The following is a 144,179-nucleotide window of genomic DNA, read 5'->3' on the forward strand; positions in this document are numbered from 1 at the left end:
GCACAGGCAGACAGAATTTAACCAACTGAGCCACCCAGGCGTCCCCTGTTAACTCTGTTTTTACATTGATCTTTGTCCATCAAAGGCCAGAATCTTTTTGTGTTGACATACTTATTCTTAAAGGTAAAGGTTGAATTGCCATAATCTATGGTTAGTGGTCATAATATGCCTGGGGATAGGCTTTCAGGGGGGATACCTCCATGGGGTGCCTCAATGCTGTCATGATGTATTCTCTAGAAATAGTGCATATGTCACCTATCAGGGACATGTAGGACAGATGCATTTGTTAGGCAAATTAATGAATTTAGTTCTGGGGTTGAAGGAAGAGGGTATGACTTTTTGATTGGAGAAAAAAAGGTCAGACGTATGTTCGCATGATTTTATTAGTAGAGGGCAAGAAAGAATGACCAGGGGAGATGAACTGAGGGAGGCCAGGTGATGTGAAGTGTTGCATCAGGAAGGCCAGACCAGGGAGGTCCAGGGCTCAGCACCAAGAAGAGGGCTTGGGGCACCTGCTAAATTGTTGAAGGACAAGTCAAGGGAGAGCAGAACATCACGATGGCAGTGAAAGAGCACCTGATTAGGAGACTAGTGTTCTAAGTCTGGATCTACCTTGAACTCCTTTGTTCCTTTGTTCCTTTGACTCCTTTGAACTCCTTTGTTCCTTTGGCTAGGTCACAAGTTTCTCTAAATTCATTCTCATGGGACTTTGTCTTACACTGTTGCTATTAGGAAACACAAATGTATTAAGCTCTGAGATAAATATATTTTGTCATTAAAAAGTTGATCGTGAAGAAATTTGATCATTTGATCATTTGTCATGTCTAATTTCCAGTCTTTGTAAAAAATGTGCAGTGAGCTTTACATTTTTATTATCTTGTAAAAGACTTTCTGAAATAATTTTGTACATTAGAAATTTTATTTTTATGATCCAACTGTAGGTTTTTTGGGATCAAGCCTAAACTACTTTTAAAAGGCAATTTTTAGAAGTCTTTTGAAAAGATAATACCAAAAATTAGGACTCATTGCTTATTATTTTCAACATGATCATGTTTTCTAATCAAGAAAGTAAGGTGAGTGTGATGAATTGAACAACTTTTTTATTTTTCTTAAAATGAAAAAGTTACAGGAACCTATTTCTGTAAGATAGACTTCATTTTCCACATTTAAATCTATTTTGTATTTCTGATTGGCAAAGTACTGAGTTAAATTCCCCACAAGATGTGATGACAGCAAGTTCTTGGACAAATGCTTATCTCTAATTAATAGTATTTTCATCCACACTAACTATGTGGTTGTATGACATAGCTTTGCAAATTGTATCATACCCTGGTAAAACTGAACTGATTTAACACAGTGATTTCCCCAAAGAATTTGGGGATAGTCCCAAAGATAGAATCCAGAAAGTTAGCTGATGTTATTTGGGAAAATGGTTTTTACGGTCAATCCAGGAACATGTCATCAGATTTCTTACACAGATTTGTTCCTGGGAGCTGGAAACTGATCCCTTTCTGTGATTAACCTTTGGCTCTAAAAGTTCTTGCAATTCCGTGTCTGTTCATGAACCAAAGGAAGGGGTGAGGTGTCGGGAGTCTCTGCAGTCATTCCGATCACCTCTGCTCCGCTAGGACCAAAACAGACATAACTAAGTTTACATTTTATGCTGGTTTGTTTTCCCTTCTTAAGTTTCTGTTTCCCTGAAACAGGTCATTTTATGTCCTCTGGAACCAAAGATGAATTCCCACTCACTTGCACGACTGCTGGCAGACATCAGGGGACCCCATCCAGGGAGCTCTGTAGCTGGCTACCCAGTGCGGAGGCCCATGGCCATCCCCTGGCCGTCCCAGCTTTGCAGCTGCAGCCACACCTGCGCTCCTGCGACCCAGGGAGAGCAGTTCTGCATCAGAACCCATGTCTGGGGAGGATCTCAGTAAAAAACTCCCATCTTGTACGTCATCGTTCACTGGTTCCCTCAGCTGATTAGAGCCCAAGGAAAAGCATACTAAGACTCTGGGGTTCTTCCCCACCACAGACCTGTGGGCTTGTACTCTCAGCCCAAGTCACTGCTTTCTCATAACAATCTGCTCAACCAGCAATAAGGGAAAAAACACTCCCCTGTTATGACCCCACTTTTACTCCATCCTCCAGACCCCAAAGTCCTAGACATTAAAATAAAGTGGGATTTAAATTATATAAAATTATATTAAAAAAACTGGTCAGAAAAGGAAACACTCTTTAATGTTAGGCAACAATTTAAAATTATTTCACTAAATTAAAGTAATTAAAAAAAAAAAAGCCAAGGCATGCAGAGGTGTTTGTTACCTAGTGGGTGGTAAGCTGAGCCCTAATTTTATTTTCATTTTCGAGTTCTGTTTGAGAGGCTTAATGTGGGAAATTAGGTGATTATGAATGGAAAGTAGTTGTGCAACCACATATGTCTGATTTATTTTAAAAGAATGATGAAGAGGAAACTCTCAGTACCTTCCAGTTGTACTGCACATTTCTTAGTATCTGTTTGTCAAGAAGTCTTTTCTACTTTTGAATCTTTCTTTGCACATAATAGGTTATATGTGGGTGTCCTCTAGAACCTCAAATATGAACTACACTAACAGTACATTCTGTTCAGAAATACTAGTTTTAGAGAAACATTCGTTATGCTTCTGATCATGGGCTTATTTCATTGTTAGATCTTTCTTATTACTAGACACCCCTTTTAAAACTCGAAACAATGCCTGTCGCCCGATAAAGTCTTCCTCTTTTATGAGTGAATTAACAAATTAACAAAGGAAGGCTTCCCAAGAAGACTAAAACCATCCTCCACCAAATTCTATGGTATGGCTAAGGACTGGATTGCCTTTGGCTCTGTCAGGGCACTTACGCTCCCCTGGAGGGATCTCTGAAATTTAGTAAATGCCTCTTTGAGCTGAACGACACATTCCTCCGGCAGCCAGTGGGTGGGGTGGCAGTACTCCTATTCGGTTCGCTCAGCTTGGACAGTGCCAGGAATCCTAAGAGCTCTGCTTTCCAAGGCAGACAAATAGCTCGGCTTTGCAGACCCCAGAGGATCAGGAGAAAGTCCCCCCAAACCCAGAGGAAAAACAGGACATTTAAGGAGGCCAGAACTCCTTCTCTCCTCTTTATCTTTTTATCTCATCCCCGAATCATAAATCTTTTCTCTATCTTGGATTATCTCAATACCAACACGTGGTAAAAAATTTTGGCCAAAGCGCCCATTAAACAAGTGTCCCAGGGGGAAAACACAGTCTCACATCTCCCTCTGGTGGACAATTATAGTAATCCACATCCAGCTCTTATAAATTAAGGCACAGATTTCAGAAACAAATGTACAAAGGATCTATGGTATGTATAGTAAAACTATTTTAAGATAACACCACCATGGCTAGTATCCAAAATCTATAAAGAGCTTAGCAAACTCAACACCCAAAGAACAAATAATCCAATCAAGAAATGGGCAGAGGGCATGAACAGATATTTCTGCAAAGTGGACATCCAGATGGCCAACAGACACATGAAAAAATGCTCCACATCTCTTGGCATCAGGGAAATACAAATCAAAACCACAATGAGATATCACCTCACACCAGTCAGAATGGCTAAAATTAGCAAGTCAGGAAATGACAGATGCTGGCGAGGATGCGGAGAAAGGGGAACCCTCCTACACTGTTGGTGGGAATGTAAGCTGGTGCAACCACTCTGGAAAACAGTGTGGAGGTTCCTCAAAAAACTGAAAATAGAGCTACCCTATGACCCAGCGATTGCACTACTGGGTATATATCCTAATGATATAAACGTGGTGCTCCAAAGGGGCACATGCACCCGAATGTTTATGGCAGCAATGTCCACAATAGCCAAACTATGGAAAGAACCTAGATGTCCATCAACAGATGAATGGATAAAGAAGATGTGGTATATATATACAATGGAATACTATGCAGCCATCAAAAGAAATGAAATCTTGCCATTTGTGATGACATGGATGAAACTAGAGGGTATTATGCTTAGCGAAGTGAGTCAGTCAGAGAAAGACAACTATCATATGATCTCCCTGATATGAGGAACTGGAGATGCAACATGGGGAGTTTGGGTGGTAGGAAAAGAAAAAATGAAAGAAGATGGGATCGGGAGGGAGACAAACCATAAAACACTCAATCTCAAAAACAGACTGAGGGTTGCTGGGGGGAGTGGGGACGGGAGAGGGTGGTGGAGATATGGACATCGGGGAGGGTGTGTGCTATGATGAGTGCTGTGAAATGTGTAAACCTGGTGACTCACAGACCTGTACCCCTGGGGATAAAAATACATTATTTGTTTATTTAAAAATTTAAAAATTAAATAAAAAAATAAGATAACACCACCATGCATCACTATTTTCTATACAATAATTAAAATTCTTAAATTACATGCTCACCTCTATAAATTTTTTTATTTATGACTTTATTTATTTATTTTTTATAAAACTCTGTTTTATTTCAAAGAATTTACCCTCACTTTGAAAGTTAATAGCTCCTTGTCACTAAAAACCTAGTCTTCCACCACCCGCCCCCCAACAGTAGATGAAAGAAGAAAACAGTTTGTCCATCTCTATTTCTGTTTGAACAGAGATGACCCAAGCATGGAAGATTTAAATTTTGTCATTTGTAATAAAGTGCTGGGACTTGACCACCCCCTAACCCTTAGCCTTAATGCAGATGATCCTTGACTTGGGCTTTAGGGTGAATCCCGGTAGCTCTCCTCAGGGCAACGCCCAGGGAATGCAGACTCCTGTGGCTTCCTCTGGGGCCCTATTCCCTGGGCAGCTCCAAGCCCTTTGGAGACTTTTCCTGGGTTCAGACACCCAGTCAGTGGTCCTCTTTATCGCATCTTTCAAAAGTGGACCCTGAAGAACTGTCTTTGCCTTCTTCAGATCTGACTGCTCCTCACCTTCTTCTCTCATCAGTTTGTTCTGGACAGTGATGTTTGAGCAGCACCCCTTACTTCTCTCCCAGTGCGACTTCTTTCCACTATTGGATTCACAGGTCGATGTCAATTTGCCTCTACATATTTTGCTCTTTTGACATTTGTAAGGTTAACTGTAGTTCCATTACTTTTCTTGTTGATGTTCTAATGTTCTTTCTCTTAAACAGACTGTCTCTATGATCTACTTATAACTAGTAATGATCCCACCTGTAGTATACTTAGGTGGGAAAATGTCCTGTCTGATACTTTTCTCATACCGATAGCTCTCCAACTGGAATCTGATGCCATTTTCTCATTTAATTTTTAATTTTCATTTCATTTAATTTTTAAATGAACATACGGCCAAATTGACTTTTCTGGGAGGAGCGTATAGCTCCAGGAGTTTCAACACTTATAAATTCATGCAACAACCATCAAAATCAAGATACGGAACAGTTCTATCACCCAAAATACTCCTTTACGCTACCCCTTTATTGTCATATCTTTCCCCACCCCTCACCCCCCGGTAACCCCTGATATGTTCTCAGTGCCTACAGTTCTGCCTTTTCATGACATCATATACGTGGAAGCATACAGTATATAAATTTTTGAGACTGGCTTCTTTCCTTGAGCATAATGTCTTTGATAGTCATTCATGTCGTTGTATGTTTGGAAAGTAATTAGGTTTAAATGAGGTCAAGAGGGTGGAGTCCCCATGACGGGATTAGAGCCCCTATAAGAGGATAAAGAGATACTAGAACTCTCTCTGTCTTTCAGTCCTTCACCAAGAACTGAATCTGCTAGCGCCTTGAACTTGGGACTTCCAGCCTCCAGAACTGTAAGAAATAAATGTCTGCTGCTTAAACCACCCAGTTTATGGTATTTTGTTGTAGTGGCCTAAACTAAAACAGTATCTGTAGTTAGTTCCTTCTTGATGGAGTCGTGTTTTAATGGATGGATGTACCACATTATAAAAAATTCATAGTACATTTGAGTCATTTCGAGATTTGGAGATTATAAATAGAGCTGCTGTTAAAAAAATTGTGTACAGGTTTTGGGGTGAACATTATTTTTATTTCTCTAGGATGAGTAAGTATGAGTGTCATGGATGGGTCATATAATGAGTGTATGTTTAACTTGATAACATGAAAATGAAAACTGTCTGCTTTCCAGAGTGGCTGGTACTATTTTGAATTCCCACCAGTAACATATGCCAGTTCTAGTTGTTCGGTCTGTACTTGGTATTGTCATGATTTTTCATTTTAGTGATCCTCATGTGTGTGTAGTGATACCTTATTATGGTTTTAATTTGCATTTTCCTAATGGCTAATGATGTTGAGCATCTTTTTGAGTTTATTTGCCATTGCATATTCTCGGGTGAAGTATCATTTGCCCATTTTTTATTTTTATTTTTTAAAGATTTTATTTATTTATTTGAGAGAGAGAGATACAGATAGTGGGAGAGAGCAGGAGCTGGGAGGAGAGGGAGAAGCAGGCTCCTTGCTGAGCAGGGAGCCAGACGTGGGGCTCGATCCCAGGACTCTGGGATCATGACCTGAGCCAAAGGCAGATGCTCAACCAACTGAGCCACCCAGGCGCCCCTTGCCCATTAAAAAAAAAATTGTTTCTTTTTTACTGTTCAACTTTTAAACTTATTATTTCAAATTTTAATTGTTTCTATTTAAGTTCCATGCTCATTTATAATCTTGTTGTTATTGTTAAATTTTGAGAATTCTTTATATATTCTGGATACAAGTCTTTTTTTTTTTTTTTTAAGATTTTTTTTTTTTTTTAATTTATTTATTTGACAGAGAGAGATCACAAGCAGGCAGAGAGGCAGGCAGAGAGAGAGGAGGAAGCAGGCTCACCGCTGAGCAGAGAGCCCGATGCGGGGCTCGATCCCAGGACTCTGAGATCATGACCCGAGCCGAAGGCAGCGGCTTAACCCACTGAGCCACCCAGGCGCCCCTGGATACAAGTCTTTTAATGGACATGTGATTTGCAAATATTTTCTCTTGGTCTAAAGCCTGTCCTTTCATTCTTTTCACAGAGTGTTTCACAGAGGAAAGTTTTCCCCCCTATTCTTTTCTTGTTTAAATTGTGTATACATAGGAGCACCTCGGTGGTGCACCTGGTTGAGAGTCAGACTCTTGGTTTTGGCTCAGTCATGATCTCAGGGTCTTGGGATCCTGCCCCGCATGGGGCTCCATGCTCAGTATGGAGTCTGCTTGGGACTCTCTCTCCCTCTCCCTCTGCACCCGCTTAAATAAATAAATAAATAAATATATATAAATAAGTCTTATAAAGTCTTATCGTGTACATATAAATGCACACACAATTTAAACCATTTTAAAATGCACAATTTATTCCATTCCAGTATTGTGGAAACATCACCACATTATCTACCACTCATTTGCAAAACTTTTTCTTCACCCCAAACTGAAACTCTCTACCCATTAAACTATTCCCCATTCCCTCCTGCTCCGGACTCCTGGTAACTTTTATTCTACTCCCATCTCTCTGATTTTGCCTATTCTGGGTACCTCAGATAAGGGGAGCCCTACAGTGTTTGTGACTGGCTTACTTCACAAAGTATAAGGTTTTCGAGGTTTACTCATGTTATGGCACATATCAGAAATTCATTTTTCTTTGAGGTTGAATAATATTCCACTGCTTGTATATAGAATATGTTGTTTATCCATTCATTTGATCATGACTTGGGCTGTTTTCACCTTTTGGCAATTGTGAAAAATGCTGCAGTGTTTGCGATGACATTGGTATATAAGTATTCGTTGGAGTTCCTGCTTTTAGTTCTTTTGGCATACTTAGAAGTGGGATTGCTGAGTCATAGGGTAAGTCTATGTTTAGCTTTTTGTGGGACCTCAAAGGAAAGGTTTTTCATTCTGATGAAATTCAATTTCTTAATTTTTAAAGTGAGTTGTGTGTTCAGTGTCATTTTTAAGAGCTTTTTGCCTAACCTGAGGTCTTGAAGGTATTTTCCTATGTCTTATTATAAATGTTTTATAAAATTTTCTGTTTTACATTTACATCTATGATCCATTTTTAAAAAAATTTTATGAACATATAATGTATTATTTGCTTCAGGGGTACAGGTCTGTGATTCATCAGGCTTACACAATTCACAGCACTCACCACAGCACATACCCTCCCCCATGTCCATCCCCCAGCCACCCCATCCCTCCCACCTATGATCCATTTTGATTTAGTTTTTGTATAAAGTGTACGATTTAGGCTGAAGTTCATTTTTTTGAATAATGGATGTCCAAGTGTTCCTCCACCATTTGTTGAAAAGAGTATTCTTTCTCCTTTGAATTCCCATATCTTATTTCAAAAATCAATTGACATTATTTGTGTGAATCTTAATTCTGTTCCATTCACTGATGGCTGTATTCCTTCTTTGATAACACACTGTCTTGATGACCATGTTTATTAGTAATTTTAATATCAGGAGTGTGAATTTTGGCTATTGTGGTTCCATTGCCCTTCTCTATAAATTATGTAACTAATTTGTATATACCAACAAAATGTTCTGCTGGGATTTTGGTTGGAATTGTGTTAAACCATACATCAAATTGGGAAGAACTGACACTTTAAGTATATTGAGTTTTCCAATTTGCAAACGTGCTATGTGTCTTAATTTATTTAGGTCTTATTTCATTAGCCTTTTATAGTTTTTAGCCAGAGTCTGCACATTCTTGTTAGATTTATACCTGAGTATTTAATTTGTGGGGAGGTATTCTAAATGAAATTGTTTTAAAAATTTTGGTCTTTAATTATTTGTTCCTAGGATTTAGAAATATGATTTTGTTCCTGTGTGTGTTTATCTTGTATTTTGCAAACTGGATAATGGACACCATGAGAAGCAGCTAAATTAAGACCTCTTGCTAATACGCTAGTCAGAAAGACCAGTAAGTAAGGCGCACTGGTTCCTGGAGACTGTGGGATGGACCAATGGGTGAGGGAAGAAGAGAAGTGTCTGGGAACTGTGTAGTGGGAAGAACTTGCAGGACCTCACACATGTGCCCATAAGAGAGCCTGCACCAAGAGAAATCCATGGTAACCAGAGGTGCATTGAGAAAACCTTTACTGTGTCCATTTAAATAAAGGGATGCTTGTCTCTTTCCTTTGTCCTCCTCCCAGTCCTCACACATTAAAGGAGCTAGACCCTTTAAATCAGGTTTGCATGATAGCAAATCATGCATGCAACATGAGGTTGCATGTTTGCATGGGCTTGTTCTAAGGTTTGAAAGCCAAAAATAGAAAGTTATCATCGCTTAAAAGAGACTCAATATAACATTGAGGTAAACGTTTCATACTATGCAAAAACTGGCAACACTGACATAGATCCATCCACTCATGCTTCAGCTTCGATGTGGCTTCTCAGGAACGGTCACCCTCTAGACTGGATTAGGTGTCACTCTGATAAGCTTCTGTAGTCCTGCATTGACCCCTACGCTATCAAATATCACAAAGGACTTAACTCCTGATTTGTTTTTATTTATTTATTTTTTAAACTGAAGCGGAGTTGACACACAATGTTACATTAGTTTCAAGTGTACGGCATCGCGATGGGACAACTGTATACATTATTCTGTGCTCACAAGTGTGGCTGCCATCTGTTCCCTACAACACTAGTACAATGCCGTGAAGGTGAACTACACCCTCTCTGCTGTCCTTTTGTCTGTAACTGGAACCCTGTACCCTCCACTTGCCTTCACCCATTTTGCCCAACTCCCAAACCCCCTGCCCTCTGGCAACTGCCAGCTTGTTCTCTGTATTTATGAGTCTGTTTCTGCTTTTTTCATTTATTTGTTCTGTTTTTTTTTTAGATTCCATATATAAGTGAAATCACATATATAAGTGAAATACATATATAAGTGAAATCACATGATATTTGTCTTTCTTTGTCTGACGTATTTCACTTGGCATAATGCCCTTCAGGTCTATTCATGTTGGAGATGGCAAGATCTCCTTCGTTTTTATGGCTGAATAATATTAACTCCTGTTTACTCTGTATTTCATGAGGCTGCAAGTATGTTGAGAGCAGGGAATGTGTTTTGTTTGCCAGCGTGTACACAGTGTCAGCATGCTGGCTGTCACCTACTAGACATTTTTAATATTTGTGTTAATCATACAGAGAAACTTCGTCAATGCTATAAACTGTTTTACATTCTCTAAAATTCTACAATTTTTTTCCAAAGGAAAAAAGTTTCTAATTAAAAGAAGTATAGAGAGATAGTTTTTTTCTTTTTTAAAGTAGTCTCCATGCCCGGTGTGGAGCCCAGCGCAGGGCTCATGCCCAGTGTGGAGCTCAGCGCAGATCAAGACCTGAGCTGAGGTCAAGAGTCAGATGCTCAGCCAGCTGAGCCACCCAGGTACCCCAGAAATAGTTTTTTCAATGTATGAAAATCTTTTTGTCAGGACTGACCAAAGATGAAATGGACTGCCTGGAGAGGTAATGAGTTCCCTGTCACTTGAGGATGTTCATGTCTAAACTGAATGGCTGCTTGATTTGGGAATTTGTAGGGATTCATATTAACTGTAGGACTAGGTTACTTTTTTTTTTTTAAGATTTTATTTATTTATTTGACAGACAGAGAGCACAAGTAGGCAGAGAGGCAGGCAGAGAGTGAGAGGGAAGCAGGCTCCCCGCTGATCAGAGAGCCCGATGCAAGGCTCGATGTGGGGCTGGATCCCAGGACCTTGAGATCATAACCTGAGCCGAAAGCAGAGGCTTTAACCCACTGAACCACCCAGGTGCCCCAGGACTAGGCTACTTTTAAAATCCTTTTCTATCTTGAGCTTCTACTTGGTGTTTGTTGTGCTTTGAAATGGATTGTTATCTATTATTTATTGAACCAAGTGCAACATTCCATTCTTGAATTGTCTGAGGCTCTCCAACGCTCTGTAAGGCTCATCGTACATATTACCAAAAAACAGAGGATAAGAAGCCAGAAACACCCAATCAAATAAATGTTTTAAAGTAACTGGTCCATTTGTGATAAATCAGATAATGTATTTTATCAGTTTCAGTATAATTATTTCTCATGAGTAATTATTGCCACGGAGAGGTGAGACTGAACTCATCTGACAGGGAAAATGAAGAATCAAAGCTTTAGAAATTAAAGGTAGGGACACTAGCTAGGGAAATGGTAATGTGATATGAGTCACCTGAGATCTTGTTAAAATGCAGAATCTGTTTCAGTGGGTTTGACCTGGGGCCCAAGATTTTCATTTCTAATAAGCTCTAACATGGTGTCAATGCTGCTAGTTTACTGACCTCACGTTGAGTAGAAAAGTCATAAAATAGTCTTTCCCCACCTTTGCTATTCACATGAATTCATGGGGAGCACAGGTGGATTCTAGGTTCTTGTCTCAGAACTACTAAGTCAAAATCTCCAGGGGAGGGGCCTAGGAATGTGCATTTTTCATGAGTGCACATTCATACTTACATTAGACAATTTGAGAATCTGTGTCCTAAGACCAGTCCGGTCCACCTTTAGTACCTCTGCCTCTGCTGGGGAGGAGGGAATTAGAAGTGCTGGTCTTGAAGGGCAGATGGGAGCTGAAGGGATAGGAGAGGGAAGCAGCACAACTATCTCCACTATGGCTGCATTTTATTTTATTTTTTTTATTTTTTAAGATTTTATTTATTTATTTGACAGAGAGATACAGCGAGAGAGGGAACACAAACAGGGGAAGTGGGAGATGGCGAAGCAGGCTCCCCACTGAGCAGGGAGCCCGATGTGGGGCTCAAACCCAGGACCCTGGGATCATGACCTGAGCTGAAGGCAGAGAGGCTCAATGACTGAGCCACAGAGGCACTGCCCCCCCCCCCTTTTTTTTTTTTTTTCTTAAGATTTTATTTATCTAAAGCTGCACTTTGAAACTGTCTTAGGAGAGGTTTTGCAAATGCTCAGAATCTTGGGGTTGGGACTCAGGTCTGAAGCTCACTAGGTGACCGCTGTGTACAGCCAGGGTTGAGATCATGGCTGTAAGAGGGAGGTGGCTGAGCCCAGGCAGGAACTGAGTGTTCAGGAAGGGTTTGTTGAATAGAATGGGGAAGTAGATTATTTATTTAGATTATAGGTAAATTTCTTGCTACATCTGCTTTCTTTAATAGTGGCTTTCTATAGATGTGGTTTGAAAGTAATTTATATTATTAAAAAGTAATTTCAGGTAAATTTTCCTTTCTTTTCTTTTTCTTTTTCTCTTGTGATTGAGGAAACAGTTACCCCGCCCATCCCATCATACACCCCAGCGTATCATTATGAACAGACACTGCTAGGACAAGCATGAAATAAAGAAAACACTTCAGGAAACCACAGAGAGGTCTGGCTGGCAGGGAGCATCCTTGGCCTGCTGAGTCCTCACAGCTTGCTAACTAGTTGGCTTGATGGAGCCATCAAACTAAGGCAGTGCCTGGAGCTTCTAGTAAGGTGCAGATAGGGACAGAGGCAAGTGTCTAATGACTTTTAATTCACTTCCCTACACCAACTTTCCACAAAACAGAGGACCTGTTTTCCGTAACATCACATCTTTTTGGTATGCTAAACTTCATCCAAATTCAAGGAACACACCCTGGTGAGATTTACCCTTTTTTTTTTTTTTTTTTTTTTAGTAATTTACTGCTTCCTTCTCCTGCAAGTCTAGTAAACCAAACAACAATGGACTGGGGGGAGAGAAGCGATTGTTCCCATCTTTAAAATAAGAAACAACATGCTTTGGCATAAAGCAGTGCTAACTCGGTTCTGTAAACATCAGCAGTCCCGCACAGACAGCTGCTGATGGCGCCCCCCACCCGGGGAAATGTGCACACAGTGCAGACATACACACTGGGCCCAGGCAGCAACAATGGAGAATAGGACTTGAGGTCTTTTCCCAGGTTTTATCTTTGGCAGGCATCAATGTCGAATGTAGTAAGTCAGCTACTAACTTCTCCCAGAAAGAGTCTGGCTTCCTCTGTTTGTATGGAATTTCCTCCAAGTGTGTGGCTGGAGAGACCCAAGTTCCCAAAGAACAAGAGTGTGGGACGGCATTAATGTCACCTGTCTTTTCTTGTCTGCTCTGTTCTTGGGGAATAACCCACTTCACGCAATACAAAACAATGCTAAACAACTTGAGAGCAATGGCTTTTGATTCTCAAAGACTTTTTCACGTAAATGTATACTTATATATTATTTTAAAAGGACAGGAAAAAGTACAAGCCTTACCGATTCCCTCCAAGCCAAGTTGAATACTCCACCATGAGTAAGTTGTATTGGAAATGGTCATGAAAGATTTTAAGATGCATAAGTGTCACTATTGTTTGTGGAGGCTTGAACATAGGCTTTTGGCTTTTGCGGGCCAGCAAAAACTAGAAAGGAGCTTTCGTTTCACAAACTTTTACTTGAAAATAGTACTTCAGTCTTATGAAAACCATGAATAGCTATTGGAAGGAATAGATTATCGAAGCACAGCTTCACAGATCTTCCAGCCAGGAGATACTTGAAAGATCATCTAGTCCAGTGATCTGAGCCCTAGAGTGCATCAGATTACGTGGGACGGCTTGTTAAAGCACAGACTGCAGGACCCACTTCAGAGTTTCTGATACGGTAGGTCCTTTGTTGGGGCCCAAGAACCTACATTTTTAACAAATTCTCAGATGATGTTGATGCTCTTGGTCTGGGGATCACACTTGGATCACTTCTGATCCAGTCCAGTGTCCAGGGTCATTTTCTAGTTGAGCCAAATGAGTCTTGAAGAAGTCAAGTAAGTGTTTGGCTCTCTTGTTAGGCCCTATCCCTGTCCAGGATAAACTCTTCCACTTGAGCACACACTCTTACCTTCTCTCAAAGACATTTTAATGATTGTCCCTTCTCTTAGCATCAACATCTCCTGCATTAACTCTTTAGTTAGTTATGTTAGTCAGCATAGAAACATTCTGTAATAGTGTCCATCTTAAAAACACCACTCCCAGGGCTCACATCCTGGTCCAGCTAGGCTCTATAGAAAATCTCCTCAGAGGGGCTGTCTATGGTCATTGTCCATTTTCTCTTTTCCCATTCTCTCTCGAACTCACTCAAAGCTGGCTCTCATCAGATCACCTTACTGAAACAGTTCTTCTCAAGACATCAGCAACCTTCATATTGCCAAATATAATGGTTAGTTCTCGGGTCTTGGTTTGCTGGTCTCATTATCGGCCGTGATCACTCTGACCTTGAAACTTCCTTTTTGGTTTTGGAACACTCTCCCTGGTCTCCTTTTAGCTCACTAGCCACTCCCTCTCAAGCTTCTTTATCAATGCTTACTCCTTTCTCTTCCTCCTAATCACTGGAGTTCCCCAGGGCTCACTCTGTCTTTAGAACTTTTCTTTATCTACACTCACTCCTGAGGTGATCTCGTCCGAGAATATAGTTTATTCAGTCATAATTCACAAATTTATGTCTGCAGCCCAGACCTCTCTCCTAAATTTTAGGCAGTCTTCACTTTGTGTAGTATGGGACCATAACAGTGACCATCCAAGCCGAAACTGTGCAATGTGTTCTTAATAATGAGTGGTAAAAATTATAACTTTGGGGGGAAACTTCAAAATTTTATAAAAAATTAAAAGCTCTTAATATTGGTTATAAATGTATAGGGAAGTGAAAAAATAAGGATTTATATTTAGAAACTAATATTTAATACATTAATTTAAAGCATTAGAAATATGAGAAATCATGTTTTAATGCTTTCTAAGATACTTATCAAGAGTAACTGAACCATGCTTGCCTTCTTATTGTGTAACATAATATGGAGCAAGCATCTTTTCTGTGCCTTGGTGAATTATCACAGTACTTTCCAAGTTTGGATTATCTTCTAATATTTTGGTCCTTGTGCTTTCCAAGCATGGCATATATCCAAGAGATTCTCTAATGTGAATTGTTTTACTAGGATCACCCCCTCTGGGACATGTTCATCTTTTTTGTTACAGCCACCTTCTTCCTTTGTGTTGGTCAGCTTGCCTTTGCCAGGCACGCTAGGCCATAGGTGTAGAGTCTGGAATGGAGGCCGGGTCAACATTCCCTGGCCAGCGATTGCTTCCATAGCTCCACTTATGTTTGATTCCTATTTCACTTTCAGTATTACCACTTTTTTCTTTGCCACACTTTCATCTTTGTTGGCCAATTTCCTCTTTCGAGTGCTCGTTTTGGTGGGATGTCATGTGGATTTATCACTGGGAGACAAAGAGGCAATACAAGGACACATTTTGCTGTCTGTGTGGGAACTGAATAAGAGATGCACGGTGACTAGTCACAGACAGACTCTGGAAGAAGTGACATGACTGGTCACTGATCATGATGTACATTTGTTACACACCCGGTGATTTGTAGGCGGAGGAGGCAGAAGCATTGTCCATTCCGCAGTTACTCACAGTTAATATACTGAGGTCAGTAGAATTTGGACCACACTGTCAGAGGACTGGTATTATTTAATGGAATCATGGTAACTGAAATGTGAGTGTAACTTTAGAATGGTGCAGAGACAGGACTGCCTGCCTTCAACTGCCTACTTGGACATACCCTCTTGTTTAATAAATATCTTATACTTAACATGCCATAAATGGAACTTTTAATTTTCTCCAACCATAAGCTTGCAATCCTCCTTTCTTGTTAAATGACAGACTCCATTCTTCTAGTTGTTTAGGTCAAAAAAACTTGGTGCCATTGCTGATTCTTCACTTTCTCTTCTACTGCACATCCAACCCAGCATCTGATTTTGTCCACTCTAAGTTCACAGTTTATTAGGATGCTACTGTTTCTCCGGAGCCCCACTGCTATCACCCTCATACGGCCAGCATCACCTAACTGGCCTCCTCATTTTACCCCAGGGCCATTGCATTCATTCTCCCCCTGCAATCAGAGTGAGCCTTTATCATGTGACTCCTCCGCTCAAAATCCTTCAGTGTGTTTCAGTCAGAGTTAAAGCTGAAGTTCTGTGAAGACGTTCAAAGACCTATGTTACCCCCCCACTAAGGCTGCCTCTCTGACCGCTCTCCTTTCACATTCCCCCACTCACTCTGCTCTAGCTGCACTGGCCTCCTTGCCCTTCCTTGGGCAGGCCAAGCATCTTTGCCTCAAGGTTTTGGTACGCGTTTCACTTCCATCTGGTATATTTCTTCCACGTGTTTCTGTGCAAATATCACATTTTATAACATGCTATAGAAAATAGTAATACCTATTCTTCCACTCCTTATTTGACAATCCATTATTCTCTTATATTGTCTTGGATTTTCTTCCCCATAGCTTCTGTCACTATCCAACATTATGTATTTATTTGTACATTTCCCCTGCAACTAAATTCTGTTTCACAAGGGCAGAGATTTGGTCAGTTTGTTTAGAATTTTAAGCCCAGAGCTTAGAACAGTGCCTGGATCATAGTAAGTCCTTAACAGTATTTATTGAATGAATGGATGATGAACATTGCTGGTTTGAGGCAATTCTGAAGATCCATTATCTCCAAGTATGGCTTCTGCTAAAGCAGACCTGGTCTAGGGTGCTGAGCAAGGCAGTGACTTGACTTTATTCTGAATGCAGATGCAGAATTGTTCTAGAAGTGTAAAATTTTATTGACAACATTTTTATGGAAGATAGATTTTGTCTGCAGAACAAGCACATCTTTTCTGGGAACCTTTAGTGGTCTTTTTGCCAACAAACACACTGCATTAAATCTGAAAAGTGATTTTTGTGTGTGTGTAAATAAGGTAACATAATTCCTTATAATTTGACTATTTAAAAAAAATTTATTTATTTATTTGAGATAGAGCAAGATCAACCGAGAGAGAGAACACAAGGGGTGGGGAGGGACAGTGGGAGAGGGAGAAACAGGCTCCCCACTGAACAAGGAGCTTGATCCCTGGACGTGGGGCTTAACCATAGGACCCTGAGATCATCACCTGAGCCAAAGGCAGATGCTTAACAGCTGAGCCACCCAGATGTCCCAAATTTGGCTACTTTTGTTTTCATTTTTTTTTAGTGATAGGGAAAATGGAAGGAGATAAAAAGAATAATGCTAAAAACCCTGGAGTTGGTGTAAGGATCATGGTGCAGAGGACCAAAGAGAAAGGAACCAGGTAGGAACCTGGAAATATGGTGTTGGATTAGGCTGATCTTCCTTTGGAGGTTATATCAGATGCCTCTCATGTAGACATCCTCTCTGACCCCTCTTTTTATTCCAGCCACTGCAGGGGTCACAAGATGCATACAGGTGTAACTTGACATCATCATACCTTAGCCTCACATTTATTTCTTACTCTCAGACATGGGGTTTCTCAGCCTACATTAAGTGGGTTGCCTGCAGAAACATGCTGGAGCATTCTGGAGCATATATGCAGATGTGAGGACAACCTTGATTTGTGGGGGATGGAAACTGGTAGATAACTATTCCTGTCTTTCATTTCTTAGGTGAACAATTCTGAGGTGCATTCTTCATAGTTTTCTTAGAGGGTTTCAGGGGGATCAAGCCTCAGTTATCCACAGTGGTGAGGAACTTGATTGATTGGCTTCCCCTCTTCCCTCTTGAACTCTTCCCAGTCTCCCTCTCTGGTTCCTTGGGATCACAGCTCAAAAATAAAACACCTGTACAAAGACTTTGTCCTAGATTCTGGTTTTGCGGGGAGCCTAGACTAAGCCAGACATCAACCAAAAAGCCTTTTTTGAACACTTTTGTTCTAGTTGCTGAGGGGAACCACACTTTATATAAACACATTTATTTATCTGAGATGCTCCTTCTCTCGAGGACCTTCAGTAGTTCTCTTGGCCTGTATAATAAAGATCCAGATCCTTATTATAGCAATTGAAGCAAGGTATGTTACACTTTGACCCTATCTACTTGAACAAGTCTAAACCGGTCTTCTTGTTTTCCCCAAATATGCCATCCGTATTTTTGCCCCTGTGTATGTGAATGTGTGTGTGTTTTCTCCCAAGGATGAACTCAAGTCTCAGATTCTTCTAGAACCTTCCCCAGCCACTTAGATTACAACAATCCTGCCTCCTGTTCATGCTTGCCGCTGTCTTGGTTTGGACCACCCATTTGATACTTATGCCATGCTGCCTTAAATTATTATTTATCTCTTTATTTATATGTTCAGGCTCTACTTTATTATAATCATCTGTGGGAATAGATTGTATCTTACAACCCAGTATCTCCAGCGGTACCTCACACAATGCCTTGAACAATAAATGTTACTGATGCTAAGACTGACATTGTGGTGACATGATCTGAATCAGTGTTTATCACAGTGTATTCATGGGGTATTAATAGGTATTATAAGAACGAAAGTTTTCCGTGTTCAATTAATTTGGGAAAACTTGGAGGACTTCTCTGAATCTCTAAATTAATCAACTTTCATTGCAATTCTCTAAGAAGAAAACAATATATGATTTTCACTAACTTACTTGGCCACGGAAGTTTTTTTCATGAATCATTACCTTAGTCTAATCTCTTGAAATGCATACTTAAACTATTTCTAAATACATAGTTGTCTACACTACTTAGAAGTCTAGGCAGAGTAGGGGTGGAGGGGATGGATGCAGGTTGCAGAAGGAAACACTATACGGTATGAGAGAAGTTTGCAATATATATGAGAGAAAAAATATTTGCATCACAAAAGTCACTGTGAACATGTGTCAGGATTTGTCAACGGGGCAAATTGAGTATGTAAGCTGATGGGATATATAGAAGAGACATAATAAAATTTGGATGGGGGCAATCTGGTCTTTGTTTGCACATGTGGCTATGGAGTTCTCTTGCAAATATAAGTTCTCCTGGAAGCTTGCTTTGGTATGCCGAAGTGAGAATAGAATAGAATAGAATAGAATAGAATAGAACAGAATAGAATAGAATAGAATAGACTCACCTAAAGGACCATTGCTTCATATATCAATCATTTCCTATTTCTAAGGTCCATTCCTCACCCTTCTTTTGCAAACTCCATTTCTCTGACTCCCTTACTAACACTTTAAATGAGTTTGTATTATGAGAGAGTCTGGAAGGAGAATAGAGGGCAAAGGAAGGGAGAATTGAGTCTCTCCCTCTCTGTTTCTCCCTTTCTCCATTTCTAAGAGTATTTTTGCAGTTTTCAGCAGGGGCTACATCTTTTCTGAGGCTTAAGGTTTCTGTTAACACCTCCTCCAGCCCCACCTTTTTTTAAGAGAGAGAGAGAGAGAGTTGGGAGAGGGAGAGAGAGGGAGAGAATGTTAAGCAGGCTCCATGCCTAGTGTGGAGCCCTGTACGGGGCTTGACATGGGACTTGATCTCACAACCCTGAGATCATGACCCTGAGATCAGGGCCTGAGATAAAATAAAGAGTTGGCTGCTTAACTGACTGAGCCATCCAGGCACCCTACCAGCTTTCTACCTCTAGATCTGGGAGCAGTTTCCTGTTTTGGTTAATCTCTGGGTTGCTTCACCACGGCTCTTTGCTTTATCAATGCTTCCATCACTTGTGTAACCAATTCCCCATTTTAAATTTTCTTTGCTGAAATACCTGAATGTTTCTATTTTCTTCATTAGCCTTTGAGGGAAATGCCACATATTTACATGTTGCATCTCTCCCTGACTCTGCAACATTCAAGGAAATGCTGCATGTTTCTTTTTATCTCTTAGTTGTGTCAGACACATAGGAGGTACTCAATATATATGTTTACTGGAAAAAAAAATGCATGACCATTTATTTTTACTTTAGATTTCCTTATATTTCTACAAAATTTTAGAATATCTATGTGTTATATTTGAATGGCCAGAAAGGAAATTCTATGAATAAATTGAGCATGAGGGAGAGCCGGTTAAGTAAAGTCAGAACTTTTTTTTCTCCCAAGGCATTAGAAAGAATAATTTAATTAAGTCAACTCTCCCTAGGGGGAGAAGACTTTACTTTGGTGCTTCTCTTTGTTTCATCTCCCTAAGCCTTAGCCTTTGGAGGTCATTACCTCTAAATAGGTTAGAAGGAGGAGACACCTCAAGAAAGCAGAGGTTATCCCTATCTTTAAATTTCCAAAAATATGGCAGAGCTTCGTCTTAGGCAGCTGGGCTCACTTCTTTAGTTGTAATTCCTTAGAATGGTATAATTTCAATTTATGCTTAGCAAGTTGATATCTAATCACCTTTTGTTTAACAATCATGGATATTTAGACATATCAAGAGGTAGAGAAATCAAAAAATAAACTGGAAGAACTTTCAAGGGCCCTTGAAATTCATTTGGACTAAGAATAAATTTCAATTTCTTCCTAGTAATTTAGAGAATCTATGGTATATCCTGGCCTACACTGGACTACAGACTGTCCTTAATATGATTATCACTCAAAAGTATGAGAGACTCTGCATTAGTCAGGATTCTCCAGAAAAATAGAACAAATAAGATTATATCTATATCTATATCTGTATTATCTATATCTATCTATCTGGATATGTAGAAGGAGATTTATTATTAGGGATTAGCTCATATTATTATGGAGGACAAGAGGTCAATGATCTGCCATCTGCAATCTGGAGGTCCTAGAAAGCTGATGGTATAGTCTAGTCCAAACCCAAAGGTCTGAGAACCAGGGAAGCAAATGGTGTAGGTTGGATTGTATTTAATGTTTGCTATAGCTCTAGGTGCCAGAGGTGCTTTTGTCTCTGCTATTAACTTCAGGCTTCCCTAAGTATTCTTTCTTAGAAAGATTCTCTGTCTTGTGGTTCTTTAGCTATAGGTCACTGTTATACTGAGTCCTTTGGGTGGCAGTAGTGGGAGTAAAATGTCTATATTTAAATTAAATTAAATCTAAATTCTATCATCTTACTACTAAACCCCAGTCTTTTCTTGGGCTTGTGTATATGGGCTTTGCAGGTCTGTCTTAACTATTCCCTTTCTCCCTTAGGTGAGACAGGAAGGCCAGAGGAAGTGTTTATGAAAATCAAGGTTTTTTTTTTTTTAAGATTTTATTTATTTATTTGACAGACAGAGATTACAAGTAGGCAGAGAGACAGGCAGAGAGAGAGGAGGAAGCAGGCTCCCTGCTGAGCAGAGACCCCGATGTGGGGCTCGATCCCAGGACTCTGAGATCATGACCTGAGCCGAAGGCAGAGGCTTTAACCCACTGAGCCACCCAGGCGCCCCTTATGAAAATCAAGTTTAAGGAAAAACTGTTTGAACCCCATTTTTATATTGTCTGCTCTTATAAGCAGTGATGGAACCACAGGTGTTGAAAAGAGTGAGAAGAACAAGACTTTCAGGAGATTTTATTCTGAAGAAAGGCTGGAGATGCTGGGATTGCCCCAAACAGAATTTTGGAGCAAGAGTGTGGTGGTTGGCGTGATATGTGGGGATGTTAACTGGCTCATGTTTCCTCACTGGGTTAAAGGAATGAACAGGAAAGTCTTGGATTGGGAGATGAAATGCAGATGACACTAGGGGAAGGCTCAGATGATTCAAGGACTGGGACAGAATGGATGAATCAACTAGATAGAAACTGTAAGTCGGGGGCGCCTGGGTGGCTCAGTGGGTTATGACTCTCTGCCTGCTTGTGATCTCTCTCTGTCAAATAAATAAATAAAATCTTAAAAAAAAAAAGAAAGAAACTGTAAGTCGTATAAATCATGGTCCATGAACTAAGCTACATCAAGGTCCTGTGAGGGATCATGTGCATCAACTGTAAGAGTAATTGGTGTGTGTGTGACCAGTGGGAACCAGCCCAATAGAGTGTATCAAGCTTAGACATTACAGATCCACCCTGCTACTTTGGTAGTTTTGCCATCTGACATGCAGCATGACCAGGATGTAACTGAGAACTTTTCCCAAGAACAGAGCATATCAGATATTTAATGTTATCTGAAGCATTTCATGATCCCAGATTAGCAACTAAAAGGCCCAATTGGCACCTTCAGTTTAGCTATGAGCCTTATTCTGTTCTACTCTAACTCAGTATACCTCTTTCTTCCCTTTTGAATGACCCAAATGTAATATTATTTTTATTAATAACCAGCCCAGTTTGGTCAAGGTCAAGAGCAGGAAAAATATGGCTCCATGGCTTTTCAAGTAGTTTGTTTTTTTATAATGGAAAAATTCTGCTTCACTCCATTGTTTTAGAGTTATCTTGGATGTGCAGGACAATCCTAAGATGTATTTACATTTTAGTAAGGTAGTTTTTCTCTTTAGAAAGGAACAGATTATACTGTGGTGAAGAAACCACATGACGATGGGAGAACAGAGTAAAGTATATGGGAAAGGCCAGCTATCCTGGGATAAAAGGACATGATATATAAGGGAACTGAAACAAAATAAAGCAAAACAATACACTTTCTTGTTCTTGGGGTCATGGACACAACTTCTTCAGAGTCTTGTGTTTGAGCTTTACTTGAGATTTGTTTTATCACATGGCTTTGGAGTAAGATACGACCATTCATTCAAAACATTAAGTACCTACTATGTGTCAGACACTGTTCTAGGCACTAAGCATATAGCAATGAATAAAACACTCAACAAAAAGACCCTTATGAGGAGTCTACATCTTGTAGATGGGAGGAAAAGCAACAGTAAATAAGTAAAATAAATAGCATATTGAATGATGGTATGTGCTATGGGAAAAATTAAATAAGAAAAGAGAAGAGCGTTCTGGGATGGGGTTCTTTTGTTGTTGTTATTTGCAATTGTAGGTTGGTTAGGGAAGCTTTCTGTGATTAGGTGATGTTTGAGCAAAGACCTGAGGGCCGTGTGGGAGTAAGCCATGTAGCTCCACGAGGGAGAGCATTGCAAACAGAGGGTATAGTTGGTATAAAATTCCCAAGTCAGGAGCATTCCTTGAATGTCAGGGAAACAGAAAGCAGATCTGTGACTGGAGAGACATTAGAGAAAGAGTAGAAGGACATGAAATCAGAAAAGCTTTAGGTGTCAGGTCATGGAAGAACTTGTAAGTCATTATACGGACTGTCTTTTACTTTAAGTGAGTTGGGAGCTATTAGAGAATTTTGAGCAAAGAGGTGACATGAGATGACATATTTTAAAGACTCACTCTGCAGGGTTATGGGTGCACTTTAGAGGTACACTTTAGAGGTACACTGGCTTCCAGGAAGGAATCATGCCTGTGGCGGGGGGGAGAATGGAGGTGGTGAAGGATTCACATTCAGATATACTTCAGAGAGAGACCCTACAGAATTTCCTGACTAACAGGATGTGGAATGTGAGAGGAAAGAGGAGTCAATGGTGACTCCCAAGTTTTTAGTGGGAGCAACTGGAAGGAAAAAGTTGCATTTCTTGAGGTGGGGAAATGAGATCACAACAGGTGTGGAGGACTGATCATGAGCTTGATTTAAACTCCAAATGTTAGGGTGTTGGGATGTTGAAGAAGAACCGGCAGAAGACAATGGAAAGGAGCAGCCAGGAGGGTAGCAGAAAAATGGAGAGAACGTGGTGCCCCAAAAAGATCAAGTAAAGAAGGTGTTTCAAGGAGGAGGGATTGATCAACTGTGTCACCTGTTCAGATAATTCAAGTAAAATGAAGACAGAGAAAAGACCTGTGGATTTAGCCATGGAGAATATGTGCAACTCTGGCAATCCCAGTGCCCATGATCACATAAGCTAATTCTTTAAGCAAGAAAAGAAAAAATAAGCTGCATATAATTCCAGATTAAGAAAGGAGGAAAGGGGTTCATTGTCCAAAATTGAAGTCTATTTGGTAAGTTATCTGTACAGTATAGGTGTGACTTTAGCCCTATCTTATCTCCATGCTTAACCACAGCTCATTATTTACGGTTCAAGTTTGCTAGTGCATTCAGGGATGGGGTCCATGCCTTCAGCATGTGACCTTGTACCTGTGTCCAAAATGACTCAAATTTTCTCATGATGAAAACAAACATAATGGTCACCATTAAACTAAAATTTCAAAGCCTGGGAATTACTGGCCTGAGGGAACAGTGTTGGTACTGGATTTTTTTTTTTTTTTTTTTTTTTTTTTTTTCAAAGGAAAGCCACATTTCACAACTATCTTTACATCTGTGGAAGTGAAAATTCTTAAAAATAGAGAAAAAGAAAAACTGCCAATCCAAATGCAAAGGATAGATCAGGTGGCTTTTGCATAATTATAAAGCTCTGTTAAAGTTGGTGAGGTTCTGATAAGAATGGACATTCCTTACTTGCAGAATCATCAGCTGCCATTTGAAATTCAGGAAACCTTGTGCAGTAAGTGAATAAATGAAATGAATCAAGGAATAAGATTCCTTAGTTGCCTTTCAGGAGCTTTCTCTGACTAATCTAACCACTTACTAATCATTATTTCTTGTTCCTTTGGCCCTACCAACTCAACTCTAAATTACTTGAGGATGATATTACAACATTTATTTCTCTATATTTCTTATCACATTTAGTTCAGTATTAGAGCTATTACTTAATATATTAGTCAGGGTTCTCCAGAGAAACAAAACCAATAGGATACATGTATATTTAAAAGGAGACTTATTTTAGGAAATGGTTCACACAATTATGAATGTTGAGAAGCTATTTTAAGCCTGGAGAACAGGAAATTTGGAGGTATGATTTAGTCTGAGTCCAAAGACCCAAGAACCAGGAGAACCAATGTCTGAGGGCAGGAAAAGATGGCGGTCTGAGCTCATGCAGAGAACAAATTCATCCTTGCTCTACCTTTTGTTCTGTTTAGGCTCTCAGGGGGTTGGGAGATGCCAGCTCAGATTGGTAAGGGCATCTTCTTTACTCAGTCTACCCATTCAAATGCTAACCTTTTCTGGAAATACCCTCAGACACTTCCAGAAATAATTGATTATGAGCTATATGGGCATCCTTTAGCCAAGTGAAGTGACACATAAAATACAGGCCTCACTTAGGTAACCATATTTCAAAAAAGCAAAACCACAAAAAATAAACAAAGTCCTATTACTTCCCTAATAATGAAAACTAATAGGTTGGAAAGCCTTCTGGGTAAATTATTTCACCACATCTCAAGCTTAAGTGGCTTAAATTTTTTATTTTAAACAGGTTAAAAAAAAATCTCAAACTTCTCATTAGTGACACTTACCCTTAATTAAAAAAATACAAGGAGAGAAAATAGCATCTTAATATCTTTAGTGGAGAAATTAAGGCAAAGAAGGATATCTAGTGTGTGGTAGTAGCATTAAGAAACCCTCAAACTCTTAACTCCCTTCCTTTGCTGACAATGTACCAGTCTAAACCACAGCTATTCCCACTTCCCTTCAGAACTTTCTTACTCTTTCTGTCATGTTTTTGACTTTTTGAAAACTCATCTCTTCTACGTGTCTCATTCTTCTAGACTATCATTTTTCAGAGTATGCCCCTTGGATTCCTCTGAAGATGCTCTCTATTTATAATAAAGTTTGGGAAACACTTTTGGTTTATCTGGGGCTCTATCTTTATTTCCTTTCCCACCAAGCCTGGATTTCACTGATAATCATAATAATGTCCTCAATTCCTTTTATTCCCTGCATATTCCATCCCATCAATCTCTCACTCTGTGTGAATCCTTCTTCCAGCGTCTATGTTCTGCTCTCTGTCTTAGGAATCAGCTGGAGAAAACTGTATGGCCAATCAGATGGGCATTAATACAAACTCCAGCAAGGCATTCCATAATGTTCAGAAACCTGACTCATCGTTGGTCAGCTTGTTTTCTTTTTCCCCACAGCAGCTATTTTAAAATGTACTACTTTCTTTAGGAATTCTATCCCCTTTCGTTCTTTTCATTCTTAGCCAGTAATGTGTTCATAGTCTTTTCCTCTTCCAAGAGAAAATAGAGACCATCATCAGAAAGGCATTCTCTCTGGTCTCTTCCTGTCTCCCTTAAAAGTTGCCTGGGGCAGATCTTATCCTGTTATAGGAAGAGGTATCTCCCTTATTTTAAGGTAATTCTTTGCTTCTCTCCCAAGTCTCATTCCTTCCCCCTTTTGTATCTGTCTTTTCTCTCTTCTACTAGCTCTTTCTCCCCAAATGTAAAAATGTCCACAACTTAAGAAAAAAATTCCCTCACTTTCACTATCTCATTCTTTCCTGTCACCACTTTGTTTTCTCAATTCCCTTTGATTTCTTAGTCAGAAATAATATGGCTTCTACCTCCAGTGAAATTCTTCTTTTTTTTCTGAAAACTACCAAATAACCTCAAAAATCAAAGTCATGTAATTTAAACACTTAAAAAACATAAAATAGGAAATGATTGTTTCTCTTTCTATCCATCTAATACCTCAGAAATGGACTGACTATATTAGAATACTGACCCTTTGTCTCTTTCTTTTACTCTGTTTTTACATTGTTTATGGCCTAATTTTCTGTAGAGAAACTTCTGATTTTCCTGTGGTCAGTAATATGTTTTTCCCCTAATGGCTTCTGAGGTATTTTTTCTTGTTTATCTGAAGGTTATAAAAATGCTTTACTATTTAAAATATGTTTACATACTTTTTTCTTGTTTACTTTCTTATGTCTGAAATTTATTTTAGTATTTAACATTGTTTCCTTTCCTTGGATAACCACTTGTCCCAACTTTAATTTTTATTAAAGAATACATCTTTTCCCACTGCATTGAAGTGCTATTTTTATTAAATGTTAAATTTCTGAATATACTTTAATTTGTTCTGTAGTTTGTTTTACTGACCTACTTTTCTGTGCTGTTCCATACTATAATTATTTGTTTATATAAGCTGTATCATAGATTTTAATATCTAAGAAGTGAGCCCCTTTATTGTTATTTTTTTCATAATTTTCTCTTACACATTTATTCTTCTGGGTGATTTTGAGAATTATTTTATCTAGTCCCAACTTCTACCCAAATCATCACGCCAAAAACAAAATAATGCTTTGGGATTCTAATTGATATTACATTAAATTTATACAATGGCTTGAGAATGATAGACTTTTAATTTTCAGTATGAGAATTATAGGGGCACCTGGGTGTCTCAGTCAGTTAAACAGCTTCCTTTGGCTCAGGTCATGACCCCAGGATCCTGGGATTGAGCCTGATGCTCCTTGTTCTATGGAGAGCCTGCTTCTCCTTCTCCCTCTGCCTGCTGCTTCCCCTGCTTGTATTCTCTCCCTCTTTGTCAAATAAGTAAATAAAATCTTAAAAAAATATGAGAGTTATAATGTGTTTCTTCATTATTCCATATTTTCAACAAGTTTTTAAAAAAATGTATTATGAATGAAAGATTCTTTTTATTTTTTAATTTTTTTTTAATTTTTAAATTTTTTAATAAACATATAATGTGTTTTTATCCCCAGGGGTACAGGTCTGTGACTCCCCAGGTTTACACATTTCACAGCACTCATCATAGCACATACCCTCCCCAATGTCCATATCCCCACCACCCTCTCCCGTCCCCACTCCCCCCAGCAACCCTCAGTCTGTTTTTGAGATTGAGTCTTTTATGGTTTGTCTCCCTCCCGATCCCATCTTCTTTCATTTTTTCTTTTCCTACCACCCAAACTCCCCATGTTGCATCTCCAGTTCCTCATATGAGGGAGATCATATGATAGTTGTCTTTCTCTGACTGACTCACTTCGCTAAGCATAATACCCTCTAGTTTCATCCATGTCATCACAAATGGCAAGATTTCATTTCTTTTGATGGCTGCATAGAATTCCATTGTATATATATATACCACATCTTCCATTCATCTGTTGATGGACATCTAGGTTCTTTCCATAGTTTGGCTATTGTGGACATTGCTGCCATAAACATTCAGGTGTACGTGCCCCTTCGGAGCACCATGTTTGTATCTTTAGGATATATACCCAGTAGTGCAATCGCTGGGTCATAGGGTAGCTCTATTTTCAGTTTTTTGAGGAACCTCCACACTGTTTTCCAGAGTGGTTGCACCAGCTTGCATTCCCACCAGCAGTGTAGGAGGGTTCCCCTTTCTCCGCATCCTCGCCAGCATCTGTCATTTCCTGACTTGTTAATTTTAGCCATTCTGACTGGTGTGAGGTGGTATCTCATTGTGGTTTTGATTTGTACTTCCCTGGTGCCGAGTGATGTGGAGCATTTTTTCATGTGTCTGTTGGCCATCTGGATGTCCACTTTGCAGAAATATCTGTTCATGTCCTCTGCCCATTTCTTGATTGGATTATTTGTTCTTTGGGTGTTGAGTTTGCTAAGCTCTTTATAGATTTTGGATACTAGCCCTTTATCTGATATGTCGTTTGCAAATATCTCCTCCCATTCTGTCAGTTGTCTTTTGGTTTTGTTAACTGTTTCCTTTGCTGTGCAAAAGCTTTTGATCTTGATGAAATCCCAATAGTTCATTTTTGCCCTTGCTTCCCTTGCCTTGGGCGATGTTCCTAGGAAGAAGTTGCTGCAGCTGAGGTCAAAGAGGTTGCTGCCTGTGTTCTCCTCAAGGATTTTGATGGATTCCTTTCTCACATTGAGGTCCTTCATCCATTTTGAGTCTATTTTCGTGTGTGGTGTAAGGAAGTGGTCTAATTTCATTTTTCTGCATGTGGCTGTCCAATTTTCCCAGCACCATTTGTTGAAGAGGCTGTCTTTTTTCCATTGGACATTCTTTCCTGCTTTGTCAAAGATTAGTTGACCATAGAGTTGAGGGTCTGTTTCTGGGCTCTCTATTCTGTTCCATTGATCTATGTGTCTGTTTTTGTGCCAGTACCATCCTGTCTTGGTGATAACAGCTTTGTAATAGAGCTTTAGGTCTGGAATTGTTATGCCACCAACTTTGGCTTTCTTTTTCAATATTCCTTTGGCTATTTGAGGTCTTTTCTGGTTCCATATAAATATTAAGATTATTTGTTCTATTTCTTTGAAAAAATGGATGGGATTTTGGTAGGGATTGCACTAAATGTGTAGATTGGCTTTAGGTAGAATCGACATTTTCACAATATTTGTTCTTCCAATCCAGGAGCATGGAACATTTTTCCATTTCTTTGTGTCTTCCTCAATTTATTTCATGAGTACTTTATAGTTTTCTGAGTATAGATTCTTTGCCTCTTTGGTTAGGTTTATTCCTAGGTATCTTATGGTTTTTCAGTGCAATTGTAAATGGAATTAACTCCTTAATTTCTCTTTCTTCTGTCTTGTTGGTGTAAAGAACTGATTTCTGCAACTGATTTCTGTGCATTGACTTTATATCCTGACACTTTCCTGCATTCCTGTACAAGTTCTAGCAGTTTTGGAGTGGAGGCTTTTGGGTTTTCCACATATAGTATCATATCATCTGCAAAGAGTTATAGTTTGACTTCTTCTTTGCCGATTTGGATGCATTTAATTTCTTTTTGTTGTCTGATTGCCAAGGCTAGGACTTCTAGTACTATATTGAATAGCAGTGGTGATAATGGACATCCCTGCTGTGTTCCTGACCTTAGCAGAAAAACTTTCAGTTTTTCTCCATTGAGAATGATATTTGCAGTGGGTTTTTCATAGATGGCTTTGATAATATTGAGGTATGTGCCCTCTATCCCTACACTTTGAAGAGTTTTAATCAGGAAGGGATGCTGCACTTTGTCAAATGCTTTTTCAGCATCTATTGAGAGTATCATATGGTTCTTGTTCTTTCTTTTATTAATGTATTGTATCACATTGATTGATTTGCGGATGTTGAACCAACCTAGCAGCCCTGGAATAAATCCACTTGGTCGTGGTGAATAATCCTTTTAATGTACTGTTGGATCCTATTGGCTAGTATTTTGGTGAGAATTTTCGCATCTGTGTTCATCAAGGATATTGGTCTGTAATTCTCTTTTTTGGTGGGATCCTTGTCTGGTTTTGGGGTCAAGGTGATGCTGGCCTCATAAAATGAGTTTGGAAGTTTTCCTTCCATTTCTATTTTTTGAAACAGTTTCAGGAGAATAGGAATTAATTCTTCTTTAAATGTTTGGTAGAATTCCCCTGGGAAGCTGTCTGGCCCTGGGCTTTTGTTTGTTTGGAGATTTTTGGTGACTGTTTCAATCTTCTTACTGGTTATGGGGCTGTTCAGGTTTTCTATTTCTTCTTGGTTCAGTTGTGGTAGTTTATATGTTTCTAGAAATGTATCCGTTTCTTCCAGATTGTCAAATTTGTTGGCGTAGAGTTGCTCATAATATGTTCTTATAATTGTTTGTATTTCTTTGGTGTTGGTTGTGATCTCTCCTCTTTCATTCATGATTTTATTTATTTGGGTCCTTTCTCTTTTCTTTTTGATAAGTCTGGCCAGGGGTTTATCAATCTTATTAATTCTTTTTTTTTTTTTTTTTTTTTTTTTTTTTTTTAATTTATTTGACAGACAGATCACAAGTAGGCAGAGAGGCAGGTAGAGAGAGACAGGAGGAGGAGGCAGGCTCCCTGCTGAGCAGAGAGCCCGATGCGGGACTCGATCCCAGGACCTGAGATCATGACCTGAGCCGAAGGCAGAGGCTTTCACCACTGAGCCACCCAGGCGCCCCAATCTTATTAATTCTTTTGAAGAACCAGCTCCTAGTTTCATTGATTTGTTCTATTGTTTTTTTTAGTTTCTATTTCATTGATTTCTGCTCTGATCCTTATGATTTCTCTTCTCTTGCTGGGTTTAGGCTTTCTTTGTTATTCTTTCTCCAGCCCCTTTAGGTGTAGGGTTAGGTTGTGTACCTGAGACCTTTCTTGTTTCTTGAGAAAGGCTTGTACCGCTATATATTTTCCTCTCAGGACTGCCTTTGTTGTGTCCCACAGATTTTGAACCGTTGTGTTTTCATTATCATTTGTTTCCATGAATTTTTTCAATTCTTCTTTAATTTCCTGGTTGACCCATTCATTCTTTAGAAGGATGCTGTTTAGTCTCCATGTATTTGGGTTCTTTCCAAATTTCCTCTTGTGATTGAGTTCTAGCTTCAGAGCATTGTGGTCTGAAAATATGCAGGGAATGATCCCAATCTTTTGGTACCAGTTGAGACCCGATTTAGGACCCAGGATGTGGTCTGTTCTGCAGAATGTTCCATGTGCACTAGAGAAGAATATGTATTCTGTTGCCTTGGGATGGAATGCTCTGAATATATCTGCAATGTCCATCTGGTCTAGTGTGTCATTCAAGGCCTTCATTTCCTTGTTGATCTTTTGCTTGGATGATCTGTCCATTTCAGTGAGGGGAGTGTTAAAGTCCCCTACTATTACTGTATTATTGTCAATGTGTTTCTTTGGTTTTGTTATTAACTGGTTTATATAGTTGGCTGCTCCCATGTTAGGGGCATAGATATTTAAAATTGTTAGGTCTTCTTGTTGGACAGACCCTTTGAGTATGATATAGAGTCCTTCCTCAGCTCTTATTATAGTCTTTGGCTTAAAATCTAATTGATCTGATATAAGGATTGCCACCCCAGCTTTCTTCCGATGTCCATTAGCATGGTACATTGTTTTTCACCCTCTCACTTTAAATCTGGGGGTGCCTTCGGGTCTAAAATGAGTTTCTTGTAGGCAGCATATTGATGGGTTTTGTTTTTTTATCCATTCTGATACCCTGTGTCTTTTGATTGGGGCATTTATCCCATTAACATTCAGGGTAACTATTGAGAGACATGAATTTAGTGCCATTGTATTGCCTGTAAGGTGACTCTTACTGTATATTGTCTCTGTTCCTTTCTGATCTACTACTTTTAGAGTCTTTGCTTAGAGGACCCCTTTCAATATTTCCTGTAGAGCTGGTTTGGTGTTTGCAAATTCTTTCAATTTTTATTTGTTCTGGAAACTTTTTATCTCTCCTTCTATTTTCAATGATAGCCTAGCTGGATATAGTATTCTTGGCTGCATGTTTTTCTCGTTTAGTGCTCTGAATATATCATGCCAGTTCTTCCTGGCCTGCCAGGTCTCTGTGGATAAGTCTGCTGCCAATCTAATGTTTTTACCCTTGTATGTTACAGACTTCTTTTCCCGGGCTGCTTTCAGGATTTTCTCTTTGTCGCTAAGACTTGTAAATTTTACTATCAGGTGATGGGGTGTGGACCTATTTTTATTGATTTTGAGGGGCATTCTTTGCATCTCTTGGATTTTGATGTTTGTTCCCTTTGCCATATTAGGGAAATTCTCTACAATAATTCTCTCCAATATACCTTCTGCTCCCCTCTCTTCTTCTTCTTCTTCTGGAATCCCAATTATTCTAATGTTGTGTCGTCTTATGGTGTCACTTATCTCTTGAATTCTCTCCTCGTGGTCCAGTATTTGTTTGTCTCTCTTTTGCTCACCTTCTTTATTCTCTGTCATTTGGTCTTCTATGTCACTAATTCTTTCTTCTGCCTCATTTATCTGAGCAGTAAGAGCTTCCATTTTTGATTGCACCTCATTAATAGCTTTTTTTATTTCAATTTGGTTAGATTTTAGTTCCTTTATTTCTCCAGAAAGGGTTTTTATCTCTCCAGAGAGGGTTTCTCTAATATCTTCCATGCCTTTTTTGAGCCTGGCTAGAACCTTGAGAATCGTCATTCTGAACTCTAGATCTATCATATTACCAATGCCCGTATTGATTAGGTCCCTAGCCTTAGGTACTGCTTCTTGTTCTTCTTTTTGTGGTGAATTTTTCTGCCTTGTCATTTTGTCCGGATAAGAATATATAAAGGAGCAAATAAAATGTTTAAAGGGTGGCAAGACCCCAGGGAAATGTGCTTTAACCAAATCAGAAGAGACCCCAAATCGTGGGAAGGAGAAAGGGGATAAACAAGAAAAAAAAAAAAGAAAAAGAAAAAAAGAAAACAAATAAGGATAAAATATTAAAAAAAGAAAATATATGTATATACAAAAAATATAGTTAGATACAATGGAGGATAAAATATGACTATAATAATGAAGGTTCCAAAAAGATTACTATTATTATTATTATTTTTGGTAAGATATTGTTAAGATAAACTAATTAAAAGAAAGTTAAAAGAGGAAAGGGTAAAAGTTAAAAAAAAATTAGCAGAAGAGAAAAGAAAAAGAAAAAAATTAACAGCAAGACTAAAGAATCATGGGGAGAAAGCCATGAATTCCTTGCTTAGCTTTCTCCTCCTCTGGAATTCCACTGTTCTCCTTGGTAAGTGAAGTTGGTCTTGCTGGGTTTCTTGTTGATCTTCTGGGGGAGGGGCCTGTTGTAGTGATTCTCAAGTGTCTTTGCCCAAGGCAGAATTGCCCTGCCCTTATCAGGAGTCAGGCTAAGTAATCTGCTTGGGTTTGCTTTTGGGAGATTTTGTTCCCTGAGCGATTTCCGTACAGTTCCGGAGGACAGGGATGATAATGGCGGCCTCCCAGTCTTCGGCCTGGAGGAGCCGAGAGCTCGGGGCCACACTCCTCAGTGCGCCCTCAGAGAAAAGCACCCAATTGCTCCCGTCTCCCTGGTCTCTGGTCGCGTTTGGAGAAAAGCGCTTGGTCACTCACGCTTGGAGAAAAGCGCCCGGTCACTTCTGCCTCCGTGGCCTCCAGCCGTGCTCTGAGCTCACCCAGCCTGTGACCGGTTCAAGGTAAGCCCGAGTTGAGAGCTCACTCCTTGGCTTTGTCGCTGTAGCCAGCTTCCCCGCTCTAATACCTGCGAGCTCTGTGACACTCAGATACCCCAGGTCCTTCTGTGATCCCGCGGGACCTGGGGTTACTCGGACCCTGTGGGCTTCACCCCGGTTTAGCCTCTGGAGCGATGTCCCTCAGCAGAACAGACTTTTAAGTCTTGATTTTGTGCTCTGTTGCTCCGCCGCTTGCCAGGAGCTGGTCCCCCCCCCCCCCGGCCCTCCCCCGCCGCAGTCTATCTTCCCATCGCTTCAGACTCTCTTCTCCACAGGTCCTACCTTTCAGAAAGTGGTCAATTTTCTGTTTCTAGAATTGTTGCTCTTTTCTTCGATTTCCCATTGGATATGTAGGTGTTCGCAATGTTTAGATAAGCTATCTAGCTGATCTTCAGCTACCTGATGTCATCTTAGCCTGCTTCTTCTCTGCCTTCTTGACTCCTCCCTGAATCTATTTTCAACAAGTTTTATGACTTTCTTCTTGAATATATTTTTAGGTTTTGTCACTATTTTGAATAGGCTGTAAACTCCCTCCCTGCCAATGTCTTCACTTTTTGAACTGGTCAGTGCTAACATGAAATAAGTTATAATTTTTATATACTTATCTTACTTCTAACCACATTACCAAATTCTCTAATTAGGACAAACAACTTTTTAGTTGAGTCTTTAGTTGAATCTTTTGTATTTTCCAGGCATGTGCCAAGTTCTCTGTAAGTAATTATTTTTGTCCTTTCTCCATATATATATATATATATATATATATATATATATATATGTGTGTGTGTGTATTAAGATTTTATTTCTTTATTTGACATAGAGAGACACAGTGAGAGATGAAACACAAGCAGGAGGAGTAGGAGGGGTCTTGATCCCAGGACCCTGGGGTCATGACCTGAGCTGAACTGAGCCACCTAGGTGCCCCTTTATTGATTTATTTAATATTTTTGTCATGTTTGGAACCATTCTCATTTTTTTTAGTTGTTTTGTTAGCTCAGGAATATCCAATTTAATATCTCAGTTTGGGGGAGTGTGTATATTTATGTAATCACTTATTTTTCTCTTTTAATTTTGAATGTAATTAATAATACTAATACATTTCTTAAAATTGGGAAATTTTGCTTTTCTGGAATAAACTTTACTTAGTTACAGAATAACTATTTCCATGCATTGTCAGATTTGATTTGTTAATATCTAATCTCAGATTTTAATTTTTATTATAATTGTTCTAGTTTTCTTTACTGGAATACCTTTATTTGTTTTTGGCATTAGTATTATGATAGAATGGATAGGGAAACTTATGTTCTCCTACCTCCATACACCCTGAAGTAGGATACATGGGAATGATTTTTCAATGAATTTAGAGACAAGTTACCTGCAAATCTTCTGAATCTGGTGCCACTTAAAATGATAACACTTTAGTATGTATTTTAAAAAATTCTATACATGTTTAGGTGTTCTACATTTCACTGAATCAATTTTGGAAACATATTTTGATGGAAAATCACTTGTTTCCTTTAGATTTTAAAATTTGGCAGAAGAAAAGTGGTAGATATTGCTTGTCAATGATTTGAGATCATAGAAGACTTTTATGAGTAGAAAATCTTTTTATATAGAAACAGAAAATTTTTAAAAATGTAAATAACATCATTTTGCTTGCCTGAGAACTCTTCATTAACTTTTTGCTACATATAAAGCAAAATCCAAACTCCTGACCCTGGTTCACAAAGACTTTATGAAGAGCTGGCCTCTGCTTACCTTTCCAAACTCATCTTATGTTACTCTTCCCCATGCTTTGGTCACAGGGGCCTTCTTTCTGTTCCACCAGCAAAAGCTTTGATGTTTATTTGTTTGTACATATAATGTATTATTTGCCCCAGGGGTGTAGGTCTGTGAATCATCAGGCTTACATATTTCGTAGCACTCATCATAGCACATACCCTCCCCAATGTCCATAACCCAGCCACCCTAACCCTACCCCTCCACCCTCCAGCATCCCTCAGTTTGTTTTGTGAGATTAAGAGTCTCTTATGGTTTGTCTCCCTCCTGATCCCATCTTGTTTCATTTTTTCCTTCCCTACCCACCCCCACGACCTCCTGCCCGCCTCTCAAATTCCTCACATCAGAGAGATCATATGATAATTGTCTTTCTCTGATTGACTTATTTAGTTCAGCATAATACCCTCTAGTTCCATCCACGTCATCGCAAATGGCAAGATTTCATTTCTTTTGATGGCTGCATAGTATTCCATTGTATATATATACCACATCTTCTTTATCCATTCATCTGTTGATGGACATCTAGGTTCTTTCCATAGTTTGCCTATTGTGGACATTGCTGCCATAAACATTCGGGTGTACGTGCCCCTTCGGAGCACCATGTTTGTATCTTTAGGGTAAATACCCAGTATTGTGATTGCTGGGTCATAGGGTAGTTCTATTTTCAACATTTTGAGGAACCCCCATGCTGTTTTCCAGAGTGGTTGCACCAGCTTGCATTCCCACCAACAGTGTAGGAGGGTTCCCCTTTCTCTGCATCATCACCAACATCTGTCATTTCCTGGCTTGTTAATTTTAGTCATTCTGACTGGTGTGAGGTGGTATCTCGTTATGGTTTTGACCAGCAAGAGCTTTTACTCTTCTAATGACATTTATACCCACTGTTTCTCTTTCCTCTGATTGTCAGGAATAAATAGAATGCTTTATTGGAGATATAGAACAGTGGGGATCATAATTTTTAAAAAAAATTTTAATTTTATTAAAAATTTTTAAAATTTATTTTTAAAATTTTTAAGGATCATTTTGGTAGCCCTTTTTAAGGAAGTAACATTTAAATTGCCCAGATAAGATGAGTAGAAGCCAAACATGTAATGGTCAGAGGAAAAAGGAATGCTTTCTAAATTAAGATTCTTCATTGTTATTCTCTAGGAAAGCATGCGTGCTATTAAATTTCTTTTAGACCACTTATTGTAGTATGTAATATTTATTCAAAATATTTAGTAAGCTGTGTTTATGCTTACTAATATATTTAGTATCCTCGTATATTTATTAAAATATTTAGTAAACTATACAAATGCCTCCTAATCTCTTTTCTGGGTATGTATAAGGTGCTATCTTACGGATGACAGGTTAGGTTTCCTTGGTTTTCCCAGGTTTTCTTGTAGTAAGCAGAAATGGGTCATAGGGCCCTTTCAGGAAACTGAAGAGAAGGTATAAGCAACAGTGCCATTCTCCACTAGTGGTGGTTCTCTCCAGAAATCCACTAGGAGTTTAATATCCCCACCTCAAATACATTTATAAAATCATACATCATAAAAGTCTGCATTGTTTTATTAATAATCTTGTTATCTAACATATCATTTTGTTTCCCATTTAGGCTATGGGTTTCTCAAATGTAGAGATTCTCATTTTCTCTTCTGGCTTACTTCACAGTGCTCAGCACTCAGCACCACGTCAGAGAATAAAATGCACTGTACTTGAAGCCAGAGGGCCCGTGTGGAAAGGCCACTTCACTATTAGCCATGTTATTTTAGGTGAGTTGGACTCTTTAAGTCTCAACTTCTTATTTATAAATGAGGATAATACATATTTTATTAGGTTTTCATGAAGAACATACAAGATAATATTCCTGAAATATTTTTGCAAAAAATAATATCTGTGAATGTGAGTTGTCCCTGTTATGTCCTTCATGAATAATCATTAAATTTTTTATTCTTAATTGAAGTATAGCTGACATGTAACTAGTGAATAATTATTGATTTTTATTGGTTTAATTTAAACATTACCTGTGTAATGAGAGCATGTTTTAGACTGTAATACAAATTACATTTTTTAGCCATAGGGTTAAAATGTTAATTTCAGTTGTAACACTTTTGGAGCCAGGTACAAAATATCATTTTTCTGCAGCTTTTTAGTGAAAGAAATGCCTGGGTTCCTCCTGGGGGTAGTAAGGAAAAAATTTCTTCAGCACTTGGACATGGCTATGGTCTGGATTTCATAGCTCTTGTGAGCTCTCCAGCAGATGGGTTGGGTTCAAATCCTGGCACTGTTTAGCTCCGTGCTATTTCTGAATACAGTCATCACAACAGCCAACTCAGCATTTCAGAAAGTTGCAAAAGTAAAAGGTTTAATGTGGTTAAGAGGCCTCTACCTAAAGAGGGATCCAACAATAACATTTTGTCTTGATGTAATAAAGAAAAACTTTATCATTTCCAAGTTAAGCCTGAGGGTGGGGATGAAGTGCCCATAAAAAAATAAGGAGAAATACAAAGAGAAAACCAATTGGGACAAAATGGGTAGAAACTAACAATTTGGGACACCTGGGTGGCTCAGTTGGCTAAGCCATCTGCCTTGGGCTCAGGTCATGATCTCGGGGTCCTGGGATAGAGCCCCGTGTAGGTTCTTGGCTTAGTGGGGAATCTGCCTTTCTCTCTCCCTTTGCCCCTCCCCCTTTCCTGCTCTCTAAAATAAATAAATAAACTCTTTAAAAAAAAGAAACTAATAATTGTATAGTACTTATTTTGTGTCAGGCACTATTCTATGTGCTTTGAAAATATTAATCTATTTAATCTTCAGAAAAACCCTATGAAATTATTTTTATTTTCATTTCATAGATGAGGAGACTGAGGTACAGACAGTTAAGTAATATAGTCAGTGGGATGATGAATATTCATACCCAGACAGTGTGTGTTAAGATTCCATGGTTTTAGTGAAAAACATCTGAAATCAAGACTTTTTGCAGATGGGAAAGCAGATAGATACTGGCTCTCACAAATCTCTTAGCTACAGATTGATTTTTATGTACTCATAATCCTTTTATTTCAAGTCAATACAAAAAACTGAAATTAGTTGACTGGATTGGATAACTGTCTGGAAAATATTTTTCTCAAGGAGTTCGAGGGAGCTAGGAACTGCTTACTCTATATTTGATTCCCAGGAGAGTCAGAGGGACATAAGGGCCTCTGAAATACGGGTATAATTATTTGTGAAGTTTTCATAAATAGGCACGAATTTCTTATTCTGGAACTTAAAAGGAACTCCAAGGAAACTTAAGAGAGTGAAAAAAGAAAACATGATACTCGCTCGAGCCCTGCGTCGGGCTCCCTGCTTAGTGGAGAGCCTGCTTCTCCCTCTCCCTCTGTCTGCCGCTCTGCCTACTTGTGCTCTATCTCTCTGTCAAATAAGTAAATAAAATCTTAAAAAAAATCTATCTTAAGGCTGATTATGAATTAGTGACAGTCATGAATGGGGACACAGGTTGAACTCTTTGATCCATCTTGACTTAAATTTTGTATTTTTGAGGTTAAGTTTCTATTTCCTTCCTTCTTTCCTTCCTCCCTCCCTTCTTTCCTTTCTTCCTCTCTCTCTTCCTTCCTCCCTCCCTCCCTCCGTTCCTTCCTTCCTTCCTTCCTTTGCCTATGGATGTTCCATTGCTCCAGTACTATTTGTTGAAATAACTATCCTTTCTCCACTGAATTGTTTTTGCACCTTTGTCAAAAATTAGTTAAGCAATAGGTGTAAGTCTATTTCTGGACTCTCAATTCTATTCCATTGATCTATATATATGTTTATTCCTCTGCTGGTATCATACTGTCTTGATTACTATAGCTACATAATAAATCTTAACATCAGAAACAATAATTCTTCCCACTTTATTCTTTTTGGAAATTGTTTTGGCTAATATAGATCCTTTGTCTTTTCACATAAATTTTGGTATTAACTTTCCCATATCTAAAAAACATCTCGCTGGGGTTTTTGATAGGAATTATGTTAAACCTATCTATCAATCTGGGGAGAATCAATATCTGAATTATGTCAAATCTTCCAATGTATAAACAAAATCTTTCCATCTATGAACTCTCCAATTATCCTGGTCTTCTTTGATTTCTTTCATTACATTTTTTAAAAAGATTTTTAAAATTTATTTATTTGACAGAGATCACAAGTAGGCAGAGAGGCAGGCAGAGAGAGAGGAAGGGAAGCAGGCTCCCTGCTGAGCAGAGAGCCTGACACGGGGCTCGATCCCAGGACCCTGGGATCATGACCTGAGCCAAAGGCAGAGGCTTTAACCCACTGAGCCACCCAGGCGCCCCTTTCATTACATTTTGTAATGAAAAAGGTACAGATCTTGTACCTGTTTTGTTACATTTATACTTAAGTATTTCATTTTCTTTGAAGCAATTTTAAATGGCATCATGTTTTAAATTTTGGTTTCTATATTATTATTGTATAAAGAAATGCAGTTGATATTAGGCATTGATCTTGTAGCTTGGCTGAACTAATTAGTTTCACAAAGTTTTTTTAAAAACATCCTAATTGTAAAAATCCTATAACATGAGATCTGTCCTCTTAGCAAGTTTTTAAGTGTGTAGTGCAGTATTGTTTACTATAAGCATCATGTTGTACAACAGATCTCTAGAACTTTTACATCTCGCATGAATGGAATTTATAACCATTAAATAACAAATCCCAATTTCCCTTTCCCACAGCCTCTGGCAACCATAATTCTACATTATGCTTTGATGAGTTTGACTACTTTAGAAACTTTATAGAAATGGAATCATGCAGCATTTGTCTTTCTGTGACTGTCTTATTTCTCTTAGCATAATGTCCTCACAGTTCATCTATGGTGTAGTACATGACAGAATTTTCTTCCTTTTTAATGGCTGACTAATATTCCATTGTATACATACACTCCATTTCTTTATCTAGTTTCTGTTAATGGACGTTTAGGCTGTTTCCATCTCTTGTCTATTGTGAATAATATGGCAACAAACATGGGAGGTCTGATATATATTTAGTTCATTATAAGACATTCCACATTCTGGATTTGCCTTACTGTTTACTGTTTTCTTATGTTTATTTTTAACCTTGTTCTTTTAGATTCTTTACTTCCTGTAGACTGGAAATGATGTCTAAGCCCTCAATCAGATTCAGTTTGAACATGTGTAGCAAGTGTACATCATAAGTGGTGGTTTGTGCATCACCTCAAGAGAATATAACAATCAGGTTGTCCCACTATTAGTGAGGCTTCGTGTCATTACTTGATTCAGGTGCTAGATCTTGCCATTGTAAAGGTGCATCGTCTTGGCATTAGCAAGTAGTCTATAAGAATAAATATTTCAAAATGCTTTGGTGGAAGCCAATTGGTTCTTTCCAGAGAAAGATGATCATCTCTGGTAGGATCATGTCCCTTTCAGAAATATATGAGGGTGAATATCCAAATTGGGGAGAAATAATGAGACTTGCAAAAAGATTACTTACCTTTACAGAATAGAAAATGTGTCTCTGGTCTATAATTTAATTCAAGCTGGATCTTTAATTTAATTCAAATGTATTAGTTAAGAGGTAAGAGAGTGGGAAAGTCTGAACTCTAAGATGTGATCCTTAAAGTAGAAATCTCCCTTCATTTTGTTCTGCAGTGACAGCAGATAGTCACTTACCTACACAGTAGCAAAGAGCTAGTGAGGAGAGCTTCCATCAGAAGCCTGCTTATCGGGGCGCCTGGGCGGCTCAGTGGGTTAAAGCCTCTGCCTTCAGCTCAGGTCATGATCCTAGAGTCCTGGGATCGAGCCCCGCATCGGGCTCTCTGCTCAGCAGGGAGCCTGCTTCCCCCCTTCTCTCTCTGCCTGCTCTCTGCCTACTTGTGATCTCTGTCTGTCAAATAAATAAATAAAATCTTAAAAAAAAAGCCTGCTTATCAAGGGAGAATTTTATATAAGGTTTTCTAGAAGAGGGCTCAAGAAGTGTAATGTTGGTTTGAAAGTGAAGAAAACAGCCCTTTCGTTCATTTTAAGTGTCAGGATGATTTGTCTCTCTGCTCGCATGCTCTCTCTCTCTCTCTCAAATAAGTAAATAAAACCTTAAAAAAATAGCCCCAGAACTTAAAAAAAAAAATAGCTCTATTCTCTAAGCAGCTTTCAAATACACATTAAAAGGAGCAAAATTATTGAGGACAACAGCGATGCCATTGGAAATGGACACAAACCTCTTGCTTCCTTTGCAAACCTATTTGGCTGGGATGTTATAACGTCCACTGGGACTTCTTAAACATGTCTTTAGGGAACCTGGGACCAAGGTATTCACTAAGTTTCTTTGGTCTTGACTTCAGTCCCTTCCTTTTAGTGCTGGATAGATTAACACATGGTCGAGGATTCTGGGCCCTTGCATTTCATCCTTAGATTTAGCTGACTAAGAAAGTTTTTGCTTAATTATGGTAAAGAATACCCCTCCATTCCCTCACCTTCAGGTAGAAGAGACGATGGGTTTTTAAAGTACAGTGGCTTTTTGCTTTTCTTGTAATTGTTCCTTTATGGTTTGAGGGAGATAATCTTTTTGTACTTCTATTAGTTCTGCAGTTCTGAGTGTGATCATAGTGTCAAGTATCAGCAATTTTCTCAGGGAGAGAGAAAAAAGTATTTTCACAGAATTACAAAAATATCCTCAAACAAAATCTGAGAAAATGAGGACACTAGGTTTTACCGCACTCTCCCCATCCGACTTCGTATCAGATGATATTATATAAGGTAAAGCAGAACATCACGTGGATTTCCTTCGTTTATTGAATGCATCAGGGTGGAAATCCGAGCATTGAAGATACATGGTCTGAAAATCTTTTAGGTAAGTAAATGACCTATTTAGTTTCATCTGTAAAGCTCCCGTCTTTATATTCTCTGCATTGGCTAAAGCTCCCTAGGATTTGTGTTTAGGGGTTCTGAGCTGGGTTTCTTCTCAGCACATTATTTTTCTGAAAGGCCCAAGTATGGCATTACTTCACCCTGAGGTCCCCACAGGGTCTGGGCAATGTTTTTGGAAAGACAGGGATGATCTCACCCAGTTGGAAGAAGGGTCACATCATAAAATAATGGTCCTTCTCTCAGACCACTGCACATTGCTAAAATATATTGCCTCTTGACCTTTTGGCTAAGATTCCATGTAGAACAACTAAAATATTAGCTTCCTGTCAGCTTTGCCATACTCGAGGTTATAATTTCTGACAGCTGTAAGAGATCTTGTGCTTTGTGCGGGCCCAAATGAGCCCCTTTGTGATAGCTGAGTTTGTCCAAAAAGACTGGATCATAGATTACCCAGTCCAATAAGCCACGTAATGCTCGAGTCCTCAGTGTGATGTTTGCTGCTTTTCTGCTGGCTGGGATTGTCCAGCTTGGACTTGAATACCACCAGTGAAGGGCAGGGGACTTAGAGCCAGCCCATTCCATCTTTGACTTACTATTTGGCAGACTACAGAAAGTTCTTTCTTCTGTTCAACTGATGTCTTTTCCCTTAAATCTCAGGGTAATTAATCCCAGTTCTTCCTCTGTGGGTCAATGCACATTAAGTCAAATCCCTTCTCAAATATTTGAAGATAGCTACTGTCTGTTCCCCAAGTTTTGTCTTTAGGTTAAATAACCTAGTTTCTTGAACACATTGTCTTGGAACTTGGATTCAAGCTCTTTTACCAAGCATATCCCATTCACACTTTAAAATGTGTACCCAGAGTTGAACTTCGCACTGAGTTATCCACTTTTTCTCATTCTTAATATTATATATTTATGAGAGCACCATAAAGAACCATTAGATTTCTTTTGCAATCATATCACACTATTGACACATATTTAGTTTATTATTAATTAAAATTCTGAAGTCTCTTACATACTTACCGACTCTAAACTTTGCACAGCTAATTTTTGAAACTATGTATAGGATTTTGTGTTTATTCATTCTAAATTTTGCTTGTTAGATTTGCCCCATTGTTCTAGCCTTTCCTGCTCTTTCTGAATCCTGATTCTTTTTTCAACAATATTTGTTGTCCTTCTTGCAGATAATCTGCAAATTTGCTAAGCATACCTTCTGTATTTGCATCTTGTTACTCATGAATGTTAGAAGGGCAGAATCAAGGACAGAGGGCAAGTGAAAATGGAAATTACAGTCCAATAATGAAGTAACCTTACTATTGATTCCAATACTAATGAATTCTAAGTCTAACGAGTAGAACAAGTCCTTGTGTAGTGAATCTGGTGTGGTGGGAGAGATTGATAATGTCTCAGTAACTTATACTCCTGATACGGCTTCTCAATTAAAAAAGAAGCAAGAAATTAAAGACAACCTTTAAAGCAAAAGTGAAAAAAAAACACAAAAACATCTGCTGGTATATGAAGTTTTAAAAAGGATAGCCTAAGATTTCATTTCAGGCTTTGGTCATGTCCCAAAACCTCAATAATCATTTTATTTAAAAAAACCCAAACAAACCCAAACATACAGAATAAGCTTTTCTCAAATTTGAGTTTCTGAATCATCAAGTTTAGTTAATTGGTGGTTTAAAATGTGGTTTTGTTTAAACAACCCCCTATGTAGGCTTTCAACTGCTCCCCTTAAAATTAATTTCCGTAATTCTGAACAGTGACAGAAACATACATGTGAGAGATGGAAAGGAACTACATTTCAGTTGGTCCTTTCTGACTAAATAAAAGGGAGGAGCAGGCTTCAGGAGATACGCTGAAGGATGAATTGAGTTTTCCAGTTGGGAATGGGTGTAGCATGACTCCACATTCAAAATTTCCAGGTAAGTTCAAGAGGGAAATTACTGAAGCTGAATTCTATAAGGAAATAATAATTCCCTTTCTGGCTATTGACTATTTGTAGGCAACACTGCGAGGATGGGCAGATTGTGGCCCTACATTCCAACTTTTAAAAAACTCCTTTCATTAGCAGGATACTTCAACCTCTTTAACTTCATTTAATTAGCAAGATGTATGCCAGTATGCATGATCAGTAATGGAATCATTATACTTTATTTTCCATATGCAGTGTCATAGCTACATTTCTGGCTATGTTTTATGATGTTATGGCCTGGACTGCAAACAAATTCCTACTCAAACTGTTGCAGGTTGTTTAAAAATAATTTCAGAGTCTAGTTTGCTTTAATTTCCAATCTTCCTTTGCTGCATGCACGTGCACATGTACATCCACACACATACACATCCACACACAACCACCTTCCAGCTCTCTTAAATATCCACAAATAGCTTTTTTCTAGCGAAATATTATAATTATAATTTATGTGTAGTTGTCATTGTATTGGTGAATCAATATCTATCCTTGAAGATTTTTATTTTTATTTTTAAAAATATTTTTAAAAATTTTATTTATTTGTTTGACAGACAGACAGATCACAAGTAGGCAGAGAGGCAGGCAGAGAGAGAGAGAGAGGAGGAAGCAGGCTCCCTGCTGAGCAAGGAGCCTGATGCGGGACTTGATCCCAGGACCCTGGGTAGAGGCTTTAACCCACTGAGCCACCCAGGTGCCCCAAAGATTTTTATTTTTAAGGTTTGGATTGTCAGTGTGACCTATAGATGGGTCAAAATCATCCCTACCTCTAAACATATGCTCTGCTTTAATCACAGTGAACTCCTTGCAGATTTCCAAATGAGTTTTGATACAACCACCTCCAAAGCTTTGCATATGTTCTCCCCTTTGACTGGAATGTCCCCTTTCTGTGGCTCAATAATTCTTACCTACCAAAATGAGGCTGAATGTTTTCCAGAAAGTGTTCCCTGATTCCTAGCACTTTGTCAAATGCCTTTGTGCTTATCTTTTGCATATCAGATATTGCACTGCTCTATAAATGTTGATTTCTTTCTGTCTTTTACTAACATTGTATATCTAGCGATTATGTCATATATAATAGGTCCTACTACTATCTGAGACAGAGTAGATGCTCAACAAGTATGATAAAGATTCTTTTTAAAGTAGGAGACCTTTCAGGGCACCTGTGTGGCTCAGTCAGTTAAGTGGCTGCCTTTGGCTTGGGTCATGATCCCAGAACCCTGGGATTGAGCCCAGCATCCAGCTCCCTTCTCAGCTGGGAGCCTGGTTCTCCCTCTCCCTCTACCTACCATTCCCCCCTGCTTGTTCTCTCTCTCTTTCTTTCTGTCAAATAAAGAAATAAAATCTTAAAAAGGTAGGAGACCTTTCTTATTATTTTTTTATTTGAATATAGTTGACACACAGTGTTATATTACTTTCAGGTACACAGCTTACTGATTTGATAAATTTATACCTTATGTTCACCACAATGTATCTACCATCTGTCCCATTTCATCACTATTACAATATCATTATTGTATTCCTTAAGTTCTATGATGTACTCATTTCATAACTGGAGGCCTGTATTTCCTTCTCCCCTTCACCCGTTTTGCCCACCCCACCACTCTCTGGCAACCATTAGTTTGTTCTCCCTATTTACAGTTCTGATTCTACTTTTTTGTTTATTAATTTTTTAGATTCCATTTATGAGTGGAATCATATGGTATTTGTCTTTCTTGTCTGACTTATTTCACTTAGCATAATGCCCTGTAGGCTCATCCATGTCTCAGATGGCATGATCCCATCCTTTTTTATGGCTGTATAATATTACACACACATATATATACACACACACACACACACCATATTTCCCTTATCAATATGTCTATTGATGGACATTTAGGTTGCTTCTATGTCTTTGCTATTGTAAATAATGCTGTAATAAACATAGATGTGCACATCTTTTCAAGTTAGTGTTTTCCTTGGGTAAATACCCAATAGTGAAATTATTGGCTCATGTGGTAATTTTATTTTTAATTTTTTGAGGAAACTCCATACTGTTTTCCACAGTGTTTGTGCCAATTTATAATCTCACCAGTAGTGCATGAGGGTTTCTTTTCCACCACATCCTTGCCAAAACTTGTTGTTTAGGAAAGCTTTCTTCCTGTCCAGACCAGTGCTTATACTGTATATTCTTGTAGAGCACTGAACTTCTCCTTTGCAGAACTTATCATATTTGTGGCTCTGTACTTACTTGTGTAATTGTTTGATGTGTGCTCCTTTCCTAGATTATAAACTATGTGAGGACAGGGACTACATCTCTTTTCTGCTGTCCTACTCTTGTTCCTGGCACAGGGCCCAGAACAGGGAATTTGCTCAGTAAGTACTTGTTAAGTGAACGACTAATTGAATGAATGATCTCTGTGAGAGAAATGTATTAGGAAAACAGTGCCCTTAGTTTTAATGTCAGGGATTGCAAAGGGGGGGTGTTCTAGGAAGAGTAGAATGTAAGAGGGTTTCTTGACAACTAATTGGAATGCTAAAGGATAGTGTGGGAAGAAGGTAGCAGGGGTGAGGATGAAGCAAGGAAGGACAATGCCCTGAAAAAGGGATAGTAGTACGAGGTAAAGAGTTTATATCCTGAGTTGTGACTGGATCACTATAGTGAAGGCTACAGGTAAGAGGAGGCAGGAAGGATGGAGGTGGCTGGGGCTTACCCAACCTTGGGGTTACAAACAGAACATTGGCTTAAAGATTTTTTTTCCTATGACCTCAACAACATCCTTTCCAAAGGTAGCATGGCACTGTAGAAACAGTTTTGACTTTGCTATCTGAGAAACCTGGTTGCAAAATGTGGCTACAACAGTTACTGGCTGTCTGACTTTGAACAAGACATTTGACATTTTCAAGCCTCTGTTTTCTCCGTTGTAAGAAGAGGACAATCATATTCACTTTGAAGAGATGTGTGCAGTGAAATGAGATAATATTCATAATGTATCTAACTCAGTGCCTGGCTCCAAGGCATTACTGAACAAATGGTAGAAGTTGTTAATATTAACCAGACTTAACCTTTACAGAACTTTTGAATGGTTTTATTCTTGGCCCCAAATTATTCAGTATTTTTAATCAATGGCTTGAAGCATTCTTATCAAATTTAAAGATGACACAAAACTGAGAAAAACAGCTAATATTTTGGCTGAAAGGCGAAGGAGCCATAAACATCTCAACAACCAAGAAGGATAGGCTGAAACTAACATGATACAATTAACAGGGACAAATTTAGACTCTTGCTTTTGTGTTTAAAGAATCATCTGAAACCAGAACAAGGGAGACCTCACTTAATCGTTTGTAAGAGAGAGGCCCATGGGTGTTAGCTTGTCTGTCAGCTTAACATAAGCCAACTGGGTGAAGACTGCCAAAAAGCTAATGTGATCTGAGGCCATGTGATGGAAATAGAGCATCCAGAAGAAACGAGGTTATCGTCCAAGTGTCATTGCACTGGGTGGACAACATCAAGGGATTGTGCACAGTTCTTGGCCGTGCTTTAAAAGAGATAGATCTAGAAGAAGGTTAACAAGCAGGTCAAGAGTTCTGGAAACCATGTCATATGATCAGTGGTCAAAGGAGCCCGGGATGTTTAGTCTGGAAAAGAGGAGACTGGAGTGGTGCAGGGATGGTGGGTGGACAGAGAGTGGCATGGAGCATACTGCAGCCTTTAATGTTGGAAGAGTTCTCATTTGGACAAGGAACAGACTTGCTCTGCGATGTTTCAAAGGAGGGACCAAAGACTAAGATTGGAAATTGAAAAGAAGGAAATTTTTTGTCAGTACGTGTCCAAGTATACTTAGAGTATTTGTACGTACTGGCATTTATAGACTCTCATTATATGCAAGGCACTCTGCTAAGCTCTCTTATATATTACTCCTTTTACATACCACTTATTTTATCCTTCCATCAACTCCGTAAGGTGGGTATTATTACCCCCATTGTATAGATGAGGAAACTGAGGCTTAGAATGGAGAATTGATTTGCTTAAAGTTATACAACAGGTTAAATGGTGAAACTGGGGCTCTAACACAGGTCCCTTATGACTAGACAGCCTGTAGTTTTTAGCCGTGGGGCATATTTCACCAGAGCTTCCTGGAAAACAGGACTTTTAGTGCTAAAACCAGGACAGTGCCAGGCAAATCAGACCAGTTGGTCACTCTAGTGTCATAGTGTGTTTCCCTGCAACCCTGAGATGGAAGAGAGAGCTTTGTTTCCTAGAAGGCTAGAATTATAGCACAGTGTCTGAGTTTGGCTCAAGTTTCAAAAGTGCCTCCAGAAAATTGTCACTGTTCGAGTATGGAAATGGTCCATCCTGGGTGGTAATGAGCATGCAATGCCTGGATGTAATCAGAGGCCGGATGTCACCTTTCAGAGTTGCTGAGCATGAGAAATTCTCTATTGGGCTTGTCGGTAAAGATCATTTCTACAATTCCACCTCTGTCATTCTGTTTTTCAGAGAGAGCTCCTTTCTTGGACCCTGAAGTAATCTCCCAGGCTCTTTATTCAGAATTGAGAGCACACTTGTGGGGCTGGTTTGAGGCGGTGTATCAGCAAGCCTGGAACAGGAAACCTTGTTTCCCTTCCTGTGGTCATTGCCCCTGGCTAAATGTAGCCAAGAGCATGCGTACAAATGTTCTGAGATCTTTGCCCTCAGAACACACATGCTTCGGATCTTCAACCCAAAGTTCATCCAAGAAAGAGCCAGACACCAATTCATTATGTATAGGTCATTGATATGTTTATTCATTAAAAAATCTTGTTTCAAAAAGGAAAAATGAGACGGGTCTCAGTTCACCCTGTGGAATGCACCCGTAAGTGAAATATCATTTCATCGGTAGTCTTTAAAGGCCTCATGACTGAGTGTCTGGGAGCTCTTTAGTATTCTGAGTGAGATTTTTAAAAGTTTCCTAGATACTTGAAATTAGTTCCATGAGTATCTGTGTGGTCCTGCCTTGGACAAGTCTTCTTTTTTCTTATAGCCTGCACTGGAATAAAACAGACGTAGAATAAACACAGTGGCATCATAACACATGTACCCCACCTATGACAGGACATCATTGGTGATTTCTTGCTACCTTTCTTGGACAAACCATGACACAGTGAGGTGATATCTTCCGCAGGGAGGACTTTATCACTTGGTGAGTCTCTCTTGTCAGCTGAAGAGATTCCCTCTTGTCCCTGATGATTGTGTGGGGGAGGCAGGCAAACATAGGTGGTCAACACAGTGGATTCTCAAACGGAAAGCCGAACACAGAGCTAAAATTTCCAAAGGAAACATGGCAACTTATGAAAGTCCATGTTTCATACCTTCTATGTTCTTACTCAATGTGTGTCTTCTCCACAAAATTCCAAGCAACAAACACCAGAGTAATTTTCATTTGCATCTAATACTGTTCATGTTCTAATACAGGTCTGCTGTTTCTCTTCTCTATACCCACAGCCATCATTACTGCAGACCCATGTGGATGGAGTCAGCCTCTGTACTAAGTGTTCCACATTATTATGTTATTTACCCCTCAAAATAACTGTCTGAGGTAGGCAATATTATCCCCTCCCCACTTTTAGGGAGGAAAGTGAGCCTCAGAAAAGTTAGACATCTTGTCCAAAGTCACACAGCTAGTAAGTGGGAGAGCTGGAATTTGAACATAGTTCAATCAAAAGCCCGTTTTCTTTTCACTGTGCTATTCTGCTTCCATCTGAATTGAATTCAACTCCTGCCAAAAGCCTACTGAAATATGGAGTATTTTTTCAAGACTTCCATACACTAATACTTGTGGACCACTATCATCTTTTTCATGACTTGCTTTCACTGGGGTACACTAATCCTGAAGCCTAGAGAAGCTTTCCATAACATCAGAGCCTGGATCCTTAGTATGTAAAGGCCTTCACTGGCCATTTTGAACTGCTCATCAACTATGGCCTCCCAACCAAAATCATGGCACTGTTTCTCCTGAGGACATATCTTCATTGTCTTTAATCCAGCCCTCGTGTTCTTCTCACTAAACATTCTTACCCCATTGACTTGAATATATTACTTAATATAAGGAATATGTTTTAACATCTCAGAACTCTGTTCTTTACATTTTTTTCAGTCTTTATTTCAAAACCCCCTCAAAACATAACCTCTCTAACTGGAACTATGCTTTGTGGGGCAGTGGGAGGAGGGCAGATGATGATTACTATCTTCTCTTCTCATGTTTTATATAAGGGGATCTTTCGCTAAGATTTTGTCCTCTCAGCAGTTATGGGGAGGAAGAGTCCATACTCTCCCTAAACTTCTTCCCTCCTTCCTTTGGCAGGAGAGTGCCATCTGATTGGCCTTTCCTCATGTATAAACCAATGGGGTCACTAATAGAACATGTTCTGGTTTTCCCTATCTTTTCCTCAGATTGACTAGTGGTAGTGCTGGACTTCTGTTGAGCTGGGGTTGCATATAGCTTACTCCACTAATTATTTTGTGGCTTGGGAGGAGACCATCATCCAGGAGTTGGCTTCCTGCCACATCTGGTTGGATTGACTCTGTAATGAAGTAGACAAGGAGTATATACCACAAGTAAGAGAAGTATCTACTCCACTGTGCTCTTGTTTGTAGTTGTTATTAATTTTATGTTCAATTTCTAATCTTGTTTTGTTGTACTTACTAATATTATCCCCAATTTATTGTGTCTTTGTGGACGTCTTTTGAAAGCATTTGTTCATTTTTTGAGGACTAGCTTAGTTAACACTAGATGATATAATTCATAAGTTTACTTCTTCAGGCTTATATAAACTGACATATATGGCCCTATAGAGTAAGTAAACAAACAAGTGAGAGGTTCCTGAAAGTTTCTTTCCTTCATGGAGTTCCTATTCTTTCCTTGGGATATTTCCTGTAGTATATGTAACACATGACCAGTCAGACCATGTGTGGGGGTCTGTGCTATTATGGACTAGGCACCTGTGGCATTAACCCCTCAGTGCAACAGAAAAACCACAGGGTAGGACGCAACAGGCAGTTGTCAGGCCTGAGATTTGGTTACTATGACCAGTGGAAGCTGAGACCAAATTCATTTAATTAGTCTCATTCAGCATTTACTGAGACTACTAACGATCAACACCAGAAGGGCCAAACTTCAAGCAGTAGGATGGGGCCAATCTTCAGTGTAGATTCTAACCATGCTCCCTAGGGTCTGGGACTTGGTCTACTAGCAAGTTCTACAAACCACCAGGGTTTACTTCAGAAAGCCAGAACCTGAACCTGCTATGTTGACTTCTCCACTTGGTCCAAGGCGTTAATCTAGGTGCAACAGGATGCGTTTGCGGTTTCACAGGCTCTGCCTTAGCCTGTAAGGAGGTCTAGAGCAATTCTTTCATCAATAACAATTCTGGTCAGTAAATTGAAGTGCTGACTTGAATGCCTTCAAGACTCAAAGTGGTGTCACTCATTTCCTCCGCTAAAGTCGAGAACGGATTTCTTAATCATCTTTTCTAATTGGAGGTATAAGCACCTATAGTATGTGGATAAATGAGTCCATTATCTCTCTGGAGACCTTCCCCAAATGATTAAAAGTAGTTTTTCAGAACAGTCTCACAGATGTCTAAAGACTGTATGATCTGCTGCTGGTGTTTCCTCAAATTCTTGAGGGTGTTTATGACCAACCCTAGGGTGTATGTTGCTATGGTTTTGAAGATCAGACAGATTAATGTCTAGAGTACACATAGGTACAATTCTGGGGATACACCTAGTACCTCTAGAAAACAGGTGTTGTTATAAATTGTGGTTTCTCCCAAGAGGGACCTACATCAGTTGGGGACACAGATTGATAGTGCCATCAATCTGTCCTCCCAGCAAGCTTGTAAGTATTAGAATATTCATCACAGTTTGGATAATTGAATCTAATCCTCATCTTTGGAGGGATTGCCCATGGGCGGTCCATTTGACCTGTTTGTCCATGCCACCAATAGAGTGGTATTTATCTGTCCCATAGAATGATTGAGTGATGGTCTGTATATGGGTCTGAGGAGAAATAGCCAGAAATATTGATAGGTGTTTTGTGTTGGAGGTGCAGGAGCTGGAGCTACCTCCTAGTGTTTCTGATTGACTTCTTAGCAAGGTGAAGGACAATGGCAATTATATCATGCTTAGATCTGTCTGGCAGAAGATACCAGATCCAGCTTAACTTTAAGTGAAGTTTAAATATAAAGCTCTTGTAATGGTTTGAATTTAATTTAAATTTAAAGCTCTTACTGTGGTTTGAGAGAGCAGCACCACAGAGTTTTCCTTTGTATGGAAGACCCCAGGTATGGCTCTGAAGGACAAAGAAATCATTAATGAGCCTCCCTCCCCCATACCTCCTGGGATTTAAATTGTTCCCTCTAGGGTTGTTACTTTTCCTCCATCCCACAAAATCTGTGTACCCCATTCCAGTAGCAATAACTCCACCTTTCCCCTAAATATCTCCTACTTATAACCAAACCTTTTATTTAGAGTGGTCAGTTACAAGAGGGATAAAGCACTTTTATAAAATTTACAAAGACCCATTTTATCCCCATCTTGTACACATGGGCCACCATAGGGAGACTTGGTCAATAGGGTACTAAACTAAGAGGTCATTCTATATCCGGTATATATCTTTTTGATTGAGAACTATGTCAGTCCAACAAGAAAATCCAGGAGGCTGAACCAGAATTAAATTTGAATCCTCTAGGGCCCCTTTTAGCCAGGCTGCCACCCAGACAGCGAATCAAACAGAATTGCCTGGGGTTGCTGTTAGGTGAAAGAAAGAATATTATGCTCCAAAATGGTCAGGAAAGAATTCCAAGTTTTCAAAATATATATAACACAACCATTTTTTTCCTTCATGATAATTAACCAGGAGGCAGGTAAAAGGAGCTGAGCTGAGCCATTTTGAGGGATGGTCATTTGCAGTGACCAAAGGAGGAGGTATGGGAGGCAGAATCAGAAATCATTTTGAGTTGAGTTTTTAGAAGTCTATTCCACCTCTTTATGATGGAAAGTAGTGTAAAATGTCCATAAAATAGCTTGATTATTGTCCCATTGTTTGTGGGCTTTGTAACTAAACAGCACACTATTGTTAGACTACAAATGGTCTGGAAAGCCAAAAACGTGACACAGTTTAGTTACAAGGGTGTAGCTGGGTTTTTCTGGTTGAAGTGAAACAGTAATACTATACTCTGAATAAGTGTCAACAACCACTGGTAGTCCAAGAGGGGTTGGGCTTCTTCACCACAAGACAAATGGGCCAGATTTTGGCATGAGTTGCGAGCCTGATGTACAATGGTAGCTTTTGTATCTGAAGCTTTACTTTGTACCCTTCTAATCATGGTGGAGGGAATGCCATGTCCCATGCAGCCGTAGATCAAAGTGGTAATGGTGTTCACCTGGGTGGTGCAGGTTTGATTCTAGTCAGTCATACCAGAGAATGGACCCTTATCATAGGGGTCTACATGAATGACCCAGACTTCCAAATTGGCAGTCACAATTTATTTTCATGGTATATCTTCTGAAAGAATAAAATCTTTAATCTCCAGTCTATGGTCTTCCTTCCAAGTGACAAATCAAGTGCTAGACCACTGACAACAATCTAAGTCAGTAAAAACATGATGTGATTGGTCCTTAGGAATATCGTTTAAGGCAAGGATTATGATTTTTGATTCAGCATATTGTACTGATAGGTTCTTGACACAGTCCTTTTTCTAGAATTTCACTGGGACTGGAAAGCTGCTGCTGTCCAGTGAATACATCAGCTTTCAACTTAGCTGAATCATTAGTGAATTAGTCCCAGGCATTTAGAGGAAACTCTGTGAACCAGCAACTTTGTTTTAGGTGGCAGAGTAGGGAATAAAGTTTCCCCAAAGAGGTAACAGTGACTTATTTGCATGAAACTGAAATACTGCTGGGGGTCAGGCTGGCTGCAGTGTCGAATATACCATTTTTACTTGGTTGGTGAGGGCCTTATGTCCTAATTTACCCATCCTAAAATGTGGATGTCAGGCTGGGGTGTCACAGGGCTCCATTGCTTAGGTGTTCATTTTGATAAAAGTCAGTAGCAGGCTAAAAGCTGCTTTTCTTTCTTTCTTTTTTTTTTTTTTTTAAAGATTTTTATTTATTTATTTATTTGACAGAGAGATCACAAGTAGGCAGAGGCAGGCAGAGAAAGAGAGGAGGAAGCAGGCTCCCCGCTGAGCAGAGAGCCCGATGCGGGACTCGATCCCAGGACCCTGAGATCATGACCTGAGCCGAAGGCAGAAGCTTTAACCCACTGAGCCACCCAGGAGCCTTAAAAGCTGCTTTTCTAAAGGAGATCATATTGGAGAAATGATGAATCCAAAATCCCAAGGAGTGACTTTGGGTAGATTCTGCCTCATTCCCTGAAAGCCTTTCTTTGGTAAGAACTTAGGCTCAGAGGGGCACCTGGGTGGCTCAGTGGGTTAAAGCCTCTGCCTTTGGCTCAGGTCATGATCTCAGGGTCCTGGGATAGAGCCCCACATCGGGCTCTCTGCTCAGCAGGGAGCCTGCCTCCCCCTCTCTCTCTGCCTGCCTCTCTGCCTACTTGTGATCTCTGTCTGTCCAATAAATAAAATCTTAAAAACAACAACAACAACAACAACAAACTTAGGCTCAGAGACTGGTAGTTTCAGGAGATCATTAGGGTTGTGGAGTCCCAAATGTGTGCCACAACCTTCTGGACAGCTTCCAATGCAATGGGATTTGAGGCCCATTCAAAGCCCCATGTAGATTTGCAGGTTCATAGATGCACAGTAAGACACGCGCTGTCTCCAATAGCCAAATAAGGTTCAGGGCTTTGTTTTTTGTTTTTTTTGTTGTTGTTGTTGCGAGGACCAACAGGCAGTGGACTGTCTTTTGGAGGGATTAAAGTTTGTGAGTCCGTACATCTAGTCCCAAGAAACGACTTGGTGAGCAGTTCCTTGAATTTTATTAGGGTTTATCAGCCACCCATGCTGCTGTGATAACACCACAGTCAAGGCTTTGACAACAAGGCTTCTGATTCGTTGCTCAATAGAACCTCCTCTATACAGTGAAAGCTTTGGACATCAGAAGGCTGGGACATCTGTGTCAAGTCCTGATCCAGATATTAAGGGCAAATTGCAGAGGATTTAGGTACTCCTGGCAGAAGACTTGCTACTTGAATGTAAATTTATCTTGGTACTCAGATGCTTGTGGTATAGAAAAGAAGGCATTGGCACTATTCAGGACAGGAGACTGAATGCTATCAGTCTACACAATGGATTAAATTAGAGTCACAATGTCTGGAACTACCACTACAACTTTAGAAGCAACAAATGAATTCAGTTGTGATATTCCACTATAAACCTTTGGTTCCTGTTAACCTTTCTCAAAGATCATGCAGGAGTGTTATGTTGAGATAGTCCATCTCTTACTACCACCACTGCCTTCAAGTCTTTAATCAAGTCGTGATTTTCCTATCCCCCCTGGGATTCTGTATTATTTCTGTTGGATCACTTCTGGAGGGATAGGTATGTGAGCTGGGGATTGATTTGCATAGCTCACTAGCACTTCTACATATGCTGCTCTTTCTATCAGGAAAATCCTCTATGGACTTTATAAGCTTTCATAGTACAAGCATGTAACATATCAGCAACACTTACATAGTCAGCAGCAAAGCCACAAAAACAGTACGCTGAACCCACTTAAATGTGCCACCCATAAGGTCACTTGAACTTTCCCTCACCCCTGCGAATCTTGCCCAAACCCCAACAGTTGAATTCAGGTGCCCTCTCCTGCACTGGACCAGGTAGAATTGTGACTTAGAGCCTGTCTTCAACATAGTCATAAAAGGTTGAATCCTTTCCTCCCCAAAGTCCCCCAGCATACTCAGATGAATGTGTATGGCTTCGGGATTAGAGAGAATTCAGTCTCAATCTTAATCATCTTTTACCTTTAAGCAACTAAGTTCAAGGAAAGTGGGGAAGGGATCAACATATGTGTAGCAAGAGAGCAGTTCTCCAACCAGGAAGCAAGTCTTCACATTTACTTTCATTTTTCAGGGGCATGGAAGCTGTTTACTATTAACTAAATAATCATCTAATTCCAGTTCATCCAAAGCCCTATATTGAGAGACAAGGTCATCTTTACTGACATCATTTATTTCAGCTTCTGGGACTCCTTAGTTAAGCAGCTATGGATAATATAACCTATAAGTATAAACAATATATGTATAAGCAGTATAAGTAAAAACAATAACTAAGTCACCATTTAAATGACCTATTTTAATTCCACCTTTCACTGTTCAGCCTGTAAATATTAACTCCTGTTTACTCTCAGGGAGAATAGTGGGGATTTTCCTAATCCATTATTTTCTCCATCATTTGTCAAGAGCATTTGCTACTGGATCCCAGGGAGGAGGAGGAGTACTCCTTCTCCTCCTCCTCCTCCTTCTTCTCCTCCTCCTCCTTCTTCTCCTCCTTCTCCTTCTCCTTCTTTTTATCCAGAGAGTCTTCTTATATCTCCAAATCTGGTCTGGGCAGGGCATTTGTCCTTTACCTCCCAGGAAGTTATGTCTTTGTTAGCGTCCCAAAATTTGTCCCCAAAACTGTTGGGCCTGGGATTTGATTTTACCTTGTATACAGACTTGGAATTTAACTTAGTCTACTTACAAGTTAGCCTATTATTGTCTCACGGACAATGCCAGAGGCACAAGACTGGGCAGAGACAAAAGAGTTATTACTTATGGCACAGCAAGCAGCACAAGCATCAGCATATGAGTGCTGGTTTCCCCTGAGTCCCAGGGCCCATGGAGGCAACTTGATGGGTACAGATGGAGTCTGCATACTGTGGGTATGTGTTGCTAAGGAACCCAGGGCCAATGACCTAGCACTTTCTTAAAAAGCAGAAAACAATTCAGTCCCCCTTCCCCAGGGGGTGAAAAAATTATATGGTAGTCAGGCTGTGGTCACTTTGACCTTCTTAAATGCCTATATGACTAGCTACAGAAACTTCTCAGTATTAGAAAATGGATAAGCCCTGCAGTCTAGCATACCTAGCAGGAATGTGCAGGAATGCTCAAAGCCCATGATGAACTGCCTCTCCCGACACTGATGGGGTGGGTATGTGGCAGGCATTTTCAGATGGTACCCAATGCAGCTGATCTGAGTCCACATAGAATTGGTTTTTAGAGTAGCAGTTGAAACAGAACAAATAGTTCAGGGTTCACATACAAGTGAGAGATTTTCCTTCCTCTCCTTTTTTTATCTTTGTTTTTCCTTCCCTTCCCCTGTGTTCATCTGTTTTGTTTCTTAAATTCCATATATGAGTGAAATCATATGGTATTTGTCTTTCTCTGACTTATTTCACTTAACGAAGTACACTCTGGTTCCACCCATGTGATTGCAAATGGTAAGATTTCATTCTTTTTGATGGCTAAATAATATTCCACTGCATATATATTCCATATCTTTATTTATTCTTCAGTTGATGGAATTTTGGGTTGTTTCCATATTTTGGCTATTGTGGACATTAGTCCTATAAACATTGGAGTACATGTGCTCCTTTGAATCACTATTTTTGTATCCAGTGGATAAATACCTAGTAGTGCAATTGCTGGGTTATAGGGTAGTCCTATTTTTAGCTTTTTTAGGAACCTCCATATTGTTTTCCAGAGTGGCTATACTAGTTCACCAGTCCTACCAATACCAAAAGAAAGGGGTTACCCTTTCTTTGTATCCTTGCCAGCATCTGAGTTGTTTCCTGAGTTGTTAACTTTAGCCATTCTGACTAGTGGAGGTGGCACATCATTGTGCTTTTGATTTGTATTTCCCTCATGATGAGTGATGTTGAGCACTTTTTCATGTGTCTGTTAGCCATTTATTTGTATGTCTTCTTTGGAAAAATGTCTGTTCATGTCTTCTGCCCATTTCTTAACTGGATTTTTTATTTTGGGGTGTTGAGTTTGATAAGTTCTTTATAGATTTTGGATACTAGCCCTTTATTTGAAATGTCATTTGCCAATATCTTCTCACATTCCATTGGTTGCCTTTCAGCTTTGTTGATTGTTTCCTTTTCTGTGTATAAGTTTTTATCTTGATGAAGTCCTAATAGTTCATTTTTGCTTTTTTTTTTTAAAGATTTTATTTATTTATTTGACAGAGAGAGATCACAAGTAGACAGAGAGGCAGGCAGAGAGAGAGAGAGAGAGAGGGAAGCAGGCTTCCTGCAGAGCAGAGAGCCCGATACGGGACTCGATCCCAGGACCCTGAGATCATAACCTGAGCCGAAGGCAGAGGCTTAACCCACTGAGCCACCCAGGTGCCCTCATTTTTGCTTTTGTTTCCCTTGCCTCCAGAGACGTGTCTAGTAAGAAGCTGCTGCAGCTCAGGTCAAAGAGGTTGCTGCCTTTGTTCTCCTCTTGGATTTTGATGTGATCATCACACACATTCAAAATGGATGAAAGACCTAAATGTGAGATTAAAAGTGGTTCAGTTTCACACTTCTGCACGTTGCTGTCCAATTTTCTCAACACAATCTGTTGAAGACCTTGTCTTTTTTTCCACTGGGTATTCGTTCCTGCTCTGTTGAAGATTAGTTGACCATATCGTTGTGGGTCCATTTCTGGGCTTTCTATTCTATTCCACTGATCTATTTGTCCTTTTTTTTTGTGCCAGTGTCATACTTTTTGTTTGTTTTAAAAATGTTCATTAATTTAGTGTTTTTTTATTCACCAAATACCTATTGAGTACCATAGTGTCTTGATAATTACAGGTTTTTAATATAGTTTGAAGTCTGAAATTGTGATGCCTCCAGCTATAGTTTTCTTTTTCAACATTACTTTGGCTATCTGGGCTCTTTTCTGATTCCATGCAAATTTTAGAATTGTTTTTTTCAGCTCTGTGAAAAATGCTGGTGTTATTTTGATACAGATTGCATAGAATGTGTAGATGGCTTTGGGTAGTATAGACATTTTAACAATATTTGTTCTTCTAATCCATGAGCATAGAATGGTTTTCTATTTCTGTTTCTTTGTGTGTTCCTATTTCTTTCATAAGTGTTCTACATAGTTTTCAGAGTACAGATCTTTTACCTCTTTGGTTAGGTTTATTCTGAGGTATCTTATGGTTTTTGGTGCAATTGTAAATGGGATTGATTCCTTGATTTTGCTTTTTGCTGCTTCATTATTGGTGTATAGAAATACAACATACTTCTGTGCATTGATATTATATCCTGCCACTTTGCTGAATTCTTATATCAGTTCTAGCAATTGTTTTTGGTGGAGTCTTTAGGGTTTTTTACATAGAGTATCATGTCATCTGTGAAGAGTGAAAGTTTAACTGCTTCCTAGTTGATTTGGACACCTTTTCTTTCTTTTTGTTGTTTGAGGCTAGGACTTCCAGTACTATGTTGAACAACAGTGGTGAGAGTGGACATCCCTGTCATGTTCCTGACCTTAGGGGAAATGTTCTCACTTTTTCCCCATTGAAGATGATATTAGGTATGGGTCTTTTGTATATGGCCTTTATGATGTTGAGGTATGCTCCTTCTATCCCTACTTTCTGAAAGAGGGTTTTTATCAAGAAAAGATGCTGTATTTTGTCAAATGATTTTTCTGCATCTATTGAGAGGATAATATGGTTCTTATCTTTTATTAATGTGGTGTATCACGTTGATTGATTTGCAGATATCAAACCACCCCTGTGCCCAGGAATAAATCCCACTTGGTCATGGTGAATAATCCTTTTAACGTGCTATTGGATTCAATTAGGTAATATCATGTTGAGAAATTTTGCATCCATGTTCATTAGGGAAATTTGTCTGTAATTCTCCTTTTTTGTGGGGTCTCTGTCTGGTTTTGGAATCAAGGTAATGCTGGCCTCATAGAATGAGTTTAGAAGTTTTTCTTCCATTTCTATTTTTTTAAAACGACTTCAGTAAAATAGGCATTATTCCCCTGGCTTCCCAGGGGAATCAGAGAAACCATGTAGCCCTGGACTCTTATTTGTTTTGAGATTTTTGATTACTTTATTTTTTATATCAAATTTAATCTTGGGGGGATGTAGTTGAATTTTTCTGTTTCCCTTTGAAGTTTTAGGTTTTGTGCCTAATGCCTTCCTCATTCTGAGCTTATGTGTAACTTTCTCATGTACCTTTCTATTACTTTTATGACCTCTCTATGTCTTTCTCTTTCTGTTTAACTCTTTGAGACATTTTTATGTTTTATTTTTAATGGATACCCAGTTGTCTCAATATCATTATCTAAAATTCATTTTTATAAAATTCACAGTTTTGGACAACTATCTAAATAGAACATGTTCTTACAGCCTTCAGAGAAGCTATCTCTAGAATCATTTGCAAGTTCATATTATATAAATATATGCAAGAATATTTGATCATCTTTAAAATTTCACTCTTCTTTTTTCTCCTAATACCAGTCATAACATGCTGTTAGTTTTCCTTATGCAACATCTCTGGCTTTTATGCTTTCCTTTTCATTTCCATTTTGCCTGCTTTATTCAGACTCTGGGCTAAAGCACTGCAGTGTCCTAGTCAAAAGGGCTAAAATTAACAAGTCAGGAAATGACAGATGTTGGCAAGAATGCGGAGAAGGGGGAACCCTCTTACAGTGCTGGTGGGAATGCAAACTGATGCAGCCACTCTGGAAAACAGTATGGAGGTTCTTCAAAAAGTTAGAAATAGAGGTGCCTGGGTGGCTCATTGGGTTAAAACCTCTGCCTTCGGCTCAGGTCATGATCTCACGGTCCTGGGATCAAGCCCCATGTTGGGTTCTCTGCTTGGCGGGGAGCCTGCTTCCTCCCTTCTCTCTCTCTGCCTGCCTCTCTGCCTACTTGTGATCTGTCTGTCAAATAAATAAATCTTTTTTAAAAAAAAAGTTAAAAATAGAGCTACCCTAGGACCAAGGAATTGCACTACTATTTATCCAAAGGGTACAAACATAGTGATTTGAAGTGGCATGTGTACCCCAATGCTTATAACAGCAATGTCCACGGTAGCCAAAATATGGGAAGAGCCCAGATGTCCATCCACAGATGAATGGATAAAGAAGATGTGGGAAATATATACAATGGAATATTACTCAGCCATCAAAAAATGAAATCTTACCATTTGCAATGACATGGGTGGAACTAGAAGGCATTATGCTGAGTGAAATAAGTCAATCAGAGAAAGACAATTATCATATGATCTCACTTGTATGAGGAATTTAAGAAACAAAACAGAGGATCATAGGGGAAGAGAGGTAAAATTAAAATGAGACGAAATCAGAGAGGGAGACAAACCATAAGAGACTGTTAACTGTGGGAAGCTGAAGGTTGCTGGAGGGGAGATGGGTGGGGAGATGGGGTAACTGGGTGATGGACATTAAGAAGGGCACTTGATGTAATAAGCACTGGATGTTTTTTGCAACTGATGAATCACTGACCTCTACCTCTGGAACTAATAATACATTATATGTTATAATTAATTGAATTTAAATTAAAAAAATATTGTGGTGTCTTAACTTTTCTTTCTGCTTTGAGCCTCATTCCAAGTCATGCTACACATTGCAACCAGATTAAACTTCTTAAAAAATTAACATATAATGTATTATTTGCTTCAGGGGTGCAGGTCTGTGAATCATCAGTCTTAAACAATTCACAGCGCTCACCATAGCACATACCCTCCCCAATGTCCCAGATTAAACTTTTTTTTTTAAAGATTTTATTTATTCTTTGACACAGAGATAGAAAGAGAGAGCACAAATAGTCAGAAGGGCAGGCAGAGGGAGAGGGGGAAGCAGGCTCTCTGCACTGAGCAGGGAGCCCAATGCGGGGCTCGATCCCAGAACCCTGGGATCATGACCTGAGCCGAAGGCAGCCGCTTTAACAACTGAGCCACCCAGGCATCCCCCAGATTAAACTTTTTAAGCTCCACTTTTATCATATAACTTTCCTACCCAAAAAAATAAATAAATAAATAAATAAATCTCTCCCTTTTTATTGTAAAAGACAGATAACGTTTTGGAGTCCAGCATTCAGGGCACTCTGGTTTGGCCCTTTGGTGGTTTATTGAGCTCCTGTCTCTCAGCTCAACTCCTCACCTGGTGTTTTGCCTTGTGAGGGTGGGAGACTGGAACGGCATTCCCGCTTTGCAGGCTGGATCTTTATAGGTTCTGCCAACAGAGGCGCTAGAGGGAACCTGGGGCCTGGAGGGAGAGCAGGAACTCGCTGCTTCTCTTCCTGCCTGCCTGCTGGTGGCTCCTGGGAGTGCAGTTCCAGCCCCATTTCTTCACTGTTTCTGTAGCAGTGACTTTTAGTAGTAGCAGTAGAGGAAACCAGTGTGCCATTCCGCACACTTGGAGCACCAGCCTCCTGGAGCCCCCTCACAGACAACTCTAGGCTTTCCTCAGCGGCTTGGGTCCCAGGGCCCCTCCCTGTAAGTTTCGAAGTTTTAATCATCCTTTTCCATTTGTCCTCAGCCCCAGGGTACTAACTGCTTCCCGCATTTGCTGTATCTCTAATACCTTAGCGTTCTCTTTCACCCTTTCTGTTAGTTAACAACTTTATGCCTCGTTAATGATTCTTTATATTAAATTCTCTCCGTTGAAATAATTGGCATGGTTTCCGTCTCCGGACGGAATCCTCACCGACACAAGCCCCAGACTTCCGTCACAACTGTTTCAACTCTATGCCCCAACCAGATCCTCTGCTCCAGTGAGAAAAGTCTGTTCTTTCCACGGATCCCTAGAAGGGTGTTTCCCTTTCCCAAAAGCTTTCTTATATCACCCTTACCTTCAGAAGCTTTGTGGACGTCTGCCAATCTGAATCCTGTCTTCTAGAGCCCAGGTAAAGTTCCTTAGTCTTTTTTGAAAGTGGTCACTGACCATTCCAGTCCATACAGTTCTGCCTCCCTTGCTCAGATGACTCACTTGACACTTGGTCCCATACAGGTATGTCCACCTCTCATGAACTGACAGGTGCTGGGTTCCACTGGTTTCTTTGTAAGTCGTTGGTGTGTAAGATCTCCCACTGCCTTCTACCATAGGAAAGATGTTACCCAGCATGGCTTAAGCAATTGCTAAAATGGTACATGGGTTAACAGGCTGCTCCATGTAACCCCTTTGAACTCACAGTGGAAATGAACTATGAAATTCAGGACTGGAATCTAACCATAATATGTAACGTTATTTTTCAGAAGAGTTCAACGTGGAGTCCCATCTCAATATGGTGACCTGCCCATGACAATAGGCCGTCCTTGGCTCTGGTGATTTCAGCAGTGGCAGCTCCCACCGGATCTGTCTGGGGACAGAGCTTGAGAGCCCTGGTAGCACAGCACCTGTATCTAGTCTGGGGTGCTTGGTTTCTGGATTGGCTGAGTGTTGGGGTCTTTATGTCAGAGATTTCCTGGACCGCTTACATGTTAGCAGCTTCCTATGATATGCCTTCCTCTTAAGCCTTCAGGAAGGGCAGAAGTATACCTTGTATTTTGGGTCTCACACAGTGTTTATCCAGAACCTGGGCATAATAGGCCTAGTTTTTCCAAAATATGCCTCCCGCTATTACATAGCCATTCTCTCTTTAAATACTTTATTTTCTTCATATACTTAAAAAAACCCCACAAAATCCAAAAAACCCTTCAGGATGTAGTAGTAGAAATATCTGAAAAGGAAGATCCAGTGCCCAAGTAAATAGTCTACTTATGGGACATGCAGTAGAATCTATTTTCTCCACAGACAGGATCTTAATTTTATTTTTATTTCTTTTCAGCGTAACAGAATTCATTGTTTTTGCACCACACCCAGTGCTCCATGCAATGCGTGCCCTCCATAATACCCACCACCTGGCTCCCCCAACCTCCTACCTCCTGCCCCTTCAAAAACAGACAGGATCTTTAAAATTGGTATATAAATGGACACTTAAAAAAAAACAAACCCAGAAACAACAACAAAGCACTTTCCTATGTGGAACACAAGAAGAGAGGCCTGGAGGTCGCCTCAGCTGGTACCATCCTAAGAACCTGGTACCTATTGGTAAACTTAATAGTATGGTAGAAGCATAATGGCCTAGGGATCCATCAGTCCTGCATTCAAAATCATGTCAAAGATTAGGTAAATTATTTGAGTATGTGAATTTCAGCTTCCTCATTTGTAACATGATGATAATAATATTACTTCATGGAGTTACTTTGAAGAATAGAAAGGATAACATGTAAGGTACCTGGTAGAGAGTCTGGCATTTGGTAGGTATTAAGGTATCTAATAAATGTAATCTAATAATTGTACCCATTTCTTTTAGAAATAAGCTTATTTAAAAAGACATATCCACAGGTACTATGAACTGTGAACTGTGAACCAAGGCTGAAAAGTAGACAACGGAAGACAAACATCAGGCTTCAAGGATATGCTGTGTTCTTTTATTGTTTCTCTACCACTTTTTTTTTTCATGGATATTGCACCAATAAGAAGCATGCAGACATATTCTGAAATGGTTAGAGCATGACTACCACAACTCATTTCTGATTACCTCCCTGGGGTGTGTTCTAACTGACCTTTCTGGAAAGTATTAATAAGTGTTTTTTCAAGTTCACAACTGGGAAAAGGAGAAACAGGATAAAACTGCAGAAATCTGTGAAATTTTACTCTTTGGGAGTTGGCATTAATTTGGATGTAATTTTTACTGAAGTGACACGCTGAAATCCTAAACCTTCTTTCCAGGGAGCAAGCTGGGGAAACATTCAGTGATGCAATAGGCTATGGAGTTGCCGAAATGCAGCCTGAGTTTTGGGAAATAAGTGTGTGTTAAATTGCGGGGACTCCAGGGATGGTGATACACTGGACCAGCTGTGGACCAAGATTATTCAAACCTCCTGACTCTGGGACACTCAGTTTCTCAATTTAGACAAAGTGGGAGATTGCGATTTTTCTTCAAGCTCATTTTCCGAAACTGCTGTTTTTGTCCTTACTATTTGAGACTTTTGTTTTTCATTTGTTTCAAGTGTGCTCATAATTGCTCTTTGAAGCGTTTTTATGATGGATACTTTAAAATTCTTATCAGATAATTCCAACATCTCTGTCATCTTGGTGTTGACCTCTGTTAATTGTCTTTTCTCACTCAAGTTGAGATTTTCTTGGTTTTTTGTATGACAAGTGATTTTTATTTGTATCTTGGACATTTTGGGTATTGTGCAATGAGACTCTGGATCTTATTTAAATCTTCTGTTTTAGCAGGCCTCCTCTGATTCCATGCTGGTGGGGGAAGGGAGTCCCGCCTTAATATTGCTGAGCAGAGGAGGAAGTCCTGTTCCCCACTCAGTCTCCACTGACATTCTGTGGGAGTAAGGGGTGAAGGGGTTGGGGAGGTGCTTTATTATTGCTGGGGGTGGGTGGGGTCACATTTGCCCCCAGGCCTCTGCTGACAACACCTTGGTTAGAAGGGAGAGGGCGTCTATTAATGCTGTCTATATGCTCTCCACTGACACTGAGAGGGGAGGGCATTCCCTATTTCCAGGAGGTGCTGAAAGCCCCTGTTTCCCACTCAGCCTCCTCAGACGCTGAGTCTAGCAGGTGGGTGGACCACAATGGCAATAGCAGACTGCCGTAATAGAACTGGCTCTCATGTCTTCTTTTTCATTTTCTTCCTCTTTAAAAAAACTTTCGTCATATGTGCAAAAGCAGAGAGGAATGCAATGAACTGCATATATTTGCATCATTTAAATTCCACTATTATATTTTGCCAATCTAGTTTCATCTGTCTCTCCAAATTTTCTTTTTATTGCTCATGTATTTTACAGAAAATCCCAGATATTATTTTATTTAGTAGTACATACTTCATAAGGAATTAAAAAAAATCATACTCTATTCCATTATCTCTCTCGGCAAAATTAATAACAATTCCTTCATATCATTTTATATCAGTCTTCACTCAAATTTTCATGATTATTTAAAAAGACTTTTTTCAGTTGTTTTTTCAAATTTCAGCTTCCATCTTAAAAACAAATAAATGGGGTGCCTGAGGGGCTCAGTCAGCTGAGTGTCTGACTCTTGGTTTCCTCTCAGTTTGTGATCACATGGGTTCTGGGATTGAGCCCCGCATGGAGCCTCACATCAGGCTCTGAGCTCAGCAGGGAGTCTGCTTGAAAGATTCTTTTTATTTATTTATTTGACAGAAAGAGAGATCACAAGCAGGCAGAGCAGAAGCCAGAGAGAGAGGGGGAAGCAGGCTCCCTGCTGAGCAGAGAGCCCGACGTGGGGCTCGATCCCAGGACCCTGAGACCACGACACAAGCCGAAGGCAGAGGCTCAACCCACTGAGCCACCCAGGCGCCCTTGCTTGAAAGATTCTTAACCTCTGTCCTCCCCCTGCTCATACTCTCTCCCTACCCCTAAAATAAATACATAAATCTTTAAAAAAAGGAAAACAAGCAAACAAAAAACCCACAAATAAACACTGCCATCTCAGTTGCTGCTGCTCATTTTCTCTTCCTTTATGATCAAACTGTGTAAAGGAGCTGTCTAAACTTATTGTCTTTAATTCCTCCCCCCCCATTTTCTCAGCCCACTTGGATCAGGATTTTATCCCTATCAGTTCACCGGAAACATTCAATATCACCAATAGCCTGCACATTGTCACACCCAATGGTTCCTTTTCAAGTATTTACTCAACTCCCAAGCAATTGAGAAAGCTGGTTTTCCTTCTTCCAGAACACTTTCTTCTTTTGGTTTCTGGGATATTTTGCTCATCTTATTTTCTTATATCACCAGTTACTCCATTCTTGAGCTCTAATATTTGTGATACTCTAGAAAGTATTTCTTCTTCTTCTTCTCTTCAATATATCTTAGATGATATCCATAATTTATATGCCCATCCCCAAGCTTTCCCCTGACCTCCAAGCTACATGTCAAACTAATATGTTAAATAACTTCTCCTCAGTATCAAATGGGTACCTTAAGCTTAACAACTCCAGATCAGGACTCTAAATAAGACTGTGCTCCTCCCCAGATTTTCCTAGTTTCAGCAAATGGCTCAACAATTGTAAAAGGAAAGAGAGTAGTGAGCTAACCTGGCCCTCTAAACTAAAGTTGTCACAGAAGACCTTTCTGAAGAGGTGATATTTGAGCAGAAATTAGAACGATGAAAAATATGCATTCAGAAGCCAGCTCATGTTTGAACATGAAAGAGAGGGAGAGATAGGGAAAGATAGGGAGAGAGGGGAGGTTGGGGGGGGGATATTGAGAGAGAGAGGGAATGAGAGAGAGAAAGAGAAAGATATCTAGCAGTCATCCTTTACTCTTTATTTTCTTACCCCACATCTGTCTACCAACAAGTCCTTTTGACTCCATCTTTAAAACATACCTGGAATCTGACAAGCCTACATTATTTGGATTACTACCTCCTTCCCCTGAAATCATTATCATTTTTTAATAGACCATTGCAATAGTTTTCCAAGTGGTCTTCCATTGAAATGTGATCTCTATCAGAACAGCGACCTTTCAAATTCACTGAAGTACCCTCTTGCACTTGCAACAAAGCCTGATAGACACTGGTGCTCAGTAGATTACTAATGAGTGAATAAACGATCTACTTTCATCAGCCAGGGTGACCAGAGAGGTGGAGTTCCTCATCAAAGTCTCTTGTCAAGTTGATGGCAGAGCCAGGACTTCACTGCTCTCCTTTGGTGTCCTAGTCCTGGGTGAGTTTTATTACATTGTGTTGCCATGAGGCCCTGAGAATTCTATTAATCCCATTCCTTGTCTGTTATAAATACAGAGCTTGCGGCATGTTGTTATTTCACATCTCTAACAATAATGTAAGCTGGCTGGCACTTCCCAGGATTTCCCACAGGGGAGAGGAGGAGCAGAACACCTCTGCTGGTTTCTCCTCTGAAATGGAGTCTTTGCAACGTCAGCCACTGTGCCATTGTTGGACAACAATATGTGTCTCAGAGGCAAGGAAAAGTTCCCACACTCCGTGCTTACCAGACGCCTGGCTGGTGAGCACTGGTCTCCCCATTACTCCTGGGTTCCTTGTTTCTTTTTCCTCTCTCTTTGTTATGTCATCTATTCATGACTGGGGCAAGATGCCATGCTATTCTTTCTCAATTCTGGATCAGTCTGTTATTAGCTATTCTCCTTGGGTGCCCTATTCATGAAAACCTAACCACCCCCAGTTGCAGTAGGTGAATTCCGTGGAAAAGTGCAAGGCACGTTTTTCCTGCTTGGTTTGTGCTTTTCCTGTGATTCAGCCATCTTCAGAGGGAGCTCTTCATCATATTAAACCACCGTGGCCCCTGTCTGCAGGTCCAGGGAGGCCAAGTCCAGTCCAAATTTTGTGGATATTCTCAGGGAATGTGGAAGCCAAGTTACAGCAAAGTGAGTCTGTGTGGTGGGTTTGCCTGATCAATCTGTGGTTTAAAGAGACCTAAAAATGGAACTGTTCTCATGGTAACAGCAAACTCACAGAAAAGGTTAAACGTGTGTTGCTCAGGTCACTTTAGAATAAATTTTAATTCTTCTTCAGGGGTATTCCCTATCCCCTCCAGTTCTAACTTTCCTAGGATATTCTGATTCCTGGGTATCCGTTTCTCCACTCAGTATGCAGGGCTCAGATTCACAACAGACCTGATAAAAATATGTTGTTTTGTATAGATCTTCCTCAACTTATGATGGGATTACACCCTGATAAACCCATGTAAGTTGAAAGTATTATAAGTCAAAAATGCCTGTAATACACCTAACCTACCAAGTATCATAGCTTAGCCTAGTCCATCTTTTATTTTTTTTTAAGATTTTATTTATTTATTTGACAGAGAGAGATCACAAGCAGGCGGAGAGGCAGGCAGAGAGAGGGGGAAGCAGGCTCCCCGCTGAGCAGAAAGCCCGATGCGGGGCTTGATCCCAGGACCCTGAGATCATGATCCAAGCCGAAGGCAGAGGCTTAAACCACTGAGCCACCCAGGTGCCCGCCTGATCCATCTTTAACATGCACACTTACATTAGCCTACAGTTAAGCAAACTAACACAGAGCCTGTATAGACTTATGATAAGGTGTTGATTGTCTCAAGTAATTGATAGAATACTGAACTAAAAGTGTCTGTATTGGTACAGAATGGTTGTGAGTATACTGGTTGTTGACTCTCTCCATTGTGTGGCTGGTTGGGAGCTGCAGCTCACTGCCCCTGCCCAGCATCATGAGGGAGTATCATAGAGCTTATCACTAGCCTGGGAAAAGATAAAAATTCAAAATTTGAAGTATGGTTGTTACTGAATGTGTATTGCTTTCACACTGTGGTAAGGTTGAAAAATTGTAAGTTGAACCATTGTAAATTTAGGACTGTCTGTATTGTGCTTTTAGCTTTTTTTAGAAGGGAGCTGGATCCCAGCAGAGCATCATCTGCAGGGCTTAAATGAAAGATGTTGGAAAGTGGGACTCTAATTCATTTAACATGTGCTTGGTTCTCTTGCCTTTTCTCCTCGGTTCAAGAGTTAACCACATATATATGTATATATGTGCTACGTGTGTGTGTATGAAAAAAATGAACTGAGTTCTGAAATGTCTTTGTCATTTTATCATCAGATAAAATGGAAATAGTACAGTATTGTGATTACAGGCATAGAACTTGGGCTTTGGAGCCAGGAAGACCTGGACTCAAGCTCTTGCTGCACATTTTGCATGCTTTTGATTTGGGAGAAGTTCCTTTTCCTTTGAGACCCTTGGTTTCCTTACATGCAAAATAAAATTAATAGTATCAACCTCATAGGGTTAACATGAGCATTAAACAATGTGTATGTATTTAGAAATATATGAAATGCTTAGTATAGATCTGATAAATGGTAAGTGTTCAGTAAATGTTAGCTATAATTATTAATACAATGCACAGTGCTGTAGAATCAGAGATAAAAATAAACTTGGATAGGAGCGCCTGGTGGCTCGGTCAGTTAAGTGTCCAACTCTTGATCTCAGTTTAGGTCATGGTCTCAGGGTGATGAGATCGAACCCTGTGTCGGGCTCTGCGCTGGGTGTGGAGCCTGCTTTAAGATTTTCTCTCTCTCGCTCCCTCTGCTGCAACCCACTCTCACCACTTACACATTCTCTTTCTAAAATAAATAAATAAATAAATAAATAAATAAACAGGGTTGGATATTTTCTAATGTATTCCCTTCTCTTTAGAATTTTCTTTGGTACTTTCTATCTCTGCCTAATTTCACACATTCCCCAAAACAAACCTCTCCAGATACAATATGTTCATGGTGGCCCTTTGAAGGAAATCTCTTCATTGCTTGGGGGTCTTTTGGGTGCCCCCACGGGCACTGTTTTTCTAAAGAACCTCAGGTCACACTTCTATATTTTTCCTCTTCGTGGAAGCTATTTCTGAGGATGTAGAAAGGGCATAAGTTATAATGTGGAATTTACTGTCCCCATTCATACTTGTAATTGAATAAAGTGAACCTAAAATACATATGATGGACAATAGGAAGAGAAAAAGAAGCATGAAAGTGGATGGAGAGGAGAAGAAATGTGGAAACAGTGGTTTACCAGTTGGGACTGAGTTTGGCTACAGGTAATAAATTCCACATAATTGTGGCTCAAAAAAGGTAAAGCTTTAATTATCTCCTGTAGAAAAAGTTTGGAGGAAAGTAGTCTGGGGTCAGTATGGAACTTCCTGGTCTTCTGTGACTGGGATCTTACATATTTCCTCTCTCTCATCCTTGGTATATCACTTCTGGCCATAAGTTCTCTATATGGTCCATGATGGCTACTTCAGTCTTCATGTACATATTCTTGGTGACATGATAAAATAGATAAAATGCAAGATGTCCAGTTAATTTGAATTTTAGGTAAACATTATTTTTAAGTATGTCCCAAACTGTACAAGGTATACTTATATCAAAAGTTTATTCATTGTTTATCTGAAATTTAAATTTAACTAGATATTCTGTATTTTTATTTGTGAAATCTGGCAAATTGACATACTCTAGATAGAAAGAGGGAAGAAAAGGAGAGGCTGAAGGTTTTAGGGTTGTTCTTCCCAGTTGAGTAAGTCTCTTTTATAAACTCTTGATCACCCTTGATTTTCCTCAGGGAAAATGAATGGATGCATATAAGAAAACAGATGTTCTGTTAGTAACGAAGAAGAAGAAATTGCATATTGGATAGAAAACCAGAAGATTCTGCCCCCTGTGGAAATGTATTCTAGTGTTCTTCCAGGTAGGCATCAGAATCTCACAGCATTTTAAATACTTTCTTAACTGGGAACATCTCAGCATCTTCCCTTCAACCTCTCCTCTTCTTTCTACCAGTTAGCAGTGCTGGACGTTCCAGAACAAGAGCCTGAGGACATTGTCCATCTTTCCAGAAGACTGCTTCAGATCCTTTTTTTAAGATAGGATTCCTGTAAGACAGGAATATAGGAATATAGGAATATATGCAAACACAACACATTAAGGATTGTTAGGAATGTCTCTAACTTTCCGAGTGAAGAGGACAAATGGTTTTGGGCTCTGTGCTAAGTATCAATCCATTCTATATAGTTTCATCTTAGCAGCATCTCCTGAGACATAAATGTAAAATGAAAACAACCTGAGAATAGTTTAAAATAGGCCAACAGGCTTCAATCCAACAAAAAGCAAAAATTGGACTTTTCAATATGCCATACTTCGCATTCTCTCATTTTTTAATGTTAAGAATTCATTTATTGTTAAAAATTAAAGGAGATTTTTGTACCACAAGGCGAAGATATTCAACATGGTCAAAGATAATACTAGTTAGCAAACAAGTAAACAAATAAGCTTGTAAAACAGTATATTTGAATCCTTAGAAAGCTATGCATACAATCATCTTGTTAAAAATTCTAACAGTAGATCCAGAGTTGATGTAGTAGTTTGGCAGTGAGAAATCCACATGGCAGCCTTGATGTTGGATTAGACCTTACATTGGCTAGGACGAGGCAGCAGTAATGGCATAAGGGCAGCCCAGTAGCACTCCTTGATGAGTGAGGGCCCAGCAATAGAAACACATAAACTGGGTCTGGCAGGAAGAGGGTGAGGCTGGTGGGTGTGAAAATCAATGTCTGGTGGTACAGCCAAGTAGACAGCCCACCTGAAAGGTTGCTCTAAGAAGACTAGGTAGAGAAACCCAGGTACTTGCCTAGGTAGTTGAGCATGCAAGTTGGAATAAAAGTGAGATGAAGCCTCTTAGAGGTTTAAGATCCATAGTAGAGTGCTGAGGACTTTTTTTTATATTGTGCATTTAGCCTTGCCTGCGTGTAGGAAGCTGCAGTTAAGAGCACTGTGCTAGTTTGGATAAGGGCCAAGGAGATACCGCACGGTGGTAAGGAGTTGGGTGGCCAGGACCCTGTGAAGAAAGAACATGTTTGAAATCACAGGTAGACTTTGGACCCAGTAGGCCTAGATAGTGAAGAATCGTCAATTATCTGAGTTGAAAAGTGTCCTCAGTGGCTGGCCATGTAGGCAGACATTTTAATTCAATTTAGGTCTCTCTAGACTATCCCCAACTTGCAGTCCTTCCTGAATACTTCTGGGTGATTTGGCTTTCTAGCTCTTGTCATGCTGCTGGCAAATTTTTAAAATGAAAGATTACAATTTCTTATTCTCTTTTTTATTTTGATCTCTCAGGAACAAAAATCCCTCATACACAGGTCAGTCCCAGAATAACTAAACATCTCCTCACTGTGTTAAAATTACTTAAATATCAACATTATAACAGAGATCCACTACGAAGATGACAGGATTTAAAGCCAGATGATCTGGCTTTGAGACTCCGCTCTATCCTACATGAATTCCTCAACCATGCCACAATTAGGAAGCTCAGAGAGATTAGGTGAATGCTCGGTATGACAAAGCATTGCAACGACCTACAATCCATGCTCCCCACCCCCTGCCCCAATCAAGCCCAAATTCTGATTTCATCATGCTTCTTTGCTTTTCAAATTGTAATTCCCTTGAGATATTGGCTAACATAGTGCTAATATTAAAACAGAAAAGTGGGGGTCCTACTGATACTCTTAAGGCTATCATGACACTGAAGAATTTAAAGAGACCCATATCTTGATGACATATCTTTTTAGCTAAGAAATGTGCATATTATTACTTTGCATGTGCAGCCCAGCCTGTAACTTCTTAGTTCACGTTAGCTGCAGTCCCATGACTGACACAGATGTTATTGCTCCCCAATTACAGTGTTTTCTGCTTGGAGGCATCTTGTCTTGTGTAATATATCATGAGCCAGAGCCCCAGTGCTAAACATTAGCTAGTAATTTATGATCATACCTTCTGAGGCAGAGAGAGCAGCCATAGCTCACTTTGGACTTGGAAAAGCACTCCAGGTTTTCCCTCCGCTCTTTTTTTTTCTTCTTTTTTTTCTTTTTCTGCATTTGCTCATTACTATATCTTTTCAATTGAGGGATGGCCTGGATCCTGCCATGTAAATCAAAGAAGAGAGGGTCTGACTCAGCCGCCTGGCCTGGGTCACCTGGAACCCATTATGATACAGGATCATAAACACCTCCATTTTCCCTTCAGAGAGAGACCAGACCCACTGAAGTTAAGCTACCTGCATAAGAGTTGAGTACGATCAGCTGTACTTAATCTTTAAATGTCCCACACGCTGATAACCTTTGGTTTGCTTTGATAACTACAAAATAAATTCTCACTGCAATGGGTACCGGCACTCTGGTTTCTATTCACGGCTGTGGTGCAGATGTCATGGAATCTTGGGCCGGACAGCAGTCTGTGGGGATCTCTGGGGCCAGTTACTGGCTTTCAGGCACTTAATTTCTAAGCCTCATTCTGCCAACACTAAATTTCCTCAGGGAATGACACAGCATTTGTGCATCACCACGCTTTAGGTTCTGTATGGGGTGTAAACCATTTGAAGGTGGGAGAAAGGGGAGCCAAAGATCCATCAAATTCAAAGCTTTATGACACGGTGTGACAGAAAGAACACTGGTCTAAGTTTCAAACATCTTGGGTTTGAATCCAATTCTTCTTTTCTTGCCCTGCATCACTTTTTAGCTATGGGATTTTGGGAAAAGGGTGTTGACTCTTTGGGCCTCAGTTTTTCTCCTCTATAAAATGGATGGGAATGGTCAGTGCTTCTCAGATTTTCATGTATATATGAATCACGTGGGGATCTTATAGAATTGTGAGGATTAAATTAATACATTTAAGCTATTGGGTGAATGGCTGACTTATAACACTCTATAAACATTAATTTTATTATTATTATACATACCATAGTGAGAATTTCCCCATGTCATTCAAAACCACTTCAGAAATATAAACTTAGCTAGACTTTGAAGTATCTACCTGTATGACTGTAATAATTTACTTATCCATTTTCTTACTTTTCTCTGTCATAATGCTGTTCAGAAAATCTTTGTATGTGATTCTTCACCTGTACACATGCTCCTGTGGGTAACATGAGGTGAAACTAATGGGCTTCCCTAAGGTCCAAGCTACACATCATTTTGGTAGTGATGGAATCAACTTCAACTTCATTTCAATTCAGCAAACATGTATTGCATACTGCAGGCGGGTCAGACACTGTGCTGGGTGTTAGGAACAATGTGGAAAACAAGACAGTCCTGAACCCTGTCCTCAAGGATTTTATAACCCAGCAACAAAATCAGACATTAAAAGTATTTAAGTACAACAAAGCATGATGAGTGTTAGGGAAAGTAGAGGGAGCATATAATAAGGGGGCCTAATTCAGGAGAAAGGGCCCTTTAACCTGAATCTGTATGGGTAAGGAGGAGGCAGCCAGTGAAGAGAAAGGGCAAGAGGCTGAGAGAAGACTAGGTACAGAGATAATTATCCATATTCTTCTGTTTACATTCTAATGGCTTTTTAAAATTGAGCTGGTGGCTACTGTCTTAATTTGAATCTGTTAGAACATCAAAACTCCCTGTTGAGTCTATTAAAACAATTAATCATATGTCTTATTTTTTTCCTCCTTGAGCCAAAGGCAGTGCTAGCTTAAATGCTGTTTGTAGTGGACTAAAAGTCCCTAATGGGACAATCAAGTAGATCAGGCAGTTAAATAGGTTAGAACCAAGTGTTGACTATTGCTTTCCCCCACCTTTTTTTTTTTTAGGATTTTATTTACTTATTTGAGAGAGAGAGAATGAGAGAGAGAGCACAAGAAGGGGAGGGTCAGAGGGAGAAGCAGACTTCCTGCTGAGCAGAGATCCCGATGTGGGACTTGATCACAGGACTCCAGGATCATGACCTGAACTAAAGGCAGTCACTTAACCAACTGAGCCACCCAGGCACCCTGACTATTGCTTTCTAATGAAATGAGGACCATAGTAGACACTAATGGCAATATATATGTATCTTCAAAGCTATAATAATGTAATTTAATTTGAAAGAAGTTGAAAAATAACTATGATGAAAAGGCTTATAAATAATAACTTATTGGGCTTTTGCCTCAGACTATCAAATAGCTTAGTCAGGCATGACAGTTTCTGTTATGTATGATTGCAGCACTGTCTTGTCATTACAGTGATGTAGTTCCAGGATTTTGAAACTTCATAGAAATCCATTCCACATTTATTAGGATAAGTCCTAGGTGTTGATGATCTCAGTCTTATGTGATTATAAATGCTTCCTAGTTATTTACTCTTATCAATTGAAGGGTTGACTCAAACCAACTGATACATTTATAGTTAATTACCAAATATATAAGAATGCAGAAACGAGGCTATGATTTGTTGATAGTAGCTTGTGCTGGAATTGGAGGTGGGTATAAGGGTTTGTGTCTGTTTTCTCCTCATCCTAAATAGTTCACTTACTCAACAAGAACCAAAGGGTGCCATGGGGCACAATAAAGAGAAGAAACAGGATATTACTCTTCAGTTTAAACTGTAGAAATAAATTCAGAGTAAAATAAAGCTGACTAGGCTTGAGTGGGGATCACTGTTGGTGAAAATAATAGGTTAAGTTTAAGCTGAGGATGATGGCTCTATCATTTATATCTAGCAAAAGGTCAGAGAAAATTTGATGACCTTCATGGTAGACATTTCTTTCATCACCTCAAAGCAAATTAATATTAAATGCATCCAAGAACTGCCCTAAGTTCTTAATATTGGGCAAAAATAGTCTTAATTTATGTTAATTTTTTCATAATTCTTTATACAAATAGTTTCATTCTGAAATTACACCAATAGCCTATAGACATGAATTTCCTACAGGAAATGGGAAGTTGTATGGTAATAGGAAGTTACTATGGAGGTATTGTGAACTAGTAAAACTGCATGGATTTTGAAGTCATACAGACCTCAGCTCAAACTATCGCTCCTCCACTTATGAATTTTGTGATCTTGAGGTAAATAAAAAAATGCTGTTGTGTCAATTTCTTCATTTATAAAATGGATGTTTGTATGTGTGTGCACATATATCGTCTGTCTACATAGATATAGGTAGATGTTTTTCTAAATTAGTAATTAAACTCTATGTAAAGGAATAAAAGGTATTGTTAGACCAATTAGGCTGCAGTCTGATAACTAAGAGAATGCAAGCTTGAAATTAGAAGTCATTGAAATCCCTAAGTTAAAAAAATGAATAAATATTTCCTTCTCTCTTTGTTATCTAATGATGAAGTCCCTTTCTTTGGATCCATCCCTCTGCAATAAAGCTCCTGCTCCCACTTATTCAACTGAGTTCCCTGTATTTCCAGCATGATTCTTCCATAGTCAGGCTAATTTTCTCTGTGTTCTAGGACCTTCCCTTGCTTGTTCCCACGTTCATGCAGATTTCTGTTTTTAGGGAACTTAAAATCTAATGGAGAAGGAGGACATGAAAGTAATTATCATAAAGTAAGATGAGTGTTATATGAAATTTACAGGGTGCCATAACAACAGAGAGTGGGAGAACCTAATCTGGCATTTCTCAGAAATGCCATTTATTCATTCAACAAATATTGGATGAATACTTAGTATGGACCAGACATGTATTAGGCCTGGTTGTGTATTTAAAGGAAACATAACAGACATAGTCTGTAAAAATGATGTTTAGGCTGGAACCTGAAAAATGAATAGGAAATAACTATGTGACAGGAGGTAGGAGAGGAAGGAGATTTTTAGGAGATAGCTGGAGGGCTGAGTGATGGTTTAATGTAGAGTAAGATCAAGTGAGTTGAGTTCACCCTAGCGTTGGCTTTCTGTCTTAGGCAGCTGAGTAGATGGGAGTGCTGTTTACTGAAATAATAAATAGCAGATTTAGGGAGTGAAGCATTAGTGACACATTCATTTATTTATTCCACAGTTACATATTAACTGTATCCTTTGTACCAGGCTCTGTTCTAGTATTAGGAATACAACAATGAACAAAACAGACCAGAATTCTTGCTGTGGTGTAGTCTATAACTGAATGCAGGGAAATAGACAATAAATGAACAAAATATATAGTATGTAAGATATTTATAAGTGTTACATGGAGGAGAAAATCAGGAAAAATGGGCAAGAAGTGCTAGGTCAAGGGGTGGGCTACAGTTTTATATAGAATTTTCAGGGAAAGCCTTACAGAGTGGTGATAGTTGGTTCAAGTCTTCAAGGATGTAAGAAAGCAAGTTATTATATCTGGAGGAAGAATAGAAGAAAAGCAAGTTCAAAGACTCTGCAGATGGAGCATGTCTGGCCAATACAGACAGAATGGTCTGAGTAAGGGAGAAAGTAGTAGGAGATGGTCACAGAAGTGAAAAAATGGAGATAAATTATGTAGGGCTTTGTAGGCCATTTTAATGCTTTAGTTTTTTACATAGAGCAAGGTGGGTAGACATTGAAAGGTTTTGTGCAGAAAGCTGGTATCTTACATGAAGTGTAGAAATATCACTTTGACCAAGTTAAGCTTTGGACAGACATTTTGAGTTTGAGGACTTGGGCCATCCAGTGGGTTATTAGGATGAATACATGCATCTGGAGCTCACAAGGGCTGAAGAGAGACACATGTGTGGGTCATGAGTGATAATGGGAGCCATGGGTATTGATGAGACCATCCTGGAGAGTGTACCAAATGTAAGACACAGCAGTTCTGGGGTGCTGCCTTGGATTTAGGACAAAAGAAGGGGTCTGTGACTGAGATGGCAGAAGGTAGGAGGAATCTTAGCAGACAGTGGTGTCAGGAAGCCCAGGGAAGAACCTGAGAAGGATGGGGGTAAACAGTACCCAGAACATGCCAAGAAGTCACACAGGGACATTGAAGGGTCTATCAGATTAAATGGTGTGGGAAATATTGAAGACCTTGCTAAAAGCAGGTTCAGTGGATTGGTGATGGGGATGTTGGAAGAAAAAGGTAAAGAAATGATAAAGTGAGCACTACATCTCCAAATTTGGCTGTGACAGGGAGCAGAAGATAGGGTAGCAGCTGAAGGAAGCAGTTTTTTTGTAAGGTGGAAAAGACTCAAGTATGATTAAGGGTTGATAAAAGAAGATACCATTGAAGAGAAGAGTGAGGGAGTGACAGATAACATGAGATTCTCAAGAAGGTGGGTGGGAATTCATGGGATCTGAGGTAGGGTGGAGGGATTTGATTTAGAAGGAAGGAGGGACACTTGAGGGGGACCACAGAGATATAGAAGAGGGGCTGCCAGTTGGTGAGAATGTTAAGTGTTGGTAGTATTTTACCCACATCCATAGTAGTCTCAGATACATGAGCTGGCATGACTTTATGGTGGGTCAAACACAAGGAGTGGGTGGCAGCTACTGATCATCACAGGTCAGAGATAGCAATTACTCAGTTGTTTCCCACGAGCTCAAGAGGATGGACCTATTCTTGAGTGTGCCTTCTTTTTAAAAATTTTGCATTTGTCAACAGCCATCAAAAGAAATGAAATCTTGCCATTTGTAATGATGTGGATGGAACTAGAGGTATTATGCTGAATGAAATAAGTTAATCAGAGAAAGACAATTATCATAAGATCTCTCTGATATGAGGAATTTGGTGGGGTTGTGGGGGGTAAGGAAGGAAGGAAAGAAAGGAAAGGAAAGGAAGGAAAGAAGGAAAGGGAAGGGAAGGGAAAGGAAAGGAAGGAAGGGAGGAAGGAAGGAAAAAATGAAACAAGGTGGGATCAGGAGGGAGACAAACCATAAGAGACTCTTAAATCTCATGAAACAAACTGAAGGTTGCTGGGGGGTGGGGAGGGAGGGATAGGGTGGCTGGGTTATGGACATTGGGGAAGGTATGTGCTATGGTGAGTGCTGTGAAATGTGTAAGCCTGATGATTCACTGTCCTATAATCCTGGGGCAAATAATACAGAATATGTTAATACAAATTTTAAAAATTTGTATTTGCTATTGAGGTGTAGTTGACGTACAGTGTTGGTTTCTGATGTACAACATTTTTAAATGATTCAACAATTCTATAATTACTCAGTGCTCACCACAACGTGAGTTACCATCTACACTTCCATCACCGTACAACATTATTACAATTTTATTGACCCTATTCTCTATGCTCTGCTTTTCATGTGTATGACTTACTTATTTTGTAACTAGAATTTTGTCCACCTTAATCCCCTTCACCTATTTCACCCATCCTCCCATCCCCATCCCCTTTGGCAACTACCAGTTTGAGCTCTTGTGTTTACGAGTCTGTTTATGTTTTTGTTTGTTTGCTTTTTAGACTCCACGTATAAATGAAATCATGTATTTGTCTTTTTCTGTGTGACTAACTTTACTTAGCATAGTGCCTCTAGGTCCATCCATGTTGTTGCAGATAGCAAGATTTCATTCTATTTGATGGGGGAGTAATATTCAATTGTACATATATGCACCTCATTTTCTTTATCCATTCGTCTATTCATGATACTTGTTTCAATATCTTGGCTATTATAGGTAATGCTGCAGTAAATGTAGGCGTGCATATATCTTTTCAAATTAGTGTTTTCATTTTCTTTGGGTAAATACCCAGTAGTGGAATTACTGGATCATATAGGATTTCTATTTTTTAATTTTTGAGGAAACGCCATCCTGTTTTTTTGGCACCAGTTTACATTAGCACCAACAGTGTCCAAGGGTTCTCTTTTCTCCATACCCTCACCAACACTTGCTGTTTCTTGTCTTTTGATGCTAGCCATTCTAACTGGTGTGAGGTGATACCTCGTTGTGGTTTTGATTTGCATTTCCCTGATGATTACTGATGTAAGCATCTTTTCATCCCTCTACTGGCCACCTGTATGTCTTCTTTGGAAAAAAAGTTTATTCAGGTTCTCTGCCCATTTTTAATTGGATTATTTGCTTTTTAGGCATTGAGTTGTATAAGTTCTTTATGTACTCTGGGTATTAACTCCTTATCATATGTATCATTTGCTAACATCTTCTCCCATTCACTAAGTTGCCTTTTCATTTTGTTGATGGATTCCTTTCCCGTGCAAAAGCTTTTTATTTTGGTGTTGTCCCAGTAGGTTAATTTTGTATTTGTTCCCCTTGCCTGGGGAGATATATCTATAAATGTAGTGCTAAGACTGATATTCAAGAGAATACTGCTTATGTTTTCTTTAGTGAGTTTTATGGTTTCAGGTCTCACATTTAGGTCTTTAATCTATTTCGAGTTTATTTTTATGTATAATATAAGAAAGTAGTCCAGTTTCATTCTTTTGCATGTAGCTGTCCAGTTTTTCCAACACCATTTGTTGAAGTGACTGTCCTTTTCCCATTGTGTATTCTTGTCTCTTTTATTGTAGGTTAATTGACCATGTAGATGTGGGTTTATTTCTGGACCCTCTATCGTGTTCCATTGATTTATGTGTCTTTTTTTTTTTTGGTGCCAGTATCATATTGTTTTGATTACTACAACTTTATAGTATATCTTGAGATGTGGGATTGTGATACCTCCAGCTTTGCTCTTCTTTCTCAAGATTGCTTCGGCTATTGGGATTTTTTGTGGTTCCATACAAATTTTAGGATTATTTGTCCTAGTTCTATGAAAAATGCTATTGATATTTTGGTAGGGATTACAGTGAATCTATAGATTGCTTTGAGTAGTATGGACATTTTAATAATTTTAGCTCCACCAATCCATGACCATGGAATGTATTTCTATTGTTTGTGTCATCCTCAGTTTCTTTTATCAATGTCTTATAGTTTTGCAGTATAGGCCTTTCACCTCCTTGGTTAAATTTATCCCTAGGTATCCTAATATGTTTTGTGCAGTTGTAAATGGTATTTTCTTAATTTCTCTTTTTGCTACTTTGTTATTATTATAGAAATATAGCAGATTTCTATAGGAGCGTGCCTTCTTTTTGCTTGCAGGGTATCAGTTGATCACCTGACAGGATCTGGCCTAATATCATCGAAAGAAAAATAATTTCCATCCCATCATCTTGTACTGATCATTATTTCAGTTTAACATATATTTTGTAATAGTATTCTTTTTATTTTATTTTGTTTTATTTTTTATTTCTTTTCAGTGTTCCAGAATCCATTGTTTATACACCACACCCAGTGCTCCATGCAATACGTGCCCTCCTTAATACTCACCACCAGTCTCTCCCAAACCCCCACCCTCTCCCCTCCAAAACCCTCAGTTTGTTTCTCAGAGTCCACAGTCTCTCATGGTTTGTCTCCCCCTCTGATTTCCCCCAACTCACTTCTCCTCTCCATCTCCCCAGGTCCTCTTGCAAGGATTCATATTGCATGCTTAAAAAGATTTTATTAAGCTAAATATTTTTTTTTGCAGGATTTTGACTTACTTATGAAACTTAGGACAAATTTGTTAGCTCTATCTATGATTCAGTGAAATGGAGTTTTCCCAATTCTCTCTAAAACCCACTCAAAAGGAATATAGCCTAGCAGAGTACAATATATCCCCCCCCTTCTTTGCCTCAGAGGGCCACTTCAGCAGGTATAGGTAGGAAGAAATCTAAACTTTAATGTTAACTTGCCTTTAGTTAATTCAGAGTATTATCAAATATTTCAACTTTTTAATCTGTATTTTTTAGATTTTATTTTGCCCTTTTCATGAATTTACTGAAATCAAATGATACTTTGCCACTTAGTCTATATAGGAGAATTACAAGGATTTTTTCTTCACATGTAAATGGCGAAAAGCACAATATGAAACATACATTATCTAACAATTTTTGGAGATTCAATTCTAAGCTTAAAGTTGACAAAACCACTTTGAGGTTCGAGGGAGCTGCTCACACTCATGAATTGATCTTGCCAAATTATTCCTAGCCTTGAATCTAGTTGAAGTCTATTTATAGAGGAACATCTGGGAGGCTCAGTCAGTTGAATATCTGACTCTTGATTTCCACTCAGGTCATCTCATGGGTCTTGATCTCATGGGTTGGGAGATGGAGCCCCATGTGGAGCCCCCCATTTTTTCCAGATATTCACTTTGGGGAGCCCTCCCCCTCAGTGTGGAGTCTGCTTCTCTCTTTCCTCTCCCTCCACCCCCCCACACTGTCTTTCTCACTCAAATAAATGAATGGATAAATCTTTAAAAACAAAAATGTCTATTAACAGAGAGAAATACAAATGAAAATTCATATTTAAAAATATGGCTTCTTTTTTTTCTCTTAAGAGATGCCTGTTAATTTCTTTTCGTCACTTGGTACAAGCCTTTAAATTAAACCTCTTCAAAGTGGTTAAAAAAGTTATTAATGTGGCTGACTTTAAGGCTTGATATAATCAGGGAACATGGAAAATGGTCAATTCCATGGACCATTAAATTTTTCTTAAGGGACTTTATAACCACACTTTTACTTTCTTTTGGTTTATAGGTTTATATGTTTCTTTTAGTCCAGTGAGAAAGTGTACACACACAGCTTTTTTTTAATCTAATGAAGTGTGATAACTAGGGATAAGTTCTAGGATACCGGTGATACCATCTTTAAAGGATATGTTAGGGGTGCCTGGGTGGCTCAGTGTGTTAAGCCTCTGCCTTCAGCTCAGGTCATGGTCTCAGGGTCCTGGGATCGAGCCCCGCATCTGGCTCTCAGCTCAGCTGGGAGCCTGCTTCCTCCTCTCTCTCTGCCTGCCTCTCTGCCTACTTGTGATCTCTCTCTGTCTGCTAAATAAATAAATAAATAAATAAATAAATAAAAATCTTAAAAAAATAAAGGATATGTTAGGACCTGCCTTCTCAGGAAAGAACTAAAAGGAGGTTAACTGTGGATTGCTGTCTAAGCAGGAAGACTCCTATCACTCTTAGAGTTGCACTGGTTCAACAAAAGTATTATCCACAGGGAAGGAGACTGGAGGGTCCTAAAATAGTTGACCTCTGAAGTGAAATCATTGCCTTTTAAGTTTGAAGTCACATATACATAATTGTATAATTGCTATATGGGGAAGCCTTTGCTTCTTACCATTTAAAAAATTATAGTCCTTATATTCCTGTTTATAGAATTTCAAGACTCCTCCAAAGTGAATATCTGAAAAAAAAAGTTGCATTATAAATTATTTTGAAGTTTCTCTTTGTAGAACTAAGCAACCTGTCAAACATTTCATATATCTTATGACTCACACACCTACTTAAAACTTTCTCGTTTTGTGTTTGATTGTAAAAAGGAGTCCTTCAATAAGGAAATGAAGACATTTGCTGGTTTTCCCTGGAGCTTTAATCAGTTGATATCCAACAGGTGCTATTATTTTCTGGCCTTGAAATCTATCTGTTTGGGATGGTGGGAGAAATATTTGCGAATGCTGTCTTGGTCGGCAAATAAATCTTTGTTCTTTCCGTTTTCTGTGTTCTTAGCTCATCATCCTCCCTTCCTGTATACTCATATATAAGCCTCCAAAGTTTTTGTTCCTTTTCCTCCATCAAGGGCAGAAAAAAGCTGTCAGAATGAGCTCCAAGACATGGCTGAGGACACAATATGAAAGTCCTCAGGCTCCATAGCCTGTGAATACAGATGAGCTCCTATAACATTTCCACCCGGATTCTTCTGTCCATCACTGTCTGCACTTGAATCTTAGAGTACCCTGCAATACTCCCCTAGGTATTCCTGGTAGTTTCCAGGGCTCTCTGGTATTTTACCAGATTGCATTGGTGCCATCTAGGAGTGACGGCTTTGGGCTTCTAGTGATCTCCTTGGGCACTTGCTATACTCAGCTGAGCTCCATCTAGTGCTCTGCTGTTCCCTTCACCATTCCCCTCTGCCAGGCACAGTCCTGCGTTGGTCCAGGGGCTGTTTCTCTGGCCTTTCTCTCTAATCCCGTCTCTTCAAAGCTGATGAAAAGCTTAGTTAACAAGCTTGGTGGAAAACCAGACGTTTCCAATTCCCGGCTTCTGTACAGATCACAAGAAACTTTTCTTCCTTTTTAGTCTAATGCAAGAGACCTCAGGCAGAGTAAACTCACTCAGAAGATCAGAATCCCAGGTGTGATTTATGTGGAATACCTTGGTACAGTAACTTCTCAACCTCTAAATACAATGTGAACTGAAATGAAACATTTTTTGAGCACCTAATTTGTGCTCTGCACTGTGCTAGGTACTTATCATTGTTATTTCATTTAATCCTTATAGCCCTTTGCATCAGGTTGTTGAATGTTACTCTCATTTTGGAGGTGAGAAAACTGAGGGTCAGATGGGATAAGGAATTCACGTACCAAAGATTACAGAGCTGATAAAGGTAAAATTAATATAGGATTCTAGGCTCCATGTTCGTCCTCTTACACATTGTCTCTCACTCTGGAAAATAAATTTCTTTCATCACAGCAAAACACACCTTAGCTTTTAAGAAGAAAAAGTACCTTAAAAAGGACATAAAGAACTCAGTTTTTCTGTATGCCTAAAACTGATAAAAATAAAGTCTTAATTAATACAAAAAAAGATGTAAACACTCTTGGCTAAAGCGGGTTAAGTGGTGTGTTTATACATCCATCATTATCACTGTTATTTTAGGTAGTCACAGGAATAGTTAAGTGACATAATTCATGTGAAAGTGCTAGGAATATTGTGGAGATTGCAACATGAGAATGAATAAGGAGTCATCTTGTTACACAGAATCTACCTAGTCTTGTAGGTTGGTGGGATATTTGTACAGTATTATGAATCTTCACCTACTAGTTGAACAAACATAAACTCAGACTTTGTGGCTGCTGATGTGACACTTTTCACCGACACAGATTGTCTTAAAAGATTCTTTCCAAGGAACTTAATATTTTGTAGAAGATCTTTTATTCTTGTTCCAGAAGCCCAAACCCTTGAGTTGCTGCTTTATTGAATGAAATATAATACGAGAGAGTTAATCTTGTAATAGTTCCTGTAACTGTGACTAGGGAAAAGGGAAGGGAGTGGAGCTTCACGGACAGCCCTCAACCACGGAGAATGTGTGTATGTGGGGGGTGGGGGAAGTAGAAACTGAGGTAGCGGGAAGGATCCGGGAAGACCATCTCTGGGGCAGTGTGGATAATTTGGCTTCACTACTAACTGATAGTTGTCAGAGAGAAAGTTCTTTCACCATTCTATATAAAAATTCGAGTATTACTTTCTATTTGACTTCCTGTGGAATGGGGAGAGATGAGGGGTAACTTTACGCTGTAGAGCTTCCAAAGGCCTTCCCAAAGCTGTATCCTTTCTAACTCCTAAAACAAGGTAACATACTAGTTGCTACTCATAATTTTTTTTTGAACAGATGGAAAATATGATTTAAAGGTAAGTGACTCAGAGCAGCTGCTGGAACCTAGGCATCTGCAGTCTGAATTCCTCCCTGCTGTGACATAGAGCACTTTCTCAAATTTGGGAGCACTTCCTTTCGTCCTTATGCCTTTAGCTTCAATGAGTGCTGAAGTGCCATATGTAATTCAATTACATTAAAGTGTTCATATTTTTCAGACGGCATGTAGGAGAGATGGCTAGAAAACTAGAAAACCCAGAAATCACTATCAATAGTACAACTTTCAATATCTCCATCTTCCATTAACAGGCCTACACTTGTTCTAATCTCCCAGATCAGAAAGTCATCTTTAACTATACCCCCTCCTTGTTTTGCCCCATGTCCCTGTTCCTAACTGGTCTCATGGAGGGAATGTAGCAAGTATGAATGCTGTTGTGGGAACGAAGTTCAATTGTTACCAATATGATGCTTACTGCTATGGTATGTTTACCATTTGGACTACTTTTACGCCAGGGCAGGCATAGAGAGTGTAAGAACAGATATGCCTGGCTTGGAAATTCCCTGACTGTCAGGAAGAGTGAGTAGATGACAGATCACCCTATGGAAATTGTAATTGGGGCCATATCTACAGCTTTCCCTTCTATAAAGAAAAACTAGTTTTGATCACTGGCTTTGACACATCTGCAAAGATGGTGGAAATAAAATAACTTCTGCCATTGTACTTTTTCCTCACTAGTTGAGGACCAACATAATAAGAGAAACGTTGACTGCCCAACCACGTAGCTATTCAAATGAATCCCACAAGAACAGGAAACCAAGTGGAAATCCAAATATAAGCTGTACCCTAAAGTTGCCATCAATAATCCCTGAAGTGAAAACAATGAAATTAGAATAGTGTTTGGGTTGCCTTCCCACCTGATAACTGAACAAGGAATCAGCCTGTTTTCATCATTTCCAGTTCAAGAGCTAACGAGGTGGAGAAAGTCCAACAGAAACTGGGCAGTGACGTTTGGTCCTTTGTCAATGACAAAAGCATGTAGCAATTTCCTGGCCTGCAAAAACATCCCAATAAATCTCCTCTGTATACCATTAGGAAGAAGTTGTGTAGAACTGGGTGGACTTCAGAAGGCTGCTAACCTTGGGCGGCTCTCCTGTTATCCTGCTCTTATTGCTCAATGGAAAATTCGCGGAATTGCTAAGTAACGAGACTAGGTTCAGGGCCGTAAATCTCTGAGAGATGCTCACTGACATCCACGGTGCTCTGCAGAGTGAGTTTACCAAGGTCATTCTTGCTGAGCTTCCTTTGAGTTGGAGGCTACAGCTTACTGTCAGGCCCAGAGCCAGGCTCTTAATCACCGAGGAAACCGGAGGGTGAGGGGTGGGGAGGCCATGAAAGGTAACTTCAGGCCTGGTCCCAGTGTCAGATGGAGGCTGGGAGGAAGCCCTATGCAGAAGAGTTGCCAGTTGGGGGCCTCCCCATCTTATCGGAGGGCCTTCTCTGCACTTGCTGCTTTAGCTTTATTATTTCAGTCCTCCAGGGACTTCCCACCATTCACTGAATCAAGTATAAACTTCTGGCCACTGTCTCCATAGTCTTCTCCTTACATTTTAAACATCTGTGCATATCTTCTAGTCATTCTTGGACCTAGACATCGTCTTCCGATAGCTGCAGCTGGCTTTCTCCCTTGTAAAGCTTAGTCACCCATTGTCGTTGAGTCATTGAGTGAATGATTGAATTCTCCTCCTTTGAATTTGTTGTAGTTGACAAAAATGCCAAAGGAAAGGAGAGACTAGCAGGAGCCAAAGGCGTATTTGGAAGCCCTTTTGTAGCAGTGTTGGGAGAGAGGATGAGAATCCAACCAAGGCAAGAAATCCAGCCAGCAGGAAGATTGGGATCACTCTTGTCTGCGGAGGAGGGAAGGAAGATGTCTTGGAGCTGTTGCAGAGTTACAATGGGAAGATTAAGGGCTCTGGAGCGCTGGAGCCATACGTTTATGGTTAATAAGGACTCAGGTGTTCCTTCATTTGCTGCTCGCTGCAGTGTCATATGAGACAAAGTAGTCTTTACCATTCCCACCTTTGAGGTGATAAACTGAGATGTTGAGAGATGACCAGACTTTACAGCCAGTAAGTCTGGAATTCAGTCTTGTGATCAACTGTGTCTACTATGTGCAGGGTCATTCGTGAAGTCCCAGATTATAAATATTTCACGCTTTGTGCACCACACGGTCTTGTCACAACCACACAACTTTGCCATTGTAGTACACACACAATATATATAAACAAATGCTATGGCTGTGTTTCAGTCATATAGACAGTCTTATTTACAAAAGTAGGCTGTGCGCAGGATATGGCCTCTGGGCCGTAGTTTGCAGATTTCTGGCCTACGCCATAAGGCTGTAATCAACCCTATGTCAAGAGTAAGGATTCATGGGCCACTGGACGCTTTTGTAAATCTGAATTCTCAAAACGTGGATATTAAATAACGGAGTGTAGAAGAACACGACCTAACCTAATATGATTCAGCTAACCAAGAAAGAACACAGGAAAGTTCCTTAATGTGCATGTCACTTGATGGACATGTGTAGTAGGACCCCAGGAGATACCCACAGCCGGTCAGGCAAGTGAGTGATGCTGATCAGCGGATTTTCCAGGTGCCTCTGCAGGACAAGGGCCCTGGGAACCCCGTGGATCTTTTCTTAGCTCTCTCCTTTACTGATGACTTGGTCATGCCTCAGACTGAGCTGGAAGCCCCACATTTGCTACTCTAAGTACTTCTCCCAGAAGCTGTCATCTCCCTTCTGAATGACAAATATCCTGGAACTTGCTTCCTGGAGATAAAAATGCAGGCTCTTCCCTGAGGTCAAGACCAGAAGCCTTGACAAGGGAGAGGAGCTGGGAGGCTTGATAGAAACATGTCTTCGCCTTCTTCCTCTGACTTCTGGCACCAGGCTGAAGACCTTGTTATTTGGTGACACTTTTGCTGCTCACCTGGCTGGCTAACTCTGGCACTAAGGCAATCAGGGGCAAATCAGAGAAACCATAGGCTAACGCATGTTCTTCAAACATCATAAATTTCTGTATTGTAGTCAGAAAATGGACTTCTCAGCAGGCACCAGGAGTCTCAGACTCCTTCGCATAGGTCTTAAGTGTACATTTCAAGTCATGTCTTACCCCTGTTGCTCTCTGCTATTTCTGTCTCCTAGAATTATTTTCCTTTACCTCTATTCCTTCCTTTCCGCTTATCCAATTTGTGCTCATCCTTGAGGCCCAGCTCATGAAGGAGTTGTTGCTGCCTCCTTCATGATCTTTCTCTGTCCTTTACTGCCAGTACCATTCATTTAGATTTTATTTTAAGCGGCTTTGTGATCCCTCACACAAATTGACTTGAAATGTCTCGTTCTGCAATGAGAACTCAGCAATTTGGAGGTGTGGGCTGGATTTTAAGTTATCTGTATTTTCTAACACAGTGCTAGACTCAGGCTACAAACTCAGTAGACACCCATTATGTGGGCTGAGCCCGTAACTAAGATCTTTCAATGGGACTCTAACATGGAGGTTCTCTTCTCTCAGTTTTTTAGTTTCCTTAGAGTTAAAACTCTTAATTGGCCAGCTTGGTTTGTCGCTGTTGCCTTTTCTCTCAGAACTTGACATAGTTTTCCTCAGGGCCAGGTTGGAAGACATAAGGAGAGAGTGCATGTGAGATTATCATTTTCCATTGATCCTCCTCCTATGCAAGTCTAATTAGTGTTCTGTAAAATCCACGAGAGAGGAGACTGTCTTGCCAATAGATCATTTCTCTTCATTATAGTTCTTCCATTTAGCAGTGCCTGGCATGTATTAGATGCTTAATAATTATTGGTTTAATGAAAAAATGAGTGAACATATTATCTTGACCTGGTCTGGGTGACTCCCTAGCCCTGTGGGAAGGCTGATGGTCAAGAGGTGGGGAGATGGCCTTGGTTGTCCCTCCTTGTCAGAGCATCTTAGCTCCTTGGCATTTTGCTCTCACATGAGGCCTATGAGGCCACATGTAGGTAGGATGTTTGATGGCTGACCCTAATGTACCAAATCCCCATGGACCAGGTCAGCATTGTTCTCCCAGCAGATCCCAGAGATGCAACAACTCAAGTCACTTTCTTAGGTCATGCCTCCTGATATAACCCCAGAGCTTGCATCAGAGACTGCTGACATGTGGTTCCCATTTTTATCCATCACAAGTTTGGAAATCCTTCTGCAGTTACGTGTGTGGTGAGTACTCAGTGGTGACCATTTGTTGGTGTGATTGTTAAGGCAAAACCTGATTTAGGGTCCAAATGACATATCTATAGCCACTTAGTTATGTAAATGGTAAAATATATAATTTTTCCTGTATAACACTTTAATAAAACCGTTTTCCTCTTAGACATTATGTAACTATTTATTTAATTAGCTCTTTAGCATACTTGCCACAAGATGGCAGTATAACAGCCTCTACTTGTTTATTAGTAACATGGATATCTCTTTTAAATTGAGAGAGTATTTTTTCCCCCTCAAATGTCCAAAATCTAAAATCATGTCCATATGTCCTAATTTGTAGCTAGGTATATTTGTAATTAAACACATACCCACAAAAGTACAAGTACTTGCACACTCACAGATATTCTCATATACAATCTGTTCCATATGATAAGATGAATATTCTGTATGTTCTGTCCAGCACATAGTTAATATGTGAATTATATGTATTAATAATTAAGCAATCTCTTGTGTAAGTAGGTAAAATCAGTTAGAAATCTTGTTAATGCAAATTTTAAGGCAATATACAAAGAATAACCCACTTGAGGTGGGTGTTATTATTGTAGATGAGATGCCTCTATAGTTCTGGGCTGGGATGAGGAGGGAGTCCATAAGAGGAAGGTGTATATGAGACTAGAAGGGAAAGTACATAAGGAAGCTGTTATCAGGGGCACCTGGGTGGCTCAGTGGGTTAAGCCTCTGCCTTCAGCTCCGGTCATGATCTCTGGGTCCTGGGATCGAGCCCCGCATCGGGCTCTCTGCTCAGCAGGGAGCCTGCTTCCCCCTCTGACTCTGCCTGCTGCTCTCCCTACTTGTGATCTCTCTCTCTCTGTCAAATGAATAAATAAAATATTAAAAAAAAAAGGAAGCTGTTATCATCTTTTGGTTACAAATATTTACTGAGCACAAAATGACTATTATTTTATTGTGTAAAAGCTGGTCCTTGCCATTTAAGAGCTTAAGATCCAACAGCACAAACAACAGAGGAAAAAACCCAGCAAACATGTGAAAAGACAGGTACCATGACCATTATCTGAGAAGAAGGAGGGAAGTAAAATAAGGAAGAAGCACTGATTTTATATGTTTTGCCAGGGCATGAGAGAAGATAGTAGAAATAAACAGTATGGAATGGCCAAAAGATCATGGGAATAACATGGAGACCCAGTTCTGGTTTCAGCTTGGCCTCTCACCATTCTGGGCCACCTTTGCTTCTTCATGTGCATTTGGACGTGGGTCTTAGAAGCATTAACAGAAATGTGTTTTGTCAATAGTTGATGTTAATAAGTACTCTTCAAAAAAGATTTGTGTTGAAATAAGTTTGAAGAAAGCAAATTATTACAGTGTGTCTCCTTCTCTACCTGTACTATCAGAGAGTCACAGTGTATGTCAGCATATTAAAGGCCTGGAGTGAGGAAAGTGGCTTCACTTTATTTAACCCGGCATTTCAAACTTAATTTTGAAACAGCAAGAAATCCAAGAAATAGCAATTAACACATATTAGTGACCTTTGGTAGATAATTTGGGAACAATTGAATTAAGAAGTCTTTAAAGCCTGTTCTAACTCTAGAATCTGGATCAGAAGCTCCAGGAGGGCAGGAAACTATGTTTGACTTACTTTTTACCTCCAGCGCTTGGCATGGAGTCAGTGGCCAGTGATGTTTGCAAAATCAGTGAATGAACTGTGGCAAGATAGATTTTCCCCCACCCATCCTCTCTTTCTAGGAAGCATGGGCTATATCTATCCCCCTTCTGAAATTATGTACATATCAAATTAAAGCAACTCCAGCTAGAGAAAGGAGACAAAGACTTTTTTTAAGTCTAAAAACACAGGGCGATTATGCTAACTAAGAGTCTTTCTTGGCAATGTAGAAGTGTGATTGTCTCGAAGATATGTGACCCTAATAGGATTGGTTTTCCATTTCCTCCTCTGTTTTCATGAGTGGAAATTTTATCCAGATCCATCTAGAAAGAAACTCAAATCAGAAGGAAGGAAATAACTGACAAGCCCATTCTGGATATTGGAGAGAAGAAAGGAATCCCAGGATGGGGGGCAGGGGGTGGGGTGGAGAATTGGAGGTTTTTAGGAGACCAAACATCTCATGGTAGTGAAGGGTGAAGAGAGAGATGCTACAGGAAGAGGAAGCTCCCTGAAGAAAGGGGACATGATAAGCAAGTGGTTGGCCCCAAAAGTTAGGAAAGAAGTTTGAGAAGCTGGTGGAATGAGCTGAAGAGGGTAAGGGAAGCATACCACAGGCTGGTTAATCTATATGGGCTATAGTGGATATCTTGAATCAGAAGTAAAGAACTCATAGACACATTCTACCGAATTCTATATATTTAAGTACTCAGCTGGTAAAGCTTTTTTTTTTTTTTTCCCTGGAGACTAGATGGTACAATTCTGTTATTAAAAGGATGCTAAGGGAAGGGACAAAGTGCTTAAAAGCCAAATCTATTGATAGTATAATTACTAAAGAGTGGGATTTTAGGCTGGACCCACCCAAAGATATCTGCTGCCTCCTATGAGCTCCTTTGGTTAAGACAAGTTCTGGACGAGGTTAAAATGCAACCGGTGACCAAAAGAGAAATAACATAGTGACCCACCAGTGGTCCTATTCACATTGCAGAGAGCAGAGTCCTAGAAAACAGAACACTGAACAGGTAAATTTTGTTGGGGAAAGAGAAGCCATGAAGCATGCGCAATGTTGCAGGACTGCCCTGTAGAGGCCCTGGGAGTCAGGAGTGAAGGCCGTGGTGCCAAGGCTTGGACGGGGACCCCAGATAGAGGACGTGGGAGACACCAAAGGTGTATTTTATGGCTTGGCAATTTTGTTCAGAACAGACAAAAAGGAGTTAATGTCAGGTTAAAAACAAAAGGTCTTAGAAGAGAGCCTGGGCCTCCCCATTTCTGCCTCATATCAGCTGTCCTGAATCTTATTAAGTGATGAATGCTGATAATAAAGTATTAGTGTTTGTAATTATTAAATACTTATACACATATTTAAACAATATTTATGCAAATCTATTTGTAATTATTTGAAAATTAAATTAAATTAAATTCAAGGTTTAAGGTTATTCTTATAACTTCTTATAGTCTTATAACCACCCTTCCTCACTTTCATTCCAACATAATTTCTTAATAAGGGAACAGGGTTGCAGTTGGCACTCTGGAACTCTGTATAACCTGTAGCCTATAATATTTCCATCAAAAAAGAGTGAACTCTGTCTAGTGCTGATATGGAGTTAATAACTGTATTGACTATAAATTATTGCTTTACTTCCCCCTCAAATTACTTGGAGTTTTACCATTTCAATGGAAGTATGTCATGTGTGTGAATGTCACCTAGTACCTAGCATCTAGCATCTAGAATGTTGCAAAGAAGGTTGATACTATGGATCAAGCCAATCTTTCCAAGGATTCAGGTGGAACAACACTGAAGACTTAAAATGGGATGGATTCTTTAGTCACGTGGATTACATTTTAAAGCAACATAATGGGGGTGCCTGGGTGGTTCAGTGGGTTAAAGCCTCTGCCTTCGGCTCAGGTCATGATCCCAGGGTCCTGGGATCAAGCCCCGCATCAGGCTGTCTGCTCAGCGTGACAGACCCCCCTCTCTGTCTGCCTCTCTGCCTATTTGTGATCTCTGTCAAAAAAAAAAAAAAAATCTTGAAGCAACACAAGTTTTTAAGAGTACTATATTAATTAAATTATTATTAATTTATATTTAGATACAGTTCAGTTTCATAAGTTTCTTCAACCCAGGAAAATAAATATTTAAAAAAAATTCCATGTAATACTTGGTGTGTAGTGATTCCCACTAAATAAAGATAAACTAACAGATTTCAAAGTATAAACAAAATATTAAACAAGTATATATTATTGTCAAGGTGAAGTGTTAATTTTTACCCAATAGGAAATGATTCTACTCGAAATATTTATTTTGTCTGCTTATTACAGTTTACTTTTAGGCAAAAAGCTATTAGTTTGAGTGAAATGGCATGATTTATACTACTATTCTTGGTAGGACTTAAATGTTATGTCAGCTTTTCAACATTGAAAGCAGAAAGGAATTCAAACATTAAATGCATTTTCATTAAGGAGAATTGATAGCCTCTTCAGGTTCCAATGTCACCATCTTCTTTAGCAAAACAACCCTAAAGCAAGAAGTATCCATAATGTTAGCTTGTTGAAATATTGCAACTATGTTTTTGGCTTTTCAAGTGGTAGATATGTACCATTATATACAAAGAAATGGTGCTTGATTTGGAGGTTTTAAGATCCAGTAGAAGTCTCCAAGAGATTTTGTTTGATTTAGACTGATAGCAAATATCTTGTGCAAGCTCTGCATGAGGACACAAAAGGGGAGACAGAGATAGGCTAGGTGGTAGACAGAAAATGGTCTCCCAAGATGTCCTTGCGCTAATCCCCAGACTTGCAGATGTGTTCCCTTACATACCGTGCACATGGGATTAAATTAGGACACTGAGATGGAGAGATTATCCGGTAGGCCCCCCGTAATCACACAGGTCCTTGTAAGTGGGAGGCTAAAGGGTCAAAGCCAGACAAAGGCAGTGTGACAACGACAGCAGAGGTTGCAGTGATGTGCTTTGAAGATGGAAGAAGGGGCCATGGGGAAAAAGGAATATGGGTGACCCCTACAAGCTGGAAAAAGCAGGAAATGCCTCTCACCTGGAGCCTCTGGAAGGAATGCGGCGCTGTCCACAACTTGCTTTTAGCCCCCTTGGACCCATTTTGGACTTTTCTGACTTCCAGAACTGTAAGATGATAAACTTGTGTTGTTTTTAGTTACTAAGTTTATGGTGACTTGCGACAGCCACTATAGGAAACTAATATCTAGGTGACCCAAAGTTCCCTTCATCTTCAGAGAAAACTCCTGAGAGGTAACATGGTGAAGGAGAAAGAGAAATTGGAAGTTCAACAGGGCGTTGTTGGAATCCTGATTTTGCCACTTCTGTCTGTGTGACATTAAATAAATTGTTTAACTTCTGTGACCCAAATTTTTTAATCAGGAAAAGGGGTTATAATGAGAGTTAAATATGGTAAGATGTGTAAAATACCCAGGATAAGGCCTAGATAATTACCTTCATAGTAGATCTTCAAGAAATGTTATCCACCCCCCGCCCCTGTCTTTACCAGAGTATTAGAAGATTTATTGCACAAATATGGTCTACTTGGCAGTTTCTACCTTGTCTTAGGAAGCCTCAGAGCCCTGGGAAGATACCCATCCCATCATAGCTTCTCAGTGTGAGTCAAAGCAAAAAGGCTGGTGTAGAGATTTTATCCAAACCCCAAAGCTAAGAGGATCTACAGTATGTAACCTGGGGGGAGGGCTTGGCATTCCCTGTGAACTTCTGACCTTTCCTGTCTCACCTTGTAAGAGAGTGCTTACCCTCCTTGGCACTGATTCACAAAGAGGTTGAACAGACTGTGTGTTCACAGATGGGGAGTATGGTTAAGCTCACCTGCAGCTGCCTGGGTTTGACCAGAGCTTGTGGTCTCTGTGATTCAGGCAGCACAAGCTGTTGTCTGTGTGCGGGGCCAGCTGCTGGGCACATTCTGTGTTAGTAGAATAGGTGCCCCCATTCCCAGTCTTAGGCTCAGGTCCCCTGGAGAGCATGAACGGCCTTATGAAGCCATTTTCATTAGGGAATGTGAAGCAATCCCAGGAAGGCAGTACTGGGCTGGAAGAAAAACAAAAAATGAAAGAATCACACACAGGAAATGAAGGTGATTTCTTTCCTCATACTTGAAATCTTATAATCCAAGGTGAAACCAAGAAGGAAAAAATCTTTGCTGCTAAATGTCTTCAGAAGATCCATTGAAGTTTGTTTCTTTCTGATACGTGGATTTTGAAGACAATTGGTCTTTGTCTACATTGTTTCCCTGAAATCTTTAAAAAAAGCTTTGGTCATTTTTAGTAGATTCAAACACTGCTGTTCAGCGCCATAATCAAACACAACAGAGCTAATTTGTTCAATGATGTGCATGACTGTGATTTGTCCTCATATAGTTAGGCATACATGGTGAGCAGTTCATATAAATTCCTGTAATTATTATTACTTACATGCCAGCAAGCCATATTTTTATGGCTTTATTTCCTTTTATTTCTTAGCTCGGAGTATCCTATACTGTACCATTGTCACAGTTTGGGTTAGTTGAACACTGTGTAACACACTGTGTAAATTCTGGTCCTCTAAAGAAGCAGATGTCAAGGTGGGATTAGATGTACTAGAGACTCACTGGGGGACAGGCCTGTGGAGAATAAAGGGGAAGGGTAGGAGCAGGCAGGGAGAGCATTCCAGTGAAGATACAGGTCTGACAACTGTGAGGGAAAAGAGGAAAAAGGATGTGGTGTGAGGAATCCCAGACTGTAGAGAAGTTTCAAGAAAGGTTTTGCCAGGGTTTTCCAATGGGGAGTCCAGTCCTGGTGCCCAGGTAACCTGTTAGAAGTCTGGAGTCTCACGGGAAAGCTCGCACAGTTTCCCTGCCATGCTCTGTACCCGGCTGGGAGCAGCCTGCTGGAACCATGGCCTAGGTTTGAACATGGCAGTGACCCAATAGGCAGTAGATGGTCCATCAGTCAGCTATGCTTCCTGTAGTGGGAGAGCAGAGCAGGTCATGTTCAGGGTCACCCCATGCACACTTACACATATTGAAAAGCAAGGATCTGTGTGTTGACTCTGTAGTCAGTTCCTGGGGTCTCCTATTCCACTAGGCTTTGCCCATTTCTTAGACCTGAGATGTTCACGGTCACCTTTCGGGGTTTTCCCAGCAGACTTGTTCTTGGGCTATGGATTCTGCTTCTTCGTTCTTCAGAAAAAAAGTGAGACCCAGATATGCCAGTTCTATAAGGATTTCTAGCACCAGGGCATGGTTTTTCCTAAGTGAGAAGAGGGGAGAGGGTTTGAGAGAGCACACTGGACTCTTGGCCTCTGGGAGTCTTGGATAGAGGAAAGGATTCGATAGGTCCAGCATTTGTGGTAGAAATCAGAGATGTGGTTGGAAGAAGCAGCTAGAGCACTTGCCAGAACCAGGCCACCAAAACACACAGAGGATAGGCTCGTTATTCCAGAGGGAATATGGGGAAACTGGGAGGACTATGTTGGGCCCATCCCTCCTGATCCCTGCCCAGGCACCCTTATATGACCCAGACATGCTTCTCTCAAGGTGGCCTATATCCATCACGTTCTCACCAGAGAACTCCTCAGCTGCCAGCTGATGTCTAAAACTCCTCTGGTTGGTAGCAAGCCTTTCATTCCATCATCAGAAAGATTTTAAAATAGCCCTCTAATTCACTATACTACGGTCAATTGCCTGGTAGCCAGGCATGTCTGTCCCTTTTCTAGATTGGAGGTACTTTCAGTCCAGAGACTGTCTTTTCCTCTTTCAATTTCCAGCACCTACAACATGCCTGGTATAAAACTGATTTTCAATAACTTTCTGTTGAATTGAGTAGAATTGAATAGATGTAGATACTTTTGAGAGAGGTGGCATAGCAACGAAGATAGACTCATGTCAAAATAGGTAAATATCTGCGAGTGCAAAATGGGGGCATTCGGAGATCCTGAATTTGTCTCAACTCCAGCACATTCTACCTATAAGACTAGACGAATGCCTTGTTCTTTCTCCTTTTTATTTTTCTTCTTATAAAATGAAGCCAAAGCACCTTTCCCTGATAACCTCAGCATTCCTAGGTGAGCAAATGATAAAGAACTTTTGAAATGTAGAAGTAATAAAGTTACATTATCTCCTTCTTGTTTTGTGGGGATTTAGGATTTGGTTTAAAAATAGCCAGTGCTGCGGCCCAGCAGAGTCAGGAAAGAAAGGTGTTAGGTACACCCCAGTCTGTCTGGCATGGAGGTAGTTTAGGCCATGCAGCATTGGAATCGCCAGCTGCAGGAAATTCTAGATTTAAAAAAAAACAACAACAAAAAACCGATGACTATAACTTTACTATATAAAACATGAAGTAATCCATGGCTCACATATAAATGGGAAATTCCCCTGGTCATTCTTAGGCTTTCTACAAACAGGAATGAGTACTGTTCACTCAATACACTTGCTTTAACATAATAAACCCTATCAACAGCATAGCCACACCCTTTTATTGCTGGAGAGAGGTGAGTAACTGAAGTAACCTACTTCTGTTTAGCCCCTTATAGTTTACCCAATGTCTTCATGCCTGTTACCAATTTGGTTCCTCATAATTACTTTGGAAGAAGAAAAGAACAAAGAGTTTTCATGGCATCTCACCACTTGGTATTTCAGAGCTGCTAAAGGAATTCTGTAATAAAAAATGGGATGGTAGCTAAAAACTTGGGGTCAGACAGACCTGGTTTGATCGAGGGCTTTGAGTTGTGCTAGCTGTGGGAATTGGGATAAAGTAAATAACTTACCTCAGACTCAGTTTCCTATTCTATAAAATGAAGTCTTAACTATTACTCAAATACTTTTTAAATAAATGCAATGGCTCCCCATTCAGACTTCAAAGAGGAAAAAGGATCTTGAATTTGAGGTAAGCCCCAAAGCCTTTCTTAAGTAATGCTGACATTCAGAGTATGTACGTGGAGTTCTTAGCACAGAGATGGTAACATACTAAGCATTCAATAAATACTCAGTGTTCCTTTTACAAGTAGCTTATGACGCATCTTCACATATTTATTCCATTTTGTCCTCCCAACAACCTCATAAAGCTTCACTTCACAGATGAAGAAACTACTGCTCGGGGAGATATGATTGGCCCTAGTTAGTTACATACAACCCAAGTGTCAGAGCTGGATCTTACACCCAGCTCGTCTACTGCCCCAGCCGAGACCACTGCCTGTCCCCAGCAGTGAAACTCATCACCAGCTGTGGTTGTTAAGAAAAAGTGAGTTGGGGGAATCCAGAAATATGGATTATCTTCTAGGAAATGAGAAGATGGAGCCTTTTGCCCTAGGATAAGTAGCGTTTGAAATGGTAAAGACTCCAGGTTCTGTTCTCTCTTTCTTCTTCACCTTCAGCGAGCAGATCGATGACCTGAAATTATTTCTAAGACCTTTATAAATTCACTGGTATTTGATCATTCACGACATGCATAGTGATAGGATTAGAAATGAGACAAAATGAATCTTCTCGTTTAGTTGATACTCTGAGTAGCATTCAAGTACATTTATTTTCCATTATAGAAGTTATATTCTTACATTATCAAAGATATGGAAAATGATACAGGGCCTAGAAGATAGGTAATGATGTAGGTGATCTTCTTTTCCTGAGGCCGTCTCTATATTATCTCGGAGGTTTTGAGCTTCCTTTTCCTTTTTATACTGTGTGCAATCCTATCATGCTTTGAAACCCAGTTTTGCACTCTTTTAAGAGTGTTTTTCTATAGCAGTGACAGGGAGATTACCTTTGTTGGTTTGGGAGGGGTTTTTAGGGTCACGTTACCATATTGATATGTGCAAATAAGTAGGGCAAGTTAATTCAGATGTGAGAGGCCTGGGCATGCCATCAGAAAATGGGTGGAAAAGGCCTCCATGAGGAGAGGAACAGTGGGAAGAGGCTCCCCCGGTGTGCTGTGAGGGCCACTTGGAAAGAGAGGCACACACTCTATCCATGTGGAGTGATAACATGGTAAGATGAGAAATCACAGATCCTGACTACAAACAAAATTGGGAATGTGAAGGTAAAAGAACAAATATGAGGGAAAAAGAGTTGTCGAATTTCCCGATTCCCTGAAGAGAAAATGTAATGTTAAAGAAGGAAAAGTGAAGGAAAAGCCGTAGTGGAGAGTCAGAGAAAACCTCTTGCTGGAGAGGAAAGAATGTACGCTGTGGTCTTTTGCTCACTTGCCTCGTTCACTCACTCACTCTATTCGGGCGACCCAGAACAAAGGTATACCTGCTGTATACTCAGCATGTCCCCAGGTGCTTCTTTTTGGGAGGAAGTGACAGCGCAGTCTGCATTTGTGTCGGAGGCATCTAATTGGCAGGCATCATAAACCCACAGTAACTGGAGAGTTCATGGACAGCAAGCTGTGTAGGAGTTCAGAGAACCCTGTGTCATCTGGGCTGAGGAGCCATAGAAAGAGGAAGGATGAGAGTCAGGGGAAGGTAAGCTTCTGATACACTTACAATTTGCCTAAGGTGTTTGTGTGTGTGGAGTTCACATAGGCTGAATGCTCAGTAAAGCACCTGTCTGTCAATGGCCCTAGGAAAAGGGTCTCTTGTTAGCATCCTTCAGTGATGTCTGAAGGGAGAGTCACTTGGGTTTTGCCTTGCGACTTTCGACCATCCTGGTGTATAGATAGTTTTGTTAAACGTAGCTTCACCAAACGAAAGAATTGTCAGACTTTGCCAAAAGGCCTGCTAATTTTAAGGTAATGACTGTAATGCTAGCAGGAGGCCAGAAGCCTTTAGGATGCCTAGAGCTCAGAACTTTGAGGAACATTAGTAGCTCCCGGTGTTTGACTTCAGCCGCCAAGATGGTTACATATGTTTTGTTTGTCAGACCCTTTGTCAACATTAGGTTATGGTGTTGAGGAAAAAAAAAAAGTCAATATGCCTAGAACTGTGCATTGTTCAATTCAATAAACACCTAAAGAATTGAACCGAGGCCAAATAGAAGAGCCTCCAGGTGCCTTTTCCTCTCCAAAGGACTTTTTCTGGGCCTGGTAATGGAATAGTTGAGCTGACATCATGCCAAGTTTTAACTGTTGGCCATATATTTTCTAGATAAATGACATTAGCTACCCTTTTGGATTTCAAAGAGGGAAAAGGATCTTGAATTTGGGATTAGGCCCCGAGGACCTTCTTAAGTAGTGCTGACAAGTCTCCGGATGGGTTAAGGATAGTCTTGATATTAGGAACTAAGCAGTCTAGTCCCACAAGTGTACACACACACTACCAAATCTTATGAGACCATTTGGTAACAATATATTTTGTTATGTTTCTAAGATGTCTTCTTGGGTGGCCAAGATTAACCATCAGCTGTAGGCTGGGATTAGGTGATAAAAACTCCATGGCTTTCATATTAAAATAGAAATTGAAGTCAAAACAGGATCTATTTTCTTAGAGCCTATTCCCTTCCCCTGTCCCGTACTTACATATTTTCTGTGCAATCATGGTTACTAGTCCTATTTGCATCATTTCTTACAGGCCAGTGAGATTTGGAGGCCTATGCCTATATATTCTGTATTTTGGCATGTGTAGTTCCTGGAGCTTATGTTAGATTTGGATCGTCTTACAAATAAGGCCACGATCTCTGGGTCTGCAAGGCTCTTTTCAGAATCTTGGAGAAAAAGGAGCAATTCTGATAATGAAGATTACCCAGCTCCCTTCCCTACCCACCTGCATATCCCAGCTAGTGACCAAATGATTTGCAAGTGAGCTATGAAGAGAACTGCACCGTCAGAGGTTTTAAAGTATATATAAGGGTATTTTGCAAGAGCAGCATAACAGAAACAAGTTCAAAAGGACAGAGGGAAAATGCTCCAAATCTGTGGCAAACGGGATTTCACTAAAATTTACAGGATTCCTTGGATATGTCTTTGATTCATGTACCGATTTCCCAACACTTTGAAACTATTTCAAGTGGTGTTTAAAGAAACAAAAACTTTTCTCTGTAATAAAAAGTAAATTATTCTACTTTTTTATAGAAGAACTGAAAAATGACTATTGCTTAAGTTTGTTTTTTTAAGCTGAGTCTTTTTTTGAATTAGGGGGGATGGTTATAAGAAACTACATCTTCTCTCCACCCCGCCTCCCCACTGCCCCCATTTTCCCTGCAAATGAAAAACACACTTTGTGATTTAGCAAAAGGAAGTTAAGGATGAGTCTTTGGGGAGGGAAAGTAGTGGAACTGGTTATCATGTTAATCTTCTGTTATAGGAGTTGGGCTCAGAGCCAGATTTGCTGCTTATAGCAAATGGACAGAACTTGAATGGTTAAAAAAAATCCTCCGGTCCTCAGATCTGGTGCTTGTAGGCCAGCTTGATATGTTTTTCAGGATCCTTCTCCTTCACACATACTAAATAGCTAAAACGACTGGAGATAAAAGTCAGGTTATTAGATACGAAACTGTCTCCTCTTTATTCCCCTTTACTCCGTGTCTCTGTGCATTTAATCACGACAATAAACCACGTCAGAATTGCACTTCTCTGTCAGTTTCTTTGGGCAGTGCTCTCCTCTTGGTCTCTGCCTCAATTTTCGTATCTGTTATTGGGAACAATAAAAGGCCAACTCAAGGGGGCATTAAGAGTGCAGTATGATAGTTTTAGTGTGGCATGGAAATAAGGATGGGAAGTTAATTGGTGGGAAAGGTGCTTTTCATTTTCTGTTTGATTCTAGGTTTAGCTGTTGGTTTGAGTGTCTTTGAAATTCCTCTTCTCATCAGATCTCTGTTTCTTCGTTGGCATTGATTTGCCTTGAGTACAATAATTGAGCTTAGTGATGATAGTGTAAGTAAGTATACATTATTTGATGGTTGAATTATCCTAAGATGAAGGGAATGATAAAAATAAGGATGATTTGGGGATACAAGGAGAGGGTATTGCATCTACTTTTTCTCGACCAGGAGTATTTAGCAGTAAGCAAAACTGACAAACCTATGGGGCTCATAGTCCTGTGTGGGAAGATAGGCAACGAGTATATAAAATATGTGTGTATGTCAGTGGTGAGAGATGTTCTGAGGAAAACTAGAGCACCGGGCATGAATGGAGGCTGGTAGTGGTGAGGTACTGGCTGGTGAGGGAAATTCTCTTTTATAAGGTAACATTTGGACAGGATCGTTGAGAGTGTGAGGGAAAAGGGCCTGGGGAGATCTGAAGGGAGAACAATCCAAGTGGAGAGAACAGCAAATGCAAAAGCCCTCAGGTGGGAATATGCTTTATTTGTTTAAGGATTAGCGAAGACGCCAGCGGCTAGATCAGAGTGAATAAGCTGCAAAGTCACAGAAGATGAGCTTGGGGAAGCACAGGGGGTCAGGCAACAGCAGTGACACAAAGACTTCTGGCTTTTATTCTGAGTGAGATGGGAAGCCACTGGAGGGTTCTGAGCAGAGGACTGACACAACTTGCATTCCTTTTTCAAAGCATCACTCTGACTACTGTGTTGAGAAATGGCTGGAGGGGAACAAGGACAAAAGCAGTGAGACTCATTAAGGAGGAAACTACACCAGAATTCAGACCAGATGTGAGAGTGACTTGGGTCAGGGTGGTAGTGATAGAGTTGGTGAGAAGTGGTTAGATCCTGGGTATAGTTTGAAATACAGGATCCACCAGATTTACTGATGGATTGAAATGCAATGTGAGAGAAAGAGAGGTTTCAGGGATGACTCCATGTTTTGTGTTGGACAACAGTGAGATTGAGGTTGTTATTTTCTTTCCTTTTTTTTTTTTTTTTTTAAAGATTTTATTTATTTATTTGACAGATGGAGATCACAGAGAAGCAGGCAGAGAGAGGAGGAAGCAGGCTCCCTGCTCAGCAGAGAGCCAGCTGATGCTCAGGGCTAGATCCCAAGACCCTGGGATCATGACCTGAGCCGAAGGCAGAGGTTTAACCCACTGAGCCACCCAGGTGCCCCAAGGTTGTTCTTTTCTGAGATACAGAGGACTACAAAGGAGCAAGTTTGGGTGGAAGGAAACCAAGAGTTTGGTTTTAGGCATGTGAAGTTTGAGATGCCTAGTAAACATCCAAGTGGAGATGTCAAAATGGTAGTTAGGTATTTGAATCTGGAGTACAGGATAATTGTCTCTGTACTGATTGAATTGGGAATTGTCGTTGTATTGATAGTATTTAAAGCTGTGGGACTGAATGAGATCACACAGGGCCTAGGCCATAAATTCTTAACCTGGGCTATACATTAGAATCACCATGGGTGCTTAAAACATGTAAGGATGACTGGGCCCCATCCTAGATCGACTAGATCATAACTCTGGGGTTTTTGAAAGCTCTCCAAGCCATTCTACCATAAACAAGAGTTGAAAATTACTGATCTACCGAGTGAGTGTAGATGGAGAAAGGAAGCGTCCTGCTTCCTGCTCCCCTACAGTGTTTAGAGATCAGGAAGTTGAGATGAACCAGCAAAGGAGACTGAGTGGGAACTGACAGCGAGGGAGGGCGAGTGTTGTGTCCTGCAAGTCAAACGAAGAAACTGTTTCAAGAAGGAGAAAGTGATCCGCTATGGAAAATGCTGCTGGGAGACTAAGATAAGGAATGAGAAGGGATCACTGGGTTAGGTAATGTGGAGGTCACTGCTGAACTGACAGAGGCATTTTGATGTGGTGGGAGTGAAGCCTGATTCTGTGGATTCAGAGAGAATGCAAGGAGTAGAACTGGAAACAGTGAACAGGGGTACAGAGAAATGAGGTGGAAGCTGGAGGGGGACTGAAGGTCAACGGAGAGTTTTTAAAGGTGAGAGTAAGGGGCACCTGGCTGGCTCATTTGGAAGGGCTTGCGACTCTTGATCGCAGGGTCATGAGTTCGAGCCTCATGTTGGGTGTAAAGATGACTTAAGTAAATAAAAAAAACTTAAAAAAAAAAAGATGAGAAATAGTACATGTTTGAATGTGATGGTAAGAGGGAGAAAACTGATGATGCAGGAAAAAGGCGACAATTACAAGAGTGAAGTCTTTGATCAGTACTTAGGAGTTGAGATCCAGGGCACAAGCGAAAGGGTTGGTCTTAGGGTCAGTTATGGTACAAAGAAGGCAGAGTATGTGTATACAAATGTGGCTAAACTGGTGGATTTGGTAGTGGGAATGTGCCAAAGTCCATTTTATTTTCAGTGTTGGAACTTTTATACTTGGAGGTTTGGAACATACTGGATTAATAATTTATTTAAGTCTTGACATATGGTTGCTTGTAACCTTCGGAAGAATACAAATAGCATGTCAGAGAAACACAAAGGAAGAAGGTGCTATATTAATTTAACTATCCTGTGGGTATTTAAAATCATCTTTTAAAAGAATATCATTAAATGGAAAATGTTTTTAGCATATTTAGCATGTTTTTAGCAGATGAAAAAAGCACATTTCCAAGGTATGAATAGTGTGCTCGAAATTTAAAAAAAAGTTGTGTGTTTACATGTAAAAAAAGATGGCAAAATCTTATCAGTTGCCTCTAGATGGTGGAAATAAACATAACTTTTGTTCTTTTTTGTACTTTTCAATATAGTATTAAATTTATATAATAATTATGCATTTAGAAAAAGATTATATAAAGTAAAATGTATTAAAAAGTACAAAAATATAACTTTTTTTTCCCATTTCAGAGTTGTTGTTCACAGTAAAAATATAAAACTATAGAATCTGACTCCATGGATTGGATTAAGATTTATGATGAACTCGTGCTTAGAGGAAATACACTCATAGGTTCAGGTTTGGCTTATTCATGGAAAATATTTGATGACTAAATTAGTACCCAGCCCAGTTACAAGGAATTGTAACCAAATCTACTACAGATTAATTTTGGATTGTAATTGGGGATTGAAATGAAAACAACAACAACAACTTTTTTCAGGGGACCTGAGTGGCTCAGTCAGTTAAGCATCTGCCTTCTGCTCAGGTCATGATTCTGGGGTCTTGGGAATCGAGCCCCGCATCGGGCTCCCTGGTCAGTAGAGAGCTGCTTCTCTATCTCTCCCCCCATGCTTTGCCTCTCAAATAAATAAAATCTTAAAAAAATTTGTTTGTTAATATACAATGTTCAATGTATTTGTTACCTTTGCCAACCAAGGGTGTGATTTTACTTCCTCCTCCTCCTATGGCTTTGAAATTTTTCTGAGATTCTTTCTTCTGTCCTCATTTTAGTACAGATTGCAGCACTGCTTTTAGACTAACTAGGTGACCAAAAATAAGAGACTGAACCTCTTAATTTCATAATCATTTTAGTAAAATGGAGCTAGCACTCTTGAACTCACCTCCCAAGGTTATGTCGTGAAGCAAGGGTAAGTGTATCCATCATTATCCCTGGCTGGTTGGTTCGCTGTAACCAGCTATTGGTGGCCTGATGCTTGTAAGCAATGAACAGTTCTGCCCAGAATATGGACTCATTGATTCTACAAAGAATGTACAAGAATGTGCCATAGAGATGAGGAGTCATAGAGGACTCTGTGGCCAGAGAGGCTTCTGGAGCCCTGACTGGAGAAAAATTACTTACTGGAAATAGGACATGACCGTTTGGTTGTCACAGGATAAAGACAGAAGGAAGAATAATGGTGACTTCCAGTAAAATGAATTATGCTTTCCCTCGCCCCTTCTGTAGAATCCGAAAGGGTTACAGATCTGGTGCTACAACTTGAGAAGTTTCAGGTAAACAGGCACTAGTTATGGTATGGTGAATAGATTCTTTACAGATGGCACCTGTAATAAATCCAAGGTTGAGGGTCTCCAGACAGACTGTTGCCATTAGGGAGGCAGCATTTTATGGATGACATCAAACAAGATAGCAGGGCAACTCTCAATCCTGAATCAAGAATTAGCATGCAAGTCCATGAAAGAGACAAGTTCTACTTTGGGTTTTTCTCATGGAGATAACTTAGAAAATAAGTGCAACTTTAATGCTGGATACCTAGGTACTATATAACACATTCTGTCACATACATGTATATATTATATCCTATTTTCTTACAGAAGAATATAGGATTTTTATAGAATTCTGTAAGTTTAGGGGCTTGAGCAAAAGTGTAGAGTCTTGGAGATGTTTCTGTCCCAGGATAACTATTACTTGGTGAATTAAAAGGCACTGGAGCACTGAGCTCTGTACTTGTTGGAGTTATCAAAGCTGATTGCGGTGTATTGCTGCCAGCTGACCGCTCCACACCAGCAGGTGCCAGGCACGGAGAGCACTGCTCCCTCAGACATTGACCCCGTGTTAGGGAATATGCTGACGCATTATGTTTACTCCAGGAACGAACAGGGAGGCTAATGCCCTACTTCTCGAGGAGCAGCCCACGTACCATAAAGGTTTTATAGCTGTTCAAGATAGACTTCAGGTTCATTCTTTCCAGATTCATTCACAGGGAGGGAGAGAAAAAGGGAGGGGATGGTAACAGTAGAGCTATGTTTAACTCAACAGATTCCAATGTCTCAGTGGTCAAGATGATCAAACCCCCCACCTCCCCACCCTGTTGGCTCCACAAACAGAAAACGTCAAGGTGGGCACCCTGCCAGATGTTCCAGCCAGCAGCTGAACTGAAACAGACCTGCCCTGGGAAGTGCGAGAGAGAAATAGAGCCAAGGAAACCTAAGAAGGAAAAGTGGCAAACTATCCCAATAGCTTTGCTACTGACCCACGGTAGTGTTCGTGAGGGTGAAAATTAGAATATATCTCAAATGCTGTTACTATTACTATTACTATAGGTCTGCTGACTAAAATTTATTACGTGCCATATACCAGGTTAAGCATTTGCATGCACTTTCTCATCTGTTCTCCTCCTCAGATTAGAGGAGGTTCTATTGAGCTTGGTTCTATTATTATCTCAATTTTATAGAAGAGGAAACTAAGGTTGAATAATTTAGTGGAAGAGTCATAGTTTGAAGGTAGGTTTGTTAGATGTGATTAAAACTTGAGGCATGGGGTACAGAAATCAAGGAAAAATGTGCACATTGAGGTTGTTTTAAGTTGTAAGTTCTCAGGATGGAGAAAAGTCAATCTTTTGGCTACTATGAGCTTTATGAAAGTGGTTTCATTTTTTTTTTCTATGCAGTAGATATTAATTTCTTTGTTTTAACATAGAGTCAGGAGTATCTGAACTCAAGGCCTTCCTGTTTCCATAGCACCTTACAGGAAGGAAAAGGAAGTGGAAAGAAAGGAATGTCCATTTTCACTGAAAATGGTGGGATGATGCATGACACAAAGGGGCCAGATTCATGGATAGTTCAAATCTCATTTGAAGCAATAGTTTCAACTCCCACTCATGATTAGTTATGGAAAATTACTGCCTGATTTGAAGTTCATTTTCTTTGAAGCTATAAATGAACAATAAAATTTTTAAAAATACACAGAAGGGAAAGAATGCAGAGCCTCGTTTGACTTCTACAATTTGTTTTATAGTTTACAAAGAACTTTCTTAAACTTCACAATGGTTCTGCTAGTCCAGTCTAGCAGATTTCCCAGTCTCCATTTTTTTTTTTTTACAATGAGGATGCCAACAATAATCCGTAAATATTTATTATATTGGGATTATAATAGCCACTACCGTTTAAGCATCAGGGACTACGCAGACAGAAATTATCTTCACAACACAGTGGAGTGAATGGTCTCTTTTGACCAGCAAGGAAATTGAGCTTCAGAATGGTTCAGTAGCTTGCCCAAGGGCTCAAAGCTAATAAGTGAAAAAGCCAAGGCTTATCAAGCTTGGCTAGCATTCTTTCTTCTACATCATGCCAGTTTTCCTCTCAAGGATCAAAGTAAGAAAGCTGAATAATCAGCCTCTGGATAGTTGAAAGTTGGCTGGAAAATGTGTTGTGTTTACAGATTATGGTGATCTTTTTACCTGCTATGACACATATTGAAACATAGGCAGAGGAAAAATGACTTAATCGTGTTAGTTCTTTCAACAAATTCTTATTTGAATATTACATTTTTTCCCCAATTTTCAGTTCTTTGGTCCTAGTGAGTGGTTGCAGACATATTTCTGTGACAAAAGATGAAGTAAATATGGCAAATTTGAAAAGAGGGGGATAAAAGAAGAAGGAGAAATAAAATACAGTAGAGCAAAGCAAAGGAACAAGGGGATAAGTAACAAAGAGACTAAAGTAATTACCATTTGTACTTTGCACAGGGTAAAAACCGGGGCACAGAGAGATGGAAGAACTTATTCCATGCATGAGATACAGATAAGAGTTCTCTTGGGCCCTTTCCTTCCTGAATTGCCCTAAACCAGCTTCAAAACAAGATTCTAAGTTTCCAGCATTTAAATGTGCACTTAAGGATAAGATTTATATACTCCAGTTAACTTCTATTGTCCTTGTCCCTCTCCGGTGGCATACATTTTAATCACCTGTCTACCCTGCTATCCCTGAAATCCTTTCCCAAATTCCCTATAGCTGGAAATAACTGCTCTGTGTAGGCTCAGTGTTATTCCAGATGCTTGGAACAGGATTTTGATAGGACAAATGAAAGGGCTCCTCAATCTATGGGTCCACATTGCCTTGTAGCTTGTTCTTCTAGAGTTTACTGTCATTTCTGGATATTTAATCAAGACCCTCCCTATTCCTCAGTTCCCCTAATTGGCCATTGTTAAACTGTGAGTGACCTCTCAAAAATAACACCAAAACAAAGCTGAGTTTAATATTGTTGTAGTAAGGGAGAACATTACTTTGAGAGAGTCTTAGTAGCATCTCAGAGTGGGGAGGGCAAGTTATGGTATTTATGAGATTTTGAGTCTAGTTTAATGCAGGTCTTTCAATCTCATGGTTTGATTGGAGTTGAGTAAAGATCACGATATAATAGTGTAAAAGTGGAAAATGTAGTAAGGCAAGAATTTTGAAGCTGAGGATTCAAAGAATCTTGGAGATAAGCTTTCTTTTGATGCTATCTATAGAAGAGTCGAGCCATTTGATGTTCGTTTAAATGTCTTTTGGGGGGGGGAGTTCCTAAAATGAACAAAACATAATTTGTAACTTTTATCTTCCTGGGTAAGAGTTTCTAGAAATAGTAAAGCCATGTTAGTGAATATTGGAGAATAGTAAAGTCATGTTGATGTTGACAGTAAGCTGTGTGGTTGTAGAAGATTTTGTCTCTCAGTGTCCCACCTTATGGGACATTATTATTAAGCCTGAGCTAAAAGCTAGACCCATCAACATCTGGGCATTTGACCAATCAGGATTGGGGGGGGGGTGTGTTTTACCCTCCATGCCTGTCAGGTTTTCCTCTTCTTTTTGGTTATTCCTGTGGTGAACATCACAAGTAAGACACGTGGATGGATTGTTTGACAGTAGTTTTACAGCAGAATTTTAGACCCTAGAGATCACACCTTTAAACATTGCAGCAATATGGACCAATACTATGATCAGAGTTCATTGTCCACTTCCTAGCCAATGGTTCCCAATTTACACCAAGAGAATAGAACTTATCCCAAATCTAAAGAGCCCACAGAACCAGATGATTAGCCATACTACCTAAATTTATGACTATTTGCTAGTTATTTGGAATAACATTGAAGACCCCAGAGAGACCTGCAAGGATCTAAGTGCAACATTTTCCCCCTAAAATAGTACATGTTTACTCTCAAGAGGCCAGTATTATATCCAAAGTGGCCCTATTCTGATCCACCACCTTCAGATTTCATGAACCTACCAGACAAGGAGTTCTATGGCTTTGTTGGTATTGTCTAACTCTTCTGTATTCTCTGAACTACAGCATTCAAGATGCTCTCTGTTTTGGGAATCGCTTGTATGGTATGAAGTGAAGAAGTATAAAAAGGGAAGAAAAGAATTCAAAGTACCCTCTGAGAGTTAGAATTTGGGTTCTCAAATTAAGACTCACTTTCTCTTTAAAATATATTATCTATCGACAGTTCTTAGAAGGTAACAGTTCCTGGAGGGTAAACTGACATACCAAAATGGATTCTAAGTGATATCAAAGATTATCCTGAAGGCAGGAATCAGTTTACCAAGGTAACAAGTACCTGTCCAATTTGCAGGTAGCAGCCAGAGGCTTTTATGCTGCAAATTCAATGGCAGTCATTGGGAGACACCTATGAATGGTCTTTGGCCAAAATAGGGCTGAGATAGTGATCTAACATTTTATCAGTACTCATCAAGAATGGTCCAGTGCCAGGCAATAAAATTTGGAATATTAAGAAAATGCCCTAAAGCAAAAGGGAAGTAGTGTGTCTAATTGTGATATTGGTGAAAGTGACTCAGCCTCCAAATAGATTTCATTTCTTCCCTAGTTCTCTTCGATTTCCATTTCTGTGAAAGTTCAGTTACAAAAGTTCAAGGTTTCAGGTCATGTTAGTGTTGTTTAGGATGATGTTAAGGAAAGGCTACTCATACCTATTGACTTTATACTAGGTGTATTACATGTGCTCCCTGTAATATTTGACTGTGTTTGTTCACAATATTGTGGAGTCTAAAAAGGTGATAATCCTACTGAAAAAGTGAGGTGTCCCAAAGAGGTGATAATCCTTAATGCATGGGTTGACCAGTCACTAATTCATAGGGGAGAGTTGATGAACCCCATAAAGAATTGATCTCATTATCATTTAAATCAATGGAAATACCGTAGGGCATAAAAATTTAAGAATCTTGAAAATTTTGCTAATTTCAGGTTTAGAAATTCTAATTGTTCTTTTCAACTTTCCTGATCATTGGGGCTGATATTGACAGTAACCTTCCTGAGTAAATGGCAGAAATTTTCAAAGCTCTTAAATAACAGCCCAATGAATTAGTTTTTTACTGCTGTGTGACAAGTTACCCAAGACCTACTGATTTAAAAACAACCTTCACAAGGTTGAAGTCAAAGTGTTGGCAGGCTGCATTCTCATGTGAAGGCTCTACTGGGGGAGAATTTGCTTCTAACCTCATCAGTTTGTTGGAAGAATTCATTTCCTTGTAGTTGTAGCCTGAGACCTCCAGCTTCTTGCTAGTTGTCCGCTGGAGGCTGTTCCCCTCTCCTAGCAACTGCCTGCTCTTCCTTGCCATGTGGATTTCCCCAACATGGCTGCTTAGTTCATGAAGTCAGTAAGGTGATCTTTAGAGTAAGTCTGCTATTAAGATAAATCTTATATAACAATCACAGGAGTGTCGTCTCATCACTTTTGTCATATTGGTTAGAAGCAAGTCCCAGGTTCTGATCACAGTCAAGGAGAGAGGATTACAGAAAGGTATAAGCCCCAGGAAATGGAGATCCTGGGGGAGCCATATTAGAGTCTACCCATTGCACCCAGTAAAATAAGTGCCCTTAGAGCAATAGGTTGGAATTCTATAGGTAGATAATTAACATTTTATATATAAAAATATATTTATATAAAACTAAAAATTAAACACACACACACATACACACACACACACACACACACACACACACACACACACACTGCTACCATTAGTGCTGTAAACATCCCATCAAGGGTAGTGTTCAATCCATTCCGGGAAGAAGAAAACAATATATAGGACACATTCTAAACCCATTGTAGTGAGTAGACCTCTGAAATTAATTTGGAGGTTTTGAAAGGGACTCTGAGGATTGGGCTTTTGTCCATGTACCGCCTTTACAGTTTTACCAGGATTGTGCTACTGACAGATGAGATATGTACTAGAGACATCCTCAGAAATTTTAGTAAAGTGACCCCATCAATATTCACTGAGTTTAGTGGCCAATTTGTCACTGGATGGGTAATTTCATATAAAGTTCTTGCAAATTTCCATTTGGGGTTCTCTGGTACTTTTACATAGCTATTCTTAGAGTGTCAGAGATTATCCTTGTATAGTTTTTTTTAATTAAAAATTTTTTTTAAAAGCTTAAGTTAATATACAGTGTTCTATATCCTTGTGAAGTTTATATCTAGATTTCTCCTAGGACTCTTTCCTGACTCTGAATCTAATGACTGGCATTCTATAAAAGCATCCCCTGAATTTTAATCTCTTAGGTTATCATGAGGGATAGGATCTTAGTGAGGGCTGCTGTCTGGCATAACAAGCAACAGGGATTTACTTTAGCCTCTGTGTTATCTTTTTTGTATGAGCTCTTAGCTTTATAATAGTCATCTCCTTAGGAAGGATTAGAGCACACAAAAGTTCTTTAATTTGTTGACCATTCTGAACTGGGACCCTATCAAGGGAAAAGAACTTTTATTTACAAAGTATTGCAAAATTAGGGACTGCCCCCCAAAGCAGAGCTACTATTACTGGAAATTTTCCTTTTATTTCTAGCTGTCTGACATATTTTAATGATTCAACTAAGTTCTTCCATCTGGACAGATTTTACTTTTGGTAAACAGGGTGACATTCTCACCTGATATTTTGCTGTTTTGCTGTCTTAAGGTATGACCCCTCAACAAACAACATTGTCTGGATTTTCTTTTCTTTCATTCTTTCTTTCTTTTTTTAAAAAATATTTTATTTATTTATTTGAGAGAAAGTAAGAGAACATGAGCGGGGGTTGGGGAGGGTGGGGAAGGGGCAGAGGGAGAGGGAAAGGCAGACTCACTTCTGAGCAGGAAGCCTGATGCAGGGCTCCATCCCAGGACCCTGGGATCATGACCTGAGCTGAAGGTAGACACTTAACTGGCTGAGCCATCCAGGCACCCAATCTAGATTTTCTAAAGGGGTTTGTAATAAATCTATTCAGAGCATAAATAATATGTGAACAGAGTTTACATAGTCATGAATTTCTTGTTTCGGGTAATGGAAGAAAAGTAGAAGAATTTTAAAGTGACTGGAAATAATGTGAGGGAGAAAATACAGTTTCATATAAGGTAAGCCAACTTGCTAACAAGAGTTGTGTATTTTCAGTAAGCAGTATGAGGGACCATCAAATTGAAGGGATAACTCAAAACCAAGTCTGCAGACATCTCTACTGGTTTAAATGTGATTACTGGGAAGGTGGGTAGCATTTTGCCACAGAGTCAAGAAGGAGAGGTTAGTAAGCCATTGGTCTTTCATAATTTCCAGGGAGTTGAGTCCAAATGGGTCTTCCCACAGTTGGAGAGCAAATATTAATTAGACCTATTCATGCTTAGATTTCTAAAGAACAGGTTTTGTTACTAAGAACTTGGGTAAGTCATATAGTGAAGTGGCAGTTAGAAAAGTTGAGAATCCATTATACTTGGGTCAGTGAAATTGATCTCAGTTGTCCCTGGCCTAGTAAAATTTTGAATGGCCTGTGGTTGGTTAGGAGTAAGGGATTGGCTTCCTTAGAATAAATCATATTCTAAATTGGGGCATGGCTTTTACTTTTTCTGTGAAGAACCAGATAGTAAATATCTTTGTGGATGCAATAATATTATTTATAAGAGATATATATTTGGTCATATACATACATATATATATATATCTATATATATATACACACACACACACACACATATTTCTCATATATATTAGGTTTTCTTCATGGTTTCTGGCTCATAGCTCCTTAAATCCTTGGAATTTCCTATAAAAAGGGCAATAAAGGTGTCTGTTGTTATGTTAATGAAGACAACTTTTAGACCTCACCCAAGAGTGAGTGCCAGGTGCTAGGAGGACCAACCCTATGACAGAGGTTTGGAACTTTCAGTCCCCCCCCCAGAGCTGGGGGGGGGGGGGGGGGGGGGGGGGGGGGGGGGGGGGTGGTTGAATCAGCCAATGGTCAATGACTTCAATCATGACTATGTAATGAAACCTCCATAAAGCCAAGGTTCTCTCTTACTTTGTAGGGAAAGTTCTGCAAAACTCTTTTGCAGTACAAGGTTCTGGGATAGTTCAGGAGAGACAAGGGAGCCCTAAGAATGTGACACTGGACCTTTTATCAATCTGTTATATGGGACTTTGAGCTAATTCTACAATAATTTTGACAAATAGTATAATATACTGAGCATTGAAGAAATTATGATTATTAAATTCAGATGGAATAAAAGTGTAGTTTTTTTGGCATATGTTATTATAAATCTACTCCCATTTCCTTTCACAAAAGATGGACTCCACTGATCTATGAAGGAATTGGAAGTTTACAGCCTTTCCTTTACAGGTCTGTTCCAGCCTTGAAAGATTGAGGAACCCTTTCTGTTGCTTTCATCGGCTATAGGTGATTCTAAGTCCTGGCTTACTGAAGGACTAAAATATTTCTCTTCTCTGCTGGAGGCCTAGAATACTGGAGGACAGGACAAAGTCCCTTACTTGACCTCTTTTATTCTGTTTTTAGGAATCTCTAGAAGAAAGGGGTGTGTGTGTGTGTGTGTGTGTGTGTGTGTGTGTCTGTTTGTTTTAAATCTGGCATTTTTCCCTTTCCATAACACAGGACTATCTCTCATTGACCCAGCACACACCACACACACAAACACACACACACACACACAGTGTTTAGAGAAGATCCATGTAATATGTATTTGTAAGGAAGCCTCAGGGAAAGGGACCCAGAAGTCAAAAACATAACGGTTGGAGAGAAAGCTAAAATTCGGTTGCTAATGACTCCCAGAGATGGTAAGGAGCATATGGAATTGCAGAGTGGGCCAGACACGAGAGGTAGAAATATTCACTATGTTTACTAGAAATTTAATTGGGAGCTACGCTTCCCATAAACAAAATCAAACAGAACTATTGCTGAATAAAATTTTTATTTTTATTTAGTAGAATACCTTGTATGGCAAGACATACTATTAAAGAAATTGAAAATATAGCTCATGGGCTGGTATTTCGTTAAGACTTTATTTAGCTGCAAGTACCAGGAAACCCTACTTTAAAAAACGAAATAGATTTTTCTCATGTGCTTTTCAGGTAGGTGAACTGTTGACTGTGGTTCAGCAGCTGTCAGATGCTGTCAGAACCAGGGTTCCATTGATTCTTTTGACCTTTCCCTAATGTGCACAAAACGTCTCTAGATACCCTGTCCATGTTCAAGGTGGGAACAAGGGAGAGAGGACTGTGTCAGCCTGTTCTGTTTATCAGAAAAAGTCTTAAAAGAGGTTGTTTCAGCAGAGAGGAAAATCAAGGCTCTTGGCAAGGTTTAAATGCTAATGCATTATTGGGAGGTAGCAAGAATGAAATAAAGGCAGAGAGAGAGAGAAAGTGAAACTTGATTTACTTCCATGCCAGGTACTACTTCTCTGCTCAAGACACTAAGAGACAGAGATCTGTTTAATCGAGTGTACCCTTTATGTCATGTGGGATGTCACCAAACAGGCTATGTAGAAAAACCATGGCTTAGAACAGCCTAATAGAGGGAGGAATGAAAAAAGTATTTATCATCTGGTTTTCTCCCATTTCTTGTCTCTTGTTGGTTTAAGTTCTCACATTTCTGGGTGGTATTACCTGGCCCTTTGAACAGCTACTAGGGAAATCAATGTCCATGTCCTGAAACATAGTCTTTCCTCTGAGTTTGAGAGTCATAGGAGGAGACAGAGACTCTGGATGTTGGATTCGGGCAATGGAACCGAATACAGCATGGAGTTTGTCACCGCAGGAATAGTTGAGATGGAATAAGTGGCTAAGGGTGTGAGGAGAGTTGATACTGAATGAATAGGCAGAAACACACAAGATGTATCTAATACAGTACATGGGTCAACTTCTGATTGCAACTTGTTAGCCATTTCTGTGTCATGTGGACACATTTAGCTGAACTGGAGGTGGGAATACAAGTAGCTTGCCTGAAGCCCTAGGGCTGACCCTTCCAAAATCCAGATTCAAATAGTAAGAGTGTTGGGAAAATAGATAAATATTGGGTAACTGACAGTTTGTGTGTCAAGCAGGGATTTTTATTATGCACACAAAAAATCAATTTCCCTAAATTTAATGAAAAAAAAAAAAAGAAATTCATTCAAAGAATATTAGTAGTTCTCAGGAAGGCTCAACAGGAAGGCTCAAGAACCAGGGTTTGGAAAATAAGCAGGAGCTATAAAAATCTAGGTAAGCAGAATCACATTGAAGGTCATGCCACATTTGAGGAATAGCACAGTTTTGGTGTTGCAGCTGCCATCCTGGAAAGGAGATACTGCCATTGACCTGGCTGCTACTGGACACAGGATCCTGCCATCTTTATTAGTGGATTGAATTATTACTTATTTGCTGATCTTTCTCCAAATTCAAATTCCGAGGCAAGAGTATCTGAGTAGTTGAGCTAGGTCCTCATGCCCTCGTTGGAAGGGGCAGGGTAAAAAATTATCTGGCACTTTCAGCTTCCATTCTGATGGACAAGGTCTTGCTTCCCACCAACATAACACAGTTGCAAATTCTCCACAGTTGTTAAGGGAGTCAGACGCTGCGCAGCCAGAAAAAAAGGGCAAATAACCACCACAGTCCACTCTTTGGCTACCAGCATCCACTTACATGAGCTCAAAGACTCATTCTTCCTCAAAAACATGTTCCTGTGGAATATGATGTAGCAACCTCTCAAAAAAGCAGGAAAATGCTCAACCTCTTCTCAAGGTGAAATGAAGCAGAGTTTCATCAGTTACTGCATTTATCTACATGTGCAGGATGTTTGGCAAATGTCTATTCCTCATCCAGTTCTGATATTAATTGTGCTGCAAGGGCTATATCATAAATTTAACTGTAACCCACACTCCGTATGTCTGAGGCACTTCTGAATCTCTTCATATCCTCTCAGTGTAACCTGTCTTGGGTACCCTTAGCCATTTTCCTTGCCTTAACCATACTGCAGCTTAAAAAAAAAAATTATTTACTTATTAAAGAGAGAGAGGACAAGTGGGGGGAAAGGCAGAGGGAGAAGCAGACTCCTCTCTGAGCAGGGAGTCCAATGCGGGACTTGATTCCAGATGACCTAAGTTGAAGGGAGATGCCCAACTGACTGAGCTACCCAGGCACCCCATTACTGCAGCTTTACACATGACCGTACTGAGTGTAACCCACTCAGACTGACGTCACATGAATGTAACCCAGCATCAAGAAGTGGTCTCTAGTGTAGGTTTACATGGCTCCTGGGCAGAGGTCTGGAAGGAATAAAAGAAGATTATTATTCTTCTATTAAATAGGGAAAGAAGATGTAGGTTGGACCCATGAGAGTGGGCATAAAGCATATGGATCTTTATGTCTCAGATTAAAACCCCCCAAAAAAATCTCCTACAAATGAGGCTCTCAGCTTAATCACCCATAATTCTTCTCTTTTTCTCACATTCCACTTCCAATCCACCTGGAAGTTTTAACAGATCTACCTTCAAATTATATCTGGAATCCAATACCACCCCTTCTCCTCCATGTACACACCTCCCTGCAACCGCCCTGGTCCAAGCAAACAGTTTCTCCTCTGGATTACTAAATAGTCTCCTAAATGGCCTTAGCATTTCCAAAGTGACTACTTCCTTTCATTTTATTCTTCGGTACACTGAACAGATTGATCTTTATTGTAAAATGTAAGTTAGATCTTGCTATTCCTCTGCTCAAAATCCTCCAGTGGCTTCCCGTTTTGTTCAAAGTAAAAGTCAAAATCCTTACAAAGCCCTACATGCTTTGGCTCCCTGTACACCTCTGACCTCATCTCTTACTCTCCCCTGAATTCACTCTGCTCCAGCCACTGGCCATTTTGCACTTCCTCCTTTCAACATACCAGCTATGTTTCTACTCCTGGCTCTCTGCAGTGGATCTTTTCTCTTTTTGGGTATCTTTATAGCTCACTCTCTCGCCTCCTTCAAGTCACCTCTGGACTGAACCCAAGCCCAAACCTACCACTGAAAATTTCAATCTCCACCAATACTCCAGCACTCCTTATCTTACAACCTAATCTAATTTTCTGTAGTGTTTAGACCGTCTATAGAATTTACTCATTTTAGTGTTTATTGTCCATCTTCCCAGCTACAATGGGAGCTTCATGAAAGTCAGAACTTTTTCTGTTATGACATTGCTATATCCTTGGCATCTAGAATAGCACCTGGTACATCGTAGATGTTGGATAACTGTTAAATGGATGAAAATACTTGAATGGGGCTGCAAGTTCCCAGTAGTCTATTTCCTGCTAGTGCCGGCACATTGTGTGAACCTCCCGTAAACCATGCTCAAGCTGTCAGCTGCTCATAGAGAAATCATCAGTGGGCATAGCCTGGGTTGAAGGGCAGCAAGGCTTTTTGAAAGAGAGATGTGTGTTGTGCTAACTTCTGTGCTTCTTTCAAAGACTAATGATATGTTACTGTAGAGTAAGAGTTGTATACAGTAAACAAGGAAACTGAAGCTGTTGGAAATTAAGAGATAGGCCCCAGGTCGCATAGCCATTGAGCAGCAGAATGAGACAATTTTCCCAAAACGGAACATCAATGTACTTCCTTTTGTTAAAGCAAGATAAAAATGAAAATGATTACAAATACATAGTTAGTGGGCCCGACACGTGGGTGTGCATTTTAAAATTCCCCAAATGTATAATGTTCTTGTCTGCCCAGATTCAAAGAGTGTTTTGCACTTCTGTCACTCTGAGTAGTATGACACCATCAGGATGACTGTGGCAGTAAGAAAACACAGAAAACACGTAGCACGGAAAAAGACCAGTCACAACAAAGACTAGCTTGCCTTATCAGTATGAACCCAAGAACCCAGTGAGCACCCCAAAACATACATTGATGATGATGCTGTGAGTCACTGTATGACTCACAGCTCACTGACCACTACAAAACAGAAACTTGAAGAATAATTTACTGCCCAGGCCAAAAGGACTTGAAAGAACTTTCCCACCCACCATATGAGTGATATATCAAATTAGGGATAAGGCGCCATCTCTTTCTTCTTCTTGGAATGGATTAGTTCTCCCTCTTTGTACGGCTCCCCCAGAGACACAGGGCCAGATAAGCCTCTGGTTTCACTAATAACTTTCTCTCAGTGAACCGTTCTATTCCTGTACCTGCCTACTTGGGCTCATTCTGCAAAGAAATCTGACCCATAAGTGTGCCTCAGCACACAAAAATGTACTTCATCACTCCTCAGAGCAAGATGGCTTCTTGGATCAGCCTTTTATGCCTTCCCTCCCTTGACTGTGACACTAAACAGACCCATAATAAACCGTCCTCAACTACACAAGTAAGAAATTATTCTCAGGGCCAACACAGTTTGCTCTCCAAAACTGTTTCTCTCTCTTACTTGTACAAATCAAGGACCCAGTGGTCACACTTTGGGGGCGTAGAGATTTTTCTATGGGAACGAAACATTGAAACTTTTTATTCTCTAACACCTTCTCCACAGGACTGCTGTTGCACTCACATGATCTTTGTGGTTGGCTCAGTGTTGTGAATTCTGCTTTACCCATGAGGGTCCTGAGGAGTTCTGTGACCTGAGGTCACACAGCCAAGTCCTTAGCAGAGTTGGGAGTGTGCACTCTGAAGTTTCTCCTTCTGGACTGTGCCTGACACCCACTCCAGCTCTCTTCTGGGGCTTTACTGCACCAGTCTATATGGTGATGCTGACAAAGGCCTTCTGGTGGCAGGAGGTTGTCTGGCATCTGGATTTTCTCTCATGTAGAAGATAGCACTATTAAAAAATATTTTCTTATTCCACAAAATGTATCCTGCTTTTGGAGCAATGGGCGCTCTGTAAGGAAACACCCCAGGGAGAGTGTCCTTCCCATACTGCCTTCATTCCTTCCACATGAATAGAAAGCTCTTTTTTTCCAGTTTTATTGAGCCATAATCAGCAAAATTTTTGTAAGGTATTTAAAATGTGCATTGTTAGGATTTATGTATGTAAATCTTGTGAAAGGATTCTTTCCTAGTTAATTAGCATATCCATCACTTCACACACATATATGCCTATATATGTGAAAACATTTAAGTTCTACTCTCTTAACAAATTTCAATTATATAGTGTTAGCAACTATAGTCAACCACATTTTACATTAGATTCTCAGACCTTATCCACCTTATAACTGGAAGTTTGTAGCCTTTTACCAACTCTCCCAATTTCTAACCTTCCCCCAGCCCTTGGTAACCACTTTTCTACTCTCTGTTTCTAACTTTGACTTTATTTTTTAAAAATTCCATGTATAAGTGACACTGTACACCATTTGTCTTTCTCTGGTCTGGCTTATTTCACTTAGCATAATGCCCTCAATTTCCATTCATGTTGTCACAAATGACAGGATTCCTTCTTTTTTGTATATACATACTACATCTTCTTTATCCATTCATCCATTGATGGACCCTTACATGGTTTCCTAAAAAGCTCTTAATGGCACCAAGAAGACATCTTCTGTCTAAGATGTAGGCTGCTCAGGGATCAGTAGAAATGAAGTATGATTAGGCAACCTGCAGGGATCCTCTGGTTGTTCCCATTGCAGAGGCCACCTTGGCTGGTTTGCACACCCAAGATTATTTGAATGTTTCTGCAGATGAGAAGTAATTGGGTGTCAGAATTTTCATGAACAGCAAAATACACTGAAAATTGAAAAGAAAACTGTTGCTTTGATGAGATGAGCCCTAGAGCAGGTGGCCAGTATTTCTTCTGTCACTGAGATTTCTTTGCCATCCTCCTCACTTTTTCAATAAGTATCAGATGAATTTTTCTACTTTGTGTTGGGAATTAAGCTATGTTTGGAAATGTAGAGAGAAATACTACTTGAAATAGAACAGGAAGAACCAGAGAGATGAGACAAGTCTATATCTGTTGAGAGCAGCTCAAACCAGTGAAACTAAAATGAAATTCAAGTACCAAGGGCAGAAATTAGACCTAGAGTCAAGAGGTTGAATAATTATCAGGCTTGAAGCTGAGATTTCTGAGGTTTGCCCGTGTTGGCTTAGATCAGTATATACGTTTTCCTGTTGAAATATTAAATAATATTTTCACATGGTCACCTTGGTAGAGCTCACTTCTAATTAGGAACATTTTATTCATAGTTTAAATATGTTACATGTAATTGATACATACAATTGATATTGATTGGTTTTTCAACTTTAAAGTTCATCATTTATGGGGCACTGGGTGACTCAGTGGGTTAAAGCCTCTGCCTTCGGCTCAGGTGATGATCCCAGGGTCCTGGGATTGAGCCCCCGCCTCCGGCTCTCTGCTTAGCAGGAAGCCTGTTTCTCCACCCCCGCCTGCCTCTCTGCCTACTTGTGATCTCTGTCTGTCAAATAAATAAATAAAATCTTTAAAAAAAAAAAAGTTCATCATTTATGAAATGATATGATGTCAGGGATTTGCTTTGAAGCAACCCAATTAAAGAAATAGGTAGGGTATGGGGGCGCCTGGGTGGCTCAGTCAGTTAAATGGCTGCCTTCGCATCAGGTCATGATCTTGGGACCCTGGGATCAAGCCCCTTACCCCCTGGGCTCCCTGCTCATCATGAGTCTGCTTGTCCCTCTTCCTCTGTCCTGTCCCCTGCTCCTATTCATGTGTGCACACTGTCTCTCTCAAATAAATAAAATCTTAAAAAAAAAAAGAAAACAAAAGGTGGGGTACGAATTAGATGAAATCATGAGTTGAAAATTGTTTGACTTGGGTGATGTGTATGTAAGAATTTATTATTTTATTCTCAGTTTATTATGCATCTCAACTAGATAAATACTTAGTAGCACTTATTTATTCCTTTAAAAGCAGGTTCTAACCATATATGAGTCAGTATGAAAGTTTGAAAAGGACTAAATTTAGTTCTGCCATGATCTGGCTGCGTTACATTTGACAAACTCTTAACTATTCTAGGCTTCTGTGTTCATTGTACATGTGACAAGTTCTAGTTAATTGCCTTGAGGATTTCAAGAAAAAAGTGTGCTCTTTAGAAAAAAGTCCTAATCATCTGTAAAATTTGAATTTTTAAAAAAGATTTTATTTATATATTTGACAGAGAGAGAGAGCACAAGCAAAGGGAGTGGTAGGCAGAGGGAGAGGGAGAAGCAGCCTCCCAACCGAGCAGGGGGAGCCCAACCTGGGGCTTGGATCCCAGGATCCTGGGGTCATGACCTGAGCTAAAGGCAGAAGCTTAACCAATTGAGCAAACCAGGTACCCCTGTAAAATTTGAATTTTATTTTACTTTGCTTTATTTATAGACAATGTTTGTAAATGATCACTGTATTAGATATTTAATGTTTGTTTTTAGAAAACAATGAAGTAGAATCCTGATATACATATGCATGATCCAAACGGGGATAGGAATAGGAATAAAAATGTTAAATGGAACTTTGAGGAAAATCTCCAAAACATTAAGTACTAGAGAGATCATTGAAGGTGAAGGTTTTAATGCAGATAATCTAATCTAGAAGTGTTTGGCTTTTTTTTAAACCAACGGCATCAAATCATCCAAAAAAGGCATGAAAATATTTAGCAGTCACTTAGGAGAATTTCTACCAACAGATAGGAAAAAAAAAAATGGAAGATTTGTTAAGTGAGTGCTGGAAAGATTCCAAGGGAGCAGAGTATGACTAATTAGAGAATTGGACATTGCAAAAAAGATAGTTGAACCTAGAAAATCTTGGCATTGAATAAACTGAAGGTAAAGCTTTAGAAAAGGTAATAGATTAAACACATGCTTACACTTGCTTCTTCCCTCAATCACACCAAATGGCAACAAAAGAATTTTTTAGAAGACTAAACCTACACAAAAGGAAAGAGTGAGAGAGAAGCCAGCAAAAACAAAATTTTGAAAATAGGAAAGCTGATGGAAATAAGTGACAAATTCTTACTAAACCTATGAAAAAAGAATCCTACGGCAGCAGTGAGGAAAGGCAGAAATCAATCTGATTTACATAGAGGAATTGTCCAAAGACTCAGTGATTTGTAGTGGAGTTTGAATAAGAAGGATTATTTGATTGGTTATGGACATTAGGAAGGGTATGTGATATGGTGAGTGCTGTGAGGTGTGTAAGCCTGATGATTCATAGGCCTGTACCCCTGGGGCAAATAATATATTATATGTTAATAAAAATAATTAATAAAAAAATTAAATTTAATTTTAAAAAAAGGGAAGGATTGTTTGAAAGCCTGCTTAAGAACTATGCAGATCCCAGATTGCCTCCCATACTCTGATGAGCCACCTGATGAATGGTCCTTCTTTCATCCTAAAAAAATAATAAAGTTATATTCTCTAGAGGAGATAGGTAGATGGAACTTCAAGTTCAGTTGTGGTTGGAGATACTGGACAGAAAATGGGGATCTAGACATTATTTGCATCCTGGATTCTGAAGTATCCCAGCCCTTTTCCTTCATTCATGTCCCAGAATATTCACCTTCATCCTCCAAAGAAGAGACTGGAGATTATTTTTTTCCTAGGAAGTCAGATTGGCGTCAGAGGAAATGCCAAAACATATATATATATATATATATATATATATATATATATTTTTATATTTTCTCCAACCAGACCACAATAAAGTAAAGTTCAGAATAGACAAACCCTCCCACACACTTGGAGATATTTAGTACCCCTATCTTAAATATGAATATCCAACCAATGGGTATCAGTTGGGAGAGGAAAATATCTGATATGAAAAAATGGAGATCAAAATAAGCAGCAAAGAGCAACATAGAGAAAACAGTTTGGAGTTTTAAAAACATGCCCACAAATTCTTTGACATTTCTCACATCAAAAGGTGGAATCCAATTCCTCTCTCCTTGAATATGACCTGGTTTTAGTGACCTGCTTCTCAAGAATATAATATGATGAGCTTAGCTAATGTCATTTTCAAAGTGAGGTTAAAAAAGATGATGTAGCACTCACATGATTTTCTCTATCTCTAAACACTTGCCCTTGAGAACCCAGCCACATGCTGTGAAGAAGCCAAGTCACCATCTAACAAGATGGCATGAGATGTTTTGAAAACAGCTTCATCTGAGTTCCTAGTCAATACCCAGTATCAGTGGCCAGACATTTTTGAATAAGTAAATATTCAGATGATCCCATCCCCCAGCTTTTGAACCACACAGCTAATGCCAGGTAGAGCAAAGATGAGCTATCCTCATATAGTCATACCCAAACTACAGATTCATGAACAAAATAAATACTATCATTGTGATAATCCAATAATTTTTGAAGTGATTTATTATACTACAATAGAAAACTTGAACACAGAGACTCTTCAGGGTGAAGAAATTTTCAAATTGTATGATCAACTCTTTTTCTGGACAAGATGAAGTAATGGAGACTGGATTCATTCTCCTGCCTGAAGCAGCAGAGTATCTGGACAAACAATGGTTCTTGGATATTGAACATCAGCCAATGAAAGACATGGATCCCCGAGGAAAGGGAGACAAATGAGGTGAACCTTGCAAATGCCCCAGATTACTACTTGAAGAAAATTTCCAGGCTGTGCCCTAGGGAGAAGTAACCAAAGCAGAGCCCAGTAATCTCTTTAGTTGAGAAGAAAGAGGTGAACATCCATGGCAGCCAAAAAGGCTAGAGTTTGAAGGACAGAGTACTGGAGCTGCACAAGGAGAAAGAACTCTGAAGAGCTGAAGAAGTTATGTCCCGTCAAGTATTCAGGTAAATACCAATCAGTGTATGCCTGTGAGGAAATGACTCAAGACCAGGGGAAAAAAACACACAAAAAGATTATAGTGAACAATTCTCAGAGCTCCCAAAAGGCACAGGAATAGTAACTGTCCACCAGCCAAAGTGGAAAGTCTCATAATTCATAAGACATCACGTACAGTACAAAGGAGGGCTTTGCTTCACTTGTAGTACAAAATTAGCCCTAGATTAAATGCTTTCCTGGTCTTATTTAGCAAAGCTTAAAAGCACAATCTAAAAGGATTAACCTGGGATGCTTGGGTGACTCAGACAGTTAAGTGGCTGCCTTCAGCTCAGTTCATGATCCTAATGTCCTGGTATCAAGTCTCACATTGGGTTTCTTCGCCTTCTGTCTGCCACTCCCCTGCTTGTGCTCTCTCTCTCTGATTTAAAAAAAAAAAAAAAAAAAAAAAGGATTAACCTGTTCCAAGTAACTTAACTGCATCCCAAAATGGAGCTCATAATATTTATAGAACTACAACAATATTCAGCACCCAACAGGGTAAAAGTAATCATGTGTAGCATTCAATAAAAATAACTAGGTACACAAAGAAGGAAAAATAGGATCCATCATGAGAAGGAAAATCAATCAATCAAAACTGACCCAAAGGAGAAAATTAGTAGATAAAGGCATTAAAATAGTAATTATAGCTATATTTCATATTCAAGAAGATTGAACAAGTCAAATAGACATGGAAGACATAAAAGGCCAAAAGTGAACTTGCAGAGATGAAAGTTATAATATCTAGGATGAAATATATAATGTATGAGATTAATGCATATTATAAATTATAGAATAAAAGATTAATGAAATTGAAGATATCACAATAGAAACTTCCAAAATGAAACACAGAGAGAAAGACTGAAAGGAATGAGCAGAGCATTAGTGAAGAGTGGGACAACTTGGTATATATGTAATTGAAGTCCCTGAAGGGGAAGAAGGTTGGTAGGAAAATTTTTGAAAAAATAATGGCTAAAAATTTTCCAAATTTCATTAAAGTTAAAAACCTTGGATCAAGGAAGCTGAATGAACCTCAAGCAAGAGAAACATGAAGAAAATGACTTGGATGCACATTACAATCCCTCAAAGCCAGTGATTAAAAAAAAAAACACCTTAAAAGGTGTTAGAGAAATAATATACACTGTCTACAGAAGAACAAAAATAAATGTAAACAGATTTCTTATTGTGAACAGTGAAAGCTAGGTGGACAATGGGACAGTATCTTTAGTGTACTGAGAGAAAAAATAGTCAACTTACAATTCTTCACCCAGCAAAAATATCTTCAAAATTAATATAAAATGTGAAATACTTCATCATCATCAAGGCTGCATAATAGGAAATATTAAGGAAATCCTTTAGGCAGAAGAAAAATCGCACCACATAGAGACTCTGATCTAAACAAAACAATGAAAAGCACCAGAAATGGTAAATATTTAAGTAAAGAACAGTAGTTTTGATTATTTGACTTTTAAAAAGATAAGTGACTGCATGAAGCAAAAATAATAACAATGTAGTCTGAGACTCATAACATGTAGAATAAAATGTATAAAAAACACAGGGAAGGAAATCATGGAAGTAGAGGATTATACAGTTCTTGTACTATATGTGAAGTGGTACAATATTACTTGAAGGCAGATTGAAATGATTAAAATATATACTTTATAAGCCCTAAAATAATCACAGGGATATTTAGATAATATTTTCTAATATTTAGCTAATTAGGTGAAAAGAATGTAAAATGGGAAACAGAACACTTAATTCAAAAGAAAGAAGAAAAAGAGGGAAAAGGGAAAAAAGACCAAATGGTAAAAATAGAAAACATACACTCTTGAACAACCACTGGACTGAAGAAGAAATCAAAAAGGAAATCAGGAATTAGGATGTATCTTGAGACAAATGAAAACAAAAGCACAATGTAAAAATGCTTATGGGATGCAGCAAAAGAAGTACTAACAGGGATGTTTATAGCGATGAATGCATACATTTAAAAAAGAAGAAAGATCTCAAGTAAACAACCTAACGTTGTACCACAAGGAATAAGAAAATGAACAAATTAAGCCAAAAGTTAGCAAAAAGAAAGAGATAATAAATATCATGGGAAAAATAAATGAAATAGAAATGAATGAAATGAAATAGAAAAAAAAAAGTCAATGAAACTAACAGTTCATTTTTAGAAAAGATGAATGAAATCAAGAAACCCTAAATGAACAGAGACAGAAAAATCAATCAGAGACAGAGAGAAGACTCAAACAAATAAAATCAGAAATGGAAGAGGAGGGGTGCCTGGGTGGCTCAGTGGGTTAAAGCCTCTGCCTTTGGCTCAGGTCATGATCCCAGGGTCCTGGGATCGAGCCCCACACTGGGCTCTCTGCTCAAAAGGGAACCTGCTTCCTCCTCTCTCTCTGCCTCCCTCTCTGCCTACTTGTGATCTCTGTCTGTCAAATAAATAAATAAAAATTTAAAAAAAAAAAAAAAGAAGTGGAAGAGGAGATGCTATAACTAACATCACAGAAATAAAAATAGATATAAGGGTACCAAGACTGAATTAAGAGGAAACAGCATCTAAACAGATCAATAATAAATAAGGAGATTTAATCATAATAACAATTTTTCCAATGGAGAAAAGTTTAGGACTAGTTGGTTTCACAGGTGACTTCCCCAAACATTTAAAAAAGAATTAATACCAACACTTTTTAAGCTCTTCCAAAAGATAGAAAAAGAGGGAACACTTTCAAATCTTTTTACAAAGCCAGCCTCATTCTGATATAAAAGACAGACAAAAACACCACAAGAAAAGAACATTACAGGCCAATATCCCTGATGAACATGATGCAAAAGCCTTCAACAAAATGTTAGCAAACCAAATTCAACAGTGTATTAAAGGTGACTAAGTGGGATTTATCCCAGGGATGCAAGGATGGTTCAACATATAACACGATCAATGTGGTAACACCATATCATTAACAGAATGAAAGATAAAATCATGATCATCTCAATAGGGGCAGAAAAAGCATTTGAAAAAATTCAACATCCTTTTCATGGTAGAAAAATAAATCTCTCAACAAATTAAATAAATGAGGAAATTACTTGAACACAGTAAAGGCCATACAATCATACCCAATTCAGTTCTTCCGTGAAAACCTGAAAGCTTTTCCTCTAAGATCTAGAAAAAAGCAAAATTGTCCACCTCACTACTTGTATTCAACACAGTACAGGAAATGCTAGCTAGAGTGAACAGGCAAGAAAAGGAGTAAATAGGCACCCAAATCAGGAAGGAAGAAGTAAAATGATCTCTTTTTGTTGATGACATGATCTTATATGTAAAAATATCCTGAAGACTCTACCAAAAAACTTTTAGAACTAGTAAATGAATTTAGGAAGTTGCAGGATACAAAATCAGTGTACAAATATCAATTGTGTTTTGTTCACTAGTGACAAGAAAATTAAGAGAACAATTCCATTTACACTAGCATCAAAAATAATATTTAAGAATAAACTTATTTATTTATTTATTTAAATATTTGTTTTATTTATTTTAGAGAGAGAGAGAGTACAAGTAGGGGGAGTGGCAGAGGGAAAGGCAGAGGGGAAGCAGACTCCCCGCTGAGTACTTGGCCTGATATGGGGCTCGATCTCATGACCCTGAGATCATGACCTGAGCTGAAATCAAGAGTTGGGCACATTTAAATGACAGAGCCACCCAGGCTCCCCTAAACTTTTTTCTTTTAATTTAAATTTTAGTTAGTTAACATACAGTGCAAAAGTGGAATAATCCTCAAGAGAGAGATCCGAACTGTTCCCTAGGCAGGTACACTATTCACCTGGTCTCTAGTCGTGTTACAGATGGCATTAAATAAGAGCAGCAAATGGTGACACATTTTCTGTTTTCTCATTCTGTCATTCTCTTAGGTTGTCTTGAGTAGAAAAAGTATTCTCACTTTTCAATGATTATGTACAAGCTTAACTTTGGTATAGATTAAAATTTCCCCAGATGTCAGCTATGACAGTTAGTGTTCCTCTAGTCTGAAAATTATAACGTTCTGACATATATCTTTAAGGCAGGATGTAGATTCTTTCTCTCTAGTCAACTTTAAAAGTAGTCTGATTTCATAAAATCACCAATTTTCACTTTAGACATAATCTGGTCCAAACCAATCATCATAACATTGAACTTGAGGGAAATGATGTGATGCGTTCCAGGTCAAATGGATTAGTGGTTGAGATAGGATTATAATCCAGAGTTTTATTTTTTTCCTTTATTCCCAGTTCTTTTGGTCTATTATTTTTTAACAGGTTAAAAATGAACTACTTGAACTTTCAAAGTTCTTTCCGGCATTGAGATTTTGTGGAATTGGGGAATTTTGATAAAGTTGGCCTTGTTTAACTTGTGGTCAATTTCTGAAAGAATATAAATGTTTTCTTTAAATTCTATAAATACCATAGAAATTACCCCACAATTAACAATTTATTGTTGTCAATGAGCTGGAACATTCCATTGCAAGGAATATTCTACTTCTAGGCTGCGAGCTCTACCAGATAAATTTGGTCCTGTACTTTGTGAAAAGAAATCGGGGAACTAGTTATAATAGATGAGGTTCTCTTTGAAAAGACTAGTTTATTCACAGAAAACAAGAGTATTATTACTGTCTAGAACGTGAGAAAGTAATATCGGCTTTTTGGATCCTGCCCGTATTATGGGGCGTGAGTGTGTAATAGGTCTGGATCCAGGCTCAGATTAATGGCATGGATCAACAGGGCAACAACACTGTCAAAGACATTACATCACAACTTGCATCAATGGGGTTCACATAATTAGTTAATAACATTTTTAGTAGCACTGATATGATGGCCCCGGGGTTATATTGGTGGGACACTGACTTCCATGTTCTAATCCCTCCACTGTTGGTTGGAACCATTCTTGATTTGAACATAGATATTGGTATTTAGAAGATAAACTTATCCTATTTGCTACACACTGATTCAGATTGTGGATCACAGAATTGGTGTTTGGGAAGCACTTTGAGCCCTGGGAAATAAAGGTCTCTGCTTGGGTACAGTGCCACTGGGCTTGATATTAATTTTTATTATGGACTTTTATCAGTGAAGATGGGCTTCTGAGGAAGACCAGGCTGAGCATCTCAGTGGCTGTTCTTTTAGTTCCCCTCTCATTAACTCTTGAGAAGAAGCAACTCAATAAAATCCATAGCACTGAAAATATGCAGCATTGTTGGGAGTTAGTTGACAGTCTTGCATCTTTTGTTTTGCTCTCATGTGCACATTTTAAGCACCTGTTCTTAGAGAAGCCACAGAGGAAAAAAAGTTGGGCACAGGCACAAATCCCAAAGGGCTACGTTTCCTTTTGAATAATGTATCAACCCACTCAGTCATCATGAGCCTCTATATTCACTGGATATAAAAGGATTAGCTTTGCTTTCTGGCTGCGGTGGTCCTTTATAAGACCAGTTTTCTTAATAGTATCTCTGTTCCTGGCTCAAGACTATCCTTTAACAATATAGTTTTCCCTTGTCTAAGGAGCTGCAGCTGTTTTGATATTCCCCAGGACCCTCGTCTCCTTGTCTCTTTCACTTGTTTCTTGGGAAAGGAAAAGCAACTTCCTTCCTTGGGGAACCCTAATCTTTATTTATATTTCTATTTTGAAGCAGAACTCACTCAGTTTTGTCATGTTGTCACTCCCTGTAACAAAGATACAGGCACCCGTCTCTATGTACCCTTGGCGAGGAGAAAAAGTATGACCTAAAGAAATTAATTGGTTGGCGTGAACTGGAGGTATAAAAGCCATCTCAATGTAATTGTTGTTCATACCTTTCTTCACTTCTTTTGTGGATCAGGTGTTTCCTTCATGCACCAAAGAAGCCAAAGTTTTCTGCAGTTAGGGATTCTCTCCATGGTTGTATTGGTGTTCTTTTGGCCCTTTGGTAAAGGCATTTGACTAAATCATGACAAGCTGATGAGTTGGCTTCAGCTATAGTGGAACAAGGACTGTTGGCTGAGAAAAGTGTGAATGCTGAAGCTGAGGGCAGAGTTGGCCCATGGAACATTTTATCTGTTCTCTGAGTTTCTTGTCCCAGTACATCAACAAATTTGTTTTTGTTTAAAGACTTTCCCACACAAGTGTCTGCCAAGTTCAGAAGACTGCTTTTTGAGATTGATCTTGGTTTTCTTGGAACAAGAGCTGAGATTGTATAATAAGCTCAGTTGGTCTCAGAGAGGGAAAGTTGGGAGATTTTATTTCCACATACATCAGCCATATCTGGGCATAGAAGAGGAGAAAAAAGCCTGGAAACTAGGTGATATGGGTGGGAGGTAGGAGGAAAGAACCAGTGAAAGGAGGTTTCACCTGTGTCTATTTTTCCCACTTGTCTTTGAGGCTTTCTGTGTCATTTGGAAGTAAGGCACTGGAGCAGCGATGTTCAATTCTGAGATTGATTTTGGCCACACTTTCACTTGATTTAAATTAATCTGATTTTTTAGAAAATGGCCTTTGGATACCTCATCTTTAGATTGGTAGAGACATTGAACAATATCCAGAGCAAGTCTAAAGTATACATTTATAGACTGGACTAGAGGACTTCTTTCCTTTGAGGTATAAAAAACCCTCCACTGTGATAATCCCACTTGCTGTCAGCTACTTAAAAGGAGGCTATAAAATGCAACTTAATGAACAAATATTAAAATGTCCTTAGTGCTTTGGCAAAGCAAGAGATAAATATCATGGTAGGATCACAATGTGTACAGAATTGTCATTCAATAAGGGCTTATAGAATCAGGCAGCCTGGGAAATGGCCCTGTCCTGATAAAGGAAAGGTATTGGTTGATCACCGTAGGATGCCATGTGTTTCTTGAGACTGGTTTGTGGCTTTAGGTCACAGGACAACGGGATGAGGGAAACTTGGCAGTTTATCAGAGAGAGAAGTGTAGGGGACCACAGTGGACACCGTGAGTGCTAACTGTAGCAGAGGCTTTCGGGAATGTCTGCCATGCTCACATTCATAGAGGGCAACATTGCCTTGGGATCTTATTAACTTCTGCCAATGCCAGCCAAATATCTGGTAGCACTGTTGATATTGGAGGGGGGACCCAATAAACACACTCCTTTCATGACTAATTTTATGGCATAAAACAAAGAGTAAGTTGGTTGGAAATCAAGAGTCCAGCTGTTAGAAGCTTAAGTGTGCAGCAAAAATGGATAGCTTAATATTAATACTTAATACTGGAATGAGACTGATGTACAAGCCTCAGGCAGCACTGCTCCTCCGTAGACTGCCCTCTGAGGGGTTTGCCCTGTAAAACTTCTGGCATGAAGGAGCCTCACTGTCTCCCAAGAAGAAGAGAATGATAAGAAGGTGCTGAGTTGGAGGTGCCTGGGTGGCTCAGTCAGTTAAGCATCTGCCTCCGGCTCAGGTCATGATCCCAGGATCTTGATATCGAGCCCCGCATCAGGCTTCCTGCTCAGTGAGAAGCCTGCTTCTCTCTCTCCCACTCCCCATGCTTGTGTTCCCTCTCTCACTGTGTCTCTGTCAAATAAATAAATAAATTCTTAAAAAAAAAAAAAAAAAGAAGATGCTGAGTTGTAAATGTCCAATTTGTCTCCCACTCCCAGACTTACCAAGTCAGGTAACTAACTCTATTTCCATAGTGAAAAGTAAGGGGTGGGCCAAGAACTCACAAGTGCTTAGGAAAAATCCTCCTCAGAGAAGCCAGAGGAGTGGAAGGTGTGTTCCTTCCTCAAAGCAAGTGCTCTTGGCATAAACATCAGCACTTTCATTATTGATAATAAAAACATTGTGGCTTTTTCAGGCAGCTTTGGGGGCTATAGCATAACAACGGAGAAGATGCATGTTTAAAGAGTGCTCTTTTTCTCAGTATTGTCATTGTTTCTGAGTGTTTTCACAATACCAGGAGATGTTCTGAAAATGTTAGCCTATTAGAATGATCCGTGGTGATCTGGGAGAAAGAGAATAAAGTTATGAAGAACAGGATAAATTCATATGCAGTCTTATGAAATTAACAAATCATAAAAAAATGGGGGTTGGTCAGTTGTAAGGCACTTTTTGAACACTCACAGCTCATACGAAGTTTATAACCTAATAGAAAAGACAAAAAACAACGCAAGAGAAATAGACATTTGCATATGTAAACTTTTAGTGTAGAGATGGTTAAGTCAGTGATTTTGCTAGCGGGCAAGGTTAACCAGGCCATTTGCAAAGAAAGTGAATCTTGATCTGTAATGATGATGAGATGGGGAATGTGGAAACAGTGAGTCTAAGGTTCCAGGAATCTGGTGAAAACCCATAGAAACATACTGGAGAGTCTCTGATGTCATCCAAGGTTGAACATGAAATATTTTGATGCTGCTTCTGTTGCTGCTGTTGATGGAAGAAAGATAAATGTTGTGACAGACGCCCACAAAGTTTTTGGCAAGAAATAAAATTCCATTTAGTATGATGCATTTCAAGGGAATGACCTTTAGGATCATGCAGATGTGGTATATTTTTGCCTCATTGCTAAACTATGGGGTTTGAGATCTATACAAATGTGGAAGGCATCAGGTTGAAATGCAATACACTATCTTTTGACCAATGTAATTGAAACAGTGAAAATTTTAACAATTCCCCACATACCTGCTGAAACAGCAGAAATAAAATCCAAAACACCAGGAAGTCCTTCTCCAAAAAAAGAAAAAAGTGAGAAAAAGCATTTAAACAAATGCTGCAAGCTACCTATATTGTTAGTTCTGATTCTCTTCTCAGCCTGAAATAAAATGTATAGCATCTTTGATGTGATAAGAGAAATACTTCTGTCCTTATTCACTAGAGCCAAAGTAACAGTGGGAGTCAATGAGACATCCCCAGGCAAGTTCTATAGACCTTCTAATTCCCACTATTAGCACTTCAATAAAGACTTCAGTACACATTCCTGGTTTCCTGCTTTTAGTTTCTTTTTTCTTCAATTTACCCAGCTCAAGGCTACTGATAAATATTCCTACAATATTCTTTATTTCAGTTGTCAATCTAAAAAAATTTAAATGGTTTTTTATTCTCTATAAAGTAATATCAAATTCACTAACCCAATATTTAAAATGATACATAAGAGGAACCAATTTTTTTCATCTTCAATTCTTTCATTTCATCACACAAATTCTTCAGTAAGTCCAAGTGACTTACACACTGTTTTCCCAAATATCTCTTTGAATTTTCTACCCCTAGGTCTTTGCTTACCCCAGTCCCTCTTATCCTTTCCCTGAAAGGTCCCCCAATAACGGGTCTGTGATTAAAGGAGTAAGACTGATACAAAGCGAAAGTCAAGCAAAGCTTTATTTTGCACCAAGCATTGAGAATCAAACCGAATGTTCGGGGCTGCGCCTCTTACAGAGAGGGCGACCTCTCTCTGCTTCACAGACTAGCTTTTAAGGGCAAAGGCCATGTGGTTGGGCCTGGCCCTGAACAGGTGGCCAATGAAATTGTAACACACAGAGAAAGCTGCACAGTCATGCTAGGTCACACATAAGTGACCAATTGAATTACAATTTACCCTAGTAGATATTTGAATTAGCCTATCACCTTGGTCAGAATTGGTGCCCCAAAGGCGCCCAAAGGGCAGGGCCCATACTACTTGGCAGCTAGGGAGACAGTATGCGCCCCCCCCCCATTGGATGTCTCCACCTGGCCTGACCCACCCTTGTACTTGGGCTTTGTTACCTGGGACTAGTTTCCGGGACTTGTTTTTAAGTAAGTCCCCTGGGGGGAAGGGAGGGCAGGGTCAGTTTAAGTTTTACTGCATAAACAACAAAATCACTGTTTAACCCAAGATTGAATCCCTCTGGCTAAATAGGCCCTTACATTCCCCTCCACCTAAATCCCTCCAATAAGTACAAACTCAGCTAAACTGTACATTCTTCATGAAATTCTCTCCAAACACTGCATTCAGTTTTTCTTTGTATTGTCTGTACCACTCATGTGTCATTTACCATTTATAATTTTATGGACATATTTATAATTTTTAAAATATTTTTTATGGTATTTATGATTTTATGGTCACGTTTATATACCTCACCTCTTCAATTTTGTGTCCTTGTTATGCCTAGTAGAATTATTTTACATTATAGACTCTAATGATTAAGAAAATGTTTCCAGAAAAGGGAAAAAGTGAAGAATATGCTAACGTGAACACTGTAGGTTTCTGAAGCAGTAAAGAACTTTTGAAATACATCATAATGAAAACAAAACATCATATATTGAGAGTTGCAGTTAGAGTTCACTTAGAGTGAAATTATGGCTTTAAATGAATACATTAGAAAATAAGAAAGGCTGAAAACCAATGGCCAGGCATCTATTTCTAGAAGTTAGTAAAAAAATAAAATAAAACCAAATAAAGTAGAAAGAATGAAATAATAAATCTAAGAAAATAAATAAAAGAGAAAAACATAAAAACTTCAAAGAAGTTAAAATTTCTCTTTTTGTAACTAATAAAGTTGGTAAAACAATGGCAAGGATGATCAGGAAAACGAGAGAGGGCAAAATAGGCAATATCAGAAATGAGAAAGATGACATCATTATGGACCCTGTAGTCAGAAAAAAGATAAAAAGATACTACAGAAGTCTTTGAGACCACATATTTGAAAATTAAGTAAAATGAATAAATTGAAAAGTTCCTAAATAAACTAAAAGTAGTCTTAAGAAAAATTAGAAAATCTCAACTCTCCTATGAATATTAATTAAATTAAATTCATAATGTAAAACTATTTAATCCAGATGGCTTTGTTGATAAAATTTTACCAAACATTTAAGAGTAATATTAATCTTACACAAATTCTTCCAGAAAATATAAAAAGAATAAAGAATCAATATACCTTTACTTTCCCTTTTTATTTTTAATTTTGAAATAATTTTAGACTTACGTAAAAGTTACAAAAATAGTACAGAAAATTCACATATACTTTTTATTTATCCTTTCCTAAACTTGGATAACCATAGTACGATTATTAAAACAAACAAATTAGCATTGGACAATACTGTTAACTAATAAGTCCTTACTCAGATTTCACCAGTTTTACCACTAATGTTCTTTTTCAATTCCACGAAACCATCTAGGATCTCATAATGCATTTAATTGCTGTGTCTCTTTAGTGTCATCCAATCTGTGACAGTTCTTCACTCTTTATTTATGAACTTGACACTTTTGTTTGAGTAGTAGTCAGTTATTTTGTAGAACATCTTTCAATTTGGTTTGCCTAATATTTCTCATGATTAGATTGAAATTATGCATTTTGGCAAGAAAATCACAAATGTAATATTATATTATTTTTGCTACATTATATTAGGCTACAGTACCCTATATAATAATAATATATAATAATATAATATATAATATATAATAATAAGTATACTTATTATATATGCTTATAATAAAAGTACCCTTATTATTACTGGTGATATTAGCCTTGATCATTTGGTTATGAGAGTGTCTGCCAGGTTTTTGCACTATACAATTACTGTTTTTCCTCTTATAATTGGTAAGTATCTTGGGAGAGATACTTTGAGACTAGGAAAATATTCCAGTTCTCCTCAGACTTCTGCCCACTGTGAACTGATGTCTAAGACATCCACACAGAAAATTATAGATTATAATTGAGAACATTTAAAGAATGTCTAAAAAGACTCACTATTTTAAAGATGTAAGGTATTTTTTTTTCAGTTGGTCCAATCTCAGTAAGAAATCCTTACAGATTTTTATTAGTGAAAATTAATAAGCTGGTTTTCAATTGTAGGTGGAAAAACAAAAGACCAAGGGAGGCCAAGTTGCTCTTCAAGAAGATGAACAAGGTAGGAGAACTTGCTATACTAGATATCGAGACATTTTATAAAGCTAGAATAATATATACAATGTGGTAATGGTGCCAAGAGAGAGAAATAAATGGAACTGGATACAAGAAACAGGCATTCATTTATGTCTTAATTTTTGAGAAAGATGGTCTTTTCAATGAATGGTACTAGATCAATTTGAAAACCATTTGGAATAAATTAAATTGAGCCCCTGTCTCATCCTAAGAATACAAATGAAATCAAATTAAAATCGGTTTGTAACTTACAAATCTGTATGTAAAAGGCAAAAAACAAACCTTCCAGAAGCCAATATCAGACAATCTCTTCATGTTCTCAAAGGTAGAGAAAAATTTATTAAACAGAATAAAAAAAGTCCTAACTAGAGGAAAAGATTGATTAATTGGATCACTTTAAAATGAAGAACTTTTGGGTGCCTGGGTGGCTCAGTCCGTTAAGTGTCTGACTCTTGATTTATGCTCATGCATGATCTCAAGATTGGGCCCTGCATCAGGCTCTATGCTGGGCATCTGGTGGAACCTGCTTAAGATTCTCTCTTTACCTCTCCTTTGGCCCCTTCCCACCACCTTCTACCATCTCTCAAAAAAAAACAAACGAACAAGAAAAACTTTTATTAATCTAAGACTCCACTGGAAAAGTACAAAAGCAAGCCACTGAATAGAAGAAGATATTTGCAATGCTCTTCAGTATTGGTAGTGTATTTTATTTTTACATCTATATATATAAATAAAATATATATATTTATTTAAATTTTTTAAATTTTTTAAGAAAGATTTTATTTATTCATTTGAGAGAGATTGAGAGACAGAGAAAGAGAGACCACAAGCAGGGGGAGAGGCAGAGGGAGAGGGAGAAGCAGACTCCCCAGTGAGCTGGGATCCCAACATGGGGCTCAATTCCAGGACCCAGAGATCGTGACTGAGGCAGACTGAGCCACCCAGCTGCCCCAGTGTATATATATTTTTTTAATGTTTGATTTTGTTTACAAAGCACTAAAGCTTCGGCAAGAGGTACCCAAAGCTAAGTCTTATCTTGGATAAAACTAGAGAGCATTAAAAAATGAAATGCTGGTGGGGGGAGGGTACAACAAAAGGGAAGACAAGAATATGCATATATTGTTCAAATCAAGAACTTAAAATTGAAAGGTTTTAGGTGGGCATGTAAATTGGCATAAAGACTTTAGGATATAGTTTAACATTTTCTATTAAAGTCAAAGAAATGAATACCCTATGGCCCAGCAATTCCTCTAGTCAGCTACTCAACAAAATCATTTGTCATTGGTACTAATAGATAGATACAAAAATGTTCATAGTAACGTTATTTACAATAAACACAAACTAGACATGGGGTGCCTGTGTGGCTCTGATTTTGGCTCAGGTCATGATCTCAGGGTCCTGCTCAGCGGGGAGTCTGATTCTCTCTCTCCCTTGGCTCCTCCCTGCTCATGTGCACACTCTCTTGCTCTCTCTCTCTCTCTCAAATAAATAATTAAATCTTTAGATGCAAACTAGAAACACCCCCACTGACAATCAACACTAAGATAGATAAATTATCTACAATATATTCATATAAGGTATGAAATGGCAGCATAAAGGACCACACTACAGAGACATGCCACAATGTGGATCAATCCCACAGACGTTAATAGTGAATTCAAAACAGGCAAAACAAACTACAGTGCTCGAGAAATAAGGAGAGTTGTATCAGCTAGGATCCCAATTAGGGAAGCAGAATTTCTCAGAGTGCTGTGGATTAAGGGGTTTATTTCAGGGATTGGATTCTCTGTAGCTGTCAGGATTGGAGAAGGGGCAAAGATATTGCCCCTGCATTTGGGGGTGGGGCTAGGTGGCTGGGAGTCTAGGAGCTATAGCTGAGAGGGAAAGCCCAATGAGATTAAAGACAGACTGGACTCTGTATAGACACACTGAAACCATAAAGGACAACCTGGGCCCCATAAGGACAAACTTATCTATATTTTTCTCTCAGCCATGAAGCTACATATATATTTGGCCTAGCACTGGGAAAAGCTGAAGGAGGAGGTTAGCAGGCCTGAAGGAACAGACCTGGCTGCTTCCCTGTGCCAGTGAGGGGAGTGAGCAAATCAGTGTCAGCATTAACAATGCCTTGGTGCCCTCCAGTGACTTTCATAACAGAATGGCTACTGTTTTATCCTGCCTTCCAAATCTTGAGCAAATTTCTTTTATGACCAAACCCTAACCTGGAATTCTGGGAAGTGTAGTTCCAGCTTACCTAACTTGACACAGTACAAGTCACCGTAAGAATGGTTTGTCTTGGGGCACCTGGGTGGCTCATTTGTGCGTCTGCCTTTGGCTCAGGTCATGATCCAGGCATCCTGGGATCGAGCCCCGCATCTAGCTCCCTGCTTAGCGAGGAGACTGCTTCTCCCTTTCCCTCTGCCTGCCACTCTGCCTACTTGTGCTTTCTATCTCTCTGTCAAATAAATAAAATCTTAAAAAAAAAAAAAATGGCTTGTCTTTGGGGAAGAGGGCAAGAGAGAGATTGAGAGAAGCCTTCAGAGGGCCATTTGGCATGCTGACAATGTTCTATTTCTTTGCCTGGCTGATGGTCACCTTGTGTGCACTTTGTGAAAACCCAGTTAGCAGAACATCTAGGTTTTATAAATTTTCCTTTACATATGTTATATATCCTCAAATACACACTTCAAAAAAAAGTAAAAGAGAAAAGAAGAGAGAGAGAAAGGAGTATAAGTTTTGAATTTAAAAGGGCATGTCTCCAATGAATAATCCTGAGAATTTCTAGCTGTTTGATTTTGGGCAAATCATGTAATTTCCTATCAGTAATGTAGGGTGAGTAATACTTCCTACCACATAGATTTTGTGAGTGTTAAATGAGATGATTAAATTAGCACTATGTCTGGCATATGACAAGCAGGCAAAAGAGTTTGCATTCATTATTGTTCTAAACATATTGCTAGATTATATTATGTTATATGATAATATATATGAGTATAGTGATATATGGTAATGATAATAGTTGCTCTTTTGAATACCTGTGGTGTTTCAGACACTATTATGAGCAATTTTAATTTATTCTTTCACTGAAACATTTTAAGAATCCTTTGAGGTGGATTGAGGTGGATCACCATACATATGAGTAGATTGAGTCAAAAGAGGTTAAATAACTATCCAAGATTATTCAGCTTGTAAGTGGTGGAGCCAAGGATTCATGCCCGGAGCTCAAGTTGGGAGAGGTGGCAATGTGCATTAGGCAGAGCTAATTTGGTTAGAACCAGAGAAACCCAACTACCGCCACCACCACCCCCAGCTTAGACAAAATGTGTAATTCAGAAGAAGTTTATTGGATGATGGGGAAGACAGATGCAGTGAAGCCCAAGGTCTACTGGAGTTAAGACTTCCAGGCTACCAGGTCTCTCTTGTATGTCTCATTTCTGCTCGTCTCTATATTGTTGCCTTAATTCTTACCTGCTGCCGTTAAGCTTCCTCCACATAACAGAATTCATGGCAGCTCCTGGGTTTCACAGGAAACATTCTGTTTCCCACTCCCGAGAGAGACTGACTCTTCACTTCTGGAACAAAAAATTGGGAGTAAGGACTGATTAGTCCAGATTCAGTCAGTCATCAGCCCACACCTATGACTAAAAGAGCAGAATCTTATAAATAGACATGGTTTGTGTATGAGACCATTCCCAGACAAGGAGGAAGCCATCACCAGTTACAGGGGCACTCTTGGGAAAGGCAGCCTCATACATGCAGTCTTTTGACCCCCATTCAGTCACATCAGAAAGAGCCTTGGGCCTGGAACACTTCCTTACCAAGAAATAAGGAATCCTCACACCTGCGCTGGCTTGACAACTTGTGTGGGGTATCTTTCTTTATTTCAGACTCAGTGTGTAAGTGCAGTGGGCAGAAGTGTCTGGACTTCTCCCAGGGATAGACAAGAGGTGTCATTTACTTGACAGTCACAAAGCCTGGTGTCCATCCACTATGAAGATTATGGAAAATAAAGCCAAATTACAAAACACACAGGTTGTCCTGATATAAAGTCTATGTCTGCAGGAAGAGTGTCATTCCTTATCTGTGTTCCAAGTCTTTCATTTTAAACAATCACATTTCCTGGTAGACAGAGATTTGAGGGTGAACCAGATCAAGGGTGAAAGACAGATTAAAGTTGTATTACTTTGCTGAGTCATATTCTAATGCAAGATATCTAATAAGCAAAGGAAAAGAATAAATACCAAGGAGTCAACAACCATTTCGGAAAATAGGTTTTGAAAACAGATGTGCCCATTAACTTCAGGAAGTCTCTCTTTCCAGTTATCCCTAATATATAGTATCTCTGAAAACTAAGGCAGGTCGAATAACAATCTATAACCATTGCCAAGTGATTTTGCAATAACAGGGAATTTATGAAAATTAACCTTTAGATTGAGGGTTCTTTTTGTGGTTAAAATATCATTTTCTTGAAACTTTTAGTTCCAATGGGAAAAGAATGTAGTTTGAGTTGTGGGTCAAGTTGGAATTATTGGGTGAAAGAAGAAGGAATGATGTCACAGTGAAGCACCCTTGATGCAGGGAAAAGAAAGTGCCTTATTTCCCAGAATATTTGTTAGGGAAAGGTGGAAAGAAAAGGGGGAGCTACCCACACAAATTCTGCTGGCTTATACTTGATATTCTGTTACCGTGCCTAAAAGATGATTTATAACAATAACATTTAGTATTGGTATTTGTAATCAGCTTTTGATGATTCAAGGAAAAAAGAGAGAATCATACAATTTAAAAATTATCCCGGGAGGCCTGGGTGTCTCAATTGGTTAAGCATCTGCCTTCAGCTGAGGTAGTGATCCCAGAGTCCTGGGATCTAGTTGGGCATGCCGGCCAGGCAGGGAGCCTGTTTCTCCCTCTGCCTGCTGCTCCCCCTGCCTGTAGTCTTTCTCTCTCTGACAAATGAATAAATAAAATCTTTTAAAAACACAAACAACCCAAAAAACAATGTAAAAATTATTCCTACTTGTCCTTGTAAACTTGTCTATTAATTAACACAATTGTTAGCATCCCCTATATGCTACTCTGCATTGCTTAAGTTATCATCTATAACAGTACGTAGAGGTTACCTCATTGTTTTTGATGGCTGAAGAGTATTTCAGAGTATCTGAATGTATGGATTGCTGTATAACCAGAGACCTATTAGTGAAATCTTTTGCCCAACATTTTGTTATACCAAAAAATAATGAACAAGTATTTCTGTACACATTCTGTTTTACTGTTCTGTAGCATAATTTGTAGAAACAAAATTGCTTTATCAAAGTGTATGTGCATTTTTAGTTTTAGCAGGTGCTGCAAATTTCTTTTCATGGCAGTTTTAGCAATTAACATCTACTCCAGTGCTATATACTCGTACCCTAGTTAATGAAGTATATTCTCAGATTTATTTATCACTATTACTGCTAGGTAAAAATGGTATTTTAGGGTAGTTTCCATTTTTCTGCTTTTATGTGTTGAAGAGATATTTCATTGAATTTCTTTTCTGTGAACTCTGTGTAACTTTTGTCAATTTTCCTGATGGGTGGTATTTTTTTAATTGATATGTAGGGGTTCTTTATATAGTAACAAAATTAACCTTATGCAATGAAATCAGTTGCAACTTAAAAAAAAACATAGTTCATGGTTTGTTTTGATTTGATTTCTGGTATGGTTTTACCATGCAGATTTAAAAAATTTAAAGTAGCTTCATTTATTATATTTTATTTTATGGTTTTTGCACTTACAAAATATAAAAAGTTCCTCCATAGTTTATATTAGTTCTTTATGGTTTTTTTTTTAACATTTAAATCTGTGATCCATTTGGAGTTAATTTTGTTGTAATATGTGAGTTTGGTATCCAATTTAATTAGTTTCCAATTGTAATCCAGTTACCTGGATTACAATTGGAAATTGTAATAATAAGTATTAAATAAGCAATCAGTTCCCCACTGATTGGAAATGGCATTTATAATAGAAAATCCCTTATATCTGTTGTAATCTACTACTCGGCTTTCTGTAATATTTCTGTGATTTTTTTTTATTGTATTTCATTTATTTGCCTATGCATGAGTTAGAACCGTGCCGTGGCAGGCAAAATAAAGCCTCCCCACTAAAGACGTCCACATTCTAATCTCTGGTACCTAAGTAACATCAGTTGTCTTTACATTCAATTTGTGGTTTCCCTGGGGATTTTTTATGTCATCCTGGACATTTTGGCTATTATGTTAGGAGACTCTGGGTCCTATTTAAATCTTTTAGTCGGGGTAGTCACCCTATTTAGGTTTAGCATGAAGATCCTGGCCTATTTCATGGGCTGTTTTCCAATGACAGTTTAATTTCCAGAACCTCCACAGCTCCCTGCTAGCGCTGCCTAAAGGGGCTTAGTCACTGGGTGCCTCAAGGTGGGGGAAGGGAACTCTCGCCTATGGGGATGCGAAGGCTTCTTGCTGGCAACTATGGTGGGATGTCCTTGCTGGCTGCCCAGCTGCCCCATGCCTCTTCACAGGAGCAGGGAGTCTCAGGTATGGTGTGCAAGGAGCAAGAACATATCATATGATTTTAAAATTTTAAAAATATTTTAGCAGTTTTATTGAGGTATAACACATACCATAAAACTCACCAATTTTACATGTACGTCCTGTGATAGAACGTTTGCATGTTTGCATTACCCCGGAAATAATCTCTTGTGTCCGTTCATGGTCCCTCCCCATTCCCATCCATTCCTAGCCCCAGGTAGCCATGACTTAATTTCTGTAGACATAGATTTACCTTTTCTGAATATTTTACATAAATTGGATCTTACATTATGTGATTTTTGCATATAATGTATGATTTTGGTTTCATTCACCTGGCATAATATTTCCAACGTTCAAGTGTTTTATAACATGTGTCAGTATTTTATTAATTTTTATGGCCAAATGACCTTCCATTCTATGGATGTACAACATAAAATGTGTGGATTTTCCTGGTTTCAACCTGCTTGTATCATGTGATGGTCACATTCCTTTATTTGATCTACAGCCTAGAGGGCAGCCTTTCAGAGAGCTACTGGGCCAATTTCCAGTTTCCAGCTAACATTCTTCTATCACAATGTTGCTTTATTAATGTGGCATCTTTTCCCACTCATTTTTTGTTTCTTCCATACTCAAAACTGATGGGGTACCCTAAAAATCCATAGTTCCCATATAACAAAAAAGCTACAGAATTTCTTTCTTTTTTTGCCTTGGTCAGAAGCACAGAAATGCTGAAACTAATCTTCCAACTACTTGTTGCACAATTTTTTCCTAGAAGTTGTGTTCTCTGAATGGATATAAGAAGATGGGCAGAAGAGACAAACTAGGGTATTTCTCTGGCTGCCTCAGAAGTCTGG

At 39.3% G+C, this 144,179-nt stretch overlaps 1 non-coding gene across 1 annotated transcript; it reads left to right on the plus strand.

Moving 5' to 3' along the window:
• Nucleotides 1–104,278: 104,278 nt before the first annotated feature.
• Nucleotides 104,279–104,351, plus strand: TRNAK-CUU. Its single transcript has one exon. It is a non-coding gene; the product is annotated as a tRNA-Lys (tRNA).
• Nucleotides 104,352–144,179: the final 39,828 nt, after the last annotated feature.

This window comes from Lontra canadensis, unplaced genomic scaffold (genome assembly GCF_010015895.1).
Source record: "Lontra canadensis isolate GAN:19392208 unplaced genomic scaffold, GSC_riverotter_1.0 scaffold17, whole genome shotgun sequence".
Classification (NCBI taxonomy): Eukaryota; Metazoa; Chordata; class Mammalia; order Carnivora; family Mustelidae; genus Lontra; species Lontra canadensis.